This window comes from Saccostrea cucullata, unplaced genomic scaffold, assembly GCF_032062105.1.
Source record: "Saccostrea cucullata isolate Sc308-1 unplaced genomic scaffold, CSIRO_AGI_Scuc_v1 ctg2503, whole genome shotgun sequence".
Lineage (NCBI taxonomy): Eukaryota > Metazoa > Mollusca > Bivalvia > Ostreida > Ostreidae > Saccostrea > Saccostrea cuccullata.
The window spans coordinates 6,902-151,080 of record NW_026923258.1 but is presented as its reverse complement, the minus strand read 5'-3'; the positions used below and the strand labels follow the sequence as shown (position 1 = coordinate 151,080).

The following is a 144,179-nucleotide window of genomic DNA, read 5'->3' as shown; positions in this document are numbered from 1 at the left end:
AACTTTATTGCTGAATAAACATCAGGGTTAGGGTTAAACACAAGTGTAGCTTTTAGAGAATGAAATAAAAACATTGCACAAAGATGATATTACAAGTGTAACAGTGCTCTAACATAGGGCGCGCTTGATTTGTCTACACCTTACACCCGTTGTACACTTTTTCATAATCAAGTGCAAAAGTGTACACTTTTGGTGTGCACCTTCTTCACCCTGTGCAGGGCATGTGTAGGTAATTACACCAAAAATTCAATATGGCTGACAAATGACGAAACGGTAAAACTGCAGAATTCTTTTCTGTATTTGAGTTAATTGTCAATTATTTTATAGGTTCATTGTGATGAATTGTTTTTAGTAATATAGTGGCCCATTTTTGTGCATTTTATGGAAAAATAAAAAAAACTTCATAATTTGTAAAATAAAAAAAAAAAAAGTAAGCAAATTTTGCAAGTTTGGGTGATAAAGTCTCTAGATATATTTGACAATGGCTAGATATTAAGTTATAGGGGTAATTATGGACAGCTGGGACAATATCTAATAAAAAATTCTTTGCATTTTGTAAAATGTTTTGTTTTTAAAGGAATTTTAAAAGAATATTCACACTCGCAACAAATATTTTATTATAAAATCGTCTGCAAATAGCCCCCTCAGTTACTTGAAATTTTGACGTCCATGTTGAATTTACTACACTACACCCAATTTCATTTGATTATAAGGTGTAAATCGTCTACACCGGGTGTAATAAGGTGTAGACAAATCAAGCGCGCCCATAATTTTCAATGAATGAATAGCAAAAAATCGTTATAATAGACCTGATGAAGATCCATATATGCCCATTCTACGTGAATGGATGGTCAACTGCTAACCCAGATAGCATGAGAACATTGGCCCAACGTTGGCCAAACAATGTCGGTTATGTTGGGCCAATGTTGGCAGTTTTACGTTGGCCCAATGTCTTACTGCTCATTGGCGCGCCGTTGGCCCAACATGTTGGGCCGATGTTGTTACAATACTGTTTGTTCATTTGTCAACGTTGGTACAACGTTATTCCAACATACCAACGCCAACGCAATATTTTTTTAACGTTGGCCCAACGTTGGACCTCAGTTCAAAATATAATCATGACGTTGGTCCGACGTTGGTACAACGCTTTTGTTGAAATGCCAACGTTGGTACAACGCTATTCCAACGTACCGATGCTAACCAAATATTTTGTAACGTTGGCCCTACATTGGACCTCAGTTCAAAATATAGTTATTTCGTTGGTTCAACGTTGATACAAAGCTGATTCTTGAAATATCAATGACACAATTATTCCTCAATACAAATGTCTTACAAAATTAATTAAATTCTGTCATTTTTATTTCCCAGATTATACGACACAATTAATTTCACCATGTTTGGTCAAATACTTTTTTCCTCCTAAAATGTATCACAATATATTCTTTGCCACTTTCACTTTCATTAAAGTATTCCATGGAATGTAACTAAAAGAAGGAAGAGGTAGAAAGTTCAATGTTTCTCAAGTACACTCCACATCACTATGTCCACTACTAAATATCACTTTGATATAAGAGTCTTCAAGTTCTAATTGTAGAGTTTTGAAAGGACATATTTGCATCACTGATCACTTTTTCTGTTGTTTATCTGTTCTTAGAATCCATGTTTCCCACACATATAAATCAGTCCCTTCCATATACAGAAATGCCACATCAATAGTCTCAGAGTGAAGAGGGTTTTTCCATCCCGGCAATTCCTTCAAACGTTAAGATTGTCATCAATTAAAATAGTATTTTCAAATGTTCATCAGCATCACACATATTTTTAAAGGAATCCTTAAAATTGAATTTCACATTAGTAATTATTAATAACAAATACAAAATAGTTACATTTCACTGGTTAACATTCTTGCGTTCATTTACAGATCCGGACATATCTGCTCTGTTCAAGCCCGCCAATTCCTATAAAAGTTAAGGTCGTCATCAATTACAATTGTTTAATCAGCTACCTGGTACCAATAATTTGAAAGCCTACATGCAGGCCATTACAATGTTGTGTATTTCACATTATTAATTATTTCAATAACAAAAACAAAAGCTATACTTACATTGAAAGGATTAAAATTCTTGCTTTCACTTAAACAGACACATACGCTTTGAATTGTTAAAGTGTGCGGTTAAAAAAAACTGATTTAAAGATGACGGTTTCCTTGGAGACCTATGAGTCACCTGCCGAGCCAGTGAATTTCACCAGTGACCTATTTATTTTGGAGCCCCAAACTTGCAAAACACAGCACTTTAAATTTGATTCAATGATGCTTAATATAGAATCTACCAAGATATAAAATTACTATATGTATTTCACAGACTTATAAGGATTGTCTCATAATTTCCATTCAATATATATTATAGATCACATGTTTATAATGAGTTGCGTATTACATTACCATCGATTTACAATAGATAAATCTAAATTGATGAATACTTTTCGCAACATTGGGCCAACGTTGGACCAGCATTTCATCTCAAACATTACAGGCTACCTGTACATGTACTAGTAATCCCAGTATTCCTACTATTGGACCAACTCCAGTTCAGTCAAGCACGCCCAACACAGAGCAATGTATCATTATATTGTCAACATTTATTAAATTGGGCCAACGTTGGGCCAATTACATTAAATAACCAACAATAAGTGGCAATGTCTTGCCACTAACGTGTATACTCAGTTAGACCTACCCCAGCAGGCATTTCAACGTTGATTCAACGTTGAATCAACGTTGCACTTCAACGTTGAATCAACGTTGAATTTTGGTTGCATATGAAAGTTGAGGCAACGTTGAAACATAACGTTGTTTCAACGTCAATTTTCAACGTTGAATAAACGTTTAAAATAGGTTGAATTTTTGGTTGATTTATGGTTGATTTTTGGTTGCAAATGAAAGTTGATGCAACGTTGAAGCTTCAACGTTGTTTCAACGTCAAATATCAACATTGAACAAAAGTGAACATTGGTTGTAATCAGGCTGAGATTTGGATGAAATTTTTTGGTTGTCAAATGTTGATATTTGGTTGAAACCACGTTGAATTCATATTACGTTTTACTTTATAAACAAATGCATTTCAAATTCTAATAATTTTTTTTTATTCAAGTTGCGTAATATTTATATAAGTTATAATCCAGTATTACGATTGTGAGAGAATTCACTTTAGTTTGTATTTTTAAAGATAAACACAAATTTAGATTCAATCACTGAATCTCAAAAATCACTGCCTGACAAAATTTATATTCCTAGTGAAAAGGGGGTCACAGTTATCACATCAAGGTTCTTCAAAGTATGCGTCTTTCTTACACTACTAAGTTCCACAAAGTGGCGGATCCATTGATTTTAATCACGCATATACATCTGTAGTTAAATCCCACGATTGAAAGAAATGAACGGGAGAATCCACCCTCTATAGCAAAAGCCTATTAATAAAAGAAATAAAGATGTGAAAGAAATTTGTTCGTTACAATGTACGTAACACGTTATTTGAAACGATAAAAATAAATATACATGAATAATTTTAAAAAATCAGACAAAGGAATATTTTCCTGTACTTAACATGATTAAAAAGAATTATAGTTAACTTCATATTAAAATTCGTATTAGTATGCTTATAAATAATTATTACTAAAGTAAATGTTATAGACATACATAGACATAGTGTACTTACAAAATGTTGCATTCCTTTGTATAATTTTCACGGGCGAAGAATCTGATGCAATCAAGGCTGACTATATACAATCAATTCCCTGCACCACTGGTTGATTGAACCATACGATGAACTACAATTAATTAAATTGTATAATATTTTAGTATACTTATATTTCATAACCAAATAAATATCAACAATACACATAATACATGTAACAAGGACGTGCATTTCACGTAGATTTCACATATACTTCATGTACTTATAAAACAAGAATTAAATGATATACAGATACTAAATAAACTTATTTTCCTAAATTCATGAAAAGGAAATAATACTTACTAAGCAGAAGTTGATATTCCAGCCTAAATCCTTGTTTATGTAGCTTGAAAACACATGAAATATGAACAGCAAGGAGACGCGCACTTCTTGTCCATCAGTTGAATTCAAATTTTGACCTAGATAAGCTGCAGCTATACTCTGCCCAGCAAGAAAATTGCATAACAAGGTTATCCTGACACTGAAACTGACCAACTAAGCGAGAGGCACTCCTTATCTGATATCTCGAAGGTTTTTGGGGAGTGGATCTTAAGTAATGCTATTTGTCAGTGTGAAAATTGTTATGTGTTTATTTGAATTTTTCTTTTATATATTTTGTGAAAAGAAAGATTATAGAATTAATATGCACAACAAAAGCACAATCTGTAAAATAAGACTTCTTAGATTCGCTTTGTATAACATTTTGCACAAGAGTATACTGCACGGATCTATATGAGTCTAATTTTAAGAACATTAATTAAGAATAAATAATTATTTTTATTAATTCTAATGTAACATGGAATTACAGTGAGATAATGGATAAAGATGTCATTATTTATTAAAAGCTTATATTCAACATATTTAAAAAAAAATGCATTCACAATTTATTTAAATTTTACAATGGTACTAGCTGAACTGGCACAACTCTTTTGAGTAAATCAATTCAAATTGCATGTGTTTCATTTATTATGTATAATTATATATATAATATTTTCTAACAATGCATACAGCTTTGTGTATCTTGCGAAAAATCGCATAAATTAAGAGTTAAAGACACTTTATATTTTGACCTTAAAAACTAAAGTGCTCAATACTCATTACCCGTTGTTTTCCTAACTTTCCTAAAGTTGAAAATATGTTAGATCTTCCACGTTGTTTCAACGTTGAAACCAACAAACAGTCAACTTTGCATTTTTAAACCTTGTTTCAATTGTATAGTATCAGAAAATACTGAACGTGGAAAACATGTTGAATCTTCAACGTTGTTTCAACATTGAAATATCAATAAAGTTCAAACGTTGAGAATTTGTTGCAGCTTCAAAGTTGTTTCAACGTTGAATATCGACAAGCATTCCACGTTGAAAATATGTTGCAGCTTCAAAGTTGTTTCAACGTTGAGCTTCAACGTTGTTTCAACGTTGAAATATCAATGAACATCAAACGTTGAGAATACGTTGCAGCTTCAACGTTGTTTCAACGTTGAAATATCAGCTTCAACGTTGTTTCAACGTTGAAATACCGACGATCATTCAACGTTGAAAATATGTTGCAGCTTCAACGTTGTTTCAACGTTGAAATACCGACGATCATTCAACGTTGAAAATATGTTGCAGCTTCAACGTTGTTTCAACGTTGAAAAAAGGTTGAGGATTCAACGTTGAAACCTCAACGTTGAAACAACGTTGAAATATAGTTGATCAACGTTGCAACCTATATTCCACCTCCTTTCAACGTTGAAACAACGTTGCGTGCCTGCTGGGACGTTGGGCCAACATTTCATATTTAACACACAATGGTCTTAATCCATGTCAACATTTACTCGGTTGGACCTATGTTGGGCCAACATCTTAATGTCCAACACCAAATCGCTATGTTTCTTGTCAACATGTAACTACAATGGGCCAATATTGGGCCAACATCACATGCCCAACACCGTTGGTTTAGCTTTCATGCCAACGTAAATGAACGTTGGACCAACGTTGGGCCAATATCACATGCCCAACACCCTTGGTATAGCTTTCATGCCAACGTAAATGAACGTTGGACCAACGTTGGGCCAATATCACATGTCCAACACCGTTGGTTTAGCTTTCATGCCAACGTAAATGAACGTTGGACCAACGTTGGGCCTACATCTGTTCCCCAACGCCAACACTCCACCAACCATACAACCAAAAACCAGCGTTGGCCCAAAGGAGTCATGCTATCTGGGAAACTGTTCTCTGTTTCGGGCTGCTATTTCTCGTCGCATATGGAGTTAATGTATTTCGTCAGCGAGACAGAAAATTTATTAGCTTACAGTATGAATCACATATTAATGTCTTCATATCGATGTCTTTTTTAACGAATAATACATTTCATTTTGAAATAATTACAGTTTTCTCTTTGATTTGTCTCTTAAGGATGCCCTTTTGGTTTGGTGTCTTTGATTGCTTCTCTGATCGTTGGGTCGTAGGAGGTTGTGACGTGATAGACCGAGCCGTCAAAACATCCTCAAGCACCAGAGAATTAGCTCCCTTGACTACGTTAAATTCGTATAGCACCCAATAGCGGCCCTTAGAATCGCTTGTTCCGGCAACTCGCACACTTCCGCCGGCAGTGGAAGTTCGGACAGCCGCTCGCCAAACGTCACCATTTCCTTTTTCAATTTTTCTTCCATTTACGACTGCTTTGATGATGTCACTTGACCGAAACCTTATTTTTATCCACGTCTCTTCCGGCAATTCACGTGTTAATGGTTCCAGAAGCTGGCAGTGATATTCTGAGGCGGAGGAGTACATAACTGGAAATGGTACAGAGTGGTTCATGGCATCTTTAGTACAGTCTATCAAATACAAAAGAACTGGCTCATAATCCCCTGATTTTGCTTTACAAAAGATTTGTAATTTATAGAATCCTTTCTCTGAAAAGTGACCACGTATGGATATTGCATTTCCAATGTTTTCTACCAACACATAGCGTTCTATGTTTTTCAGTGTGCCTTCAGAGTAACTTAATCTATATGAAACAGGGAAATCTCTTTCTATAGGTAAAGTCAACTCTAAAATGCCATCTTTTGGGGTTATTATAAGAGGTGAATCCACACCGGTTTGAAATCCAAAATCTCTGTAATCAGACCTTGACCTCCAGACCCCGGTATGTTTGGGATATAAATACACCTTTTGCTCTGTTTGCCTACAACGCAATATGTATGACACAAGTGCATAAAGTGTCGTGTCCTTCTGGTCAATACTTCCGAGAATTGTCAACCGAAACTTACCCATCGTTGGAGGACGTACTCGAATGGAAAATAAGTTCTGGTCTGGATTTTGCACTAATGTATACTGCTTATGAACATTACCGTCTGTGTCCGTTAAACGTGCCGCTACATTGTTGTCGTCCCTTTTATAAACACAGTGGCCGTCAATGTCACCTGGATCACAGCCTGTCTATGAGAAACTAGATCCACGCCCCACTTGAAGGCTTTTATCGTCCTTTTTACATTCTTATTAAACGTTTGTAATGTCAAAGGTTTCTGAAGAAGTTGCCAAGCTTTGCTTTCTTTTTTGTTGTTGTCCATGTAGGGAAAATGGGTAGAAATCAACTGGTCGGGATCGGTAAGGAAATAAAAGTTTTCGAAGTCCCTGGTATAATGACCCTCGTCATTCACGTGCCCTGCGCCTAAGGTACAGTCAATCAAACACCATTGCCCGACCACGTGAACTGCATTCCAAGCGTGATTGGTTGGTTGTGCGTACTTAAAAGGTTTTGTTGCGTTATATCCATAACCTTTTACAAATCCGTGAAGAGTTTTGACAGGAATGTTTGATAATCTATAAATAGAAAGTACAAACGCTTTCAACGAAATAAATGTGATCATATGATTTGGAACAGTGGTCTAGTGCCTTTCAAAAATACCTGCATAACTCCGCAAACAGTTCAGCATATCCATAGCAAAGGGCCACTTTTGTGTGCATTGTAAATTCCGCTGCCACAGGCTTCTTGTAGTTATTTAAGAAGGACCGAAGATCAAGTCTGTAAAATACATGTCAACGAATTCCTGCATAAAAAAATCAGTTAAATTTCAAATAATCAGTAACTGCATGTGCTTCTAGTACGTATTTGCAGAAAAGACTTAGGTTGATGGTATAAACATGCAGATAACGCATCTTTTCGAACACTCTTAATTAATATGGGAGAAGAGAGGTAACTCCAAATATTCAACAGATTAGTTGTAAGAAGTTATCTCTCTTTGAACATGATTTGTTTTTTTTTTAAATGTTTTTTATGTTTTTAACAAATACATGTAAATACTTCCCTTTAGTTTTGCTAAAATATACTGAGTATAAAGGATCTTGACTTACTCCACGTGGTTACATATCCAATGGTAGTAGGCCCGAACTCGTCCCAGGTTGGTCTTAGACGCCTTAGACAAATACTTGGCGAGGTTATGGATGGAAAGATCGGTTGATTTGGGAGCCTATGTCAAGATTAAGTATATCAAGAAATTATTCATACTTCAAGTTGTGACCGCTCTCTGTGTTTGTAGCTGATTTTGTGAGGTTTACTGTAAAGACACTTCTTTTTTCTTTCACTTCTAGCAAATGTACTAATCTTTTTTTTTTAATTCAATATGAAGAACGACAAAAGATTCTCATTTTCCCCTTTATAACTTCTATCGGCGAAATGAAAAAATGCTGATGTTTTTTTTTCTAATTGTGAATAATTTTTTTTTATTATTTGTGCATGCACACGTATCATATATTTTCAGAATTTACAAATAATAATGCATCATATTTGCATTTGTTCTTATGGCAAATTGTCTTGATGAACGATACATTCTTTAAAAATACATATAAACAAAATACTTTTGCAGCGTAGCTGTCGACTTTTTTGAACAACGATAGATCGGAGATGACATCATCTCTTCTGAGACTCGGCGGTATTGGCGCCAAATCCTCGTCAACGATTGGTTGAACGCTGATCAAGCGGGTCTCGGGGAGAGTTGTGACGTCAGAAATCTCACAACAGGGTTTGGATGAACATCTACCCATATCTCAACCCATCCTTTGAACCACAGTTATGACTGACATCTGTGATTGCAAACAAAGCATCAAAATGGCGTTGCCGCGCTAACTATGCAACCTCCTTTTTCCATACATTTATTTTAAAGATTCTTTTTTCCAAAGACATTTTGAAAAAATTAGGGAGAGGACTAAATGTACAACTGATGGTAGCACAGTTTTACATGCAGGAGCTACATGTACATGTGTATATTTGCCGAAAAAAAATTCTAGACCTCTGGCAACCTTAAGAAAAAAAAACGAATCTTATTAGAATACTCTGACAGTATAAAACTATTCAATTCCTTAGACAAATTAAAATTCAACTTCCGTAATTATAAAAAAAAAAGTGAGTGAATGTTACAGAGATATTTTTTTTTAGTTTTTTTTTTACACATGTTAAATGCTGAAAAGTTAATTTAATTTTTGTTTACCAGTTCCTTTTCATGTAGGTTGATTTTCTGTGGGATTTTCACGACATATTCTTTAATTTAACCCTTTCTCTACGTGCTGTAACATCATGGTCCATTCAAGCTATATCTTCTTCTTGTCCTTTTTCTGTTTTTCTACATGTTCTTCGAATCCCTTGGTATGGTAAACACAATTATGCAAACATTTCACTTGTTTATCACAAAGGTTTACGAAACATCAAGTCGATAAGATCAGACACACAAGTTTTACAATCCAGGGGGAAAAGTAAGAAAGGTCCAAAATATCCTAAGGAAAGAAACCTGTCTGGAAGTTTATGGAAAAAAATATAAAGTTTCAAAAATTTAAGAGAAAAACATATCTAAAAATAAATCTTTGCTCTCGGTTTCTCGGTAAATATTGATAAAACACATTTCCCTTATTTAAATTCACAGTGCGGATGAATTGTCACGCACTTAAAACAAAGAAGTGTTTTCAATGAGTGTAATTTAAAAGGCGACACTGCATGTTCTCTTATCTAAAATTAAAGTCTGTATTTTTAAATATACCCCTGAAAATCTCTCTCTCTCTCTCTCTCTCTCTCTCTCTGGTGCGCGCGAGCGGTAGCTTTGTAATTGTCGGGGGGGGGGGGGGGCCTAAATGTACATCGTATATACATGTATAAAGTTTAAAGGAAATCAAAATCAATTTCTTCTAAACGAATGAATCGATCTTCTTTCGACCACCACAGTTAAAAACAAATTTATTTTTATCTATTGTATTTTTATGTATTTATTTATTTACTTTTTTGGGGGGGGGGGGGGGGGGGGGGGCTTGACATATATTCCAATATCTGCTTTGGTTTGAACAAATCAGGCACGTAGCATCGTTTTTGAAAGTTGAGGGGGGGGCAACACCAGAGAATTTTTTTTTACTTACCTAAATTAAATTGACAAGCAAAAAAAAAATAAAAAAATAAAAAAAATAAAATTAATTAATTTCATAATCAATAAAAATTTATCATCAAGGATATTCGGGACTTTGAATGAAACATTATTTTTCATGTTGCCACTGTAAACACATATTATAATATCTTTTCATAAATTTCATAATTATTGCAAAAATTAGCTTGTATCAGTCCTTTACAAAAAAAAAAAGCATATGTAAAACACATTATCCTATTCTAGTTAGGAAAGCGGAAGTGACTGCTGTTCGAAATGATTCAGGGTCAAACTGACTGGAAACCGTCAATTATTACTACTTCCGGCTTGATTTTTAGACAGACGTGTACGTTGGTGTAGACAGAAAACCGACATAAACATGCCTGGGATGCAATTTGAATACGACGAGGAAGGAGGAACCTTCTTCTATTTTTTGTTTTCTCTATGGGGCCTCGTTCTTATTCCCGCCACGTATTATTTTTGGCCCAGGAAGTCTGTAGAAGGTAAGAAATTGACCCTGGTGATTACACAGCTGTTCATTTTGTCTTACACTGTTACAGTAACATTTGGAGGTTTTCTGAAAGAATTAGAATATTTTGTTACAATATTATTTTATGATGATATAGAAACAAGAATATTGTGACTAGAGTGTGTGTTGAAGTTTCAAGTATAATCAAGTATTTTAACATGTTTATTAATTTGCTTAGGTTTGTGAACAAATGAAACAGTAGTAACGGTTGCATTACTTGCATGAACATTGTAAATTCACCATATACCTAGTCTGAAAATTTAAGTTTGCTACATTATAATGTATGATGGATAAGATTTGAGATATACCACAGTAGGTAAACATGTCAGACCAGTGGCGGATTTAAGGGGGGCGCCCCCCTAAAATTATCAATTAAAAGTTAGCGTAAATCACAGTTTTGTCTAGAAAATGTAAATATGTATTCTCAGTAGATCTCTTGTTTACCCTACAAAATCTTTAGAATTCAGGCCCCCAGACCCCCTGCCTATTTTTTTAGCACCCCGTCTAACTTCAATTCCTGGATCTGCACCTGCAGACAAACTGTATCTTGATGGAATAATGAATATTCCAAATGTTAAAAATATGGTGCTAATTCAAGTATACTTACATATCCCATACATACGCTCTGGGTACTGAAATTGCTGTTGGTTATACATGAATCACAAATCTTTGATTGTTTTCTTCTAGATGATAAAGAAAAAAAGAAGAGAGAGTGTAACTGCGATCCTTGTGTGATAAAACGGCATCAATTAAAATCCAGCACAAAATGGAACCGAATGAAAGAGAAAGTCTTGTAAGTGAATATATTGTTATTATCACATAATTAACATCAAAGTGAACTAAGTTAACCATTCATTATTTTGGTGAGGCTCATAGTTTATACTTCATTTTCATTGACAGTGTGCGAAACTAACTTCAAAGTCCTATAGACTTTCAGTCCATAGACATTTCATTTTCTATAGACCGCAGCAACTTCCTATGGACCGAAATTTAGAATACTACATTCAATGCTAAAATATTGAAATTAAAATAAATGTATTTGATGTAAATGGTGAAATAATTACACTTTCCAGTAGTTTTTGTACTGGATAAAAGATTACAACAAGAATCAAAAAACACGGTAAGACGACTGACTACAACAGCATTGATAAACGACTCAAACATTGAGAATGTCTGCCTGATAGACATGAGTAATAATAATTCCCGGGCGTGCACCCTCAACATACTTTAAACGGTCGAAGAAGGACATGTTTCTTCTGCACTGTTTTGGTGTCCGCGGCCATTAAGTAATCACAACTTAACCTCCCCTCATGTTAAAAATAACTTATTTCTGCATATATCGTGGAACAAACTATTATAACTAAGGGGTGAACGGAATACATCAGTGTAATACAGACATTTTATTTAAACTGGTCCTCCTTTTTGTGGTTTGTTTATTAGGTTAGAGACAAGCAGGGAACCAGTTTCTTACTCAGAATTCCTATAGACAAGTCGGTCTATTAATATTTCGATCGGTATAGACCGACTAGATTTTCTATAGACATTGTCTACCGGTCCACCGTTAATTTCGCACACTGCATTGATCATATTGATATGATAAAAATGAATTATTTCTACATTTAATGAATAACTTTCTATAATTATAAAATTTAAAACATAGTTTTGCAGTTTATATATAGATACATGTATAGCATGTGTTAATGTTCATCAGCGCTCCAAGTCGCACTTACTTTAAGGTCGCTAAATGGCGACCTAGAAAAATTTTTGGTCGCCATTTCAGAATTTCTGGTCGCCATAAACAAATTTTTCACTCGCCGTGATTAAAACATGTAAATAACACTATTAAAACAATGAGCTAACTTCCACATGTGTTATGTTTATATTAAATCAAAGATTATTAATTACTTTGACTAGAAATTTTTTGCTAGTTGAAGGATATATTTTTATTAAATACAACCACCCTTTGTATAGTACAAAGAAGAACACAAGTAATCTGATCCTAGAATTAGAGTTTAATCAAAATAAAATAAAACTAGGACAGTTGTTAAGACAGGACTTTGCAAATTGTTTATCATGTTTACCTGTTTACTACTACGTATCTTAACCATAACTCAGTCGTTATCAATGCCGCACAAAACACTTAATTGTGATATGCAAGCCATTGGCCGAAATGCTCTAATAACAATTCTGAGAAACTCTAGAAAGTTAACGACGTTTGGATGCTATTCTCTCAGAAACGTTATGTATATACGTTTCTGGTTCTATCTAACTTAACTATTACAGCATGCTGTCATAACATTACGTTATCTAAGTCCATAAGACGCTTTATAAAGTGTGTTAAAATATTTATCTTCAAACGTTGTCTTGATAGAGAATCTTGAAAACGTAATTCTCGATCCCTATCATAAAAAGATGGACGTTGCCAGCCCAAATTTTCTCAGTCGCGAAAATGCGACTTAGTTTTAATTTCTAGTTGCAAAACCAATTTTTGGCTCGCAAATGCGACCGTTTTAGTCGCAACTTGGAGCACTGTTCATGTAAAGGATGAAATTTAAAATCATGCTAGTCATTTAAATTGATAACTATGAATGTGTTTTTCTTTTAGGAAAGTGGTTTTTATAATAGCCTGGATTATTTTTGCACTATTGGCTTACAAGGTTTCCCAGATCCATATAGAGTACCAGGAATATGATCCATATGGTGAACTGGGACTAGATGTGGTAAGTGTGTAACTGGATCTACATTTTTAACAAAATGACAACTTAAGTCACAACTCAAGCCTAGAGTTAAATAGGTCACAGCAAAAGGTGACATCTATTTTGAATGATTAATGAAAAAATTAATTTCATATTGAAAAACATTTTTTAGAACAAATTCTGTGTACTAAATGCATTTATTTTTAGGGAGCAACAAAAGAAGAGATTAAAAAGGCATACAAAAAACTGAGTTTGAAATACCATCCAGACAAACCTACAGGCGACCACAAAAAATTTATGAAAATTGCTAAAGCCTACACAGCGTAAGTTTATTGTATATTTATTGTCCTCACAATTTTAATTCATAATATCATTCTGCATTTCTAGCCATTGAGTCTCTTAACATGTAATACATTTGCTTGTATTTTATGACTTTCTCAATAGAAAGTTGAATATAAATACTTAGTTACTTGTGACCCACACAATGTTTTTGCCTGAAAGGTTTAATAATACAGTTGAACGACTTTATTTTAATCCACACTGTTTTTGTATAATTCAGCACATCAACACTGAAATTGTAGCATATATTTATACAAAGTCTATACAAGGTCTTCCAGTGTAAAAGTATAAAACCTTGACCTTTTATCTATTTATAGATTGACAGATGAAGAAACAAGGAAGATATGGGAGGAGAGCGGTGACCCAGATGGTCCCGGGGGTAAGATTTATGTCTGTAGATAATGGGGTTAAAAAAATATGCTCTTCATAGTTTAAAAAAGAAGTCTACAATAAATATGATTTGCCAACATGTTAAGCTTAGCTTCATTTAGCAAAAATTATTGATCTAAGATCTACCAGCAATATAAAATTATCCAGTATTGAAAATAGACATGGTAGAATTGGAATAAATTTTCAATTATTTCATTATTAATTTATATTATTTGAAAAGCATATTGTGAATGAAATTATAGAAATGGTTAACTTTATGTGTTTAAACTTCACTGTATGTAAAGAATTTTTTTAGTCACCAGATTTGGTATAGCTTTGCCCAAGTGGATTGTGGAGAAACAGAATTCTATGTGGGTAGGTCAGACTTTATGTTTTTATAGATTAAATAAAAAGTCATGATTTACTGAATTATTTCAGCCATAACCTGGGGATGGGCTCTACCAAAGTGGCTGGTTGAAAAACACAATGCCAAGTGGGTATGAAACCGCTATTAGTAGGATAGTATAGTAACTGTGGATCACTAAATTTTCGCTACACATTATTTTCGCAAGATAGTCATAAACTCTGTAATAGTGGGACAAAATTGTCATGAATAATGCTTTTTCCTCCATTAAATCTTGGGGATTGCCAATGTGTATGGGAGAATGAAATTTTTGCAATTACACTGTTTATCGTAATAAATTTGTTCGCATAAAAATAAAGTTCTCGCAAATAAAGTGATTTACAGTATTTGTATAAATATATTTGCTAGTACACTGTATTCATATTAAGGAAATAATAGGTCCTATTCAAAAGAAAATAAATTCAAGCTAGTTTTCTTGCTTCCTTTGCTTATAGTTTCATGAAGAGAATTTTGTGTGTTGGTACTTTCATCTGAAATTAGCTCTTTTCCCATGTGATTCATTGCTGTGTTACTGATAAAGATATTATAAATCTTTGAAAGTTGATTTACCTAATGTACAGTTGTATATACACTGTATATTGTATACCAGAACATGAATAGGTTAATGGAAAAATTGGGAAAATTTATTCAAGGGGGGGGAGGGGTGGTGTCGCGTGGGTTGAGAGGTGAATAATCAATGTGTGTGTTTTAAGGTCGATGTTTATTGCTTGCTACTTCACTTCAGCCTGTTTCTCCTAGACTTGTCCAGTGTATTCTATCAGTGAATCTGTGATAGTTCTATGCAATAATGCAAATAAATGTTCGTCTGATATTATTGTACAGTATTTCCAGTTTACTGAGTGTAAATGGCCTCTCTTCTTTCAAAAATTTCATTCATAAATTTCATTTATAAAAAGTGAATTCTTTAGGATAAAAATATACACAGCAAAACATGGTTTTAGCAAAGTCGCTTATAATTCATTGATGCTTAAATTCTCTGTGACATTACAATAACTTTATATTGTAAATTTGACGGATATAATGAAATACACTTATAAATAGCATAATCATTGATCCCAAGCATATCCTTACAGTATAAGCGTGTTCAACCGTACATACAGCATATCATACATGCTTTTTTACTTAAATTTTTCTAGCAAATGTTTACAATTTCATTTAAGAGTATTCTCTCGCTGAGATGAATTTTTTTTAACAGCAATAGGATGATTAAAATTCAAAATGTTGAACTTAGATAAAAATGATTTATCTAATCACATTTTGCTGTGTCAAAATGATGTTCAATACAGAATTTTAAAAAATAAATGTAAGAAAGTTTGTTTCAAAAGTTAAAATCCTTTCCCTGAGTTGATAATTTCTTTAATAAAAAATGGTCTTATTGTAGGTCCTGCAGTTTTATGGTCTGTTAAGGACCTACATAAGTACAGTTGATAATTTCTGTAATGTCTCATACCGTTCTATTCCCTTAGGTCCTGTTGGTGTACGGTCTGTTATTCATGGTCCTCCTGCCCGTTGTTGTGGTAAGTAGAACACAATCACAGTCACACTACCCTCAAACAGGATTTGTATGAAAACAAAATGCCATGTAACTATTTCAACAAAATTATCATATGATAGCATTTGACAAGGGTATTTTCAATAATTTATGTTTTTGTATGAACATTGTGCATCATTTCTAGAAAAAAAAATCTTTAAAATTTGCAGTTAACTCTTCCTTGTTTAAAAGGAAATGCAGATTACATATTTTTATCAAACTGATGACAGTGACATTTATGTGCACACATTTCTGGTAATCATCGTCTATTTAGTAATTATGTTTACTGTTATCTTTGTATACAGGGTGTGTGGTGGTACCGCTCCATCAAGTTCTCTAAGGACCAGGTCCTATTAGACACCACCAGGCTCTACTACTACTTCTTCCAGAAAAACCCCAACATGATTCTGAAACGTAAGTGTACATGTACAAAGTTTCTGTGCATAGGTGATGTACAATGCTAAGTCATCACTATATTGTTTAGTACTTAGCATATTCTGTAAATAAATAAGACATTATTAATGTAACAGAATATAAATGATTTACCATTGCTGATTTATTTCTTAACAAGTTGTCTATATATTCAAATAAAGGTAGATTTTATTTGTATACAATGAACTCTCTAAAGATTTAATTCTTCAGTTAATGTTACTATCTCTTGTACTTTAACCCCATTTAAATGTAGTCTTTGGACTGAAACGTTGAGAAAGACTTCCAGCATAGATTTAAAAATTGATTATAAAACAATAATAATTGAGTGTCTCTGTTATGTAGGGGTGATAATGGTGTTAGCTGGCTCCTTTGAGTTTGACAAATTCCACAATGCTGAGATTGTAGAGAGACCCAGTGACAATGAGGAGGTCCCTATGGTAAGACATGTGAAATTCATAAAACCATGTACAGATTTTTCAAGGAGAGAAATAATGTGCTTATACATTATATTGTATATCAGTTTGAAAAACAAGGAACAAGTTGAATGAAGGTAATGTTGAACAGTTGTTATATGTATTTATTTCTGTGCAATTTAAAATTTCATTTCATGGAATTTTGTTTAAAATTATCCTGAAGTTATAGCCTAGAGTAAAAGTAATGAATGTTCTAAATATATACTATTTTCTTTTTCAGCTGATCAAACGCTTGCCTAATCTAGATGAGAAGAACAAGGAGAAGCCCCTGTGTTATCCTTACAGTGTCAAGGCCAGAGCTCTCCTACACGCCCACTTCCAGAGGCTGGACCTACCCCCGGACACACTCGCTATTGGTAAGTGCGACCCCCCCTCCCGACACGCTAGCTATTGGTAAGTGGGCCTACCCCCGACACACTAGCTATTGGTAAGTGGGCCTACCCAAGACACGCTAGCTATTGGTAAGTGGGCCTACCCCTGACATGCTAGCTATTGGTAAGTGAGCCTACCCCTATTGGTAAGTGGGCCTACCTCCGACACGCTAGCTATTGGTAAGTGGGCCTACCACCGACAAGCTAGCTATTGGTACATGGGACTTACCCCCCTGAATTAAATGTAATTATGTTTCATTTCCTCTTCCAGACCAAGCCTATGTGGTGAAGAAATGTCCATATCTGATCAATGAAATGATAAATGTTATTGCACAGCTGGTGGCAGGAGCTCACAGAAATGGTAGGTCTTCTTGACAACAAATAATATGAGCTTATATTTAGTAAATTTATTTCATTTCATACCTTATATTTAGTAAATTTATTTCATTTCATACATTTAAAGCACATTTGTCTTGGAGCCAAGATTGACATTTTATTATCAAAATTTATACACTGTATGCTCTGATTACACATGAATTATGGCAAATGTATAGAAAAAAGAAAAAAATGTTACAAAAGATGTCCTTGAAATGTAACTTCATTGATATTTTTATTTAATATAAATGATTATATTAAATCAGCTGTCCAGTATATGCCTAGGCTGGAGACAGTAGAGAATTGTATGAAGCTGTCCCAGATGTTGATACAGGCGGTGGACGTACGGACCAGTCCTCTGTTACAGTTACCCCACCTAACACAGGACATGCTGAAACACTTCACCACTAAAAAGGTACATGTAACTACCCCACCTAACACAGGACATGTTGAAACATTTCACCACTAAAAAGGTAAATAGACTACCATATACACGAAATGCTGCAAAAAACATACTACACCTAACACAGGACATGCTGAAACACTTCACACAGGACATTCTGAAGTGCCTCACCACAAGAAAAATGTTTAACCCCCCAACCCCCACCACCACCATACTCACATTCACTTGAAAGTTAAATCAGTCTGAAACAAATTACAACCAATAAACATACATTTGGGTGGCTGTTTTCTTGAATATACTAGTACATGTATGTATACTGACCACTTTAAAAAGTGCCTTGAGGGTTTAAATGTACATATGAATAAAATTATGTAAAAAAAAAAACTTATATATTGACAATTCGAATATTTCAGTCACAACTTTCTCTACACTAAAAACACAAACATCTTTCAACATAATGACACTGTGACTGTAAAAAAAAATTTGAGAAAAACACCAGCTGTGAAGAAATAACTTACATCAGAATCTCTTTGGATTTCCATAATAATTATTCAATGTACATGTACTTGATAGCTATAAGATTATAGATTACTTTTAACCTTACATAGATTAATTCTTATCATTGATTTTACTTCATATTTGTCATAAAATGATTGTAGAGACACATCCAGAGAATCCGCGACTTGATCGGGATGAAGGAGGAAGATCGACGCTCACTTCTACGTCACATGACCTCTGACGAGTATCGTGACATAATTAATGTGTGTGCCACACTGCCACACGTCAAGATGGAGGTCCACTCCACAGGTACACACAACATGAGTTGAAAATTGCTTTAGATACAGTTGTGAAGGATGAAAATAAAAATTTTGTTTATATGTCTTTATTGCGATTATTGTACATACAGAAATATGTAATATTACATATGAATGCATTAGCATTTGGTTTGCATCCTCTTTAATGTTCTTTTGTTTCAGAGTAATAATAATTTTTCTACATTGATGAAATGTCCAGATTAATGAAACTTATCTTCAAAATAATTGCTAGGCATGAAATGTAAATTCTGTTTTTATAAATTTCCTCCTGAAAGAAAACCATAAAGGTTATGCATGGTATAAGTATAATGAAGAGCTTTTTGTACATTCAATAGATAAAAATGCAAAGAATTCCAAATGCATGTTCTAGGATATAAACTGATCTATATGTATATATCTCTTACAGTTCTGGATGATGAAGATACGTCAATAACAGCGGGTTCTATTGTAACGGTCAATGTCAGTCTGACCCGGGAGATGATGGAGGTGTTGTTTGATAAGGAGGACCTGTCTCATGTTGACGAGGAACGTGACAATCTGGCCATCGCTAACGAGGAAACAGAATCTAATAAAGACCAGGTGAGTGAGACAGGAATTTACTTGTCCTGTAGGGGTATTAGCAAACATCAGTAAAGGAGGTATAAGTTATAAGCAAAAGGAATTTTTCATCCTGTCCTTTGTTAGATATGTTAACTTTGGTTAAAGGATTTGCACAATAATACAAATTTCAGTGTAAATTTTGTGAAACAAAAGTATTGATTAACTTTGAGATTAAACAATAGTAGGAATGAATTAAGAAAAAAACCTTAGCTGGACCTGGAATCGAACCCAGAACCCTTGTTTCACTACATGTATTTCAGTGTTCTAACCACTGAAATATCCACCTTTTAAAACAAGAACTTCAACAGTTGTACAGGTGTATATATAAAAAATCTCATAAAGTTAGGGATGTAACACTAAACAGTACTTCAATCATAATGACGTTTGCGTTAGCCAAGGATTATTGATATGCATTCTCATAAATGAGGAGAGCAGCATATCAGAAACCCTTGGCTAGCAAAGATGTCATAATGAAAGTTCTATTTTGTAATGAATGTAACTCGTTTTAACTGCATCTTATTCTAGACATTGATTCTATCCTACTTCTTATGCCTTAATGCAATCTGTAATTTGTTTCATAGCAGGAAAATGAGGGAGAAGAGAATGTAGAAACAAAAGAGAAAGCCCCGATCTGGCACAAACAGAAGAAACAGCCGAAGAAGAAGGGAGGTAATCAAAAGAACAAAAAGGTCAAACAGGCGTACAACTGGAAGGCTGCGGCAGCTACAAACACCACGGCTAATGAGAAGAAGGAGGGCAAGGTCGAGAACGAGAAACAGGTGAGATGTCTGCAACATTGAAAGATTAAAAAGGGGCAAAGGGGGGTCAAAAAAGAGTTTAGAGGAAATCAAATAGTAACAAAAAGAGGGGTACATGCTATGGGAATCTAAAAAAAAAATGAAGAGAAGTGGTATTGTGATACCAGGTGGGGGGTCTCAAAAAACAGACGAGATGATGTTAAAGAACAAAATAAGAAAGAAAGTGGATGCAGAAAAAAAAAGATATCTGACTGAATTTTTATAGATTTAGGTAATGTATTATTTTGATAAAGCTGAAAAGAAGGACATTAATTTCATTTTGACTTTGTGAAAACTTACAAGAGGCCTATAGTTGTGAACTATATCTTATTTCAGGGTAATGAAGTCGCAGTGAAGGAAGATGAAGAAGACAGAGAAGATAACGACAGTGATTCTGAGAGGGCAGATACAGACGAGGAAACTAACGCCTCAGACGGTGAGGAGCGAGGAGTGTCTGAGTCCTCCAAAGGTCACGAGGAGGATGAGGAGCAGTGGAGGAAATACCAGGAGGAGGCCAAGAAAGAACAACAGCTGGACACAAAGGTCAAAGAGAGTCATCCCGTCCACTGTCCTTATTACGGAGAGGTAAGTCATCATAGCAACAGTGTCAAAGGTCAAGGAGAGTCACTCCGTCCACTGTCCTTATTGTGGAGAGGTAAGTCGTCATTAGCAACCGTGTCAAAGGTCATAAGAGACATCCTGTCCACTGCCCTTATTATGGAGAGTTGAGTTGTCAATAGCAACCGTGTCAGAGGTCAAGGTGAGTCATCCCATCCACTGTCCTTATTACGGAGAGGTGAGTTGTCATAGCAACCATATCAAAGGTCAAGGAGAGTCACCCTGTCCACTGTCCTTCTTACAAAGAGGTAAATTGTCATCAGCAACAGTGTCAAAGGTCAAGGAGAGCCATCATGTCTAGTGTCCTAAATATGGAAAGTTGTGATTAGCAAATTTGTTACAGGTCAAGGAGAATCATACCGTTAATTTGGAAATTTTTATATCTATTTTATGTTGCATATTCAGGTCAAAATTCTGTTGATTAATTTTCACATTTCAAAATTTTGCGAATGACTACTGATTTGTTTACCTTTTCTAAATGGTGATTTATTTTAAAAAATATATATTTTTGTGAATTTAATGCACTGGTAAATTTGCTAAAAATTTATTTACAGCAAAACTTTCCAGATTTATGGTATTCTCTACTGCTCTTAAAAAAGGCAGTAAAGAAGTAATTTTTTTTCAGATCTCTGTACATCTGATGTTTTCATTCAATGACTGGGCATTCCCTTTTAAATGAAAGTCACAGAAAAGTTTTGATCAACTCAAAAAGAGAAATATTTTGTAATTATACCCCCCGCAAACGAAGTTTAGGGGGGGGTATATTGGAATCACCATGTCCATCTGTCTGTAGACGAGACTTTGTCCGGACCATTACTCAGAAACAATTGGAGATATTTGTCTGAAAATTTGTACACATATTATTCACCATATGAAGTTGTGCACCTGATATTTTCATCTTGATTGGATTATTATTTTGAATTTTACAGGTGTTTTTTCATTTTTATTTTGTGGTTTTGTCTGGACCGTTTCTCAGAAACTATTGCAAGGATTAATCTGAAAATTTGTACACTTATTATTCACAATATGAAGGTGTGCACCTGGAATTTTCAATTCTTTTTGTTAATTTTTTTGCATTTTACAGGTTTTATTAGCTCACCTCAACGAAGTTGGGGGGAGCTTATGTTATACCCTCGGCGTCGGTGTCGGCGTCGGTGTCCCGGGTTAAGGTTAAGTTTTTTGGAGCAGTTTTCTTTTTAAGTACTTCTATGTCCTATATTGATTAGACATGCATGGAAGATGTTGCTAGTGTGTTTCATTGTACCAGTCAAAGTTTCAGATGCTGCAATTTCAGCAAAGGAATGACCAGGTTAATGTTTTTGGTGCAGGTTAACATTTTTATACCCCCCGCAAACGAAGTTTAGGGGGGGTATATTGGAATCACAACGTCCGTCTGTCCGTCTGTCTGTCTGTCTGTAGACGAGATTTTGTCCGGACCATTACTCAGAAACTATTGGAAGGATTTGTCTGAAAATTTGTACACATATTATTCATCATATGAAGTTGTGCACCTGATATTTTCATCTTGATTGGATTATTATTTTGAATTTTACAGGTGTTTTTTCATTTTTATTTTGTGGTTTTGTCTGGACCGTTTCTCAGAAACTATTGCAAGGATTAATCTGAAAATTTGTACACTTATTATTCACCATATGAAGGTGTGCACCTGGAATTTTCAACTCTTTTTGTTAATTTTTTTGCATTTTACAGGTTTTATTTTTTATTTTAATTGACTTGTTCATTTTGGGTTCATGTATAAGGTTTGAGATATAGAATCTAGAATATCTGTTCAAAAATACTACAGCTTAAAACTACTCATAAAAACTTAAAAAAAGAAACATCATAAAGTGTTAAAAACAGTTTTTACATTGCACAGAAGATAATGTAATTTCATTTGTCTCTTGGGAATAATGACTGGACATGCATCCAGTTAAAGATAAATTAATGAGTTTGGTGTTGAAAGTTGTTAAGGCATATCTCTTATCAAGTGTGTGTGTTATCTATCTCCAGGGAATAAGGCACAAGAATTAAAGATCTCTCTTCTCTTATTCTCTTAATTGTAATTTATTGTCTGTCAAAGCACTTCATCACTGGATGACTAGCTCTTTATTTTCAAAATGCATTTCAAATTGATATATCAAGATTAATTTGATTTTGTATAATGGTTTTTTTTCAACAATCAGTTTGCAGAGTGACATAACACATAATTGCAATATATTTTTTTAATGCAGTAATAAAAAAAAATTAAATGAAAAAATTTTTAAAAATGTTACAATGGAATTACAATGTATTAGTTTTGATGTTTCATTTGGTTGCACCTTTGTTTCATTCATTAAGAAACATGATGAGCAATTGTATTTCACTGCAAATTTTTGTAAGTTAATTGTGAACACCTCTAGATCCATAAAGTATTTTTGAATTGGCACCTTCTCTGAAAAACCTAGCGGGGGTATTTGTCCCTAATGGACAGTTCTAGTTGGTGCAGTTTTTAGCTCACCTGAGCCGAAGGCTCAAGTGAGCTTTTCTGATCACATTGTGTCCGTCGTCCGTCCGTCCGTCCGTCTGTCCGTCCGTAAACTTTTCACATTTTCGACTTCTTCTCAAGAACCACTGGGCCAATTTTGACCAAACTTGGTTAGATGCATTCAACCAGACAAAGCATCCTTGGGTAAAGGGGAATTTAAATTGTTAAAATGAAGGGACACATCCCCTCGCAAGGGGAGATAATCAAGAAAAGACAAAAATAGGGTGGGGTCATTAAAAAATCTTCTTCTCAAGAACCACTGGGCCAGAAAAGCTGAAACTTATGTGGAAGCATCCTGGGGTAATGTAGATTCTAAATTGTTCAAATTATAACCCCCGGGGATTGGATGGGGCCACAATGGGGAATCAAAGTTTTACATAGAAATATATAGGAAAAATCTTTGAAAATCTTCTTCTCAAGAACCACTGTGCCAGAAAAGCTGAAACTTATGTGGAAGCATCCTGGGATAGTGAAGATTTTAAATTATACAAACCATGACCCTTGGGGGTTGGGCGGGGCCACAATGGGGAATCAAAGTTTTACATAGAAATATATAGGAAAAATCTTTGAAAATCTTCTTCTCAAGAACCACTGTGCCAGAAAAGCTGAAACTTAAGTGGAAGCATCCTGGGGTAGTGTAGATTCTAAATTGTACAAATCATGACCCCCGGGGATTGGGCGGGGCCACAATGGGGAATCAAAGTTTTACATAGAAATATATAGGAAAAATCTTTGAAAATCTTCTTCTCAAGAACCACTGTGCCAGAAAAGCTGAATTTATGTGAAAACGTCCTGGGGTAGTGTAGATTCTAAATTGTTCAAATCATGACCCCCTAGGATTGGGCGGGGCCACAATGGGGAATCAAAGTTTTACATAGAAATATATAGGAAAAATCTTTGAAAATCTTCTTCTCAAGAACCACTGTGCCAGAAAAGCTGAAACTTATATGGAAGCATCCTGGGATAGTGAAGATTTTAAATTATACAAACCATGACCCCTGGGGGTTGGGCGGGGCCACAATGGGGAATCAAAGTTTTACATAGAAATATATAGGAAACATCTTTGAAAATCTTCTTCTCAAGAACCACTGTGCCAGAAAAGCTGAAACTTATGTGGAAGCATCCTAGGATAGTGAAGATTTTAAATTATACAAATCATGACCCCCGGGGATTGGGCGGGGCCACAATGGGGAATCAAAGTTTTACATAGAAATATATAGGAAAAATCTTTGAAAATCTTCTTCTTAATAGCAACTGGGCCAGAAAAGCTGAAACTTATATGGAAGCATCCTGGGGTAGTGTAGATTTCAAATTGTCTAAATTATGATCAGTGGGGTAGGGTGGGGTCACAATATGTATTACAAGGGGTAAATCTAGTAAAGGACAGAATTGTCAAAGCTTCTCAGGTGAGCGATGTGGCCCATGGGCCTCTTGTTGGTGTAGGTCTCATTTCCGAGTAACTATAAGCCCTATGTTGACCAAACTTACATGGATGATACATCTTAGGATGCATACTACCAGCCTTGCTTCGGATGCTGAATCTGACCTACATTTTCCGGTTGAGTGAACAGGTTAAAGTTTTTGGTGATGGTTTGAAGATACTTTGAGCCCTATAATGACCAAACTTGCATGGATGGTACATCTTAGGATGTAATCTACTAGACTTGCTTCGGATGCTGAATCTGACCTACATTTTCCGGTTGAGTGAACAGGTTAAAGTTTTTGGTGCAGGTTTCATTTCCAAGTTACTATGAGACATATAATGACCAAACTTACATGGATGATACATCTTAGGATGCATACTACCAGCCTTGCTTCGGATGCTGAATCTGACCTACATTTTCCGGTGAACAGGTTAAAGTTTTTGGTGAAGGTTTCATTTTGAAGATACTTTGAGCCCTATAATGACCAAACTTGCATGGATGGTACATCTTAGGATGTAATCTACTAGAATTGCTTCGGATGCTGAATCTGACCTACATTTTCTGGTTGAGTGAACAGGTTAAAGTTTTTGGTGCAGGTTTCATTTCCAAGCTACTATGAGACATATAATGACCAACTTGCATGGATGGTAAATCTTAGGATGTAATCTACTAGACTTGCTTCGGATGCTGAATCTGACCTACATTTTCCGGTTGAGTGAACAGGTTAAAATTTTGGATGCAGGTTTCATTTCCAAGGTACAGTACTATGAACCCTATAACGACTAAATTGCATGAATGGTACATCTTAGGATGCATACTACCAGACTTGCTTCGGATGCTGAATCTGACCTACATTTTCTGGACGAGTAAACATGTTAAAGTTTATGGTGCAGGATTCATTTCCAAGTAACTTTGAGCCCTATTATGACCAAACTTGCATGGATGGTACATCTAAGGGTGCATTCTACTAGGCTGGCTTCGGATGCTGAATCTGACCTACATTTTCTGGATTAGTGGAAAGGTTAATTTTTTTATACAGGTTTCATTTGCAAGTAACTTTAAGCCCTATGTTGACCAAACTTGCATGGATGATGCATCTTAGGATGCACACTAATGGACTTGCTTCAGATGCTGAATTCGACATACATTTTCCAGATAATAGACCTCGTAAAAGTTATGGGTGCAAGTCTATCACCAAGAAACTATAAGGCTTATATAAACCAGTTGCACAAATGATGCATCAAGGGATGAAAACTCTCAATCTTGCTTCAGATGCTGGATTTTAATTACATTTTCATGATGAAGAACTAGTTTTTAGATTTTATATAGGTCTATTCCAAAGTATCAAATTTGCATAAATTTTGCATTTTTGGATGTACACTTTTTGTTGGTTAATTGTGTGACTTAATTTGCCTTACTTAAAGACAACACACGTTGAGGTGAGCTCTGTAATATCTGATTACCTATGTTTTTTTTATTTTAATTGACTTGTTCATTTTAGGCTCATGTATAAGGTTTGAGATATAGAATCTAGAATATCTGTTCAAAAATACTACAGCTTAAAACTACTTATAAAAACTTAAAAAAAGAAACATCATCAAGAGTTAAAAACAGTTTTTACATTGCACAGAAGATAATGTAATTTCATTTGTCTCTTGGGAATAATGTCTGGACATGCATCCAGTTAAAGATAAATTAATGAGTTTGGTGTTGGAAGTTGTTAAGGCATATCTCTTATCAAGCGTGTGTGTTATCTATCTCCAGGGAATAAGGCACAAGAATTAAAGATCTCTCTTCTCTTATTCTCTTAATTGTAATTTATTGTCTGTCAAAGCACTTCATTACTGGATGACCAGCTCTTTATTTTCAAAATGCATTTCAAATTGATATATCAAGATTAATTTGATTTTGTATAATGGTTTTTATTTTCAACAATCAGTTTGCATAGTGACATAACACATAATTGTAATATATTTTTTAATGCACTAATAAAAAAAAAAATAAAATGAAAAAATTTAAAAAAAAATGTTACAATGGAATTACAATGTATTAGTATTGATGTTTCATTTGATTGCACATTTGTTTCATTCATTAAGAAACATAATGAGCAATTATATTTCACTGCAAATTTTTGTAAGTAAATTGTGAACACCTCTAGATCCATAAAGTATTTTTGAATTGGCACCTTCTCTGAAAAACCCAGCGGGGGGTATTTGTCCCTATTGGACAATTCTAGTTTAGAATTCTTTTTGTTGTGATAAATGTATTTTCTTTTAGAGTTTTTTTAATGCGTTTGATCTCTGTTGTAGGAGAAGCAGGAGGGCTGGTGGTTGTATGTAAGTGATAAAAAATCCCACATGTTGATAACAGCTCCTGTCCAGATCCTGACACTCAAAGACACAGAGGAGGTGGGTACCAGACTAACAGTACAGTCAACAGTCCCCCCCCCATCCCTCCCAATAAAAAAAAATCACATAAACAAAGGATAACCCCACCCCCTTCTTATAGAAAAAAACATAAACAAATGCATGAAGAAATCCAGAATATACAATTATTGACATAAGATTGTAACAAAAGTTTCTTTTTTCTTTTGTGGAAGAGTCGGTATAGTTAAAGTATGAATGTAATTTTAGAGTAAATGAGGTTCTTTTACATAAAAAACTCCATTGCATTTAAATTAATATTCTATTTTTCAGATGACGCTCAAGTTCTCTGCCCCTCACAAGCCTGGCTTGTATACATACACCGTGGTGCTACGATCAGATTGTTACGTCGACTTCGATCAATCCAAGAATATCAGGGTATGACACAAAAATCATTATTTTAATCTTCATTTTCACAGTGATGAGAAATTGTTAATGTATATGTGTGAAATAGAATTTTGTCTTCCCTAAATGCAAATGTGCACTTTGAAATGTGCATGAATTGCTACATGTACATCTATCACTTAGCATTAAATATTAATTCTGATGAAGGATTTCTTTGAGTAGATAAAAATTTAAACGAATGGTTTTACTGGATTTTCTTTTTTCATAAACTAAGAATTCAAGGGAAAAATAAAAGAATTTTCATAGAATTGATCTAATATTTACCCAATTCATCGGTGCATTTAATGTTTATTTGACAGTTGGACGTGAAGGAAGCCAAGGTAATAGATGATCATCCTCAGTGGGACTTCGTCGATGATGAAGAAGACAAGGATAAGGACGATGAAACAGACTCGGATTACTCCACAGATTTTGATGAATCCGATGATGATTGAAAACCCACTCAACATTAAGATGTCTAAATATTCGACCGTTTTTAGTGAAAGTCAAGACTGTGATGATAAAGTGAATCTAAACAAATGTGTCAATCTAAGAAATATTGATGACAAAGGGATATAAATCTGTCTTGTATAATGGGGAGAGCACCTCTGAAATAAGATGAATGAAATCAGGATTAAAAATTTTTTTTTTTACATGTACAACAACTGCATCAGATGTTTTTCTTTTGACTGTTTACTTAAGAATTCTTTCAGTATTTTTTATTGGCTGTTTGAAAGTTGAATTTAGCAAAAGCCTCTTGTTTGGTGCTCTCTTAAATACTGATCTAACTACTGATAGAAATGAAAAAAAATTCAGTTTAAAACAAGGGATTACATCAATTAACTTCATGATTATACTGTCAGACTGACAAGAATTTTGTGATAAGTTCCAGAAATTAATAGATGATTTCTATATCTGTACAAAGAAAATCCTATCTATAAGCTGGTAACATAATTATATGTTTATGTATTTCACATTGTACATAAAATACCATATTTTACAAAGTTAAAACATTACTGCCTGACAAAAAATATTTTCAGTCATTATTGAACATTCTTCACTTTACAAAAATCTGTACAACATTTGCCAGAGAATGGTTTCATTTTGAAATTTTTATATTTCCTCATAGTATAGACATTTATGAAATAAATTGTGAACTTTATAAATGCAACACATCATTTGCTCTTCATACTGCAAGAGAAAAAAATTATGTGCACAGTGTAAAAAAAAAATCAGTCAAAAGCATGGCCTAAAATATACAGTACTACTGACCTGCCATTTGCAAAATCAGTGCACACATATACATATGTACAATTTGCTTTGTTGGTAATTAGGCTAAGCAGTTTGATATTTATTAATTTTTTTGATGTTATGTATAGTTGAGTTTTTGTGCAATCAGTTGCCATAGGCATTTAGTCATATATACATGTTAATGATTGTTCTTGTACAAAAGAATAGATCAGAATGCATTTACATGGGGAAATTTTTTATACAATATTTGCTTACACAATTGACTGATCGCAAGGTTTAATGACAATATTTATAGAATTTCAGAATGAATTTGTGTTGTTTTATTATTTATTTGACATGTAAAACATCTCATTCCAAGAACAACTTGTCATAACTCATTGTAAATATAGCATAAAATAAAATGGTTGATGAATGTCATTAAATGATCATAAATGTTATAATATGCTTCATGTGGAAAATGGAAATAAAAATAAACAAATCAATGTTTCACTTTGTGTTTATTCCCTTTGGTAGGTAGAGCTGGACCATGGGTGTTTATATTGATAGAAAAATGTTGATAACTCATGTTAAAAAACAAAATTGCCACAAGTGTATGTAGTATAGAAATCATTCTATGAAAATTCATCCCATACAGTCAGTCTTTTTAAAATTATATCCTTTGATCTACTTGGATATGATGCTAAATTTATTTTTGCAAGCTATTGATTTATTATTATACTGCATGCATGTGGTATTCATTTCCAACTATCTTTTGGATTGGAATGTTGGATAAAAAATAGGAGAGGGTGAGCTATTTAAATACATGTTATACACTGTAATATTAGTTCTTTAGGCAAAAATTTTTTGAAGAAATGAAAAACATTTAAGCAGACAATTTTCTTTCTACTTTTTTTTCTGATCTGTTGAGTAACCAGAATGATATAGAATAGGGAAAAAAACATGTTTAAATATGAGTGAATGGTCCAACAAGCAAAAAATTAAATTGGTGTGGCCTTGCTTAGTAATGGAAGACCTCATAATTACATGTAGATATGAGGGATTTCATTACATGTATAGGAGAATACAGACATCCAAAACACCATACTTTGATTTGTTTCTAGGGATCGAACTACAGTTACTGTAAATAATTATTCAGAATAGAATTAATGTCTGCTCTGCAACATTTAGGTTTTTTTTAAAATCAAATGCTAATTAATAATTAAGAAGAAACTGATTTTGAAACCTCAATAGTTTGTTGGGGCTACTTGAGAGGCATATATATACATGTAATTATCAATGATAAACCAATCTTTTTGAAGAAATTCTTTTATATAAAAAAATTACCCCACCATTTCCAAAATATCCAATCACAGGAGTCTGAAGTTTTAATCAAAAAAAAAAAAAAAAAAAATAAAAAATTTTTCCTACCCTTAACTAAAAAAACCCATCTGAAGTTTTAATCAAAAAAAAAAAAAAAAAAAAAAAATCCGGAAAAAATCCCTTTAACTAAAAAAAAAGGGTTTTTTTTAGTTAAGAGTAGGAATATTTTTTTCTGCTTTTTTTTTTTTTTTTTTTTTTTTTTTGATCTTCAGACTCCTGTGATCCAATCATTGGCAAATTAATTGTAAATAAATTGCATCCCTTCTTTTTTGTGTTTTATATTTTTTTGTATATACAGAATAATAAGCGTTATTTCTTTTTACTTTTTTGGGGGGTGGGGGGGGGGGGTGGGGGTGACGACTGATGACACAGGGGGGGGGGGTGATTGTTTGGCAATTATTTATCCACAGGGATGTCCATTGTCTTTGAATAATATATTTTTTTTAATTATTCTGATTAAAGGCAAATTCGAAATTCCTTCATTTGTTTGTATTTTTTCTAAATCCTTTTCCAGTTCAATGGACGCTTTCTATTTATTTCGTTTATTAGTCTGAACTCACTATTAGGCAATCGGCGGTAATTAGCACAACCCTTACTTCCGTATTTACAAATATTCGTCACGATCATGAGTGTATACAAAAGAAATATAGTCTAAAAACTCCAGAATTTACTCATTAGCAGCTGCCTAGATCTAGTCATTGTGATTTAGTTGAAGAAGACAGACACACACCATGTTTAAAAAGAAACCAACCGTCCAAGGTAAAGTATACAAAATCCACAATAATCCTGATAACAAAGAGAGGGGACGGAAGCTTTTCTCAAATTTCTGATTTCACAATATTTTTTATTTACTATAGATTACTAATAAAAGAGAATTTTACTATTTTTGACTTCTCGTCCATTGTGACGGTACATAAACTGACAAAGCTTTCTACATGTTCTAGTTCTACACACCAACTCATTTTCATTTTCCAAAGAAAAAATGGGTGCGGAATTTAAATATTGTGGAATTGAAAAAAAAATTCAACAACATACTGTATGTTTACTTAAAATTTGGGCTTAGTGTGGAAGTGTGTACGTATCACTATTTCGGGAATACGCCAACAATCCAATCAGTGAATCACCAGTGGGCAGTGATTGAGCTAAATTTTGAATTTGACAATTTATGTACATACACAGTATGCAAGGAAATTTTGACACCTTTAGACCAGTCTATCAATCTAAAAACCCTCTTTGCAAGCTAAGGGTTTTTGGTCTGTTCCACTCCCCACTATGTTTGTGGGGGAGTGGAGTGGAGTGGATGAAACCCCTTGGTTTGCGATGATGTCTGAAACCGGGTATGTCTTAACAGTCTTTTAACCACAAGGAACCCCAAGGAACCACAAGGATACCCTAAGGAACCACAAGGAACCACAGGGATACCACAAGGACATCTTATTTAATTTTAATGAGTCTAATTATGGTTTATATGTGCAATTTTTAGTCATCTGAGTCACACAGGTGACCTATTACTATCTGTTATTGTCCGACGTTGTGCTTCCTGTCCATCTGTTTCCTAATCTTTTGAACCATTTCAGCATCTTTCCTTGAACAGCTTATCCAATTTCAACCAATTTTGGCACAAAGCATATATAGGTAAACGGGAGCAAAAATTTTCAGATTTCAAAATCTCTTACCCACAGGGGATTAACAGCCAAATGTACTCAACAATCTACATTAACACCCCTTACCCATGCACAATACCACAAAGAAACACATTAGCACCCACAAGGAACCCAGTGACACCCAAAGATACCCTAAGAGTGAAAAATTAGCAAATGATTTTGTAAAACATACACCTACTCAAAGTAAGCAAGCAGTTTTGCATGATTTAAAAAGTAATTATGCAGTAGTTGAAGATGTTAGAGTATATTTGGTTGATAATGAGCAACAAGGCTATCCTTAAAAAAATGTTCATTTGGAATTGCTGCCTGAAGTGTTTAAGACACAGGAGGGCATTCATGCCAACTTTTGAAAATTTTCTTAGGGGAGATTGCGCGTAATGACATTTTTAAAAGTTCCTAATTCGCAGCGTTTTGTCGTGAAATATCTTTTTGTAATGTTTTTTCTACATTATCAATCTACTACCTTAATTATATCATATATTATTACTACTTCAAAAAGTGTTTTCTTCTCTATCAACTTAAAGAAAAGCACAAATACAAGTCATTTAAAATTAAAAAAAAAAGACAATTTTATTCAAAATTATTGAATATGTTAATATTAAGATAAATATACCCTCTGTCTTGAAGAATGTGATACACAGAGTTAACATATTAGTACATAAAATAAGGATGTTTAACTTTAAAAATAAGCTGAACTGTTCATTGTGTGTTGGTAAATTACAAAGTTTATAAGGCTACTGTTATACAAAATATTGTTAAATTATTTTTTTCTTAATCAGAGGGAATATCAAGTCACTTTAACTTTTCAATCAGTCTGCAAAAGGCATGATATTTTCCTTTCTTTTTTTATTTTGATCACTCTGGTCAGTCCTAATGGTTTTCACTTGCAGGCACATTTTTTCCATGTTGGATTTTGGCATTGTCTTTTCCATGAAGTAGATAATAATTTAATGAGGAATGCAATATTCCAAAACTTGAACATCTTTTATAAACGGTTTATATGTATATTGTCAAAGTTTGCTGTAAAGTGTGAACTCTCACAAGTTTGTCAGTTTGTATCCAGTGTCGTGTGTATTTCTAAAATTTCCACATCTGGCATAATTGTCTCGGTTAAAATACACTGTTAATGAGGTTCAGGAGCAATAAAAACCTCTGTAATGACTGGTAGCACAGTTGACACCTTGTTGATTACCTGTTATCAGCGGCAATAAACAGATATCCTACCGATAAACATTGAAACAGCCATGTTTTCTGCACACGGAAATACTGTATTATTCAAAGCGAATCGGTAAAAATTCCGGATTTTCGAAATATCGGTAGAAATGGGAGAAAAAAAATTAATCGGTAGACAAGCGGTAGACAGGGTTAAAAATCGGTAGACTCCCGAAAAAATCGGGAAAGTTGGCATGTATGGGAGGGAGGGAGAGAAATTATTTTTTTTCAGCATAATTTTGCATAGATCTGACACTGCATTTTAGTGTTTTGTATGGTACATGTGAACACTGTCAGTGTTACTAAATATCTATTAGCTGCAATTATGTAGTCCTCTCCCTTTTTTCTCTCCAGAAAACATCAGATAAAAAAATAGGAGAGGGCTACATTATTGCAGCTAAATATCTTTACATGTATGTGCATTGAATTTTCATTCAATCTGTGATTTCAAAAATGAGTTTAATCTGATTAATCAAAAACATTTGATAAAAAATACTAATGACATTGACAATGGTTTTCTATTAAGTGGAAATTTTCTATTTTACTTTCAACTACAGACTGTAATTTACAACTGATATTATATGGACATGATGGAATATTTTTCATTTATCTAGAACTTTTTTGTAGAACAACTGCGTGAGAATGATAGAACGATGAGAAAAACCCAGAGAGACCTCACAAGAGACCGAGACAAGCTCGAGAGGGAGGAAAAGAAAATTGTAAGTTACAGGGAAATCTTTCTAATCCAGGTTCAGCGTTATTCAAAATCTTGTATAAAAGGATGTAAACTATAAGTCCCAATCAGTAAATTCAACTATTTTAAATGTTTTCTTATTCAGAATATAGAATCAGTTTATTAGGGCCCCGCAAGGATTTGTGGGTGCCCTATAGTAATCACTCTGTCTGTCCGTCCGTCTGTCTGTCCGTCTGTCACTCTTCCGTCCACAAATTTTCTGTTTTTTTCTAATAACTTTTTTATGGTTGCCCAATCAAGTTTAAATTTGGTATGGTAATTTAATAGGCAGAAATACATATTTTGATGCTAAGTTTGATTCTCTATGTCTTCTAGTTTGGAGCTGGGGTGGTGGGGTAGATTCATTAACTATGCATAAGAATGAACGGGCAACTTTTTTATGGTTGCCCAATTAAGATCAAATTTGGTACTGTAGTTCAGTAGGCAAAAATACATATTTTGATGCTAAGTTTGGTTCTCTATGTCCCTTGGTTTGGAGCTGGGGTGGTAGGGTAGATTCCTTAACTTTATATAAGAATGCATTGGCAAAGAGAGATAACTGCTGAAGATGTTCCCATTCAGTAAACTGAATGCTACTTGGAGTCCCATGGGATTAATTAGCTTTCCTCCTGAAGAAAATCCAGAGCATTATCTTTATCTGTCACATTGAGATTAATTACCACCTCTGTCTGCAAATGAAGTTTGTTTTGAAGTTAAATCAATTTGGAATGCTATGAACACTCTGAAATGTGGATTTAAATATAAATTTTTATTATTTATTTTTGTTTGATAGTTATGATTTCATTGAATCCTAAAAATAGAAATAGATTAAAGAAGATTTTTTGATTTACCAGGGTACTTTTTTCACTTTTTTCCTTTTTTTAAAAATATATTAATTCAAGAATGTTTTTAATTTTTAATGTAGTTGTATAAAAACCCCATTCTATCATTAATACTGAAAAAGTTCTTATTGTAACTTTAGAACAAAATGATGAGAGAGGTACAATTAATCCCTTGGGATTAATTATCTAGCCTGCTGCAGAAAATTTAGTAGGCTTCTCTTTATCTGTCACTTTAAGATTAATGAAAACCTTTGTCTGCAACTGCTGTTTGTTTGAAGTTAAGGTCAAGCCTTCATGATCATTGAAGGCTGGCATTTTATATAACACAAGATTCATAATTGTTTAAATATAAATTCAATGTTAAGTTGTTCTTTACTGCCTAATGTAAATACAAGAATATTATTTTCAGGTTTTTTAATATTCAGGAATTATGTTGAAATTTTAAGAATACAGTTGCTGTTTTCTATGTACATTTATTAATCATTCTGTGAGCTGCACCCTTTTAATTCTACCCCATGGCGGGGCCCTTGCTGACTGGTCAGTTTTCTAGTTCCCGTTTATTTAGACTTATTTGGTCCATTTCATTGAAATCAATGATGTCTTGATTAGAGAAGTTTTACCATTAAAGTACTAATTATCCCTTAAAGAGGGCAATATCTGAAAGAAATAATATGACTAGATGAAATGATGTTCTATTCATTTTATTTCATTATCAATGTAAAATCTGATTCTCAGTTAAACTTTTTTTCTGCTGTGGATTTCTACCGGGTACTTACACATGTTACAGATGTTTATTGTTTTTTTTTTCTGCTAAGAAACACTTACATGTATACATACAATACTTCTCTTAAACTGTGATCAGCTCAAGTAATACTGTAAAATAACATACTTTCAAGGGTTCAAATTCTTCATGGCTTAAGGAAAATATATTATTTTGTTCATGGGGATTTGATTTTGTGGTTGAAAAATTGTACTGAATCAGTAGAAATATATGTGAACAACTGCAATTCATGGTGGACATATATTGGTATGTCTCTTCTTACATTAAAACCACGAAAAGTGAGCCCCCATGAAAATGATTTCAAAGTATTTTATATTTTCTTATATTTACCAGGGATAATGATTACTGAAAAACTTTGTCTATTTTACAGGAAATGGAAATTAAGAAGGCAGCTAAACAAGGCAATAAACAGGTCAGTTCAACCAAATACCTCCACACCACCCCAATATTAACATGGAAGTAAAGAACAATGAATTATGACAATAGGCACAAATGTTAGTAAGTGTAAATTGTCTTAAATAAGGCTTTGACTGTCATACTTTAAAAGTAAACCTCCTCCTCATGATTAGATTGTTAAATAACTCTTTTATGTCTGCTGAAAAAAAAGAAGAAATGTCATTGTCTGATTTACATATAATCATGATAATTATTCTCTTTTCTTCTATTTATCAGTGTTTATTAGGTAATTATTTTTTCCTTTCTTTTCTATCAGGCAGCCACAGTGTTAGCTAAACAATTAGTTGCATTAAGGAAACAGAAAACGAAGAGCTACTCTGTAGGATCCAAAATATCCTCCATAGGGAACCAGCAAAAGGTAAGCCAGAGAACCAGAAAATTGCAGTTTGATTTAGTCATGTTTATAGTTGACAATTTTTTATAATTTAATTTTTGGGTTTTTTTTTTTGTAAAAGATGATATAAGGTATAATGATATACAGTAAAACTTGGTTATAATGAAGTCACTGGGACCTATGAAATTATTTCGCTATATCCATGATTCGTTATATCCATGTATTAAGGAATTTGTTAAAATTTATATAGCTGGGGATTCAAGATAACTTTGTTATATCTGTGAATTTGCAATATCCATGTTCATACTAAACGAGTTTTACTGTATAACCAGACTATTGAAGTTCTAGACTTAATGAAATTATGAATTGTAACCTACATGTAATTTTCTTGAGATAAAATACAGCTGCATCTATATATAAATTATGTTTTGTATCAAATTAATCTGAATAAACGTTTGAAATTGAAGCAAAATTTTATTTTTATTTTCTTTCCAAATTTCAGTTAATGCACTCTAACATGAAGATGGCTGGTGCCATGGCAACAACAACAAAGGTATGACAGATTTTTGTTTTATCAGATTTTTTTTATATCTAGTAGTATGGACATCTTGCACAAATGAGCATATTTTACAGCTTTCAGGAGAGTTATTGCCCTTTAACTGTAAAATTTGCACAAAATTTGCATACTCTTGTGTGTAATTGAAATTTAAAAAATCAAAGTAAGAGTTATGTTTTTTTTTAAATTTCAGTTTTGTTTTATTAATTTTATAATATGATATAATTTAAATTAAAAACACAAAATGATATAAGGAAATACATCAAAAGTTGACACATATACCAAAATGGGCATATTGGACTAATTGGGAAATACATGTATATGTACCTTTACAAATTCGTAACATAAATTAATCTGTTATTTTTCTAATGTGATTCAGACAATGCAACAGATGAATAAAGTGATGGATCCCCAGAAGACTGCAAAGATGATGCAAGACTTTGAGAGAGAAAACATGAAAATGGGCATGTCGGAGGAAATGAGTAAGAAAGCACTTGTTTATCTAATCCACTGTATTCACATCTAACTATCTTAACCTTATAAACTGTGTAACAAATGTCCAACAAAGTGCATAAGTAAAGGAATATTTGTTTCCATGTATTCAGTTACTAATTTTAGCATTTCTCATGCATTGAATCACACAGCTAGGCATACAGATGTTCAAACGTGCTACTGAATATATTTATAAACCATAAGTTTGTAAATTGAATATGACTTTAGAATTTCAGATGTATTGATTTATTCATTGGATATCCTTTATAGCTACTTAGTGGTATATCAAATAGAAACATCTAAAAATACTGTACAAACAAAATTGATATCTTAATTTGAATTTTGATATGGACAGCACCTGTAATAAGTCTATTGATTGTTACTGAAAACTTTCTGTATCTAAAAGTACATACATTTGATATCTTTGAATAAATGTGCCGTATTTTTAATTATTTCTAGTTAACGATACGTTAGATGATATTCTGGGAGAGTCGGGTGACGAAGAGGAATCTGACGCCGTTGTTAACCAGGTCCTGGACGAAATCGGAATCGAGATCACAGGAAAGGTATGGACATTTAAAACTTGATACTGAAGATACTGTATACAGGGGAATGTCGCCCCAATTTTATTTTTTGTCCATTTCTTCCTCATCAGATGTAGGCGAATTTAAAGCAGGGTGAATTCAAATAACACAAGATAATTTCTTAAACAGAACTGTGGCTGGGCGAATTTAAAATAAGGCAAAATTGTTGACAAGGGCAAAAGGGTGAAAATAATACTCGACAAAAATAACCCGGTAACTATACAGTATTACTGTAAAATCCCCTTATCTCAAACTCTTTGGAACTTGAAAAATTCTTCTAAATATTTGAAGGTTCCATATTGAAAGTAATTGAGATTTTAAGATTAGATCGACATATCTGTGGTATTTAAGAAAATATTAGATCAATTGTACTTGCAATATGTTTAATTTTACAAAGGTTATAATGGATTTAAGTTAATTTCAAAATGTTTGCTTAAAGGGATGGTTTGGTTATCAGATATTTCGGTCTTTGTCTGTCACAATTCAAATTATGTAGTTTAAAGGCAATTATTACAGAATTTTTGTGGTTTATTTTTTTTTTTACATTTTCAGAAAAGGATAGCAAATTATCTATTTCTGTTGTTTACCACTTCAAATTAAACTAATTTAAAAAATGACTTGTTTCTTGATAATTTGCTTATTCCTTTAACCTGTATATATACTGACACGCAAAAAGAAACGCAACACCCTACTTTAGGGGGAAATAATTATGTAAAGTAAAGAATTTTGTATTTTAAATTTATAGATGTCTTTAGTTTGGTAAAAATCGGCAATTTTACGGTTGAACAATTTTCATACCATAACCGGAAGTCAAGTTTGAGTCTGCTTAACAGAAATCAAAAATTGGATGTTTAAAAATTTATTTGGCATATTTATGGAGTTTTAAGGGTTTTGACTGTTAATCATAAGTAATGCAGCAATATTTCAAAAAATAAACTTTCCTTTCAGTACTCGTAACGATGCTAACGCTTCTTGAAAATGGCTTATGTACGCATTTCCATTGCTCTAGCTTGAAAATTTCATTGTAAAGCTGATGAAGAGTTCCTGATGCAGAAATTCACTATATTACGCCTGAACATTGCCTTACGTATCATATGCATTAAGGACAGTTTTTGTACCGGAAGTAAAAATGGCAAAGAATAATTCAATCACTCAGATCTCGATATTGATGAACCTATTGTATAGTAGAAATTAAGCTGCAATTGTTGTTTAGGGCAGTCTTGCACGTTTTACTTGAATAGCTGGGAGGGGGTGTTTAAACAGTAAAGCAAAATTATAAACATTTAAAATTTTTATCAAATCTCTGATGTTCTGAAAAGTGAGTTTAGCCGAACTGTATTCCATTTTGAAAATCATTAGTTAAAATAATCAAACATTTGTAGATAATTGCCTGTTGTGTTTCTTTTGCATGTCATTATATTTTTTATTAACATATCCACTTGAATTGACATGAAAGAAAATTAATGAATAAATGTATTAACAGATGGTGAGTGCACCTGCTGCTCCAAGTCGCGGCCTCGGGGAAACTTCTAAGTCTCGGGTTACAGATGATGACATAGAAAAACAATTAGCGGCTCTGAAAGATCTATAGTGAAGGAAAACAAAGATGTTAGGTATAATTCTGTGTCCAGAATGGATTTTACATGTAGATCAAATGTGATATACAAAATTGTATACAAACTTATAATTGTATGAATTGGTGTATTCATTTGATGCCTGCAGCCTTTGGAATGGGTTAGGATGTATGCATGAGTGATTTGAAAACTGTTACCTCTAAATTTTAGTAAAAGATTTAAGCATTGCTACATGAATATTAATGAGTTCATATATTATTAATGAGTTTATTTTCAAGGTATTGATCCCTAATCACATTACAGAGTAGTAGAATTCAAATATCTCCTTTTCCAATTATGAGAAATTAGATGTACATATACAACAATATTTAATTACAATGATGTTTAATTATTCATTAATTTTGCCAGTCTTTCTAGATGTCAGCCTTTCCAAGTTTCAATGTTTGCTCTGTATTTTTATTTTCTTTTGTGTTTCATGTTGAAATAACTAAGGTTTTATGTTAAAACCGAAAGTTCTAAGTAAACATATTTGTCTTAATGCGTAATTTTTGTATGTTTAGCAATTTTTATGTGTATCATATCACTTTAATACAATGATGTAAAATATTCTATTTCAATTATACTTGTTTGACAGTAGGTTTGATAAATTAATGTGAAATTTAAAGTGCATTACTTTGCTGTATCTTTGTTTTATGTAATATTGTTAATAAACCTGTTATTAAAAATAAAAAAAAAAATAGTACGAAAATGTGTTTCAATTTCCTCCTTGAAATGGGTTTAAGATTAAAACATTTTCTAAATATAAAATTTTGATAATAAAAAAAGTATTTACTTTAAAAAGAATTTAAGTAGGGTTTAAGGACAAATTTGACTGACTCCGGATATTGTGACTCGTACATGCATCCTTAACTTTATGTAGCATACATTGTTTTAGTACTTTGTCGTTTATTACTGTACTTGAATCACTGATGAAGTCCATTTCACAGCTGATAAGAATCTATTCATGTCTTTGAAAATATAAGGCTATTGTTCAAAATCGGTGACTCATACTTCAATATATTGTCCACAAGAATTCTTTTATAGCGATAGTTACGTAATTTGAAATTTTGTGTAGGTTTTGTCAATATCGAGTAACCGTTACGGGTTTTTAATGGAAAAGAGGAGGGACAACTCACCAATTTCACTTTCTCATCCCTTTTTTTGGAAATTGAAAAATTAACCCAAGTTTCACATATCTCGACCGAGGTAAACAAATAAAAAGATTAAATAGAAACCCCACTGACTGTACTTTCAGTTTCAGTATGTACATGAGAACAGTGCATTGTTTTAGCTTTCGAATTCAGTTTAAAATTACCTTGCTTTGATATATTTGCATTCCATTTTGTTTGTTGATTTACATTCCTTAAGTTATTGAGACATTTTTAAAAGTTATAATTTTCAATAAAGGATTGTCATCCTTAACCATACAGATAAACGTGATCTGGGACCGGTATGCAATTACATTATGTTGAGTTTTTTAATATTTGAGTTCTTAGTAATTCTATTCAAGACTGCAGACATGCCAGTGCCAACCGATAGACCTACATAAAAAGGTCAGAGTTCTCAATAAACATAGCAAATGGTAAAACACGGGGAAGTTCTTATAATGGTTGTTACCCTAAAAAACATCCCTTTTTAGGCAACATGTTAAAACCTATTGATGTAGGTTCTTCCTTTTAATTACATACAACTAAAATATCGTCAGTCAATGGAATTTTATAGTACCTACAGTTGTATTTGAGGTTGATTTTCTTTGGTCTACTTCAGTGTTAAAATTTAATTGCTTGTTCACAGGCAATTGATGATATATATTACATAACTATTTATCCTATCGCAAAAGATATAAACTCCTACAAAACACAAAGTTAGATAATATTATTAATAAGTGTTATAATTATACAGATGGTTGAAAAATATATCACAGAAACAAGTGCCTGTCCTTATAATTCAAAACATTATATTTTAAAGTGAGAAATATGAACATTAAGAACAGTGGTCGCGATCTCAAAAATCTAAAAACAATTCAAATATTTTAAGAGGGCACCCCCCCCCCCCTGGAAATTCCAGAAGTGGGATCAGGTGCCCAGGAGGAGTAAGCATCCTCCCCTGACTTGTCACAGCCCTAAGTATAGATCAGATAGAGGGAGCAGTCACTTCCGTAATCACATTCAGTATAAAACAAAGGCCTAACAATTGGAATATGGAAAACTCAATCAGCCAACATACAAACCAGTGACAGGTTATAGTTTTTTTTATAAAGAACACAGAATTTACGAAACGCTGACTTATTAACAAGGTTGTTGCAATATTGAAATTCCTGTATCACCACCTTATCTGTCAGTAGCTTGTTTCGGTTTGAAATTTGATCGCACTCGGAACATGTTCGTGAGTATCGAATAAGTTGGGTGATGTTAACACCATTTGTAAGTCATAATAAGATATTACTACAGAAATAAGGAAAGTTGACAATAAAAAGCGTAAGTCATCTCATTAGTCAAATTATTTACTTGTTAGTTTAATTGCATTTATCATCCTTGTTTGTCATTGCATTTATCACCCTTGTTTATCATTGCATTTATCATCCTTGTTTATCATTGCATTTATCATCCTTGTTTATCATTGCATTTATCATCCTTGTTTATCATTGCATTTATCATCCTCATTTATCATTGCATTTATCATCCATGTTTATCATTGCATTTATCATCCTTATTTATCATTGCATTTATCATCCATGTTTATCATTGCATTTATCATCCTTATTTATCATTGTATTTATCATCCATGTTTATCATTGCATTTATCATCCTTATTTATCATTGCATTTATCATCCTTGTTTATCATTACATTTATCACCCTTAGTAAGTAAAACATCCAGATATATGAAACATAAATGGTTAATTCTGTAATGTTTTTCGTTCAAGTTTACAAAATCTAGTATATTGTTTTTTGAGACCAGGTTTTCCTACAATCTATTGGAATTCCAATGGGTACCAATTGTGCCCTGTTATTAGCAGACCTATTTTTGTATTCATTTGAAGAAGAATTTGTGCAAAATCTTATGCACGAAATTAAAAGAAGAAAACAAAGCCTTCAACTCGACATTTATATATATCGACGACGTATTGTTAATTAACAATTGAAATTTCCATTCTTATGTTGATACGATATATCCTGGAGAGCTTGAGATAAAAGATAACTCAGAGTCTGACACTTCTGTTTCATACTTGTATACCTTACTTGAAAAAGACCTTAATGGTAATCTAACAACCAGGTTTTGTTGACATGATGACTTTATCTTTTCTATCGTCAACTATTGACAAACAAGTTAATAAAACAAGAATTTAGGATATCTAGTTTGAATTAAAGGCATCATTTCGTAATTCTTATGGTTGATACAATGACCTTGTCAGAAAATACAATATATCATTGTATCAAATACTGACTGACGTTTTTCATACTAGTTGTTAGTCCATTAACTATACACTGACGACGGATTTTCCCGTTATTTCCCGATCATGTCTAGGAGCACACAGTGGGATGACCGGTCAGCAGGGGATGCTCACTCCTCCATGGCACCTGATCCCACCTCTGATGTTTCGGAGGTCCCTGTTTGCTCTGCTCCTGTTTCGTATTGTTTTATGGACTTTGATCTTGAATGCTGTAATTTTTTCTCCATCTGTTAAATTTCCTGCAATATATTGAACTGATTTATGAAGTAATTAGATATATTTTGTATTATTTAATTTTAAAACTGAATATCAATATGTACATGATGTATGCGACATTTATAATGTACATTTAATATAAGACTAAGAATTTAATTTCTCTCTTATAGATGCATGTCTCTATTTCGAGAGAAAAAGCCAATAATTGTCATTAACGACAATATGTACAATGCGACGACAGGACAGTACAAATATAGACTGCAACACACCCCTCTTATCACTAGTACACAGTGATCGAATAGAACTTTGGTTAGTTCTTTAAAAAGAGGCGGACACTGATATATTATACAAGATATTGGTTTCTGGGCGTAGTTGCAAGAGTTGATTCATAAGTGTCGATGACTCTCGTTTCCTCTTTGTCAAAAGGGGAAACATTAATAATGTCGTGTACCCTATTTGTCAAGCACAGCTGTTTTATTTGATCTTATTTCAAGTTTTATAGGCACGATGATTTCGCCCATATTATGTAAAAAAGGAAAGTTCTAAAGGAGTTTCCGAAGACTCCTGTTATTGTTTAAACTAAGTTGAAAATTCTTTATTATGGCTATTGCACGTATTGAATAGTCCATGTTGCACTCATTTGTCTGTTAATAGGTTTATTCAGTACAAACAATATATTGCTATGCTATGTTGTCAGCAGTGGCATTTTAGAAGTCCCGAATTTATAAATAAATTCGATTGCTGCATGGTCTTCAACTTTTCTTCGATAAATTCAAATACAAATTTTAATATAGATAATATAGAGGGGGTTAGATATAAAAGCGTAGATTGATTACAGGTAATGTGTTCTTGGTGATTATTGTTCAAGATTTTAAGGGGAGACAGGGAACATGTCACATGACTAAAAAGACATAATACGTCATAATCGGTATTGAGGAATAATATAAAAAAGAAAGGGGGTGTAAAGGATAAATTGTATCTATGGGAATGGGTCTTAAAGCTGGCCAAAAATTAAATTCTTAAAAAATATTGAATTCATTTTGCAAATGATTGCTACACAGTTGTCCAAAATCTTTTCTTAATATTTTTTAAGACTACGTGTAAAAATTAAGGAAAAACGCACATTGGGAATGTAATTTATCTATACTATAATTATAGAAACGGGAAGGTACATCTTAAAAAAATATATATTCTTACTTTTAAAAATATTTTTGCTATGTAATCCTTTGTGTTTTTAGTTTATAATATAGCATATAATATTTGGATATTGAAAACCTGTGTATCAAGTCACATGTAACTTTACATTAAGTTGATAGAACTCTCAATTTTTAACTTAATCGCCAGTTTTTGTCAATTTAAAAGCAAAATTTTACGTATAACTTTAAGTACAGGTTTTAAATATCGAAAACAATACGTAAAATGTAACACAATCTATGAACGTCATAATTTTTTATTTGATACACAATTATGCAAAAATACCGTTCATGGGGGTATATGTATATATATATAGAATGTTCAACAGTATAACACTTTAGGAAATGACATAACGAAGCAAAAAAAGGCACATGTAATATCCTGATGCATAATAATTTTACAACATCCAAATCAAAACGTTTCTTTATTAATAAACAATGTCTCATCCTCCTCACGACATTTATAAATACATTCCATGAATGTTCAAAAATATATCCAACAGCAATTCAAATGTTAAAATAGAAAAGCATATTTCCTGATGAAATGATAATCTCACTAGATACTTTGCAGGCGGAAGCATTACATAAAATAAATATGTTCATACAATAAGCATACTCTGGTAATCTTTAAGTTTTAGAGGAATACTAGTAGACATTCTGACTTTTTCAAATGCAAAAATCATGCCGAAGCATGTTGCCAAGATGACCGATATATACATCATTATGTAGGCAAACTGTTAAAAAATGATCTCTTCAGGGTCTCTATTAATTGTCTTTTTAGATTATTCTTTCAAATGATAGCATGGGAGTAAAAATCTTGGATTTCTCTTTCTTCCAAGATAATGACCTTCCCCATTGTTTCCTTGTAAAATCTGAAACATTAGAAATTGTAATTCACACATTTGTTGTTATTTACTTTGTATGTTCGAATATAATGGGTTATAATAGCTGAGTAGTTTTTCACATATAGATCATTTTTCCATTGAAGCAGAAACCATAGCAACTAAACACTAAACTTTTTTAGGTTGCAGTGTGAATGTCTACTTATTTTAATATATGCATGAAATTGCAATTCCATGAATAGATATTGCCAGAGTTTGAGAACTATTAGAGAATTAGGCTGTACTTTTATTTTATACTGGAAATAATGAAACACCGAAAAAAAAAAACTATTGCCTCAGTAGATGTATGACAATTGTTCCCTTGAAAATGTGAAATTTTCAGTTCTCAATATCTCGAGACGGTTCTCATTATTTGATGAAAATCGTGAAAAACAATTTGCAAAAATTTTTAGTAAACGGTTAAAAAATTGAGAAGTATTTTCTAGCACAAATTATAAGGTACATGGTGCATTGAAACACTTTTCATTCACGATTTTCAAATGATTATTACTTTTTAAACGCTGCATGTTCATTCAATATACTTTTGGGAAACATTGTTAAAAAAGCAATCTTCATGCATTTCATTCAAAGCTTTTATTATTTGTGTTCAATAATTAAAGCTTTATCGACTTAAACGCCTATAAGTAATACTGGGCCATAAATTCAGCTATAGACAGATCAATATTCATGAACGTTAACATCGATCTTAAAAATAAGTTCTTATGGGAAAGCTACACTTTGACAATCAGCACAGGTGCGTAATACTGTTTATGAAAGGAGGGGGAGGAGAGGGGGGAGAAAAATTCAAAAATTTCTAACCCCCCAACTTTGAATAGCAAAATAATAAAAGGAAGTTTGTTCAAACCCGAAAATACTTTTTCGTTTTGGAAGAGATAGATTCAACTTTCGTTCACAACCTAATTACACCAATCTATTACAAATTACCATAAATGACCATTCAACTACCTTACAACAAAAATGAGGAAAGGGCTTCTAACTTCCCCTAATACATGTAGAACCTGCCTGTAACGTCCTATACAGAGAAATAGAGGGAAATATAGAGAAAGTGCGGAATTTTTGAAGATTCAGCTATGGCTTCTGGTGATAATGGTACATGTAATCGACTTCAAATTAATCTGTAGTCCTTTCAAACACAGATACATAGCTGTGTTCCAGTAAAGGTTCATCCAAGACTTTATTTACTCCTTACAAAGATAATACATGTAACCGTTGTGAAGGAGAACCTTCAAGAAGTGGTGTAAAACAGAAGTGGATACTTAAAGATTCCAAGGAACTTTTGAAAACTTTGAAATCATAAGATTTTACCAAAATCAACAGCTTAAAAAGTGATGACTTTTTAACATAACAATTCCCCAAGATAAATTAAAGTCCAGGTTTTTTAAATTACTGACAATGGCTGCTTTTTCAATAAAAATAAAAAAAAAATTGTGAAGGACTCCCCAATTTACTCACCTTGTCATTGGTCATTTGCAAAATTAGTTTTTTATAAACATTCTTAATCACACCTACTCTGAAGTTAACATCAAAAGATGTTTGAGTTTCTGATTGACAATTTCTAGTACGTGGTGTTTGGAGACTAAGTCTTCCAACAATCCGTTAGAGTTCCCATGGGTACCAAAAGCGCCCCACTATCAGCAGACTTATTTTTGTATGAAGCAGAGTTTGTCCAAAATATCATGCGTGAAAAGATGCTGAAAAGGTATCGATGTATCTTATGTCGATACAATATATTCCGATATGAGCTTGAGAAAAATAATACCACAGAGTCTGACGCATCTCTTTCATATATAAATATTTTACTTGAAAAAGACGTCACTCAAGCTCTATGATAAAAGTGATGACTTAAACTTTTCAATCTCCAACTTCTCTTAATTATCCCTATACTTTCATCACCTGTATGCGTGGTTTATACCTCTCAGATGATTCGATAGGTAAGAGCAAGCTCTACATGTACGTATGTACAATTACTAAAACGAAGTAAAGTATTGATAAAATTTTACAAGAATTTCAGCAATTTTGTTTAAAATAATCTTTTTGCCAGATCAATTGTCGAAACAATGACGTTTTCAGCAAATATAATTTATTATTGTGACGTTTTTCATGCTTATTGTTAGGCCATTATTTACACAATGAATTGATGATGGATTCTTCTGTTATTTCCCGGTCATGACAATGAGTACACTGTGGGGGTGACCGGTCGGCAGGCAATGTGCTCTCCTCCATGGCACCTGATCCCACCTCTGATGTTTTGGTGGTTCGTGTTTGCTCTGCTCCTATTTTGTATTGTTTTTATGGATTTAGAGCTCGAACACTTTTGTTACAGTTGTGTATTTCCATATATTTAATTCATGAAAAGCTCAGTAGTGTCGAGTTTACAAAAGGATTCACATTTACATGTATTACAATTGTACTTTACACTATTTGTACAGAAAAGTTATATCTTCAAATATCTTTAAATATTGAAAAAGATGACTTTTGGTATTCAAGAATTCTTGGAAAAAATATATTGAATATATGTCGATTCTTAAATCCTTTTTTCCATGTAGCCGGCTTCGAGGAATTATGAATATATAATATACAGCTCCACGCACTTTTTAAACTCACCGGGTTTTTCGCACAAATTAAGGGCACATTGTTACAATGCATAATTCAGTTGCAAGGCAACAATATATATTTTAAAAGTGGTTTATAACTTCAATTTGTTTTTATTTCACTAACTTCAAAGATAATCTACACATTGTATATTGATTGGATGGCTGATGGATAATGCCAGTTTCCAATATGGTTCTTCGTGGTTTCTCATCAATTGCAGCCGTCTTTATATCCGTTCTAATTAATTTAAAGCAGCTCTTTCCTTTAATTACCTAGACACAGAACAGGAACTATGCAGCTAATGTAACATCTGTATTTTATATACATTAACATGACTCTGAAGCGCAAGATGATGGAGGTATTTCTTAACTGTTTGACTGCTTTCAATGGTAAAAAATTTGGCATTATTTCAGGGTTATTTTCTGAAATCTAGCATAACGAAATGTACGTCTCACCTCAATTTTTCAACGTTTTGGGCCGTTAATGTAAATGAATTTTCATTTCGATTGGAACAATTTACTATTTTAAAAGATAAACAATACTCTATTATTATATCCTTTGACATTATTTCCCTTCAGGGTTATGTGTTGTACTAGTACTGAAGTTCGATAATGTGGACTTTTATTGCGAGAAGAGTGAGACCTTAATATTTGTGCGAAAAACATTGTGAGCTTAAAAAGTGCGTGGAGCTGTATGTATCAGATTTCACATATTTTAAAAAGTGTAAATTGAAATGCACAGACCAGGGACATAATACGTTTCATAAATATATACTGTATGGCTGTATTTTAAATTATACATGAATACACTATTTACATTGTGCTCTCTCTCTCTCTCTTTTAATGATGATAATGTATCAAATAAACATTCTTTAACAGTTTACCGGGAGTTTATAAATAGATTTACAAACGGAATTAACATCGGCTAGTTATTGATTAGGAAGGAAATACTCGTAGGGTTTATTTAAGTAAGTAGGTCATTATACAGAAAAATGAGGGAATTCCACAGAAAGGATGATAAAAACAAATTCTAAACTTTAATATATAAAATGAATAAATAGTATATTTGGCAAGTTGTCTGCTATTTGTTCCGCACGAGAAATTTTTGCAAGTAATCCTATTTAATGTTCTTATTTCTCAGGTAAGTAATGCTTATAATCATTATTTTACCTTTTTACTACAAACGTGCTATTTCAAACATAATTGAATGCTTTTAGTCTTGCAAAACTTATAGGTTATCGGTAATAGTAATTCGTGAATGATAACGATTGTCTTAAATATTGAAACTAAGTATTTTAGTGAAAGAAAAAAAAACAAATGCAATAAACATGAATATTTAAAGAAAAAAAACAACAATTCTAAACTAAAAATAAAATGAAATATAACTTATATATTTCCATGTTCATTTTTGTAAATTTTAATCTCGTGATTAAAGCTTTGATCGTGTTAAAATAGGCCGGTAGTAATTAATTTTACTGTGAGATTTTACATTGCATCTGATTCAGAATATTTCCTGAACTAATTCTATATTTCAAAATATACAATTTGGGTGGGTGACGGGCAAAACTTTTGCTTAAGTTTTTTTTTTCTTCAAATTTACATCCCGTCCTTAATGTACAACGATTACGTGAAAAAAAAAATGCTACATGTGTATCATGGGAACTGGGATGGCAAATTTCAACTTTTTATCAATAATCTTAAAATTAACAAAAAAGTCATATTAATTTGATTATAACGAATGAGATAATCAGCATCTATTTTTATTAGTTCATTCATAATACACTATAAAATGATTTAAAGTTATAAAAAAAATTATTAAAGATCTCAAAGAAAGGCAGAATTTCGAAAATGCATCATACTAAGTTAACAATTTCTTCAAACTTTGGAAATTTATTTTTCGCATGATTTACAACCAAAATGAAACCGAAAACTAATACCACTCCAGGCAATTATTTTTGTATTATCTGTCCTAAGTCTAATTAACGACAACAACGTACCTTCCTGAAAGTGAGTCTTAGGGAATGAATAATCCAACCTGATCAAATTAAGAGCCCAGATTTGATCATGAAATTTTCATAACAAAAAGGAACCCCAACTACATTTTATCATATAGAAGTTTTCTATTAAAGAGAATATATTAATCCTTTGGTAAAACAATTATTGTGTCGATTTATTAAACACTTTACCTACGTAATCAAGATTCAAAGCAGGTACCTTTTCACAAACGAAGTAATTCCTATGCATTTGTTGAAAAAAACGGAGAAGTAAATATTTCTGACTTAACAGGTAACTGAAAATTTAGCGGTTTCTGAATTTCAACACGTTTAATAAATGATAATAATTTTTTTTTTCGATTTCTCGAACCAGCAAGAAATTCATTATATTTTCATCTCTCTCTCTCTCTCTCTCTCTCTCTCTCTCTCTCTTCTTATTACAGTTGATTATTGTATCGAACAAAAATTAATCTTACTTCTCTCTATTTGAACGGGCTTTTAAAAGTACTTCTGGGAAACGGAATGAAAATATACCTAAAATAAATTTCAATGTATTCATAAACGGAATTTTTATCGGCTAGATTAGGAAGAAAATATTCATAGGTGTATATATACTGTATTAAGGTTAGTAGGTGAAGGACATTCTATTTTCCATTCCAATACAGAAAATCTAGGAATTCCAAGCAAAATGTTTATAAAAGATTTTTTTAGCTTGAAGAAACTAGTTTACAGTTAATAACATATAAATGTATTTAGCAAGTTATCTGATATTTGTAGTCCGAGAGAAAAGTAAGTATTTTCTATTTCTTTGGTAATTAAACTTATCAACGTCATTTTTATCCCTTTTCAAAGATATCATTTCTTACACAGATTAAAATTTATTATCGTATTATTAAACTGGAAGGGTTTGTGATTAAATGATAAGAAATGACATAATTTATATTGATATTTTAATCAGCAAAATGCACGTGATATAATAAGCTTTCCAAATTAAAAACAAGATATCCCCAACTAAAAATAAAATGACAGAAATATAACAAATTTACTTCCGGGTTCATGCAGTTATAAATACATGTAGGCGTATTGTTATTTAAAGAGTAGAGCGAAATAAGTTGGAGTTAGTTTTATCTAATACTAAAGTGGAGAAGTAATTATCGTACTTTTTCGCAATATATAGGCCATAAATGAACCAAGTAAGCGTAACAATTCACTTCGACAATCACTAGGAATTTAAAAATACAATTAATGTCCTCAGTGATTGTACCTATTTGATAACCATCATAAAAGTTACAAAATGCAAAAGATTACCTATGTATACATGTATCCAATCAGACTAATTTCTCAATGATTTAGTGAATTAGTGCTTTCTATGTTAGAATAAAAATTAAGTCTCTTACTATGTCGATCGAGTTAAACGAACTTCTTTCCGACAATGAATGATACTTTAACTATTTAAAAAAATCTTATATAACCGCTTTTTCTTATAAACCTAATACTTTCCTTTTGATCATTAAAAGTTTTATTTAACCTAGTTGTGAATTTAGTTTTAGTTAAAAAATAAAGGAAACTGTAATTCTTATAGCATATCCCATAAATTAGAATATTTCACAAAGTAATTGAACACGGATTCAACTTTTTTCAAATTTATGAGAAAACAAAAGTTTTTTTTTTTTTTGGGGGGGGGGATACTTTGGTTTATCATTTTACATATATACCTTGACTTCCAAACTAATTCTGTCCTCTCCCTAATTTACTACGATTTCGTAAAACGTATGCTAAGGAACTGGAATTACCCTTATCACATGGAAAAATTGAATATTATAACCCTGAATTAAAAAATGCTATTCCTATTGATAAATATTTCCAAGTTTTATTACTAAAAAAGTATTAACGTGATGCAGTGATTTGCTATCTTTAGTCAACAGAAGTTATGCTTCATTCAAATGTCAATCTCATTTCCGTTTGAAAAACCCTTAAGAAATTGTGATTGGCATTTCCACTCAGAAATAATTTTTTGAAAACCGTTCTTATAAAGTCAGATAATAATTAGGGTTTGACCAAGGCCATGGTTAAGATATATGAAAAAAAACCACAACATATGTAAATTTACAAGAAAAAATTTTGGTAAAATATATTTTATCCCTTTCTCTCAAAAGATAGCATTTTTTCCAAAAGAAAGTCATACGTTTCAAATTTCTTTTTTTTTTCTTTTTTTTTTTTTTGGTATTTTTTACCTCACCTGATCCGAAGGCTCAAGTGAGCGTTATCTGATCAAAATTTGTCCGTCGTCTGTCGTCGTTGTAAACTTTTCACATTTTCATCTTCGTCTCAAGAACCACTGGGCCAGTTTCAACCAACCTTGCCACAAAGCATCCTTGGGTAAAGGGGATTCAAGTTTGTTTAAAAAAGGCCAAGCTAACTTCCAAGGGGAGATAATTATGAATTAATGAAAAATTAATGGTGTCTTTTAAAAATCTTCTCCAGAACCATTCGACCAGGAAAGATGAAACTGATTTGGAAACATTCTTATGTACTGTACATTAAAGTGTGTTAAAATCATTTTCCCCGGGGGTAGGGCGGGGCCACAATGGCTGATCAAAGTTTTACATAGGAATATGTAGGGAAAATCTTTTAAAAACCTTCTTCTCCAGCACCAGTTGGACAGGAAAAATGAAACTTTATGTGGAAGTATCCTTAGGTAGTGTAAATTCAATTTGGTTCAAATCATGACCCCTGGGAGTAGGGCGGGGCCCACAATTTCTGATCAAAGTCATACATAGGAATATGTAGGGAAAATATTTAAAAAATCTTCTTCTCAAGAACTATTGGGACAGGAAACATGAAACTCATGTTGAATCATCCTCAGGTAGTGTAGATTCAAGTTTGTTCAAATCTTCAATTCCCATAAAATTGATTTATGTAAAATATTGAAACAGAATGAACAAAAAGAACGAATAATTTAATTTAAAGCAATACTAGCTACATTTCTGAAAAATTTGTTTCGGTGATAAAATGTGTTATTATGATTAATTCATATGTGATTTAACTCATTATGAATAATAAAACCAAAATAAAATTTTTATTTGTTTCAAGAGAAATATTTCTGTACAATCAAATATATAGCATTATATAATAAAAGGACGACAAAAATGTAATTTTGCTCCAATTAAAGCTTACAAAAAGTTCTTCCATTGCAAATATGACCAACAGAAGTTTATAAATACACTATTTTTCTGTCATTGAATTAGTTGATTACAAATTTGCAACAAAATTTTTCCATGTCAAATTTGCAGCTCATATTGCTTTAAAGAAAGGTACGGTAAAATGGATTAACGATTTCGCACATTTTTATACACAGTGTGTCCATAAATGTTCTCCTAGATGGCTTCGACTATATTATTGGAATCTTTCACAGATATAATAATGACTATTCGTAGGTAGTCATGCAAAAACCTCTTTTAAAACTTTCTTAAACGTTTTTGAAACGTTGTGTAATCTTTTTTGTTTCATCATTGTACAATTGTTATAATCTATTTAATCTCTTTGTCTTCCTAATTTTTTCCCGTAATAATCTTCGTGTACATAATGGTTTGAATATAAAGCAGAGTTTTTATATATGATCAGTTTATTTATACGACTAAGAAGAAATAAAACATCTTTACATCACCTTAAAAAAGTAGGATTAACGTTTCTTAAGCACTATAATCTATTCATTTTATTTTCATTTATGATTTAGCAGGCCAAAAGTGAAAGAAGAACACAAGTAGTATGAAAAGTAATAGTATTGTACAGCATATATCCAAATAAAGTTTTTATTACAAATTAATTCAGAAAAGTGAAAAAAAAATACTTCCCAAGCGGTTACGTGGGATTCCACCTAGCTATATTTATTGCAATATATATAACTTTTAAGTAGATTTTGATTTGGATTCTAAAATTTATAACCTGTTTTCATAGCTTCTTCCTTTTGATTATATCCTGCAATCAATTTTACATCTTATCAATATTACATGTTTAATACATGCAGTTTTTATATGTGTTTATTGCAAAAATGTTTTCTTGTATAATGGAAAACAACTCTCCACTAAAACCCATATAAGAAATATTGTTCATACAATATTTCCCCCTCATTTTTGGCTTATAGCCTGTTGTATCGTATATTGGACGTAAAGGGTTTTTTTTCCGTTTAGCATATACATGTAGAAAATTAAAAATGCCTTTACAATGATGCCTTTATTTCAGAAATATGAATTTCGCTTACTTTTGTTTAACGCAATTTCTGATAAATATTTTTTCTTAACAAATCCTTTATTCATGTTTGGTTGGTGTATAAGGTCCAATGAAAAAAGGAAATGAAAAGTACCTTGATAGTTGATGGCTTAAAACTGTTAAAGTTTACTCAATAACGCTGTAATTAGCGATACCCTTCTGCTATTGAAAAACTTCAGGCAACTATAATTAAGAAAAAGGATATACTCCCTCCCTTCAATATTTCTCAACATTCGTAAAACCTTTTGAAACAAAAAAAAAATCATTTAAAATATTTACGGTAAGATGTTTCAAATATAACTTGAAAATAAAAGAAAAATATTCAAAATATGTTGTATGTCTGATTTGGATTCTCAAATTCATAACCTGCTTTAAAAGCTTCTTCCTTTTGAATATTTCCTGCAATCAATCATCTTAAAAGTGTTTAGAACATGCAGTTGTAAAAGTTTGTATAATGGAATACAACTCACTAAAACCCATTTATTGTCTTTTATACCTTTACTGTAGGGTTACCATTATTATAGATATAAAGATATATCAATGAGTTGCATGCCTATAATACAATCCTTTATGCACTGAATGCTTGAAGGAATGCAAAATTACAAATAACAAGAATAACATTCTTTAAACCTCATATTCAAATATAAGAATTACAAGGTGTGTTAAAAATTCAGAGTTTAAGAGACCGCATGGATTATCTGTACAGTACATTGCGGGGGCATCGGAATGCATTTATTTGTTTAAAGATCAATCAATGTTTTTGCTGGTATAGAAAGATTGATTTGAACTAATTATAAGTCTCTTTTGAATATTGATACAGTTTAAGCTATGTAGCATTTCCTCCCATTCACAGATCAACAATTTCGTGTAGGATAAAGTGTATAAAATATCAAAATTTTTAAGTATGACCTTTCTTTATTATTAACTCACAAACAATTTTTCCCATATTATTAAAAACGCGACCACGTCCAGGCAATTGTGGGAATTTAATGCGTATATATATGTTAGCTGCGTGGGAAAATGCAGCAGATAACAAGTAGTAACTATATAGTTGTGCGAAGTTCAATGATATCTTTTGTCATCAAATTAGCGTTACATGGACGATTATTTACACTAAGGAAAGAAAAGAAAGATTTATGATTAATTTTAGACATTATTTGTCTTTTTACATTGGTATTCAGGCAAAATATGAAGGGAATTCAAATTGTAGAGGTAAATAATAAACCTTTAAAAATCAAACGTTTGTACCTTTAAATAACGTCCCTCTCGAGAATTTTGCACTCATACGGAGACGTCACTTGCCAGTGGAGAGCTACAAATTTTGAGAATTAAATGAAAATTTTATGAACAGGTCATTTATGTCATAACATTACAAATACACAAACGCAGACAAATCTTACACGTTTTTATACATGTAATTTTCATAGCAATTTTTTTTTAGGTTTTATTATTATTTTTTAAATGAAATCAATGTATTATCCCCCATGAGTCCATAAAAATACAAGAAGTTTAATAGTTTAAACGTCATACAACATATGGAGGTATAATTTTATGTTAGAATTATAACAATATAAACTCTCTCATGTATTATCAATATCGACTATATATTTATAAAAATCAGTCTAATTTTAATGATCTTATGGAAACAGAATAATGAAGTTGTGCTACGTCTTTCAGTTTTATCACGTAGACTTGAACATATACAGAAAAGAACAGCATAGAAAAAAAAATCAATTCTCCCTAAAATCTAATACTCTTACGTCATTGCGCCTACATTTCATTCATAAACGTATAAAATTGCACATACTTCGGCTTAGTGTGCTGATTGAAATGAGGAATACACACTTAACGTAAGTGAGCTCTGTTTTGAAATTAACTAAATGGAAAATTTCTAAATCTTTGGTTTCCCTTTTTCACTACTTCTAAATGTCATATGAATAAGAACTTTATAAAAATAAAACAAAGGATTGTCCTTGTATGTGTTATTTGATGGTCTCACATATGATCAATACACGAAAATACTGTCGAGTGAGTATGACTGGCAATTTTTTGTCACATATAAACGATCGATGACATACAGTACACGTATTTGTATGTTTGTTATCATTACAATGACAATCTATTTACTATTATATATTAAGAAACGGAGACTGTAATTTTTTTTGGTAAATATTTTAAAGAAAATATAAATGTTATCTAGAAAAATTCAGACAGTTTGCTTTTCTGTAGATAAAATGAAGGATACAAGATGTATGACATCACTTTCCAGATGTAGATAAACCATGGCATTCTTTCACAGAAGGCAGATAATTGGCTCACAGGTTGGTAAAATTGTTCAAAGTAATAATGATTTCACTGAACAAATTTATCTTATATGCAGTTATCAAATAATTTGCTTTAGGTCATTATATTCAAAATCAAAGAGAGGCGAAACCACGTTGAGATAGATGAATTACGAGGAAGAGAAAGAGTTAAGGTCAAGAAAAAATCATCAGAAAAAGGAGTGTGTTGTGTACGATGACAATATTGGTGTAGAAAACAAATGGCACCTGCATACCAAACCTGAAGGGAAATTCACTAGCATAGAAAGTGCGAAGTGTCTGAAGAATGTTGTGGAAAGTTCCCATAGCATAGGATCGTGCAGCATAGATGGCTATGAATCAAAAGGAATTGAGAGAGCATTACGGAAACCAAATGACAAAGACCAAACAAAATGTGAGGACCAAATATTTAAACATACACCAAAGATAGGAAAGAGTGCAAGAGAGTGTCGGTATCATAATGATGGATACCGATGTGCTTGTCTTCACAAGCATGTGGAGAGAATCGAAAGGATTGTTCATAAAATTGAACGAGATGTAAAAAATGTGCCCATCGTATTGCGTAATAAAAATAAAACGGTGTTAAGAAATAAGGGAAAGCAAACATACAATATTTCCTTATCAAAATCAAGATTGTTAGCTACAAGAGAGCAAACACCGAAAGCTGTTGAGAAACATTTCAGTCAATGTGCTGAAAAATACTACTTAAAAACAAAATATACCTTAAGGGTTAGGCATTCCCTCTTGTTAAGAGAAGATAAAGATACAGCTTATCAAATATATAGAAAATACCTCAGAATGCTTCCAATGGCTCTTAGTTACTCACACATTATACAAAATATCAAAGAAAAAGTAATGCAATTGGATCAAAAACCTAATTCAAAAAATCGTTCGGAAAAAGGATATCCCAAATCATATAGAAGTGGTAAACATTCACGATTGCCCAAAAGTCTAAGATTTTTACTTTCTGGAATACATCAAATAGCAAATCAATCCATTTATCTCTACCCAATATTCGGTAATCCAAGAAGCCTTGACGAATTCGTGGAAAGAGAGATTACTCAAAGCAAAGAAAACAATGAACAAAATTCTCAATCGCATTCAATGAATTTGGAGTTAATCAGACTCCGATCATTTCACAACTTTCCTTCTTCAAACTCAGTTTCAACACTGAAACTTGCTCGTCAAGGATTTTATTATTCCGGTGAAAGTGATAAAGTTATTTGTTTTGCTTGTGGGTTTCAAAAGAGCAACTGGCGAAAGGGGGATGATGTACATGCTATTCACCGCACCGCCTCTCCTGCCTGCCCACTTCTGAACTCGTGCTCTACAAGTAATGTGCAAATCAATGGGAATCAAGTAAATGGCTTTGATGACCAATGTATAAGTCGAGAAACAAATTCCCAAGGAGCTGGACATGAAAATTTGCACACTAATAAACCTGCACCCAACACTCTGAAAAACAATGGGGTGGTGCAACATACAGAGAGGAACAGAAACGACTTGCAAAATGGATCCATACAAAACCATTCTACAAGCATAACGCAAAGAGATCAGCTCACAAGAGCAAGGGCTCAACAAGAAAAGATTAATGCATTTATCCGAGAATTAGATCCACTTGGTATAAACTTTGATCGTCCAAAGTACCCCTCGTATGCTGTGTTAGCTGTCAGAATCAGTTCATTCGCAGATTGGCCTTCCAGTATCAATCAGACTCCCAGAGACTTAGCCATGGCAGGGTTTCTGTATGCAGGATACGGGGATTACACTCGATGTTTCTTCTGTGGAGGGGGATTACGGAATTGGGAACCTGGGGATGATCCTTGGGTAGAACATGCTAGATGGTTTCCGAAGTGTGCTTTTCTGAGACAGAACAAAGGGGACGAGTTTGTTGCCTTGGTGCAGATTGAACATCAAGTAAATAGCATGCTAAATTAAATGCCACATTCTTTGCCACATTCTGTATTGTATGTGCTTATTATTTTAACACGATGTTGATTTTGCAAAAGTTAATTGTAATTTTTCATTTTTCAATTGAAGGAGACAACAGAACAATCGAATGGTTGCATTGACGACCATGCGAAAGGATTTGAGAAAACAAAGTCACAAACTCTGAATGCGAAAACAAATTCAGCATTTTTAAGTTTACTGGAAATGGGATATTCAAATGAAAAAATCCAGGAGGCATTTGATCTTTTGAAAGAAACAAAAGGTATTATTTATATAACAGTTCTCATTATGATTTTTAACATCAGTAGCATAAAGATAGTTAATATAGTGGTTCCTTCGTTGGACCAATAAATGGGAAGAACAAATGAGTCCCTGAGTAAAAAAAAATCCCCAGTACATTTCTGCTGGTAAAGAGGAAATGCGATAGCACAACGTTAAACGATTCGAATCTTGAGTTTTAAGTTGCACCCTTGATTAAAGATTATCTCAGCGTCAGATTCCTTTAACTTTTTTAACATGTAACAACGGAACTTTATTACGAAACATACACATTCATTCTGCTTGGGTATGGGTTTATATGAAAAATAAAGTAAAATGCCAGTGGTAAGGTTAATCTTAAATTTGGTTCAAATCAATATATATGTTTATATGCTTCCTTCATCATGTTCATTGCTAATGAAATAAATGCATACTTAAGGCTCATATATATTTTTAATTTTGAAGACGAAGACACAGTCTAGAGAAGCATAATTAAACATTTTTCTTTGTTATATGTTGTCTAAATTTCACTACATTTCACTAGTTTTATTTTTACAACAAATATATACAGATATAATAAGGATGTTTTCTTATTATTATTTTTAAATAAAACTTTGATACAATCTCTAATTTTTATTTAGCTTTTAATAAGCCATTTATTTTCTATTCACAAACACTATTGTACATAGGATTACGGATTATCCACATATTCAATTCCATGATTAGACCTTTAATTATATTCTTTTTTTCCAACAATTTTATAATATGTGTATCAACATTTCAGAGGCAATACATATCAAAGCTGAAGAATTACTAGAAATACTTTTGGATCAAGAGGACAGAAACTTAGGGGACAGGTTACCCTCCTCTGCTTCAGCCTCGTCAGAACTGACACAACATAACACTGAAAAGACAATCAAGGAACGATCTGAAGGAAATATCAAAAATGAAAATGGTGAGTTAGTAAAAATTTTACTGATCAGTAATATATTTTTTCAAGAGAAATTGAATTATTATTTTAAAAAAGGAAAAGAAAGAGTGTCTTCCTTTACTTTTCTTTAAAGATTCTGAGACACGCAATCCAGAAAACAACTTGGATGTCAGTCAATCATTTTCGTCGATGACATTAGAGGGTAAAATTGATACAGTGGAATTAAAAAAATGAGTTAATTGTGAAATCAACCCTGCTAAAGTGATTAATATGATTATGGCTTGAATACAAGCAAAAGGTATTCGATGAAGTCTTTACCATTTTTTATCGTATTATTTAGATACAAAGTCACTCATTGAAGAAAACAGAAAATTAAAGGATCTCCGGGTTTGTAAAATTTGTCTTGAGAACGAGGCTTCTATCGCCATGTTACCTTGTGGTCATCTTTGTTGTTGTCCAGACTGTGCTCCAGCCATGAGGAAATGTCCGATCTGTCGTCAGTTTGTCAAAGGGACGGTTAAAACATGGCTGGTTTGACAATGCTTTGGAATATTTTTAGCCTAATGAAAGCCATACATGTATAACATGTAACCCACGAGACGTGTTATTTAATGATATCTATAATATTTAATATAATAGTATAATATATTTTTTTATTTTTAATTCATAACTAATTTTATTGGAATGATCATGGTTTATTCCATATTTGTGCCAAATTAGTTCGACAAGTCAATTATCTACCTCCATAAAATGTATATTATTTAATGTTTAAATTCACGATGGATGAAATGAAAGTGATGAATGGAAGATAATGCAATGGCATTCAAGATATGCACTACATGCAATGTTACTTGGCGATTGTCTGTTGTTTTTAAAGAACACACAAAAGTATTTAAATACAATTTAATTATTTCATTTACTGTAAACCAACTTTTATTTGCGTGCGAGAAATTTTCGCGATGTTCGTGAGAGCCACTTCGTCGCGAATATTTCTCGCCGTGAACCGGTCCTTAAAGTGTATGTGTTCTATTAATAACAGATCCAAAAAGGCTTTGATCGCGAAAATTAATCATCGCAAACTTCTTTATCTTTTGCAAATCGCGAAATAAAGTCGTCGCGAATAAAAGTTGGTTTGCAGTATTACATATTGAAGGTGTTTTAATGTCAAACTTAAAAGATTTTAATTAATTCACGTGTTCAGCTTAATGTAATTTTGAAAATTGACACTTCCATTTCAATTTATGAGAAGGTTCCTGGTTGTATTCGACTTTAAACAGAAAAAATGTTATTGTCAAAATAAATTTTATTTTAAAATGCTCCATTCAAATTCAAAGATTAGAATTTGACAACTAAACAATTGAAATGTTCAATGAAAATCAGATAATACAGCATTGACTATTTCGATTTACTCAGTATTATTGGACTCCTACAGTTGACATTTTCAACAAAAGAATAACGTCAGCACAATTCTTTACTTCCTGTTTGTACTGATTGATAGACCTCTCATTCAGAAACTTTTGTTTGTTTTATGAATGGACATAATGCGGAAGAGAAGATATAGATATTGAAGCTATTTTTGATACCCCTAGATATAGGAAGTAATCGTATTTCTTAACACTCTCTGTAGTAGGCACTAACTGTAAAATCTCTTATTTCCAATTCAGTTGGGGAATACCATCTCTGTGGATATTTTAATTCATACACTAATCAAAACTTTTAGTCCGCCATTCTTATGCATAAGTACGTTACAATGTAGTCCTGCCTTATGCGAATGTTACTATCAATCACATCTTAAGATTGCCTTAAAATTGTTTTTTTCTTTATTTTGAAAAAAGGTATAATTGATTTCATTACAAAATGATATTGTTTGAATCACAAATAAAAATGTTTTTAAAAAAGACCTAATACTGCGTGTGACCGCCATGTGCATTGACAAATGCTCGACAACTGTGAATTCCCGATATTCAAATTCAAATTTTCAAATGGAAAATTATCATGCAAAGATCTTGACATGCAGTTGTCATCCAATGTCTTATCAGTGTCGGCGAAGGTCAAGAGCACTTTTGATCACTTGAAACTGCTGATACAAGATATCGACACTTCGTTGTAGACATTTAAATTAGGGAATAACTATCTTCAAATTTGGTATTTGCGACCGTTAATGTTGATTAAACGGTAGCAAACTGAGTTTTACCGGCGACGAAAAAGCGGAGCCGGTAAAACGGATGTTTGTGACCGTTTAATCAGCATTAACGGTCGCGAATACCAAATTAGTAGAGTAGTTATTCCCATTCTAATGCAATCTATGCATTTTGTTTGTTGTTTACGTCTTATTTTGATGAATTTTATTACATGAAATACGTCACGGAGCATTGTGTTTTTGCTTCGCTCTATTATGACGTCACAATGAAAAAGCTTTCACGCTCATCAATGTTCGTTTTACTGCTTCAAACATCAGTGCATTGGCCAATCAAAAAGTGTTTTACAAAACTATTGGATTAGAATTGTTTTTCTTTAAGTGTGGTTTTATGCATAAATAACGTGGATTCAAATGTACAAATAGTAAAAGAAACAGAGAATATTATACATTTATTGCCTTATAGTGAGAAAAATATGAAAACTTATTCAGTCAAGAAAAATCATATTCCCCGAGGGCTTCGCCCGAGGGGAATATGATATTTCTTGGCTGTATAAGTCTTCATGTTTCCCGAACATTCATGCCAAGAATTGTAATATAACCGAAACAAGCAAATCCTTTGAAATAAACTTTCAAATTCGGCATCGCTCTCAAATTCACTTACATTTTTAACGTAAAGTTACCAAAACCCTTTTGTCAACAATCATCAATTATCATCAATTTTAAGACGTAAACCTGGCTATTGTGACGTTTACTACTCTCGGGAGTTTTCGTTTGACGAGAACTATAATATTGCGGGAAAATACACTCGGTGTTCCGAAAAGGTGGAATATGATGAAACGCGTGTCGACGGCCGTGAAATATGAACTTTTACGGCCAAATCACGTGATAACCTAGAACCAATCAAATAACGCTTTGGGCATAATATTTATGAGGAGGTATAATAATTTACAATTACGGACTCTTTTGGTATTGAATATTGATATTTATGTGGTGAATCACAAACTACATTCAACATTAAAGAGTTTATAATTGTTTTATGATATAGTCCAGATTTGAATAAATAAAGCATTGAAAACAAAAAGCCCAAATTTCAGATTCCAATCTCTGTGATTTCTTTTTCAATTTTAAAATGTATTAAAAAAAATTTCAATGAGTTTGTCTTATATTTTTCTTGCACAGGTTCATAGCTGACAGCGGCCGTTGCAACCTTGCTTGAGGCGTTGATTGTGACGTCACAATGCATGAAGAACAAAACAGAATTTCAAATTGTTTTCATCTTGTTTCACAAATAAAAGGTCAAACAAATCTTTTGCATTACAATGCTGCACGCGCACTGACCCACAGGTGAATAGGTAAATGACTAAATAAGGCCTCAAATCCGGTGAATATGTAGTTTTATGAAATGTTCACGTTTGTACATGTATAGATTATATAGGGACTACAAATAAACTATATAATAATGTAAAATATTGCTTTTGTTCTGCTGCACCCCGATTGCGAGTTTTAAAAAGATAACTTTTATAATCTATTATTTAACACTGATGCACACGTAGTTGCAACATATAATCTGTAACTTTTATAATGAAATTATTTGTTCTGTGAGTTAATCGTACGGAAAACATGCAAGAAATAGTTAAAGTAAAAGGCGAATTAGATGGCCAAGCTAGTGAGTATCTATAATCTATCCGTTGTTATCGTGGAGACAATAACCTTGTCAGAAAATACAAAATATCATTCAGTTACATGTTGACTCATGTTTATTTATTTTTTTTTTTATTTTTTTTACAAACTGTTCAGCTATTATGTGCATATCTAACTGTCGAAGATTTTTTTCTTTTATTTCCCTATTTGTGAGAAGGAGCACACGACGGATATGACCGGTCGACAGGGGATTTTCACTCCTCCAAGGCATCTGATCCCACTTCTGATGTTTTAGAGGTCTGTGTTTGTGCTGCTCCATTTTTTTTTTTATCTTTTAATGGACTCTTGAACTTGCAATTGAATCTTGTTTCGTGATCCTCATATATTTCATCACATAAATTTGATATTTTCACTATGTATAAAATAACCAAAAAATGTTAATAAAGATAATAACCGGATCAACATATGGTTGCCAAATACAGGATGCTTATTGGAAGCAGTTTCCAAACTTGTTCACGTTCCACCTTTTCACATAGGGTGTTTGAGAATTATTCAACTACACAATGACAGTAAAGTTGACAATTATTAAATTCTGAGAATCTTACGCAATCTATCTTCTTTGTAAACTACACTTCATTTAAACATAAACAAATTTGCAATTTAATATCATTTAAAGTTTGAAAAGATATGCACAGATCTGTAATTAGGCTGGAAATAAAGAACAAATTCTCAGAAAGCACTGATCTATAATAATGTTCATTTACTTATAATTCGCAATCGGTTCCACAGAAGAGGGATTTAAACTCTAAACTTAAATCATTGCAATCCACAAATTAATGTGTTCTGAGAAAGAAATATTTGATACAATAAAGAACATATTTTTTATGAAATCTTTGTAGGAAATCTGCTGTCTATTTATTTTCCAAGTAGTTGACACACTTAGATAACAGATTAAAACTCTACCTTCGATGTAGTTCGAAGAAAAGCAATGAAATTCGATCTAAAGCAGTACAGATTTTACTTAGAATCTCAGCTAATTATAATAAACCCTGACACATCTTCACAAGGAAAAACCTTTAAAGATGTCAATTAAATGCCAAGATCTAGCACAGCGATATAATTTTTTTTTATGCAACACCACTTGTATAAATTTATATCTAACTTAAAATTTATGCTTATTCATTATCACGAAATTTTTAAAATTATTTCATAAAATTGTCAAAATTTTGACCTTCTTTGAAGATATATTGCATAATTATTTAAAAAGAAATACATTGTTTGATCTAAACTCAAATTTAACAGCGTCATGATATTCAAATCATAATGACAGATAAGAAACAATTCTTATGAATTTTTCTTAATTTGATTATTTTCCTTAAATGGTATTGCTGATTTAAAAAAAAATAACGAGAAGAACGAAATTGTCCATGAGATATCGATGGCCCTTAATTAAAAATAATACATCCTTTTTTATACTGTCAAAATTAACTAGTTTAGTGTAATTAAAATAAGGCAAAAGAAAGAAAATATATAGTAATGCTTGTCTAGACAGTCAGCTATGGAATGCCCTTACAGAATTAAGTATTTTTTCTCGTCGTCATCTTCGAATTTAAACATCGAGAAAACTTTATATGAAGCCTGAAAATATGTAATTATATCGTCAGCAATGTCGAAAGCAGTTTTTACGATGAGTTTTTATAAGTTTCTGTAACAATTGTTTCTGACAATTTTAGTTGAATTTTATCGATATTCATCTCGAATATGTTTCTTTATGGCAGAAGTATTCCTATGCTGCATGTTAAGGCCTCAAAGTGAAATAATTTTAATAATTTTAAAAATTCCTAATTGGAATTCTAAGAATTAAACGTTCTTTTTAAAGAATTTATCAATGTGTAAACCCATGCCTTTTTTACTCACAAACTTTACATAAAAGTTTGTTTAAACTTTGACGAGAAAATGAAATGAAATCACTTATAAGCCGCCAAAAAATACAATGTATCTTTATTTCAAATTTAGTCCTAAACATGCCCTTTTCATATTCTAGAAATTTGTGAAAGAACAAGTAATTACCTTTTTTTTTAATCTAATTTAATATTATTAATGCGGTAATTTATAAGGAAATGAACAAGTAATGAAAATTATCTCAGTAATCTTATCAACACTAAGGATACTATTTACACATATCAAGTTATGTATTAATAATATAATTTCTATACAGCCTCAATATGTGAAATATTTTATATTGAGAATATATAAATAGGATAAGGGCTTATCAACATAATAAATTCCATGATAAGACTTTGAGGACCGTTATATTTTATTTTTTCAGCAATATTATTATGGTTATCAACATTTCAGAGGCATTAGATATGAAAGCTGAAGAGTTACTAAAAATCCTTTTGGATCAAGAGGACAGAAACTCGGGGGAAACGTTACTCTCCTCTGCTTTAGCATCGTCAGAACTGACACCAAACAACATTGAAAAGATACACAGGGAACGATCTTATGTAAACTTGAATAATGGAAATGATAAGTTATATTTATACTGATCAGTAATGTAATTTCCAAGAGAAATTGATTTATTTGTTTAAAAAATTGGAAAGAGAGAGTGTCCTTTTCTTTTTAGATCTTGAGACACGTATTCCAGAAAACAAATGGGATGTCAGTCAATCATTTTCTTCGATGACACTAGAAGGTAAAATTAATCACATGGAATTATAAAGAGGGCTTAATTCACAAATCAATCAAGCTAAATTGTTTCACATATAACGTGAATACAAACAAAGATAATTTTATTTGTAGAGTTTTAACCATTACGTTATCAGTTAGATACAACATCACTTATTGAAGGAAACAGAAAACTAAAGGATCTCCGGTTTTGTAAAATTTGTCTTGAGAACGAGGCTTCTATCGCCATGTTACCTTGTGGATATCTCTGTTGTTGTCCAGACTGTGCTCCGGCCATGAGGAAATGTCCGATCTGTCGGCAGTTTGTCAAGGGAACCATTAAAATATGGCTGGTCTGATAATTGTTTGTAAGATTTATAACTATAGAAAAATATACATGTAACGAACCTACGCTGTATTTAATTAAATGTTAAAGTACATTTAAAGCACATGAATTTATTTTCAATTCGTGAGCAATTTTATTGCAATTAGAGATCATTATTTTTTTTCTATTTGTGCCAAATTAGTTTGATAAGTCAATCTGTCTACTTCTTTAAACATTATATTCCTATGAAGAACTGATCATAAGATTTTATTTCACGTTTAACTCACGATGGACAGAATGACAACTGGTGATTTGAAGATAATGCAATGGCATTCAGGAAATGTATAACATGCAATGAAATTTGACGATTACTTATATTCAATTTAATTCTGTCTTTGATTACATGTTCAAGTCACCCGAATGCTGAAAATTGAATTTTGCATATCAAATTGTGAGAAAATGTCAAGCTGTTTTTGACGTTTATGCATTTAAGGAAGTTCTAAACACTAACAAAAAGCGTTCTTTGGACTTGGGAAAAAATATATCATATAAAGGTGTGCATGTTAAAACCGTTAACGTTAATGTTAATTCATTTTCAACATAGGTATTTCCCTTAATTCTGCATAAAAATGTTCAAAGACAACGGATTATGGGTGATCAAAAACACTGTTGTTTACTTACACTTGGAAAATTTATCTTAACGATGAATTCAATAATTTTATTATTCTTGGTCCATCATTATGCTACGCACTTTTTAGTCTGTTACAATCATTAACTGTTATTATTCATTATTTCTATCTCACTTCTAAGAGGATATCACTTTAACATCATAAATCTACTTAATGATTAGAACTCTTTCGTGTGCAGTGTTGAGAGCTTCCTTAACCAGAAAAAATACCATAGTAAAAATACTCATTAGAATTCAAATGTTAGAATCCGAAACTAAATAACAGAAGCAATCAATAAAAAAATAATTAAATTTCATTGGGCAGTTTCGATTTACTATCGGACTCACGCAGATGGACAATGATAACAAAAGAATAACGTCAACAAAATGCTTTACTTCCTGATTGTGTTGATTAAAATACAAAATTCAAAATATCTTGTTGATTTATATGAATGAAAGAATGCGGAAGGGTAGATATAGAGTTAAAATACCCCCTACAACTAGGAAGTATTGTATTTCTAAATATTTCTTGTAGTAGGCACCAACTTAAAAATATCTTATTTCAAATACAATTAGGGAATCTCACCTCATTGGATACTTATCAAATCTTCAAAACCGCCTTACATTTGTGCATTTTACAGTGGAGGCACAGATCTGTATAATGATTTCAGCTTAAAAATAATAATTAATATTTCCAGGGAGAACATTCATAAACTTTTTATCAAAGTTGATCAATTTAAAATTCAACGTTTGTTTAAAGAGTCAAAACTTGAAACACACGGAGATTACGAACTGTATTCAAGATCAAAAGTTCACAAAACAATACAAAACAGGAGCAGAGCAAAAACATGCAAACCTTAAAAACATTAAAGGCGGGAACAGGCGCCATGGAGGATCGAACGTTCCAACAGCCGACCTGTCACACCCGCTGCGTGCTCCTTGTCACTATTGGAAAATAACAATAAAAACTTTGAAAATTCGTGAATTAAGAATGTTTAACTAGTTATGTATGTATCATTTTAGATTTCATGGTGTACATGAATTTGTGGGTCCTTTAATACCTCGAAAACAACGAAAGTTAAACCCCAACAAAAGTTTTTGATTGCAAATTAAATATTACACCTTAAAGTCATGTTCATACTAGTGACAATCTGAATGAAATTTGAACCATGAAGGTTAATAAAGTTTCTAAAACTATGAGTCCATGCAAGATAGATACTTAACTAATATAAATTGTAATTCTGTTTTTCACTTGTGTGTAACTACATATAATCACATATGGATCTGTTATCAAAGGCTGTTGATGTATTTTCCCAATGTTGTACACCCCTCCTTTCATTAAATTACATAAATTATGGCCATTGAATAACACATATTGACCAGCTAATGGATACTTTAAATTCTGTGACAGAAACAGCTAGTTTGTCAAAATGTGCAGCTGTTGAAAGCAGGAAACTTCATATGACTTCCAAGGCCTTCCGCATGCGGGAAGCTATTGAAACTTTTGAAATGAAAATATGAACTTTATAATGTTTTGCAATGTTTCCGTGCAGGTATGGATTTATCTACATCATTTCACGTGCTTTGAGAGGTTCTATACGTAACACATACTGTTGAAGTATTGTGCAATATCATATTCAATTTAATAAAACCATATTGTTAACATTACTATAAGGAGAGGACGTTTTTAAAAACTTGTGTCCAATCCTTTTTTGTTATTTACACCTAAACAATAAAATATTTTCAAACCAACATTTCTATGAAATTATCTGTACGACAGACAGTATCGTGTGACTTGCATATTCGAAGTATTTTTACCTATAACGCCAGTAAAATTAATTGCATTTTTTAATTTTTGAATATTAACTATATCATGGTCTGTACTGTAGATCATTTTTTATTCGCGAGAACTTTATTTTATTTTCGCGTTATTACGCGAGACAGTGTGCTCGCGAAAATTTAATTCTCGTTTTTAATAGTATTCTTTAAGATTATATAAAGCAATAACCACGATTCCTAAAAATTTTGTCTCGCTAATCAAGAGTCATGACTATCTCGCGAAAATAAGGTGTCGCGAAAATTAAGTGATCTACATAAAATATTATCGGACACGTTTGCCAGTGCAGGCTGTATGAGGAAGATATCATTTTTGTTGCAATTGGTTTATCACGTCATTAGACAAGTGAAAAGTGTCACTTTCACGAAGATCTCAACTACTGAACATACAAATGCTAACTTTGTGCGAAACACTTCCTGGTGGTCTTAATTTGCAGCTCTCCGCTGGCAAGTGGTAGCGTCTCAGTGCAACTCAAGAGGGACGTTCAAATAATCAACAACAGGTACCGTACTGAATTGATAGAAAATAGATGTCTCCTTTCTTGTTAACATTATGGTAATCCGACAACAAAGCACTATGATAAACGTGATGACTGTAACTTTTAAATTGTCAATCTTCCTTACTTATGCAGCAAAATGGAGTAATATACCTTCATCATCAGCGTTGATTCGATACTCAAATGCATACTCTACGTTTGTACAATTTTCTAAATAGGTAAATTATTCGAACAAAGTGACCAAATAAGAACATCAGAAGCCTCGATTAAAGTCATTATTTCGTAATTTCTGTGCTCACGTAAAAACACAATCTCGAACGGTTCAATGAAGGGTTTTATTAAATTTGTGAAAGTGACACTGTGTGTGTGAGGAGAGCAGGAGCACTCTGTCTTTTTTCTGAAAGAAATCCATATCAATTACAATGTACTGCATTATATTTCTTTGTTCGAAGGAATTTTTGTTGCATCAGCAGGTAAATGCAGAAGGCATTTAAAAAAGTTTAGAGGATATTATCGTTTATTTTTTCTTTGTAGGTACGCCAGCATTCCTTAGTTTGATTTTAATCTAAACCGTCAAAAGTACATCGTTTAAACCTATTGAATATCAATGGAATTCGGTTACAATTATCTGCAGCTATAGCCTGTAAAGGTGTTGAAAGGATGAATGAATTTTTTAAAAGACAATTTCTACATATTTTCAGTAACTCAAATCCTATTCTTCACTATACAATACCCTCAAAGCGTGTCATTTGCCATCTTTAAGGATGAGCTAATACTAAAATTAATTTTTAGGGTCATTGTCTATAGGTTCTGTAGTATTATTTGTAAAACATACATTTACTCTGTATTGGGTAACACACAGACAGTTCCAAAAGCCATTTTATAATTGCGAATCTTACAAAATATTTATCAAAAGTTAACCAAATTTCATACACTCATTTCAGTACCTGCTTTGATAAAAGCTGTCTTACATGTACTTGTATTCAATTTAGTATAAGTCGATTTTTAAAAGGGAGTTGGACTTGGGGGTGGGGGTGAGAGAGAAATTCGTGATTTGAATGTCCAATAAGACCGGCTCACATGCCTTTGCTTGTAGGGGCTAAAGTATTGATTTCTCTCACATCTGGGACCACATAAGGAAAGGCAGAAGGTGGGCAGAGAAAGAGCTTTGTTACTAATTGTAAAACATGTGTTGCAATGTAGGTATATATGTGCATTTTATTGTAACCACTCCTAAAATTTTTTCTCAAAGAATATCAATGGGAATTTGTTTTCAATTCAAAGTACAAGCAATAAAATATTTTGTGGGCGGACATGATTTGGATACGTACCGTTAAAGTATAGATTCAGTGTGCATACAATAACGTCCATGAATAGATCTATTACATGGTATATTCAAAATTGATTGCCATACCTAATATTTGCGTCATAAACCTACGAATTAACAAGCTTTATTTATTTATTTTTTTTTTCAAGACGATTCCTATATATTTTCAGGGATTTAAATGGTGATCCTAAAAGATAAATAATGGGATATCATCCTTTCAGTTAACATGTACTTTGTTTGTTTGATTTTGAAATTTGATCTCAAAAATGTTTCACTCTCCGACGACGTCGTATTCGTGCCACATTGTACGATTATCTGAATCGTTCAAACGATTTAAAAATTGTACGAACAATTTTAATTTTTTTTTTCTACATTGTCAATATGGCACGAATACGCCGTCGTAATATTGGTTATATAGAGAATTTTTTAAAAAGTTTGTACGATTTTTAAAAACGTTTGAACAATTTAAAAAAAAATGATTGTACGATTTAGAAAATCATTTTTACGATTTAAAAAAAAATTGATTGTAGAATTTTTATTTCTTGTTATTACACTTGGAAGAAGCGTAGAAGAAAACTTCGCATAATTAGGACAACGTATCCACACATAGTTTCAATAAATGACACAATGAATGACAGAAAAATTGACCAAGGGATATTTCAAGATGGGTTTCACTTTTCGGACATTGCACAGATCCGTTCGCAAACTCACCAAGTCTTTGTAAGGGAACGAATGGAAAAGGACAAAAGCTAAGTTGGGACTGTTCAGACGTAAGACAAAATCCGAAATAGGGGATGTAGCTCTTCTCATTGAGAACACATGTGGGTCATGTGGTCAAATGCATAGATATAGGTGATTGTACTGGAAAGCTTTTATGACAGGATTTACCGTTTCTCAAGAAGATATCCCACGTCTTATTTCTATGCAAGATCTGTAATTATAGCATTGCAACAATATTATATATATATATATATATATATATATATATATATATATATATATATATATATATATATATATATATATATATATATATATCTATATATATATATATGCTTGTGGTTTTTTTCCAGTACGCTTCTGTTTTGAATCAGAACAAAAATCGTACAAACGATTTTCTAAATCGTACAAACGACTTTCTTTATCGTACAAACGATTTTCAATATAATACAAACTACACTGTATGTTAAAAATCAATTGTTTCAGCATCTACTGTGACATGGGACCTAGTTTTATGCAGTCTCATCTGAAGAAACACTTACAGTCTCCGCATCTTACAGTTTGATTTGAACCCACGAGGTAAGGACTAGCTCTCTACTCCGCAACTTTAGAGTAGACACTCTACTAAATCTGCACATTTTTGGCGATACCTGATATATATTGAGCAAACACAATGACTTTTTTTCTAGTTTCATAAATAAAGCATTGTTAAAAATTACGCATTATTGTCACTTGGCAATATCCTAATAACACACAGTTAGTATGTCAGGAATCAGGAATAAGGAATCAGGTTTCTGGGGTTGGGTTTCACAAAATTATCATAAGACAATCTTATGACTAAAACACCTGACAATATGACGACTTTCATAAGATATCTCAATGCTGTTTCTAAAAATAATCTTAGATATGAATGGTCTCAAGATAAGTCATAAGATATTTAAAATGCTGTAGAGTGCTCAAGGTCATTTGCTTGCATTTATGCTTTCAAATTTTTAAAAGACGTATATCTTTAATAATGTTGTAGAAGTTTTTGTCCACAGAAATATATTTTAGGTAGATCAACAATAATGTATCAATCTGTTTTCCTGTCTTTAAACAGGTACATATTACAAATGAGTGTTAATGGATCATTGTCTAAATTACATTGAATCCAGAAACTGCATACTTAAAGGATATAATAATGATTAACGTTTGAATAGATGAATTTGTTAAGAAAATTTAAAGTTACATTCTATTGAAAAGATGTGAAATACCATATTACTTTAAATTTGAACAACCAAAGCTACAGTACGATACACAACCGATTTTTACTGCTGCTGAATTAACCCTATTTTCCGAAAATTCAAACGCATCTTTTAATTTAAGAGGAAAACACTTGGCTTTAAGAAGGCTAGGAGGCCGTGGCCATTTTTAGACTATTTTTATCTCCTTTAAAAGAAGAGCTTCACATAAAGATATACCAAAATGATCAAATTTTAAAACTAATATGTATGAAATTTTCTTTGTCAAATGACAGCTGACAGCTAAAGATATTATATCTTAAAATTTAAGTTATATCTGGTGGTTATTTTTTTGTAAATTTGTTGACCCCCAGCCTCCTTAAGACCATTCGAAGTAAATACTAAATACAGCAGATTACGCACAGGAATTTCATTAACTTTCAGCACTGTTCAGTTTTTTTTCTTGATATTTGTAACTTACGTACGACGTCATGTGACGTCAGAGTCTAGACGCACCAAAAGTCACGTGCGATTTGACGAGCCCGATCTGAATCAAAACAATAGAAGAGTTTGCGCTCGCTCTAACGGTCGCACCGTCAACATATTATAAAGCATTGTTGGAAATTACGCATTATTGTCAACTTGGCATCCTTATAACATTATTAGTATATTAGATATCACATAACATTATTAGTATATTAGATATCATAAATCAGGTTTCTGGGGTTCGGTTTCACAAAATTATCATAAGAAAATCTTATGACTACAATATCTGACAGTATGACGACTATCATTCCCCATTTCAAAAAGGTGAGTTATTTCCTCGGAAGAGAACTCTTTTATTGTGTTTAATACACATGCGCTATAAATAAAGTCATTTCTGCGGACGTTCTTGATGTACATGTAAACATGTTCATGGTGAAATGCCTCTCATATGGAAAAATGTTATTGTGTTTTTGAATAAAAAGAAATATTAACTGATTCGTATTTTTTTTAATTGCCCACTCATAGTCTCTTTCTGGATTTGTATTTATCTTTATAGTAGTATAATAAGGCGCTTTTTAACCCCCACCCCCGTTCTTACAACAAAACCCCGAAACAAATTACTGATAAAATGCTGATACATATTCGAATAGGCCTATTGATTTTTTAAAAACAAAAGCTTATTTTCGGTAGTGGATGTTCTGCAGACGGATCGTCATAATTTACAAAATGTGCAAAACAAATATAAGAATTTTTAGTTATCAAGTTTTTACGAATTAATCTGGCCTGCTGCAGCCGTATTTTCTTCTCTGCATCACAAGAAATGTTTTGGACACTGATGACATGTCCATCTACAGTTTTACCTCTGAAATTGCTGCATATACAGCAGTAGTTTGTCTTCCGCGACCAATATCAAGAAACTGCGCTTTTGCTCGATTGTATGTCATAACATAGAACTTTTACTTACAAGAACACATTTGGTGACAATTAAAGGCCTATTTCATTTGAAGTAACCGTGTTTCCAGAATTTTTTATTTGTAAAATAATTGATTCACTGTATAATATTAAACCTTTGAATGGAATTCTAAATGAATAATTTAATCTCATGAGCTCATGTAACGACGAAAGATATTTCAATGCTGTTTCAAAAAATTTTAGACATGAAAAGTCTCAATAAAAGTCATAGGAAATTTCAAATGCTGTAGAGCGCTCAAGATCATTTGCTTGCATTTTCTCTTTTCTTTATTCTTATCAGGTAATAGTGTATCTTTAATAACTGTTGTAGAAGTTTTTTCAAGAAAGACATTTTTGGTCATCTTTCTACTTTCTCTTTGCCGACTGCAATTATTTTTGAAAAACCGAGGGGTATTTGTTTCTCTTTCGGAGCAACAGCACATTCCAACTTGTGGAGCTAATTTAAGAAAATTGATTAGTCGGATAGAAGTAGTTTTTGTATATTATTTTCTGAATAAATAATTCTAGAAATTCATGAAAATTTTCTTGATCCATCTTCAAAGAGAATTGGGAATTATAAATGAAAAATGCTAATTATTGCCATTTGCTTTATAAAATAACTGACAATTTTCACTTGCCGTTTACTATATATTTAACGTATTAAAACATGTTCTCTACTCTCAATAAGAGATACACATACATAAAAGAAGAATATTTTTTTCTTTGATTTATTGATCAAACTTTCTCAGGACATATACATACGATTTGTAATAAAAATGTACTTTAAATATTTAAATGATTATTTCTCCATTTTTTTAAATTAAAAAATATCTATATATAGGCGCATTTATATTTTAAAACCCTTCAATCGCAAATGAAAATGGCTGCATATGTTTCTGAGAAAGTTGCCTATAATCACTTTTGTTTTAATCTTACTTTTTTGATTTATCACGGTCTCCTTTGAAATATATTAATGCCATATTCACTCATCCATATAATACACACTATTTAAAGAAATTGAAAAACACCTAATTCCAAAATTAACACAATAAGCTATAATTTCATTTTCGAAAATAAACCTCGCTATCAGGTTTATTAATCTTTAAAATTTTTAAATTCATTTTCGTAAAATAGAGAGATTACCCGATGAATTGAATAAAACGAAAATGAAAGAAGAAAAGCACATAGCATAAAATGTGCGCCAAAAATTTAACTAAAGCACTTATTATACTGTCTAAATGAAAGAGGGACTTTTGGTTTCCACAGCTACGAATATTCTTTTTATAAAACGTGCTTTTTTAAAATTCCGACAACCCAAAGTATCCGTCAATTTCCAAGAGGTCGTGTCATATTCATCATTATATCTAGGTAAAAACTGCAAGAGGATTTAACAATTAATAATTCTCTGTAAGTACTTCTGTTTACACATGTTACTTAATTTATTATTTAACATTAATGATCTTCACTTCACCATTAAAGTGATACTGTAAATCAGGTTAATATCGCGGTCTGAAAAGATTGCGATTTGTTCAATTTTCAGCAATTCGCGGAGAAGAAAAAAAACATACATTTTTTAACAGTACTTGTAAACATTTTTCTTTAGGTGTATATTGTGTGAACTGTTCTTTTCAGTCTCTTACGAAAGTCGGTTTATGTATATCGGACATATAAGACAGGAAAGGCAAGTCGATATATTGTGTCAATTTTGAGCCCGATTAAATAATAACGAAACATCGGACCGATCCCGATTTGAAGTCAAAATCATGTTACGCATTCAGAATCTTTTTTTTTTATTTCCGAGTCCAAATGAAAAATTAATATAGTTGTCATATATTGTTGAACTTTTAATCATATAATTGAAATTAATTAATTGTCTTTAACCTGTTTACTTCGCAAGTGCCCTGATTAAAGGTAATGACTGAGTGATATGCACGGATGAAATATACAAGCTTGTTTAATTAAATAATTACATTGCACGTCTACTCTAGATGGCAAAACTACCGTTATCGTGAGCAATAGAAATTAATTAAACAATTAATAAGCTTTACAAAACACCAACAACTATACGTGTTTGTATACACTATCATAATTATAATGACAGTCTACATCTAAACACAGATGATAATAAAATTTCAGTTTATTCTTATAAATCTTTTCAAGAATTATTCACTGTATGTTGAATTCGCGGAATTTCTTTTCCTGCGAATATAGCGAATATTAACTCCGCGAGTTAATTTCCTGCTGTACAGTACAACTTTTGCATAATCAGGCACATACAGCAATCTTTTTTAAGTGGAATTTCTAGCTAGCTCATAAAATCCTACTTGTTAAAAGTTAAGAGTTCCAAATAAATTAATGATTGACACCCAATATGAAAAATTATGAGTAATTTTTTTTTGGGGGGGGAAACAGTAAAAAAAGAAAGAAAACCACCCATAGGGGACATACTGCTCTAAAATACATATACCCATTTGAAATTATAGGCCTAATTTCTAAGCATTTCAAAAAGGATGATAAGACCTTGCATTTTGAATTGACGTTTCAAGAAGTTTCTTATTTTCACAAATATCCTTTTATGAATATCAAAGTTTAGTAATAAAAAATCATTGTTTATTATGTATCTGCTGCCATTAACCGAATAATTTAGAAGGATTAATCGATTTAACACTATACACACAGCATACACTTTTCCATGGGTGCTTTCCACAGATATTTTATACGTATCACCTATATATAGTTTGCTCTGTATATGTCAGATGTATCAAACAACTTCACTGTCTGTATACAATGCAGCTTTAATGCTTTGGAAGAAATTATTCAGAACTGTTAAAGTTACATATACTTATTTGAACATATTATGTTCTTGGATGTATAACTTGTTACTCATAATTGTTTTTAAATGTAAAATTTTAAGTGCTGTCGTTTTAAAATCATGCCGAACAAATACAAATAACAATAACAAAGACAGATTTAGGAAGTAGATAAATGTGTCACAAGGCTTATTCATTACCAGTAATCAAAAACTAGGAAACTAGTGGTGGTTTACCTATATTTGTTTGATAATTTTAAACGTGATTGTCCCGTGCAGACGTAACGTACCTAAAATATGAGGATCATTGGTCACAACCATAATAAAAATTACGCCGTGTCTTGAAGTTCGTCCAAATAAAGTAATAAATATAGAAATAAAAATTAAAAGGGTTCTTTAGCAAAAAGCGTCTTTTTATACCCTGTATGGTGTATATATAAATCTAGAAAAACAATTTCTAAAGCAATCAGTAAATTTACGTCAGTCGTAGAGGGGTTTTTGTACGGTGCAAAGTAAGTAAGTTGAATTATTTATGTTCAAATATTCCATTGTTCAAATGATAAAACGAATTTCTTATAGCCAAACAGAAATGATTTCATTTTTTTCTCTCAAGAAATTTAAATTATACCGTTGTCGTCGTATTCCAAGGTTTCTATAAAAAGGAGGGACCGGAAAAGATCTATGTAATAATAACCAAAATAACCATGCTATATGTATATTTATGATGAAAAATGGCGCCACTTTTAATACTTAGAATGCCATCGCCTCTGGTTTACAACATGATCCAAATTCAATTGTTGGAAAGTTGTTGCTTGATGTTCAAGTTATCCATAAGGCCAATGGGCCTCTTATCATTTCTAAAACATCTGACTGACTGAACATATCAACTACCATAATATGAATCAATTGCTAATTGAATTAAGGAAAGAAAATGTGAACTTCCATCCCATTATACTCATACAAAAATTTATTTCACATGAATTAAAAAGTCGAATTCGCTGTTTAAAATGGCACATTTTAGATCAATCTATGATCAAAGTTTTATCAATTAATGAGTCTAAACAGGATTGTTTTTTTTTAGTGTTCAGCTTATCAGTAGTGCAGTATATAAATAATGTAATTTGTTAGAAATGTCTTTACAGTATATGCTAAAATCAAACCGAGCATCTTTAAATTCCATGTGACCAGCGCTGAAAGTAATACTCGACATGTAAATTACAATGAAATTTCTTAAGTGACGAAAATAAATTTTTTTAATCGTGGTATCTGCACGTAGTTACGAAAGCGTATTAGTGTTACTTGGACACTTCACTTTTTTTTAATTTCTACACTTTAAAGTGTAAATTTTACACATTAATCTTTAAATTTTACACTTAACACTTTAAAGTGTAAATTTTACACTTTAATCTATAAATTTTACACATTAATCTGTAAATTTAACACTTTAATCTGTAAATTTTACACATTAATCTGTAAAGTTTACACTTTAATCTGTAAAATTTACAAATTAATCTGTAAATTTTACACTTTATTTTGTAAAATTTACACTATAATCTGTAAATTTTACACTTTATTTTGTAAAATTTACACTATAATCTGTAAATTTTACAGTGTGTAAATTTTACACTTTATTTGTTTATTCACATAGTCAATTGAGCAACTTCACACATTCCAAATAACGCATTTTAAAACCAACAGACCGTTAATCATGCAAGATAATTACGGAAGCGTAATATCAATCTGAACTGCAAATAAAAACAAAAATATTTGAGATATATATTTTTTTACTTTTCGTTACACTATAGTAAAACTAAAGAAACACATGTATATATACTGAAACAAAAGCAGATCCCTGATTTCTTATGCTGGGGAAAATTTCAAGACCCATGAGGAAATAGTCCATCCTTGTTTTTCATATACTAAAAAACAAGTACGAGTACATGTAAAATAAAAATATACAAATAATTGTAAACATCTCAGTTTAATACTTTTTCTCATGTATCAGAGGTAAAACATCACAAATCGACCGTTCGATCATAACCTATTGCAGTTCAGGTTGTTCAAAATAAAGTGTAAATTTTACACTGTAAAGTGTAAAATTTACATTTTAAAGTATAAAATTTACAGATTATTATGTAAATTTTACAGATTAAAGTGTAGAATTCACAGATTAATGTGTAAATTTTACAGATTTAAGTGTAAATTTTACAGATTAATGTGTAAAATTTACAGATTAAAGTGTAAAATTTACACTTTAAATTGTAGAAATTAAAAAAAAATTGAAGTGTCCAAGTGGCACTAATACGCTTTAGTAGATATCAAATCAAAACTAATTAAATGATGTGAAGACTGCTTTGAACCGATATTGAATCGAAGCCATGCAGACATCCTTTAATTCTAAAAGCAAAGAACAATACAATGAACTTAAGATAAAATCTGACATGTCATGTATAAAACAGTCCTCAGTATATGAGAGTAAAATGAATTACATATTAAAAATACACATGTACACTGTGTATATGCCTAAGGCATTATCTGAATAATTGATATACAAGTCAGGTACTTTAATCTTAAGGCTGTATTTTTTCTTTTGCAACATGATGACTAGGGATGGAATTGTCTGTTTTGGACCACCGTTTTGGATGTTATGGAAAGTAAATACACGAAAATTAAGCAAATACATTTTGTGCGCTTTTTGATATCTCTTTTGACTTTCCATTTTTCAATTCAAACTTGACTATTATCTAATCATGTTTGCCTCTGTGTCAGTTATCAACGTATTACTAGTCAAAGATTAATGCGTTCTCAATGTATTTAAAGAATAGAAATTTAACAATATTTCCTAAACAATATGACCTTCATTTACTTTGCTGTTAAAATGTGTTGTTATGATGTAATTTTGAGTGATTTCAACCCCATAAGACTAAAATAAAGTATAAAATTTCTTTTTCTGAATAATAAGTATTATTAGCGTTCAGGAAAGCAAGATTGTACATGTACATGTCGACAATTATGTAATTTTGCACGTTAATATTAAGAGCTTGAAAATAGTTCCTCTATGATAAATATGAATAAAAGTTTAAAAATATTCTTTTTCTCTATCCTCAAAATAGTAAATGGCAATCAAGCAAAAAAAAAAATTTAAAATAGAATTAGCAGCTCATATAACTATAAGTTTTTTCTTCCTTATAGATTATAAAATACAGCTTCAGTGAAGGATCGGATGACAAAACAATCGACCACTTCTTAAGGCTTTTAAAATGGTACTTCCTGATCAAAATTAATGTTAATTGAGATTTTCCTATCTTTAAAAACACATTTCCGTCTTTCCGAGGATCCCTTAATTCTTTTTTTTTAAAATCATACAAAGAGTTAGATTCAGTCGGTAGCCAGCTGTTGTTCTTCAAATTATGCAAGCATTAAAAAAATGGGAAAACTACAAAGAGATTTGATTTTTTGATTATGAAACAAGGCCTATTATGTATATTTATATCAATTTATTACAGAAGGCTTTTGAGCATCAAGAACAAATCAAATCTATTTTATTTATTGATGCTTTTTTCTTGAGAAAAAGATTATTTACACAGACGTTTATAAAAGAATTTTTGAAACAACAAGGCCAGATACCCACAATAGGCGATACAACTAAATCTGCAATCCTCAATCAATTCATAAACATGGCTTCGTATTTGTTAGTGTCCAATGTTAGGAAAACCTTTATGAATTTCTGTGAACATTGAGTAAGATTCATTGATGGATTGATTGCTGCTTAACGCCGGGTAACAATATTTCAACCATATTTCGGCAGAAAAAATAAGAAAGTAAGTCATATTTTCCATTGAACTTATATGAAATGGTATTAGGAGTCTTTTAACCTAAAGAAAATGATTGAGTCAAGCACTTATTTTTTCGGCGAATCTGGGTTCCGTGAACACAATAAAGATTGTTTTTCCCTGTTTTGGAACAGAGCACAATGTCTTATATGGCCATTTTCCGATTTAAGGAACACAATTATGTATAGTCAGTTCGCGCAATTCTAGGAACACAATTTCTTAAAAAAAAAAGAATTTTGTTTGAAATAAAAGACCTTAAATAAATATTTATTTTTTTTTATAAAAAAAAATAAATATGCTTACAATGTGGGGAATACTAAGTAATCACTGAAACTATTAGGAAATGATAACATAGGTAAAAATCAATACTTTCGAGGGATCTGATAGAACAAATGATAAATTTTCCCAAATGCATTGGAAAACTAAATAAAAAAAACCAATTTATTTTTTGAAACTTCCATTTAGGAATTCCTTTGCTGAAAATAGGATTTTTAGTAACGAGTATTGAAAAAGAAGTTGCAATATTTTTGTATGGATTGAAATAATCAACGCCTTTTCTCTAGTGCCGTTGTGTAGCTCATTTTAAAATTTTTGAAGGGGGCCACATATTGATCGACAAACACAAATCCAGTTACGTAACAAGCAGATAATCAATATAACCTTTTTAACGTTCGTTTTTATGATATAAAACTCAACATTCCTTCATTTTCCTTTAGCCTACCAATTTTGTTTGTAAAAGTAGCATAAAAACTAGCTGACGTTCACTCTCTAAAATTAAATTCAGCAGATCAATGAATATAAAGCAAATAAAAATTCTTTTGATGATTATGTTAATATTTCATTTTCATTCTGTGATTTTATCGAATTGTATAATAGAAAGCATAGCCAGACTAACACTTATGCTAAAATCTTTCTTCTCACTGCAAAAGATTTTTTTTCATTAAAAACAGTTCTATTAAGAACATAATTATACAACTCACGGCCACGTCGTCTGTTACGTTACAAGCTCATATGAATTGTCACGCATGCTCTCTGTGATGACTATACTCTGTATTTTACATCTGGAGTGTAAGCTGTGAAGTAGGTAAGAAAACGTTACATCCTTGGGTAAATTGGATAATTCGGTAATTATCTTCTCTGTAGAGCTACATATATCATAACTTACAAACCATAGTTTTAAATTCAATTTGGCACTTTCCAGTTTACATTTTATTCAGGAAAAGATGTCAATCATAATAGATTTTTTTTTTAAAAATCAATATTGTTTTTTAAAGGGGAATGTGTTGATATGAACATAACTTATGAAAAAAACAATTTTGTTCATTTCAGCGTCGTCTGACTTTTTTCATTCAAATGTTATTACATTATTTCTACTCTGATTTGCCTACGGATTTTAAATATTTGTCTGATAAAGACAAAGGGGACATAGTAGGAATGACCGATAGACATGTCTCCAGGGTACCTGGTCCAACCTCTGACGACTTTAGAGGTCTACATTTGCTTTGCTCCTACTTTGAATTTTTTCAATGGACTTTGAGGTTGATTACCTTACGTTGATTTATATTTAATTATACAGAAATTATTCCTCAATTGACTTAATGTACAGACGTATATTTGTATTTTATATTTAACAATTCTTAACGGTAGACTTTGGCACGATTAAGATCTCTCATTGTTCAATGGCCGTAAGTTACAATTAACATTCCTTAAAATTGTTGTTAATAGCCCTTCTAACCCTGAAATTGATATCATCGAAAACTTCGTCTATTTATACTGCACTTTTGGTTTCAAGATAATTCGGTCCAACGCACTTTGTGCAGTTATCAAGTACCAGAGTTTTTTAAAATATGCCTGTTTTTGCGATTGAGGTAAGAATTTGGAAGAATTAACCCAGAACTAAACGCAACTTTTTGTGCGCAATAAATATACAGTTTTTACAATGGGTGCACTGTAGCTCACCGGTCTGTTTATTTATTTATTTTTTTCGGAGAGCTACAGATCTGCAGCTAAGACCTTAAACGTTTAGTGAACACCAGTAATTATTGCAAGCAAATCAAAAATAAGGGTATAGAACACATCCGAAGGTGAGAAAAGCCAGGTAACAGGTGCTCGGTCACAATACTTACTGTATAAACACTGCTTAAAGCGATAAAGGCCACTTAAAGGCATAGGAAACCGTAATTACTGTATATAAAAGTGCAATGAAATTTTTACGTTTCAAAACGGATTGTTTAATGCATTAATAAATAAGCATAGAAATATTAAAAAAATATACATACGAGTAACAGAGTACCGATTTTATTCGATACTCGGACGTTCCATCGACTACTTGGTTAACTGGGTACTCGATGACATCCCTAATTATAATTAAACAATCATATACAATTTCACGCAATTTTTCTATTGTAGATGAGAATGAACACTTTCTCCAGAGATAATATGATAACCTTTTAAAGGCAAACCATGTCATTCTTTTGTGGCCGTCAGAGAATAAATTCCAAGGTAATGACATCTACTTTTAGCTAATGTTAACTTTATAATATGTTCCTGCAATTGGTAATTTATTAACATGATGTATTTAATTCAGACAACTATCTACAAGATCAAAGAAAGACGTAATCACGTAGAAATATATGAATTACGAGGAAGAGATAGGGTCAAGATCAAGAAGAAGGCGCCGACTGAAGGTCGAATTGGGGTCAGATAACGACATCAGGACAAACCCTAAAGGTCAATGGAACCCAACCAGTGACGACATATGTCATGGCAAAAAATGTCCTGATGATAATTCATCCAGAATTAATCATGAACAGGGGAATAGAAAGGATTCTGATGGAAGCTATCCTAGCATACACTCCTGCAGTGGTAGCAAAATATCGCATAAATCAAAAAGAGAAGGATCTTTTGCGGGTACGGACAAAATTTCAAGAAGAGAAAAAGATGCAACACATCAATCATATAAATTCAATAGTTCACTCATTTTGAAAAGTGTACAGAGCATAGAGGCAATCGTAAAAAAGATTGAAAGCAACTTTAAAGCAGTTCCACCAACTGCTTTTTACAAGGAAAGTAAAGAAAACTATCAAAAGCATCAAAGAAAGAAATACAAAGTGCTTTTCCCCTCAAAACTGGATTTATGTGCCAGGAAAAAGAAAAATCAAAAGATTCGAGAAAAACACACAGAGTTTAATTTGGGGAAATGTGGTATTCAAAAGGTTTTCCAGGAAAGCATTTACCTTCACATCATTCTGGGAAGAGTAACAGAATAATTCATGAAATTTATAAAAATATATCAGGGCTAGTCAACTACAATAAATATTCCAGCATCAAAGATAAAATTAAAGAAACTATAAGGAAATTTGACCATCAGTATTGTTCAAAGCATTATCAGAATAAAATTCATTTAGGTTTTGACAAAAAGGGTAGATATTCGGATTTTAAGGAACATCTAACGTTTATGCTGTTTGGATTATCTCAAATAAGAAAAGAATGTATTCAGCTTTTCCCAGTATATGGGACTTCTAGAAATCTTGACGAATTTGTAGAAAGAGAAATAAATCAAAATCAGGGAAGCAATGAACAAGAAACCTACAGCCATTCATTGAATTTAGAACTTGTAAGACTAAGTTCATTTCACAATTTCACATCCTCCAGTTCAGTATCAACGGTGAAACTTGCTCGACAGGGATTTTATTATTCGAGGGAGGAAGACACTGTTATATGTTTTGCTTGTGGATTTAGAAAACATGATTGGAAAAAAGATGATGATGTTGAAACTATTCATAAAGAGGCTTCTCTAAACTGTCCGCTTTTTAATTCAAATTGTTCAAGTAATATTCAAATTGGAGGAAATGGAACCAATGGTATCGACGAGAATTGTGTGTCCCAAAATGAAGGTCAGCAAGGAATAACTTTGAACCCTGACCCGCTTACTGATGGACCGAATAATGGATCCCAAATTTCAGTCAATAATGAAGGCATATCCAGAAACGTAAGAGATTGTCAACAAAGTCATTCTTCCAATAGACCACCAAGTGATCAGCTCACAAAAGCTAGAGCTCAACAAGAAAAGATTAATGCATTCATCCGAAACCTAGATCCACTAGGTATTAACTTTGATCGTCCAAAGTATCCTTCTTACGCAGTATTAGCAGTGAGAATTAGCTCCTTTGCAGACTGGCCTTCAAGTATCACTCAGACTCCTAGAGACTTAGCCATGGCAGGGTTTTTATATTCAGGATACGGGGATTACACACGCTGTTTCTTCTGTGGCGGAGGATTACGAAATTGGGAACCTGGTGATGATCCCTGGGTAGAACACGCTAGATGGTTTCCGAAGTGTGCTTTTCTAAGACAGAACAAAGGGGACGAGTTTGTTGCCTTGGTGCAAATAGAACACCAAGAAAAAGTAAGTCTCTATATATATTTAATTAGGTGGTTTGTCCATGATGTTGTGAATTTAATGCTGCATTTTGTGTTAAAACTTATTATTCATTATTTCAAGGAGGCATCTGGAGGAATGAATGGTCATCAGGACGACCAACGGAATGCTATCGTAAACACATCCATGCAAACCCAGAATTCTGTACAAACCATCACGGTACATCCAGGTTTCCAAAGTTTGCTTGAAATGGGCTACTCATCTCCAGAAATCCGAAAAGCGTTTGATCTCTTGAAAGAAACGAAAGGTACAAATAAACAAATACTGTAAGAAAGAACACGTGTGACTACTTTTATATTTTTATCTCTTTTGCATGCAAGTGAAATTAGATAAAACACAAAATTAAAGTCCACTGCAAAATGTGGTATGAAAAAAACTCATATCAAAGCTAAAGAATACAAAAAATATCGCTGAACGAAAATAAGTTATCATACCACGTAATGAGAACACAAAAATATAGAGACAATTACCAATGCGATAAAATAATGTAAGACCTTCTTTACTCACAATCCTTATTATAACGATAATTACAGTATATTTTAAAATTTCAGAACCGATTGATATCAAGGCTGAAGAATTACTAGAAATAGTATTAGCTGAAGAGGAGACATCTGGAGAAAACACAAGCCCACCATCAGCATCAGGAGGATTGGGAAACAAAATAAACGAGACTGGGAAATCAGAACAACCTACATCAGGCACTCTCAAAGCTATAAACTCTAAAGAAATGAATGAAGGGAGTGGTAGGTGGATAAAAACGTTACGGTTCAAATCTAGACATGGTAAAATTGACAAAGAATTTTGAAAAGTATATAAAAATTATAATTAATGATATGCTTTGTAGATTTTCAAACTCATAGCCAGAGAGATCTGAACAGTGTTAGCCAGTCATTAGCGTCCATGTCAGTTGAAGGTAATAACCACTGATTGTTATCATGTAATGGTAACACCAAGTGAAAGATATGTTAGTCATCGCTTCATTTAAATCTTTGAACACTCATATAATGCACTTAAATTTTTATTGTTCTCTTCTTGTTGTACTCAGATACAAGGTCACTCATTGAAGAAAACAGAAAACTAAAGGATCTCCGGCTTTGTAAAATCTGTCTTGAGAACGAGGCTTCTATCGCCATGTTACCTTGTGGTCATCTCTGCTGTTGTCCAGACTGTGCTCCAGCCATGAGGAAATGTCCGATCTGTCGTCAGTTTGTCAAAGGAACCGTTAAAACATGGCTAGTTTAATAATTTTCCGGGTCATTTTTGTCTTAAAAATACACTGTAGCACCTGATTCACTAGAATCTTTTCGACAGTTTGATTTAAATATCTGCTAAATTATTTAATAACTTTTGAGATCTTATCTTCTTACTTATTCCTTTTTACAAACAGGATCCGACCTATTTCGGATACTCATGTAGATTCTTGAAGTAAAGAAATACTCGGATATTACACGGATTAACTTTTTTTTGCATGTAAAATTGATTAGATAGAAGTGTTACCTTTTATGTAATTTTTCCCCTGACTATCATAGGAACATATATGTATTGTAAGTAAACGATTAATATAAGCACCTTCACAATGCAATATTTTTTCTACTGTTCTAACCAAGGCTATCAAATTTGATTTTGAAACCATCGATGAATAAATACGTATCCGTCTTAATGAATTAATTGAATAGATTTTTACAATGACATAAATTTTAAAAGATTTGCTGTTCACACTAGTTTTATTTAAATCCTTTTATTACAAATATATATTAAACTTCAGCATTAAATCATATCACTAAGTCCACATTGGACTTAATAAAAGCAATTTTTAGATAAATGCATGTTTATATTTTTTTCAAATATGAAAGTTCTAAAACTACATTTGAAATAAGATAATGAAAATCAAACCTATAAAAATTGTTAGCATATATTTTGGTATTCTGTATACATTTTAATTAAGTCGAGATGATGACTAAAAGACTATGCGATACCCTTTCCAACGAACCAACCAAAAAATTAAGATATAAAATTGTATAAAAGAGTTCAGAAGCTTACAACACCAACGCATATTAGTGCAAATATCTTAAATGAACCGGTTAAAGTACAAAGGATGCATGTAAGAGCATGTGCTTGATTTCTGCTTTGTCAAATGCCATGACTTTTAAAATTTAATTTTACGGTATCCAGATGTGAAGATATAAATAGGGACAAGTGTTTATATTCAGTGCAGATACACGGGCTCAGATATCAGAAATGCATCAAGTATTTTATACAGCACATATGGTGGGCATAATCACTAATAGTTGGATAAAATTTTACTGAAATTGAGAAATATGATATAACATATACAAATTGTAAAGTATTCATGTATTATGAGCAAGTCATTTGTCCTTTATTAGAGGTTTAAGTAGGTCATATATGATATGCCTCATACAGATTTCTACAAGTTGGAAATTAGCTATTTATACTTGATTAAATGTATGTTTACAAGTTTAAGAATGTGTCTTTCCAGAATATTTACATTTCTTGATATTTTATTTTAAAGTTCTTTGAAATTCTATAAAGTTCTGATCCTCATTAAATGCCATGGGTGGAGTAAGAATATCTCCATTATAATGTAAAATAAATTGAAAAAAAAATGTGCAAGCATTTAAAAAATAATCTTTGAATGATAAAAATGTGTGGCAGGTCATCAAAAATACTAGAAATAAATGTAGTTTTTTGTTTTGTTTTGTTTTGTTTGTTTGTTTGTTTGTTTTTTGTTTGTTTTTTTTTTTTTAGAATTTATGAGATACATGTACATAGGGATTAGAACGCAGGCATATTTTTCATGACGTGCTAAAGCATAATCTCAAAATTTAAATTAATTTCTTAAAATGTGAATGCAGGGAGTTCGACGGCACTCATAATTCATCTGATTTTTCTTTGATTAGAAAAAATAAAACGGGTACTAAATTTTATGATCTTATAGCCTAACATAGCGGAAACGGTCAGTTTGGTCAAATGGCATACGGATTTCTTGATTTTAAAAGTGTTTCTAACATGTTGTATTTAAAAGAATGAAACACTGTTGAAATGATGTTTTGTATGACTTACATCAGAAAATAGGAATAAAACTTTCTAACTTCTTGGAATGGAAAAAAGTATTTAAATATGTTGCACTTATAAAAATTGTAAACTGTTATGAAAGTTAGCTTACATGTATAATTTGGGATCTGCTGTGTAAATTTATGAAAATCTTAAAATGTGAAAATGTAGTTTCTAGAGGTCGGAAAAATATGGAATACATATGGAGATAACGAACAATTTCCAGGCTATTTTCCCATTTATATTTTTGTATTTTAGGAAATAGCTTCGTTTTTTTGTTACTTAACTCAGATCATTTGATAGTCAATTTATTTTACAATATAACTGATTGAATTTAGTAGTGCTGCATGTTGTATTGTAGATAAATACTTTTTAAATGCTGAATCATAACTATGAAAGATTAAATAACATTGCATGTGCATAGTTCTAGAAATTGACATGGAATCTTCTAGGGACTTTTTGTCGCATGTATATAACGTGTATTATTCGGTTTCTTTTTTATAAATCAAATTTAAAGAGGGGTCAATAAAACAAACATTCTTTCAGGTAGGAAAAATGAATATAAAATTCTTATTTAAGTTATCTGATATGAAGACTTGTATTAGCTATAACTTTAAAAAAAACTTGTTTCATTTTAATCGGTAACTAAAGATTAATTCTTTCATATTGTAAATATCCGGATCAAGTTTGAGAAATTTTAAATTTTTCTTCGAATTATTATAATTTTGAGGACACATTTTCTTAACAAACAGTACAAATCCAATTTGAAAAAAAGATAAAAAGCCCATAGAACGTTAACGTAGCTTTATATCTCTATATAGTCTACTATTCGTGTGACACAGAATTTTAATTATCAATTTCACGATTCATATTAAAGCTGCTATTTTCTTACAATAATACACATTTTATCAAAAATACTGTGTACTGCAGTAATAAAGCAATATTTTTGGATGGGGGGGGATTGATGAGTTACCATTTGGAGAAGGCTTTAGTTTGAGTGTTAAAAACCAAAAAAATGATGAAAAGTGTGTTAAATATAAATATGCAAATGAAATTAAAACCCTTGTCATGACATATGAAACATGGCTGTGACAATTATTAAAACATTAACTCTAGCTCATTCTTAATCTGGAATTTTATGAAATCCAATGAAAAAAACAGAGACTACAGATGACCAATGTACAAATCTGCGCCCCCTATAAACTTAACGAAAAAACACAATTCATCGAAAAAACTGCGTGATAAATATTAGGTATAGTTATTGCATCAAAATAACTTCGCAAGAAACAGAACAAACTAGGGTTCTCGTGTTAAAACCAGGACAAAGTGTTTTCTTTTCAATGTTTCTGTTCAGTTGAAAAAATGTCAATATATAGAATACATGACTAAGATAATTATATATTTATTATTTTATCTGAGAATTTGTAAATGAAAATAAGAACGCAAATCACCAGAATCAAATATAGCTCTCTGTGGATCTTTATAGTTTTCAGTATGTGAAATATAAATCCTTCCATATTGTTTATTATTTATTTGAATGGGAACACCGTATCCAATCATTACACTCCTTTTTATTACTATTAAGATTACCTGGATTAGATGTTTAGTTTCTCGCGGTCCATTCATAAAGTTTAAAGGGTTTTTATGAATGAAAACAGAAGAATGCAGAAGAGCAGTGTATTTAAACGTAAAAGTTGGACTTTAAATGAGATAATGTTATATGATACTGCTAAAAATACAACAAACCCGTTCCTTCTTCTGACTAAATAATGAGCAGCAGTTTTACTGATAGTTAAGCTAAGAAACCATTTTTGTATTCAGTGCATAATCATATTTATAAACGTTGCATTGCTTTAAAACCTACATTGTACAGAGCAGTGTATGAGATATATGGAGAGTATTTCATTGTTAAAATTAGGAGTCTGAGGTCGTTATATCACTTACTGTTGTTTTGTTTTTTTTGTATTTGAGTCCTTTTTTCTTGAAATAACTAACATCTAGGTTATACATATTTGTGTTTCTTAAACAAATAAAAACTGTAGATAAATACTATGACATGTATGATAATTAAAGGTTAAGTTATAAAAATCTTCTGGGATTGAAAAGTTCACGAAGATCAACAGCTTAGATTTAACATTCATAATTGCTATAGTCTCTTGAGCAAGATCACGGTTCAATTTGTAAGTAATATAAATGATATAGGGGAAAAACCAGTACACTTAACATGTAAACATAAAATTATCAATAGAAATATCCGTTTCCTTGCTATTGTTATTTACAGCAATTTTATAGATATTTTTTTCACAAACTGAGTGCTAATAATAGCTGCATGTAACGTCATAAGTAGCTGATGGATTCCCTATTTAAGTTAACGGTTGCAATGCACAGGAACTCTAAAAAAATGGAGATTGTTAATATTTAATAAAAATAAATATCTCTTGCTCATAATATGGAATGAATAGGTATGATATATCTTATCTTTTATTTCATTAGTAGAATACATGTTTCTGAAATTTTATAAATGAGGAATGTGGACGAACTTAATTAGATAACATTTTAAAATCTAAAATCAAACACTTTTGAAAGAGTTATTACATCACTTAACGAAATACACTCTCTGTAAAAGACGGAAGGATATTCATAAACATTATATGGATTTAAATGTATCCATCGAAGCGATTGTTATTTGATTTACACCATTCAAGAGTTGTTTGCATGTATCGACAATATAAGTACATTTTGTTTTATATTTTGATTCGTTTGAAAAACATACACGAACACAGATGATGTGACATTTAAAATTGTTTAAAAATAATAAAAAAATAATAAAGACACTTTTTAAAAATCTAAATTAAAAAAAAAATTGGGACTGCTTTTATCGCAGTGTCCGTATCTTTTAATTGTTGAGGATATTATTACCAGTTCAACAATATTGTGTCTTTATGTGTCCGTTGGAACAAATATATGAGTTATATTTAAAGACGCAATAATAATGTACCTTCTATTTTGTATACCTAGTATTAAAATATCATAACACCTTACATTCCTGCATTAATACACATACATGGTCTTTGCTATCATGTTACAAATGATTATCAAAAAGAAACGTATTTTTAGACCATAGCAAGTAAACATTTAAAGATAAAATCTTTTAAAAATAAGTGGCACATATAAAGAACAAGGTATTGTTTCAATACAAATCTTGCCTGGGGATTTTCTTAAAATTGAAACTGAAATAAAAGATGACAACTCGTGCTTTTTTAAATTCCATGCAGAAAAATAATTCAAATAATTTTTTCACATGCATTTATAAATGCTAATTGTGACGTCATAAACATGTGCATTTTCCCTTATCTTCTTTAAGTTGCAGAAGACACTAATTTTCAATGGAATTTTCTTTAAGATGACATTGTCCACAGGTATCGCCAACAAAGATTTTGAGATTTGTAATTTCGCATTGAATTTTGCACATTATTTCCAAAAAGTTAAGTAGGTGATGGCTGAAGAAAAATTACCCTAAAAATTTCAGTCTTTTCTGTTTAAAGAAGAGAAATGCATCAAATTAATAATGTCATATTTCCAGAATGGAACTCCTTTATGCCATATTCTTTTCTTATCTATCAAAGTCATAAACTCGACTATTATTTCAGTTAGTTTCCAAATTTTTTGAAAACGCTAATATTTAGGGCACGATAAAGCTTAAACAATGCCTTCTTTTTAAGATGTAGCATCACAAAAAGCCGAAATTTATACAATTGAATTAGATTTAGACCTGACTTGTATATACTGAGTAAAAAAAAGGGGGGGCATAATATTCGAAATTGTTTTACCTCATGACCACAAATTACGAAACTTAGTCAAATGTCAGATGAGAATGTAAATTACTACGCACCAATATTAGTGTTCGGAATATGTCAACAATAAAACGTATGGCGTCAGGTAAGGAAAGTGTTAAACAACCCACACGGCATGCAAATTGATGACGACGAGTTTTTCAACAAATTTTAATATACAGTTTTATGTACGAGGCTTGTCCGTAAAGTTCTTGAACAACATTGATAATTACTGACAAACATTGATAAATTATATGAAACTATTATTTTCACTAAATTCATGTTTCATTTTATTAATATGCAAGTTTTCAACAAAAACAAAGCACAAATAGTCAAATGTAAAAGTAAGTCTTTTCATAAAACTCCTTTATTAGTATTAGAATTTAAAAGCCTCACTTTTAGGTAGCTAACAAAATTTCCCGTGAGTACACTGTTTACATGTACCTGTCAACATCAATAAAATTGTAATTGAAAGTGTTTTACTCTACCTTGAAGGATTTGTTGAATAGCATGACGTGAGAGTTCCAAATTTATTTCGGGTAAAGTTTGTGTTCGTGCATTTAGTTGTCAATTCTACTTCCAACATTTAAAAATCTCTCCCTAAGACATACGTCCTTGCAATTATTGAAGGTCAGTTGGTTTTAACAGAGAAGTAAAACCATTCTAAGTTTTTTTTTTTTGCGCATTCTGGAACTGATACACAATTGTAGAGGAAACCATACTGCATCTGCAACATGCAGGACATAAATTGAGAAATTATTAATGGTACTTCAGCGACCTTACTGTACAATACAGACTGGAGAAATAAGAAATGCGTGCAAATACACCTTATGTAGGCTTCTTATTTTTTTCAAAGTTCAAACAATTTCGGTAAGCTCCACATAGTCAAAAATAAAACAATACAGAGCTGTATGAAACAAAAGTGTGTGAAAGTATCTTAAGCAGCAGAATATAGCAAAACTGGAGAGAGGCCGAGTTGACACATTGACTAATTAAGACTATTCTACAAAATATTTTTTTTGTTTTAATTTTGAATATTTACTCTTAGAGATGTAAGTGTCTCGCTATTGATTTGTTTAAATTCCAAGCTTTCCAAATAACCAAATTAAGCGACAATGAGAGATTTATATTTTACTATAAAATAAAAAAAAAACATACAGAGGAAATTATCATTTCTTATTTGAATATAATCCAATTCCCTCATCCGGTGTGTCCATGCTCATATAAATGTAACTTAAGCCGTACTTACATTCAAAATGTATTTTGATTAAATGCAGCATGAGTTGTGAATCGTTGTCCTGATTCTGACTACAACACATGTGTCAGTCATGAGAATTTTTGCTATCTTAATCACCTCTAAATGGCAGAATATACATGTACATGCATCTGTTGTAAACAGAAGAAAATATTTTTAAACAACTGCTATTTTTTTTCATTTCCTTCAGTGAAATTTTTTAGGACAATATAATAATTACATGTATAATTTACATACCGTGTGTGAATAGGAGTATAAAGCCGTATTTATTAATTGCAACACGAGCTGTGTAACGTCGCACCGATAAAGAATAAACTACATGTGTCAATCATCAGACTTCATTTGTATTAACTATTATTTTTGTTCTTAGGCATTAAATTTTGCTCCATTTATCTTTCCAAGACTGACAAATATCCATGATAACCAACGATGATGGGAAAATATTTTTCCATTTGTGTTTTTCTGTCGATATTTTATGTCAAGAAGATGACAACATTTCTTTTAGCAAATATTCTTGAATTGAATCAGTACAAAATGCTGATTTACTATCTGAAACATTTGTATCTTGTGGCAGAATAAGCCACATGCAGTATATATTTTTTCCTTCACAAATTGATCGATATATTGGATTTGTTTTGGAAAGCTAGCCTAGGCGATATGTATGAGAAAAAAAAACTTAGATGAAATGCTCACCAGGATATACTTGTATCGTATCGACATAGAAATGGGAATAACCATTGTTAATTGACAATACGTAGTCGATATATCTAAATGTCAAGTTTAAGGCTACAGCAACTGTCTTTTTTCACGCATGCCATTTTGCACAAATTTTCCTTTATTCACAAAAATAAAGCTGATAATAACTGGGCGCAATTGGTACCCATGAGATGTCCAATAAATTGTTGAAGGAACTAGTCTAAATCACATAAATATTGTCAATCAAGAAAAGTAAAAAGGAATTATCTATATTGCATGTAACTTTCCTTCACCATCTGCGTGTCTCATGACAAGTGAGATATACAACTTGTGTATAAAACATTAATATCCGGCTGTACTTTACCCCCTCATTATCATTTGAATGAATATTTCCGATGATTACTCCTTAAATTAAGAAAACAAAGAAATATTTCATAATTATCCTAAACTGAACATGTTAAAATCCGTTTTTCTTAATTTATTGTGTCACTGAATCATTAAATGAGGTATAAATAAGTTTTCCTAATAAGATTCTCATAGGATTAGGTAATATACTAGTGGGGGCAATCAACGATTCAGAAATCGTCATTTTTTTGATTTCCTTTATAAAATGCATGTAAGTAGTCACTTTATTTTATCAATGATTTTTTTTAATTATTAAGATGCCTTGTGGATACAACATGCAAGAGAAATTTGAACAATCTTAAAACATTTAAGTTATTTGTTTTCTTTTGCATTTTGCAAATAGTTTTGCGGAATTTGAAAGTCATATAATATATGTATTACCCACACGGGCGTAAAACGACGAGGGTTTCCGTCTGTCTGCAAGTATCTCTGTACGTCCATCCGTCTGTTTTGCTTTGGATTACCCATCTCTTTTCTGCCACTCCTCTAATAGCACTGAATAATACTTAATGATACTTTCACAGAATCCTTCTAACAGCGCCATTGCGCGTTTAGTTTTCCATCGCAAAATATGGACGTTGTAAGTCTTTCTATATTATAATATAAGGATGCCCATCTATACCACTGAATAGAATGTGATGAAATTTTAAGATTCTTTAGTCACCCGCGTGGCGTAGTGGTAAGAGCGTCTGCTTTAGATTTGCGAAGTAAGGAGTTGATCTTTACGTCGCAGATTCGAATCCCTTTGTGGGCTCGAATCCAACTGGAGACCGACCCTTTGGACGGGACCGTACATGAATAAACCGAGCTCCCGTGTCGCTTGCACGATTAAGATCTCTCACTGCTCAATGGCCCTGATTGCCGAGTACAGGAGAAAAGTTGCAGCTCTCCAACAGCAAATGATGGGTCTCCACACTATTCTAAAGAGGGAATAACACTATACATTAAACAATTACAGATTCTTTACTACATAAGGCAATTGTGCACTTCCCATTTCAAATATATTAAATCTAACATTTTCTTCGGGTCTTCCAGAACAAAATGACTTCGTCATTATAATCATATGAACATGAAAGCAGGGATATATATTTTTGGGCTCAATGCATACACTATCTCTAATTTTATTTTAAAAAATTGTTTTGCCAATTAGTACATGTATCACTGCAGTTCATGTCCGAAGTAATATAAGCCAATATACAAGTTAATGGAAGTTAAATAGAAAAGTGTTTGTACAGATCTATTCAACTATATATTCAAATTTCTGTAAGTTAAATCATATAAGTTACTCTTTCCTGCATTTAATATGTTGTTGTTTTTTATGCAACAGACTGTCAAGGTAGCTCAATCTGTAGAACGTTCTATCCGTGATGTAAACTACGTGAGTTCGAATCCTGACTGCAACAAACGAAAGTCGATGAAAAATTAGTAGCAATCGTTCCTATGTCATGCGTTTGATTGGCACTCCTAAGAGAAAGTTGCGCGTCGTTTGGGCGAGACATTGATTAACAACCAAGATCACCTATTACGAAGCATTGGTAAGAAAAAAATCCGTCAATGCTCAACATGTTCAATGGCTCCGAGACCAATCTACACATCCTGAAGTGGGATTCGAACTTGACGACGAGTTGATTGTGGAATTGTGGGATTCCGTACTTAGAGCAGACGCAGCTACTAAATCAAGTAAGCAAAGAATGAGTGCACTTAAGTACGTCATTTGGAACCTTTTCGGCTACCCATTTGAAGCTTAACATTACAATATATCGCTAAATTAATCCATGATTAATGTGCAAGCATATGCTTTTGATATTTATTTCTAGAATTTTTTGTCATACATATTTCTATAATTACAGAAAATGTAATTGAAAAGAACACGTAAAAGCCTTAAATTCCGGAAATTTGAACGGGACCACTTTCGAATCTAAGATATTCGCAAATAGGCGGAGACATTTAAACCGCATGGTTGTGGAATGTAAACATTAGCACATATGATTTTTTCGCATTGCGAATTGAAATGGAGAAGAGAGAGAGATCGTGTTGATTTGTTGATTTCATGGTGCACAATTATTAAATGATTCTAATGTTAAGGGATGGGTTAAATGTCTCGCTGTGCAGACCATAATACAGAGGCGACATAAGCCTATACATGTACTTACTAATGACACTGTCAATACCAGAATTCTTTCAAAACACCCCTAATGAAAAGCATAAAGATAAATAAGAGACATATTATCTTCAAACCCTATTAAAATTTGCACAAAAATCTCCCATAGTTTGAAGTTTGAAGTACGATAGATAATGTCACAACAGAGACTTAAACACAATGAAATTTTCAATGAAAGCGTTAGTGTATCGAAAAGCAGAAGGTCACGTGAGAAAGGTGATTATAATATCAATCGTTGTTGCTCAGTGACCGGTTAATTTAGTAGCTGTCTCGACCCTAGTTTGGGGACATTTTTTGAAAATTAGATATGAGCCGCAACTTGGCCAACATTGTCCTTTGGATATGTATAAGTTTAAGTTAAAATACATATTCTGTGCAAATAAGAAAATTGGCCAAGTTGCGGCTCGATGTAAACAAAGTCGTTGAAAACTGGTATGCATATGAATAACAATAGAAATGAGACAAAACTGTTAGACCGTCGTCTCAAAAGCTAGTGTCGTTCGGCATTATTTAATACTTTCATGTAATATAATATACCAAAACCTACTCTTATGACATTGTTTAATACCAATTAAACATAAATTTAATGAATTTTGGAATTTTATTTTGCGCAAAACATCGGGATCCAACTCTCATAGCTTAAGTGCACTCATTCTTTAATGTTCGACGTTTTCAATTAATTCTGTTTTATGAAAATACATAAAATGATAAGCGAATATAAGTGTAACTGGTGTTAACTGTAACGGGAACCGTTACAAATGTTCCCCCAAACGCATCCCAAGTCACTTTTTGGTGGCTTATTCGCTTTTAGATACATTCCTTTAAGCTTCAATAAATAAGGCAAACTCTATGCATTTTCAACATTACTAATTTTTTCCCGAAGTATACCAAGTATATTTCAAATTTTAGAATTGAATGCTAGCGCAGGCGATGCATATATTTGCATTATGACCCCATCATCTTGTTTACATTATTTATTTATTTTAATGTATCGAGTATTATAGCATTTAAGTATAAAAGTTACGGCTAAATCAAATATATTGGTCAGGATCCGGTTGTATCAATATTTAATGAATGATTAAAGCATCATTAAACTGATTATTTTTAATGTGTCATTAAATTCCGTTGTATCAATGTTTTAATGAACGAATCGGTGCATTAAACCTTCATTAAATTCGTCAATATTAATGAAGGTAAGGGGGCTTCATTAAGTGGTCATTAAGTATGGAGACCTACTTTATGTTTTGCCCGCTTGACAGAAGGAGAAGAATCAGTGCCTTTTGTAAGCTATCTTCACTGCACATTATGTACGAGGAAATTCGGAAATGATATCGATATCGATATGAATCATTAGGCTTAATAATTTATTAAATTTAATGAACAGTTGATACAACCGGGTCCAGGTTAGCAATAAACGAAAGCGCGCGTGTTATAGTATTACAGTACATTATTTTGCATGACAATGTTATAAAATTCAAAGTTTTATTGTTAAGAATTAAGAGAGATTTTGAGACATTTGTTTCAGCCAATCAGACAAAGTGCACGTGCATGCACGTGGGTTCTAACTATTTTGACCACGTCATCTTATCTACACTTTAAATATATTCTTAAATAATGAGTTTCAAAGCATTTCAGAAAAAAAATATAAAAGTTATACTTTTATCAAGTATATTGGCCATTTCACGTGTTGCACGTGTGCGATCTTGCAAGCCCGTGCGCATAAAATGACCTTCGTTACGCAAATCTAAATAACATGCCTACTTACCCTATAAATTTTTACATTGTACCTCAATTGGACAAGTAGTTTAGGAAATCATCAACGGACAAATAAGTACACAGGAAGAAGGAAGAAAAATAAAAATAGTAAGAAACAGAGTAAAAGCAATATGCTCCCCAACTTCGATTTGGGAAGATAAATATATTTCAGATTCCAACAAATGTCTAACGACTCTACCTCAAAATTTGCCTTATGTACCTTATACTACTTTATTTAATTCCATGGGGGTCTTAAGTTTAGAAAAGTGGTTAATACTTAGAATTTTTATCAAAAGAAGTGAAAAATGAAATATACTTGGAAAAGAACTTTATTCGGTAATAACCAATATTTGCATCCCAAACCAAACTTTGATGGAGATATATTTAATTTAGTTCTTAAACAGGGGAGTATATGCTGACTTCAAAGCACTGAATATTTTCATGAGCAATGACGCCATATAAAAATATCACTAATGACGTCACAAATATGACGAACATTTAAGTTTTTTATGAATTTTACAGAAAAAGGTACATATTTCGTCGATATTTTGAGTATAAGTCATCGAGTGCATGTGTGTTCAGGATCAATATTTTGATCTAATGTGTAGAATAATAATACATGTATCAATGAAAATATGTCAATATTGTTCCTGAACAAACTTGCACTCTATAAATTTTAAAGCTAAAATTGTTGAAATTTTGTCTAATTTGTTCTCTTTCTGAAAAAGAATTTTAAAAAATCGGACTAGTTTGTGACGTCATAAAAACAAAAATTGTAAATACACTGCTTTGACACGATAATATTTTAAGTTAATTTATAATTCTCGTACAATTTATTGAATTCAGCACATTTCAGGAAGTTTTCAAAATTTGACTTTTGTGGGGGCAAATATATACAATATATATCGCATAGAGTTCTTTTGCTAATATTTCAATCAAAAGGCAAATATGGACAAAACACATGTACACTCAGTAAAGGTTGACAGATATAAACAAATTTTAGAATATGTTACTTTGGTGCTAAAACTTGATATAGACTTTAGAAAAGTTAACCAAGCGAGGCAAAGCAAACTGACAAAAATCAGCAATATCATATATGCTGATTTTCACCCTTTTGCTTTTTCTGATGAAATTCACCTGGCTTGTTATACTTTTCTAAAGTTTATATTACACTTTTAGGACAAATATGACATATTATAAAATTTGTTTTTATCTGTAAACCTTTACTGAGTGTGTTTTGTCAATATTTGCTTTTTCTATCAGCAAATACAATTTATCATTGAATGAAATGCTGACTGACGTTTTTCAAACCAGTTGTTAGTCCATTATTTATACACTGAATTGACCACGGATTTTTTCCGTTATTTCCTGATTATGACAACGAGCACACGGCGGGTGTGACCGGTCGGCAGGGGATGCTCACTCCTCCATGGCACCTGATCCCACCTCTGATGTTTCGGAGGTCCGTTTTTGCTCTGCTCTTGTTTTGTATATTTGTTTAATGGACGTTGAGATTGAACACTGTTTGTTATTTCCATATCCTTCTATTAAAACATTAGTAGAAATTTCCAAATCTACTTCAATTTTCACTTCTTAGGAGGAAATTTTCTATGAATTATCTACTTTTCTAAGCTTGTGACATGATATAAAGTCCTTCCAAAGACAAAAAATTATTTCTATCATCTGCCCTTAAATAGATCATGGTGTAATACATTTTATTTTATTTAGCGCAATCTTTTTAGCCTAGTAAGCTCCTTTTTTTCTTCTTCGCGTGAATAAATCATGCCACAAACATGTAATAAGATAATGGTTTTATTGAAGGACATTACGAAAGATATTTCATATAATTTGCCAAATTCAAAGTACATCACCTTGACTCAAGGATTACTTACTTTTAATAATAATGTCATATTTCAAGAATGGCATGGTAAGATAAGGCTACCTCTGGATCTTGCAAAAAACTTATTACTCCGGGAGGATATCTGATTAAATCAAGGTAATGTTATGCAGAACATATTCAAAATAGAAATATATATACGACGATCGAGATTTTTACTATATGACTGCCGTCATGAGAAAAGGGCCCTTATCTTTTGACGTCACAATGCTCAGAAAACGACGTCAAAGTCGCGGTATTGTAAACACGGAAGTTATTTTTGTTGACTGCATTTTGTAAACAAGAAATAAAATTGAATTTCAAAGTATAACAAAAATTTGAAGCTTAATGCGGACATTTTTTAATAGGTATATGATATGATTACAATTTTATACGTAAATTTATTCATAATTTTGTTTAAATATTTAACTTGATGCTGATATACGGGACATTGGACATGCACAAATTGCTAGCTCTGGAACAGCGATTAAAACGATGTCTATGCATGACGAAATTGAAGATGCTGTTTTTTGTTTTCTGGGCAATTTACAAATACTTAATTTGAATTCATGTTAAGAAGTTTCAATATCAAAGGTATATTCCATGTACTAGACTAGTATATTTTTGTCAGAGAGAGAGAGAGAGAGAGAGAGAGAGAGAGAGAGAGAGAGAGAGAGAGAGAGAGAGAGAGAGAGAGAGAGAGAGAGCGAGCGAGAGGTCTATGCACATATAGTAATTACCGTTTTTATAAGAGCTACTTTTCCCCTGAAAATATATGTTTTACCATAATGTAATAATGTAAAACATACAGAATGTATTTAGTTATTTTAATTTTAATCCATAGTTAATTACACTGATGTACTCCGATAGCCAGCCTTCGATGAACTGTCGATTTTAATTTTTTTTTAAAGGGGGGGGGTTAAGAAGACAAGCCAAACAAAAATCTCCGGATGAAAAGACCGGTAAATGTTAAGCTAAGAAACATAATCCCTCTTTTATTAGATAAAGATACTGGTAACATGCGAGATCCAAACCTACATCAACAGTAAATAACTTACTTTTAGTTTTAATAACTTACCTTTTACCAAATTAACAGTAATAGAGAACATGGAGAATGATAAGGTAAAAAAAAAATACGGATGATAGGGATGTCACAATTTTGTTAAATTAAATTTTGTTTCAAATACTAATCTAAAATGATCAAATAAATACATTCAAAGGAATTGTATGGTAGAAATTATTTTTGTTTCAAATTTCTGAAATTGTTCCGATGAAATGATTGAATGAAAATCAACTGGAGCCTATTTTGCAATATGTTAAGAAATTAAATACAGCTACTGTAGACTTTTCCCAAAAGCATTATTACCCAATGTTGAAGAAATGAACAATATTACATCGACAATGATAATATGAATGAGGAACCAAAAGGAAAAATAAAACTATAAATTAAGCAAAAAGACGTACGATTTTCCGGATATCACATATATGGCTACATCTCTTGAGAATACATTCACCGAAAGAGCAAAAAGTATGTAACAAATTATAATTCCAATCTTCATTTTATCTATTGATTTCCTGTGTTTTGATTGGAGGAGAACACGTTCCAGAAAATTTTTACACATCGATAAATTCTTTCAATAAGAACTACTTTCTTGATGACACTACTAGGTTATCGTATAAACAATGAAAGCAGTTATTTCTGGGTCTGTTCTGGCTAAATAATGAATACAAGAAAACTTTTATTAAATTTAATTAGGGCTTAAAGTAAAACAAAACTGGCAACATACTAGACTGCCTAACTGAAGGACGCCGTGAAAATGTTTATGTCACTGTCCGATCACGAGTGTGAATATTAAAAATCGCTGTCTCAACGTTCATACGTAGAAAATAAGCTCAGTCTGTATCGTTTTGACAGGGAAAAGAAACGTACCTCAAACTCTTGCCCTATTAGCATCAAATTCATATTAACTTTCTATATTGTTCCTCAATATTTGAATAAGCAAGTGCAAATTGAAGGCGTCGTCTGTCTGCAAGTTTCGCTATGAGAGTTGTTTATGTCAACATGGCCATGGTCAAAGACGAAGTATTCTGAAGTAAACTCGTAATTACGATTTTTGTTGACTTAAACAGCATTCCATTAGTTGTTATAAGTTTATTTATCGATTGTTTTGACAATTTAAGTTGAACTCTATCGAAATTCATCTCGATTACATTCCTTTACGGTAAAATGTATTCCTACGCCGTCCAGATTAACGGATTGTATGGAGGCCTCAGAGAGAAATAATTAAAATATTTTTAAAAATTCGAGATTGGAATTATAAGAATTAAACGTTCTTTTTGAAAAATTTATCGATGTGTAAACTCTTGACATTTTACTCACAAACTTAACATAAAAGTGCTTCGCACTTTTATTTAGTTTGTGAGTAAAATGTCAAGAGTTTACACATCGATAAATTTTTCAAAAAGAACGTTTAATCCTATAATAATTTCCAAAAGTTATGAACATTTTTAAAATCTTTAAAATGACTGTTGAATTCTTGATATGAAATAAATAAACCACATTTTGCGTTGAAATCTTCAACTCAGACTCTGATACATGTATCAAAATACTAGTACCCCGCATATCTTGACATTAATTTCTTAAAGCCATATATGGCGTAACTGATCAAAAAATATATTTTTGAAAAATACAAAATTAAGTAAAGAAATATAGTTAATACAATTCTGAACACGGAGAACACCTCGTTTCATCTAATAATACGATTTTATCTTCTCTGTAATGTGTTATTCAAATCTTTTGTATTTTCTTCAGAGTCGGAGAAAATTCCGAGAATCCAAATTAAATTGTGATATCTTTATAACGCAATCGACTTAGATTTTGTAATTTACGGAAAAGTTCTATCTTTATATAAAGTAATGATACAAATAAGTTCTTATAATTTTAGTCTAATACGCCATATATGGCTTTAAAGTTCACTTGAAATCGAGATAAGACTTTATATCGTAATCCTTACATGACCCTACGGAAAGTAATTAATAAAGAAACACAAATTTTTCTTCTTTTAAAGAAAATATTGATCATAACAATCGCAGCAAGTAGCAACGGGGGTAGGGGGTGGAGTTTACATTGAAAGTCCCCCCCCCCCACACCACCACCACCACATACACACATACACACTCTTTATTGTAGTATAGTCAAATTCGTGCACTATAGGGCTAAAGATTAAGGCAGTGTTTTATGTTTGATTAAGAAAATTTGATACTAAAAGAAGTTTGAACTTACCCACCCCCCTTTCTGCCCAACGGCGAAATTGTATTCGAGTTTCGACACCCCTCTTTTTTTAAGGTAAATTTATTTATTTTTTCTGGCTGAACCATCCCCCAAATTTTTCAAAGGAGTTAGTGTGGGGACAGGCGAAGGTACGAGTCAAATGTTTTTATTTTGGGATATGTTTGGTATGTTCTGAATGTAACAACTAGGAAGAAATGGTCTGCCTAAGTAAATATTTCAGCGAAAGAGAGTCAGATTAGAGCGGTATAATATTTACTTAATTAACAGCATCTCCTCAGACAAAAAGCATTAAGGTATGTTGTACATAATAGTTTATCATTGGATAAGACAATCGCATCGAAATTTTGAAAAGCTTATATCAAGTTAATTGGCCATTCACGGAGGAAAATGAATACTAAGTAGATGACCGTTCGTGGCCGTGAAAAATTGTTTCGCTTGTCAAGGAAAATTTGGTGATTGAAAGTGCCTACATGTACAACTGAAAAAAAAAATATAGCTCCCCCAACTGAAATGGCTTCCTAAGGGCCAGCCGTTCTTGCGTAAAAATACAGTGGACCTTCAGATATCCGGAAGCCAGATATCCGGATGTATCCTAACGATTTTTCATCGGGACGAAAGTTTTATTAACTGGTAATTCCGGTATCCGGACGCTTCACATATCCGGGCAAATTGACTAGGAATCAAAGCATCCGGATAAATGAGGCTCCACTAAGTATACATTCTGTTTCAGTTTCAAATAGATTTCGTCAAAATTTTAATATGGAAATGTAATTTCGCATTCGCACAGAAAAGTCAAGACCGTTTAGTGTAAATATAATAAAAAGAGACAAGAACAGCACAATTGCCATCTTTTTTATTAAATTATACAATATTATACATGGATATTTTTTTGAGATCATAGAAGCGGCCCTTGTAAGAAATATACAAATGTTGTGTTCATGTGAAACAGGGTACAGGTGCCACAAAATATATTTTTAAAAAAAGGTAAATGAGCAGAAATATTTGTAACCGATTTTTATTATGATTTAATTTAAAAAAAAAAATAAGAAGTTAAAAGACGTTTAAATTTTAGGCATAAATTCAAAGAAAGTTTCAATTTTAGGTATAAGGTATATAAATAATTCGTTTGTCCTTTAATTTACTACCACGTTTCTACTCCATAACTAAGACAGGCGACGAAAATGAATTGTATACACAGTGGAAACCTAGAGCTTGAAACATTTTAATTTTTAAATAAAATGTTCAAAAACGTAAAAAAAAAAAATTTAAAATCCACTTGCATGGAAGAAGGGAACTTATATTTTTTCATGAATGTTTATAAAGCAATAAACGTTTTCAAAAAACAAGTTTACATATCCTAGCCTATCTGAATTTATTTCTCAATTGAATTTTTGGTGATACAGAAAATTCATGGTGTTTTTTTTATTATAGTAACAGAGGAAAGTTACTTAAGTGTGTGATTGTGAGTGAATGCTGTCTCACAAGTTTTTTTTTTTATTATCGGGATCGATGTTCTTTTTGCGAGGGGTGCCCCTATTTGCTCGTGGTGTCCTTCTGCATGGGATTCTCTATCTATGTATATATTTCTTTTAATCTTTAAGTGTTACAAATTCTTTATATATTTTATAAATTGAATTAGATTATTTGATATAAAAAGAATGATTTTTATGGATTTAAACAAATATCATTTCCCTTCTGATTATGTTATAAACCGTTCCTACATTCTGTGTAGCCCCCCCCCCCCCTTTCCCTTTTACGAATTACTAGATCTGCTCTAAAATTAGCATGGAAATAGTAATAACATACGAAATCCCTCAGGAATAGTTAAATACTAGTCGCTTGGAGGAAAATAATAAATACTTTCTCATATTTTAAATGCTCAAAACGATTGAGGTTATTTAAATAACATGTGATTTTAAGATTTTTTGAAAATTGAATAAGACGCAGGCGACGTCATTACCTTTTCAGTGAGTAACCTCAAAGTTATTTTTGAAGCGCCTCACTAAAATGCTCATAAAATATCGAAAAAGTGAGATATTTTCAAAATTTATGTATATTTGCATTCAGAAAGAGTCCGGCTATCAAAATTTACCAAAAAGTCAATTTGTGAAAATTTGACCTTAAGGGCCCTTTTCTCGTGACGGCAGTCATATACTTAAAGGAAAAAGAAAGGCAGTGTAGCGTAATATTCGAAAGTTTTTTGACTGTTTGATTTAAAATTAGGAAAATTTATCAGATGAAAATGTTAGTTACTATGCACCATTACAGGTGTTCAGAATTACTCAACCGTAAAATAAATTACGTCCCATATGGAAAGCGCTAAAGAGCCCAAAACACGTGAAAATTGATGACGACAAGTTGTTTTTTTTAATTTACAGACTATTTTTTTCATTCTTGATACACTTAAAGGAAGTTCCGTGGTATTTGGTATTTATAACGCTTAAATGGACTTTTACGAAGAGCGATGACTTTTGCAGTTGACGTTTACTTTTACACTTGGGCTATGTACGGTAGCTGCTTTACGATATAAATATTTAGCGCAACATTTAGTTAAACGGAACCAACGGGTTATTTCAATGCACATATAAGTTGTCCTGAAGAAAACAACAACGACCCTACCCTCAGCTCCCGGTCTTCACATGTTAGTGCCCCTAGCTAACACCATCCCTATGACCATAAGAAAGGTTATCTCATGCATACTTCCGTACATGATACAAGTTTAAATGTCTAAGTAAACGTCAACTGTAAAAGTCAGTGCTTCTCGTAAAAGTCCAGTTAGAACAACGCCATCAACGGCTTATAGCGGGTTACTGTACACTTTATCATCAGAAAGGGCCTGGAATGGTTTGCAAACAACCGTGACTATGACATTAACGCGGAACAACACGTTGATGTCGTGTTATTTGCCCTGTCATCTGTTTAACCGCTACTATTACACTAGACAATCATAATCATTACGTTCACTCAAAAACTGAACGAAACAAATTCCACAATATGGGTTTCGAGCCGGTCACCTTTATGTTGTGTTCCTTTCACTGGAGCAGGCGACGCATGTGAGTTAAGGCTATATATAGAGGTTTCTATGCAAAATATCTAATTAAATTCCATAATTACTCTACCTTCCGCACAGAAAATGCTATGACTTGTTTTCTAATACATTCTTAGTACCCACGACATGCGATAGCCAGTACACATTATGACGTCATATTATGACGTCATCGACCTGTACTACAGAAGTTTATAAGAAACATCAACAAAATCGCTTCAGTGCAAGGGCATACCTTACTTTGTTTTACAGAAACAATGTATAAAAAGACGCAGGATATTCCAGGGATTTAAGATATTGCTGCACACATGTCGGCACTGGAATTGTTTAATTACTATTCCTGCAGTTTTAAGTTTAAACAGGGTAAAAATTCACACTTCAGTGCAAGTTTTCTAAAAATTTTATCGATTGAGAAAGTGCAAAGGATTTGTGCAGCAATTTTATCAATTTTAAGAATATTCTCCTTAATATTACTCATTATTTATTTTAAATTAGATAGGATATGCCCTTGCACCGACGTGATATTGTTGATGTGATTCGATCATTATCATGAATGGGAGAGAACAATGACGTCATAATATGACATCATAATGTGCACTTGCATTAATAAACTGTGGGTACTAAGTATGTATAAGAAAATCAATTTGAATCTTCTCTGTACAAAAAAATATACAAATTATGAATTTTTATTAGCTCATTCGCATAGAAATATCCATATTTAGCCTTAACTCACTTGCGGAGCGTCTTTTGACTAATTTTCGGTGTGGTTACCCATGCCCAGTATATACAGGGTTTGCAAAATAAACACTGGGATGAATTCCATGCCAAGGAGAATGAAGGCTGTGGCAGATGCACGGGCAAACATTGAAGATAATATGAGTTTTTAATATTTTTTTTACTTTTGGGGAAATTGTGATATAAGTTTCAATAACTCATGAATTATAAATCAAAATCAAATGAGATTTTCTTGACATTTTCTTTAAAAATGATTTTAAAGAGGAAGATAGGAATACTGAAAACAATAAAAAAGAAATATGAGGTAGAGCCACTTTGGGCCTTATTTGGCCCTGCAAATTTCTGAAAATCCAAAACCGCTCAGTTTAGGTTACAAATGCAATATTTATCACTTTGACTGTTGGTTACCACGTATCTATTTATTGTGACGTCATTTCACATCTAGTCAATGCATTATGACGTCATAAAATGCGTCATTTTCCTCATATCCTGTAAATTCCTTTGAAAATGACCCAAAGTGAAAGCGTTTTTTCAATATTTCATATAGAGCACAACTTCTGATCCAAAATATGCCAATACACAATGAAAGGCTTATTTCTGAAGATCAAAAAACATGTTTTATTTTTTGGATCAAAGGCTGTGCTCATATTTTAATTTTTTTGCTGATGGTAGTCAAAAAACGCATATTTTCTGCAAATTTCAAGAACATTGCAATTTCTCAAAGCCTCATTTCAAATATTTGGATTCTCAAAACAAAATTTCATTATAGAATAGGAAAGCACCACGTGTCTACTTTATTTTGATATGTGAAAATGGTGAGGGTGATAGTTAATTAATTGATATAAGTACAGGGCCATTTTATGCATAAGATAGCTCTTGCTCTTAAATCAACCCCAAAAGTTTACATGCGTTTCTTTTTCCTTTCACTATTAGGTTAAAGTATGTCACCTATAATTTTCAATTTTAGTTTAAATCATAATTTTTGAAAATTTTAAATAGTACAGGGCTACATGTTAATCGTTGTTTCACAATGATATAGGTCTTGGAACTTTTAATTCGAACATTATCAGAAGCATTAAATTAGAACTTTTTTTTTTTTTTACAAATTATTCTGAATTTTAGAGTTTTTTTTGTCGGAAAAATGACATTAACTTTACAAAAGCAATGTATGTATTTACTTATCCTAGGCAAGAGCGCACAATCACTTTATCTTATTACCAGCATTGTTTTCAAGGTACCTGATGACCCTTTGCCCTTAGCTGGATTATTTTCCCTGCGGTCATTCTCCATACTACATTTTATCATCTGGCACGTATTTCAATATACTGAATTCAGGTTGTTCCGGTGTTTGCAATCCTATGAATCTTCTGATTAAAGTACAATCGTGCTTTATTAAGAACCCTATTTCATCAGTTTGTGAACATTTAACTGAAATGTTACATGTAAAAACTATTGTACAATTTGATATTTAATGCAATACAGAATTATATTTTTTTCACAATTCTTATGTATTCTCATTTAGAATACAATAATTGTTCTGAATTATCTTAATCGAAAAAAATTAAAAATTAATTCTATTAGTTTGTTTAGTTTGATTAGTCAGGTTCGTAGATAAAGAAGATCTTCTGTGTACAAAAACAAAAATGTTATCTGATAGTGTTTATGGTAAACAGGAAATACATACTCACTAGCCCATACAAAGGAGTTATAAACAATCATCTAATCTTCTTCATTTCCATAATGATCGTTGTTCAATGACACTTGAATTCTTTTATTTTGATTATTTATTCAATTTCCGTGTATCTTAAACAAACAGTACATTGGTCGTCTAGAACATGTTTGATTTTATAAATCGGTCAACAATTTTAGCCATATATACTCCTTTAAGTTCTAATGGAGTAATGTACCCTAAAACCAAAGACTATGTAGTTTATTTGATAATGAAATTGGAGAGGAACTCCATTATATTATGTCGTGAAACTGTCATTTTTCATCATTTGTTTTATTTTTCTCACACATGCGCAGCTGTATTATATTATACATGCTTCATGTTTGTATCTTCTCTATACTGTAGTGTTGTTTAAGAGAATAAACTATGAATTTCATTAAAATCAACAGTTTTGAATTTTTTATGCAAAAATCTGTTGATTTTTTTTTACGTTTCAAAATTTTGCGAATGACGACTGCTTTGTTTACATTTTCTCTCATTTGTTATTTATTTTTAAGAAAATTATTTTGAGAATACAATAAACTCGCAAATGCTTAAAATTTATCTACAGCAAATATTTCCAGATTTACCTTATCTGTGATAAAACAAACTTTTGATACCATGGATACATGTATTTACAAATAAGGTATTTTTATTGAGGATTCTTAATATTTAGGTCATGTTTACATACATTTATACGTCCTTCCTGTTTGGTATTTACTTGAAAAAAGGATGTATAAAATGCAGTCATTTTATTTAAATAAAGATTTTAAAAAGCTGACAATCCTTTTGAGATCGAAAATAATTTAGTCTGAAATTCGAATGTTTTTAAAGAAGATTCCATGCGGTAAGAGAATACTACTTCATGTGTGTGTATTGATAAATGATTTTATTTCAAACAACCCCACTGAGGTGCAGGAGACTGGTTCTTCGGATGAGACCGTATAAACCGAGGTCCCGTGTTGCAGTAGATGCTGGCAGGAAAAAGATCCCTCCCTGCTCAATGGCCCTGATTGCCGAGTACAGGACAAATTTCGTGGCCCTCCATCGGCAAGTGGTATCCATATGAGTGAATAATTCACGAGAGGGCCGTTAAACAATATAAAGTCAATCAATATTTCAAACAGGAAAAAAAAAAGATCGCAATGTTTCGTTAAAGGTGTAGGGTCCTAATAAGTTCATAGAACAAATTTCGCTTATTGAGTTCCCTTTTTCACACCAAAGATAAAAAATTATACACTATAACGTACATTTGGATATGATTACAATGAAAGCGAAATGTAAAGAAAATTTACTTGTATGATGTATTGCGCAATACCTTGGTCATAAAAAAGATCGATTACAAAATGAAACGCAATAACAAAAAAAAAAACTAGATACGATCTCGTTGCGACCAACGAGAGGTCTTCCGTCCGTTTTAGGAAAAGAACCCACGTAAAATCGAGCTGAAAAAAGATTCAAAATTTTGGTCACAAGGAGGATTGAACCCATGTCGCCAACGTGAATTCGCTTTTTTGTTTTACTTTTTTATCCTCAACGCGCTAACCATTAAGCTATTGAGAGTACTGCTCTAAACATATTTGTGTATACTTTTGCAACAGTTCACCTGTCTAAGAATTATAAAAAACATTCATAATTTCGCGCCAAATTCTACGAGTAAAAATTCGCGCCTTTTCTTTGGACTGATCTATTAAATAGGTATGATAGCTTAAATTAAATTTTAAAAATAAAACATTCTTAGCGCCTTTATTTTATTTCGACGTTAAGAAAGTATATGTAACACATTATACACATTACATATCATATCTAGCCCAGTTACACTAAAGCAGTGAAACGGAAATTAAGTTTTAAGATTGACACTCAACTGCAACGTTCTACTGTAACGTGTCGGACCTGAGCGGTCAGTAGGTCCGTGCTCGGATTATCGAGTTTTACTGGGGATATGATTGAATGCAATATTTACAGATAATAATATGACACCTGCCTGGTGTCTTTAAATCAAATGACCTAAGTGCTTTGTACACTTATATATCTTCAGTTAATACCGGCACCTGCCTAATGCCATATGACAATTGCCTCACCATACAACTGACTATATAAGTCAACAGCCACCTACCTGGAGCCTCTTGATTTAGCCTTTAACACCTGCCTGGTGTCTTACTCCTTACCAAGTTGCCTATATAACTCTAGCCAAGTAGCTACAATATACTTACACAGAATTTATTTTGTAAGAGCTTCTCTCTCCTAATGACAAACCTATAGCTAACGTCACAAAGCTATATTTAAACTAGTCACTGACTACGGCAACTTTGCACAATTCCATTTGATTGAAACACTAATTGGTTTCTGTACTAAAGAGAAGACACGAGCCAATTGGCTGTACTGCCCTCTTGTACCTCAACTTAATCAATGATCATAAGTTATCAGATATCATATTGATAAAATACTACAGACTGCCTTTCTTTTGGCAACACTATTATTATTTTCTAACAGATCATCATTTATCAATAAAACTTGTATAATTCTTTTGTCAATTGACCAATTAATTACAAAATTTACATTGATTATCTATTATAATATAAACAAGTAACGGCAGGTAACTCCTCCAACCATTTCACTACTACGTTAGAGTCGAAGTAGTTTTTTACATTTCATGTATCCTTATGTCAGAATCGTTTAATTAAACGCTCAGCTGCCTCCATAAACCCCTACTCGCAAATTGTCGGAGTTGACAGAGAGAGCCGCCATCTTGGCCCCGCTTCAGATTTTCAAATGTAAATATCTAGAGTTCAGACAAACCAATATCCAAACAACTTACATAGTAAGCATCAATCAAAGAGTCTCTATTATCATTCCAAAAATTAATGAAAAATATTGAAAAACAAAAAAGTTAGAAAATGCATTTTTTTTAATTCGCTTCTCCTTACGACAGGAAGTACCGACGACGAACGAAGAGTCGCGTCCTGGATGGTATATATCAAGATCTTTAATCCTTGAAAGTTTCATGTTGATATCTTTTACCGTTTTCGAGTTTAATCGTGGACAAAATGTCATTTTAATTTCAGAAAATTGTCCGTAACTTGGCACCGGAAGTGAGTTTCCAAATTTTCTCTCAGATATTATAAATTCCTGTTACGACACAACTTTTCTGAAAAATTCATGTAATTTCATCTGGTAGTTTTCGAGAAATTGCGTGCACAAAATTAGAAAGTCAGAAAAATAAGAATAATAATAATAACTAGATATGAAACTCGTTGCGAGCAACGAGAGGTCTTCCGTCCGATTCTGAAATAAAAAAAGAAAGATCTAGCAGAAAAAGTTATTAAAAAAATTCGGACATTCGGGGGAGTGAACCCGAGTCGCCCGTGTGAAAATCCAACGCGCTAACCATTCGGCCATTGAAAACACCGCTTCAAATTTTCAAATGCGAATATCTTGAGATTGCCTTTTTCGATTCTAAAACAAATTACATATTACGCATTTGCAAATGAGTCTCTATTTAGATTAAAAACAACGAAGAAAAATATTGAAAAACCAAAAAAGTGAAAAATTGCTTTTTTTAAATATGCTTCCGGAAGAAACCGGAAGTGTTGACGACGCACGAAAAGGCGATTCTGCAAACCACAAAGTCATGATCTATCATCTCCAATAAGTCTCCAAGTTATATCTTCAACCATATTCGATAAAAGTGCGCGACAAAATCGCATTTTAAAATCAGAAAATTGCCCATAACTTGGCACCAGAAGCAAATTTTTCAAATTTCTCTTCGGATTTAACAACTTCATGTAATGACACATATTTCGTGAAAGTTTCATGAATATCCGCTGAATAGTTTTCGAGAAATCGCGTGCACAAAATTTTGTCAAAAAAAAGAATAAGAACTAGAACGATCTCGTTGCGAGCAACGAGAGGTCTTCCGTCCTATTCTGAACTAAAAAACGAAAAATCTAGCAAAAAAAAGTGATAAAAAAAAATCCGGACATTCGGGGGAGCGAACCCGGGTCGCCCGCGTGACAATCCAACGCGCTAACCATTCGGCCATTGAAAACGTCGCTTCAAATTTTTAAATGCGAATATCTTGAGATTGCCTTCATCGATTCTAAAACAAATTACATATTACGCATTTGCAAAAGAGTCTCTATTTAGATTAAAAACACCAAAGAAAAATATTGAAAAAACAAAAAAATTGAAAAATTGCATTTTTTAAATATGCTTCCGGTAGAAACCGGAAGTGCTGACGACGCACGAAAAGGCAATTCTGCAAACCGCAAAGTCATGATCTATCATCTCCAATAAGTCTCCAGTTCATATTCTCAGCGATTTTCGATAAAAGTGCGCGACAAAATCGCATTTTAAAATCAGAAAATTGTCCAAATTTTCAATTTTCCAAATTTCTCTCCGGATGTAACAACTTCATACAATGACGCATATTTTGTGAAAGTTTCATTGAAAACCGCTGAATAGTTCTCGAGAAATCTTCTGCACAAAATTTTGTCAAAAATAATAATAATAATAATAATAATAAGAATAACTAGAATGAACTCGTTGCGAGCAACGAGAGGTCTTCCGTCCGATTCCGGAAAGAAAACGTAGAATGGAGCTGAAAAATATATAAAAAAAAAAAAAGAAAATTGCACAAAAGGGGGATGGAACGTAAGTCGACAGCATGAAATTCCAACGCTCTTAATATTATACTATTGAAACCTCTTCTCTAAATCCACTTGTTTACATTCACGAAACAGTGCTTCTCTCTTTGAATTATCAAAAGCGGTTCACTATTCAAAATTTACCGCCAAACACCGCGAGTTAATCTTCGCACCTTTTCTTTGGAATGTTTTATCAAATAGAAGTGATATCTTCAATGAAATTGAAATAAGAACGTTCTTAAAGCCTTCGCTTCGAAGTTTTGAAAGTATATTTAACACATTTTACAAATTCCATAATGTACATATGCATGTAACACTAAAGCGATGAAACAATTATATTTTTTTTTCAATTTCCTGTTTATCCCCAATGTGAACTATCCCGATAAGTTTATCGAAAAAGGTTGAAACGTTTCGCCGAAAAACACGGCTTGCCCTACGACGGTCAAGGAATCATGTATCATTAATGCTCAATAACTTGAATCAGATCTTTGAGACAAGAATGCTAGAATAAACTCCATGAAGCGATCTTTAAAAAAATCGTTTTCTTATTTTTGTCTTAGTTATTAGTTTAATATGAAACAAGTGTGAATAGAAAAAAGTGGTTAAGATTTAAACTTACAATATAACTTGATATTCTTTTTTGAGAAAGTATTACTTATAAGTATGATTTAAGATCTGCTTTTCCGTGATGCACAAAAGATATTAGGATTCAAATTTCAATTGCACATTTAGTCTTTTCATTTTCTACTTTGAAAACCAGCCAAAACCAATTATAGAAGACGTTAGTTTGACATAGAACTGCAACGTAACAACGACGTGACAATCGAAGTATTCCTTTACATTTCATTTATCCTCATGTTACTTTCGTTTAAGCAAACGCTCTGCTGCCCCATTGCGAAATACCGGAGACAGCCGCCATTTTGGACCCGCTTCAGATTTTCGAATGCTTATATCTGGAGTTTAGATTTATCAATATTCAAACAAATTATATAGTTAGCATTATAAGAAGAGTCTCTATTGACATACCAAAAATAAATGAAAAATATTGAAAAACAAAAAAAGTTAGAAAATACACTTTTTTTCAATGTACACCTCGTAACGACCGGAAGTAATGACGACGCAGGAAAAGGCAAATCTGCAAACCACAAAGTCATGATCTATCATCTCCAATAAGTCTCCAGTTCATATCCTCAACCATTTTCGATCAAAGTGCGCGACAAAATCGCATTTTAAAATCAGGAAATTGTCCATAACTTGGCACCAGAAGCGAATTTTCCAAATTTTTCTTCGGATTTAACAACTTCATATAATGACACATATTTTGTGAAAGTTTCATGAAAAACCGCTGAATAGTTTTCGAGAAATCGCCTGCACAAAATTTTGTCAAAAAAAAGAATAATAATAAGAACTAGAAACGATCTCGTTGCGAGCAACGAGAGGTCTTCCGTCCGAATCAGGAAAAGAACCTAAAATCAAGCTGAAAAAGTGAAAAAAAAATTGGGTCACAAAGAGGATTGAACCCAGGTCGCCAACGTGAAAATCCAACGCTCTTTTTTCCTCTTTATTCCCAACACGCTTAAATTACGTATTTGAGTCCACTGCTCTAAATGAACTTGAATATACAACAATACACCTGTCTAAGAATCACTAAAGGCGAGCCACTATTTATAATTTCGCGCCAAACGCCACAAGTTAATCTGCACGCCTTTTCTTTGGAATGTTTCATTAAATAAGTGTAATAGCTTCAATAGAATAAAGAAAAGGGAACGTTCTTTAAGCCTAAATTGCGAGGTTTAGAAAGTATATTTAACAGATTGTACATATTCTATATCTTATATAGGTAAGTAACACAAAAGAAGTGAAATGGTAATCATTTTTAACTTTTTTTTAATTACCCGTTTATCCCCAAAGTGAACTAACCCGATTCTTTACACCTTCATGAAAAAGTAGAAATGGTTCGATGAAAGACATGTCTCGCCCTTCGACGGTCAAGGAATCAGATTTCATGTATGTTCAATGTTCAACTTTAAATATCTTTGAGAAAAGAATTATGTTAATATAAACTCCATTAGACGATCTTATTTTAAAAAAGGTTTTCTTATTTCTGTCTTTTTTATTAGTTTAATATGACTCAAATGTGCATGGGAAACACAGTGGTTACGTTGTGAAAAACTAATAAATTTTGAATACTGATCTAAATATAGTTATGTATACAGTACACCTGCAACAGTACACCTGTCTTAGAATCATAAAAGGCGGGTCACTATTCATAATCTGGCGACAAACACCACGAGTAAATATACTGCCCATCCTTTGGACTGATCTATCAAACAGGTGTGATAGCTTCAATGAAATTAAATATTAAATAAAACAACTTCCTATCGCCTTTATTTTATTTCGACGTAAAGAAAGTAAATTTAACACATTGCACACACGTATCTAGCCCAATTACACTAAAGCAATAAAACGGAAATTAAGTTTTTAGATTGTCACTGAATTGCAGCGTACTACTAGGTGAAAGTCCACGTAGTTTTTTTAACTTTCCATGTATCATTTAGTCAAACGCTCAGCTGCCTCCATAAACCCCTACTCGCAAAATGGCGGAGTTGACAGAGACAGCCGCCATCTTGGGTTCGCTTCAGATTTTCATATATTAATATCTAGAGTTCTGATTAACCAATATCCAAACAACGTATATAGTAAGCATCGATCAAAGGGTCTCTATTATCATTCCAAAAATAAATAAAAAATGTTGAAAAACAAAAAAGTTAGAAAAATACCAGTTTTTAAATTTGCATCTCGTAACGACCGGAAGTATTGACGACGCACAAAAATGTGATTCTGCAAACCAGAAATTCATGAGCTATTGTCTCCAATAAGTCTCCAGTTCATATCTTTAGCCATTTTCGATAAAAGTGCGCGACAAAATCGCATTTTAAAATCAGAAAATTGTCCATAACTTGACACCGGAAGCGACATTTCCAAAAAAAATTGTAGACTGCACAACTTCATATCATGACGCATTTTTGGTGAAAGTTTCGTTGAAAACCGCTGCATAGTTTTCGAGAAATCGCGTGCACAAAATTTTGTCAAAAAAAAAGAATAATAATAATAAGAAACAATAATAATAATAATAAGAAACAGTAGAATCACTATAAGGTCTTCCGTGAAGACGGAAGACCTTAATAAGAAACAGTACAATCACTATAAGGTCTTCCGTTGGAGACGGAAGACCTTAAAAAGAATATTGATTTTCAACATTGTTCAGAGTATGTAAAACGTATTTTAATTTTACGTTGAGGGCTAGGTCTATTTGTTTACATTTTATACATTTTTTATGAATGGCATATAGGTCAAGTAAACAGGATGGACAAATGCGTCATTTAAGCATTTATGATATTTAAATGGTGTTTGTCATAAAATATTAAATGTTACATTATTTAAAAAACTTGATTAATGGATATTTGACAGATATGACAAATAAGATAGTAAGTAAAAGCTTATAAATTTTCTATTATAGTTTTAATGATAGTAACAGTCTAACAAATTGTCATATGAAAATAAACAAAGAAAAACATTTTTTTTCTATGTGAAAACAAATATGTTTTTTGACAGATACAAATGTTAAAAAAATGCTGACTGACGTTTTTCATACAAATTGTTAGTCCATTATTTCTAAACGGTATTGAATTCAGATTTTCCCGTTATTTCCCGATCATGACAAGGAGCACACGGAAAGTTTGACCAGTCGGCAGGGGTTGCTAAATCCTGATCACACCTTTGATGTTTTGGAGGACCAAATTTGTTTGCTCCTATTTTTTTGTTTATTTGACTTTGGAGCTGAAAAATACTTGTGGCATTTAAATTGACGCTTTTAGATATATCGACGACGTATTGTCAATTAACAAATTGAATTTCAATTCTTATGTCGATGCAATATATACCGGGGAGCTTGAGATAATTTGAATATTTTACTTGAAAAAACTTAAATAGTAATCTAACAACCAACCTCTATTATCAACGTGCTGACTTTAGTTTTTCTATCGTCAACTTCCCTTACTTTTGCAGCAATATACCTTCATCAACTGCATACGGAGTTTATATATCTCAGATGATTCAATACGCCAGCGCATGCTCTTAATTCTTTGCCTTTTTTTAATATCAGTAAGATATGTCAGAAATCTAAGATTTTTTTGTAAGTTTAAGATTAAAACATTGTGCATGCATTTATACCTAATTGCTATTTGGTAAAATCATTATGCAGGTTCTGTGAAAGGAGTGCAGGGAAGGTCATAGTTGCATGGTAACTCCTGATTCTAGCGAGAATATTTTTTGTAATAAAGGGTACTATTTGGTGTGTTTTGTCACCTCTAGAGGTTATTCTTTTACAAAATTAAACAAGAGGCGCATGGGCCACATCGCTCATCAGAGCACTGTAGGTTGATAAAAAGTGAAAATCAATCCAGTATTGAAAAAGTTAAATTCATAACTCATCCCAATTTCCCCTAAATGGAAGGGGTATCAAGTAAATTGAAGCTAGTACGCTTACGTAGAACGCATACATATTTCTTTGACTTACTGTGGCTTTTTAGGTCACCTGAGTAAAACTATGGTGACCTATTGCTATCCGTTTTTGTCTGTCGTCGTGCGTCGTCCGTTGTGCACCGTGCGTTAATATTTCAACATTTTTAGCTTCTTCTTTGCAACCACTCAACCAAATTCAACCAATTTTGACATAAAAGCATCTTAAGGTTAAGGGAAACAAAAATTGTGAATTTCATGATCCCTGCCCCCCTGGGGCCTGAGGGGTTGCGCCATTAGAATTAATGCAATCTTTACAAATCTTCTACCATACTCCTGGGCACCAGGCAAAAATTTTCTTCTCTGCTCCTGAGTATTTAATAAACTAGCCAAGTATATAGTTATGATGAATAAGACTCCTCTTCCAAATTTGTGACTTTCATGGCCCCAGGGTCAGGGGTTCTGGTGTAAGGGCGGGGCTAAATAGATTTTATGGTGAAAATGCATTCATTCTTTGAAAGTCTTTTTCTCTGCTCCTGGGTATTGAATAAACTAACAAAGTACATGATGAGCAAGATTGCCTCTTACAAAATTGTGAATTTTATGGCCCCAGAGTCAGGGGTTCTGGTGTTAGGGCGGGGCTCTATTGCTTATATAGTGAAAACACATTAATTCTTTGAAAGTCTTCTTCTATGCTACTGGATATTAATAAACAAAGTACATAGTTATGATGAGCAAGAATGCCTCTTCCAGTATTGTGAATTTTATAACCCCAGGTTTTGGATCCTGATGTTATGGAGAGGCTCTTTATAATGATATATAATGAAAATACATTTAAATATTTGAAAATTTTCTTCTTTGAACCTGGGTTCAACTACCTGTAAATTATGATGAGCAAGGACCCTTCTTCGAGAATTGGGGGGGGGGGTCTATTTATATACAGAAAATGAATTAATTGTTTGAAATCTATTCCTTGGTATTTAATCAATAATTTTATAAGCAAGGATGCCTTTTTAAAAATTGTACAATGTAAGGATCAAGGGTCAGGATTAATGTGTGGTAGGGGCACTGCTGATTATTGTTGAATAATACTGATTAGATGAATTGCATTAATGTTGGTATTAAGTAATCAAACTAATCAATTGCTAAGTGTATGTTATGATGAGCAATGGTGCCTCTTTCAAAATTGTGAAAGCCATAGCATCTAGCTTAAACTTGAACCAAATTTAATCACCAGAAAGTTGTTGCATGATGTTCAGGTGACCTATAAGGCCCATGTACCACTTATTTTCGTATACATTTTGGCCCCACCCTATCGCCAGGGTTCGCAATTTGAACAAATTTGAATCTACACCGACTGAGGATGCTTTCATTTATATTTGACCAATCCCGACTTTGGTGTTGATGATCAGAATATTTTTAAAGTTGTTTTTCTATATATTGCTATGTAAGACTTTGGATGTCCATTGTGACTCCATCCTACTCCTGGGGGTCATGATTTGAAAAAAAAAAACTTGAATCTACAAGATGATGCTTCCACAAAAGTTTCATCATTCCTGGCCCAGTGGTTTTTTGAGAAGAAGATTTTTGAATATTTTCTTGTATATTCCTATTTTAAACCCTGATTTTCATTGTGGCCCCGCCCTTATCCTAGGGGTAAGGATTTGAACAAACTTGAATCTACACTACATGCAGATGCTTCCATATAGGTTTGTCTTTCCTGACCAATTAGTCCTTGAGATCTAGAGAAGAAGATTTTTTGAATATGCCACAAAATTATCACTATTTCTCAATTATCTTCCCGTGTAAGAAGGTGCAAAAGGTGTGCCCCCCCCCCTTTTTTTTAACAAACTTGAATTTCCGTCAGCCAAGGATGGTTTGTGACAAGTTTGGTTGAAATTGACCCATTGGTTCTGGAGAATAAGTCGCAAATATGGAAAATTTACAGACAGATGGACCGCTAGACAGACGGATAGACAGACAGTCTGGACAGACAGACGGACGCCGGAAAAACTCATCAACGATGAATTTAACTTGTTCCAAAACTTTTTCTGTTGATAGTCTTAAAATAACGTTCTGATGGCTTCCTAAATGCATTGTTTCCAATGTATATATACACTGTACTTAAGATATTATGCTTTTATCTCTCACGTACATCCATAGTGAAAAGATCATCTATTTAAATACGTATCTATCTATATAGCAGATGTAATGAATTGCCAGTCTACACGCAATTGCTTCACATCTTACCTGTATAAATAAAAGAAGAATCTGAAATTACTGTCACAATCAAAGAGTGGACTTCTGACTCGTGACATTATTAGACAATCTGGAATCGGTAAATATACAAACGTATCTAATGACTTACACGTATATCTCGGTCTTTTCTAAACAAATTCACAATGCGTTATAGTTATAATTCATAAGTATATAGATATAAATAATCGCTTGCTACCATTCTTCTTTTTTCTTACATTGAAATATATACAGAATGAAATGCCAAAATTGAGAAACAAAAATGATCTCAGCAAAATTAAACCTTAAATTAGTAGCGATTTTTACATTAATATGGAATTATGCTTTGCTTAAGAAGTATATTAAATGTACTCATTATAATCAAGTAATTTTATATACAATTACATCCATTTTATAAACATGATTACAGAAAAAAGCAGTGACTATAAAAAAAGAACAAATATGGCTAAAATATGAATCCATGAAAGTTAGGCAATTCAAAAGGCTGAACAAATCTGAATATCTGAATATTTTTGTCTTATATTTTTGAAACTTGTGATTGAATAATTATTTTTTAGATAAAAATTATGTTTATATAAAAATAACTCTTCATTTATTTTCAAGTGAATCATTATATTATACATGCATTTTTTTTTTTGTTTTTTGAAGGTTAAAATTAGTTTTTTTTTTACTTTATAATGGATCTGAGTATAATCAATGCTAACAATGCTCCCATTTGATATTTAATTCATTAAAACCTGCTTTGTAGTATAAAAAGAACTAGAGCAACCGGTATGCAGCCTTTGAGACGATGTTTATCAGAAAGAAATGGACAAATTCAACGTCAAGGAGAGAGAGCTAGAAGTAAAAGTCTTCATTTTGAACCAACACTTGTCAGAACCACGAATACCAAAGTTGGGACACAGCACATTGCAACAGACCTGTTTCTTTATTTGATACTAACATTTCTATTTGTCTTAAATTATGATAAAGAGCTAAGAAAGTGCAAACTGTGTGACTACTGCAAAATTAACAAGAAAAAAGGCCACAAAAGGAAAGGTCAAGAGGAACGGACAAACACTTTAGAGACTCAAATGAATGATTGTCTTATTAAATTATTATTTGATTGGTGTGATTTAGAAAGACCTTTGAAAAATTTACTGTGGTATGATTTAGCAAACAAAAGTGTTTCACTTCAGAAATTATTTCCATTTTTGTTTGAAGATTACCTTAATTGTGTGAGGTCAGTGCAAAGAACAATTATTAAAGTAATGCCTCTCATCGACTGTTCCAAGACATTAGAAGAATACGTTCAAAAAGAACTAAATTTATCTCAATCTATAAACCCTCTTAATTCTTCAACACCAGAAGGAAGTCCACATTCTATGAACATGGAAGTTATACGTATAAGCACTTTTCGTAATTTCCCACAAACAACTTCAATATCTACAATACGACTTGCTAAAGAGGGATTTTATTACACAGGCGATGGAAACAAAGTCGCCTGTTTTGCTTGTGGGGTTCATCGGGATGGATGGAAAGCAGATGATGATCCCAGAGAAATCCACTGTCGACTGTCTCCAAATTGTCCATTTCTAATTTCATGTCAGTCTGGAAATGTTCCTGTACAAGAAAAAGAGAATGTCGCAAGCAACCATACCGATACACAACCACGTGAAGAAAATGGTGGATCGACTTCGGGTCCAGCTCCAACAATTGCTACTTTCAACTCTAATCAAGGAGGAGACGAGTTCAACGTTACAAGTTCAGAGAGGCACGAGAGAAGAAGACCTCATCAAAGATCGAGAACATTACAGGAAAAAATCAATGTCTTTCTTAGAAACTTAGATCCACTTGGAATTAATTTTGAGCGTCCAAAGTACCCCGCTTATGCAGTTGTAGCAACCAGAGTAAGTTCCTTTAATGACTGGCCGTCAAGTTTAACGCAGACGCCGCGTGATCTTGCTTTGGCGGGATTTCTTTATGCGGGGTACGGAGACTACACACGCTGTTTTTTCTGCGGAGGGGGATTACGTAATTGGGAACCAGGGGACGATCCCTGGATTGAACATGCCAGATGGTTTCCGAAGTGTGCATTTTTGAGACAGAACAAAGGAGACGAATTTGTTGCCTTGGTGCAAATCGAACATAATGAAATGGTAAGGGATAAAAATATTTTTCAATATTACTGAAATTAAATCAACAGAAGCGGAAATTAAAATATTTGGTTTCTGATTTCCTTACCTTAATAATTGATTTTCATAAGGAATGTTACAGGAGGCATCAGAAGCCATGAACACAGAAGAGGCAGCAGTGGGTGCAGTATCAAACACATGTAGGAACAATAGTAAATTAACAAAAGCAGAAGAAAGGAACACAGCAATTTCGGATATTTTCAACTTAGTTTCAGTCCAGAGTGTCGTAGAAATGGGTTACACTCGACAAACTGTAAAGGAAGCATTTGATCTTCTGAGAGTAACAAAACGTACTTGATTTATTTCTAAATAATTAGAATCAAGTATTTTAACGAATTAATAGTTTTTGTTTTTTCTTTACTCATCCATATTCTCAATACTATTTTCAACTATGTTAAATTTGTATTCACAGATATAGATGACATCTCAGGAGAAGAGTTAATTGATGCCATTCTGTCAAAAGAGGAAAACAGTACAATATCAGATATCCAACCTGCTTCTCATAATCCTGAACCAAAAGCCCAAGGGAGAACATATAATGATGCAGGAGATACAACTGAAATTAATAAAACGGAAGACAAACCTAACATAGATTCCTATAGCGGTAAGTAATAACGAACTAAAAGTCTCTGATTCCTCATGTTTAATTTAATAAAAAAGAGTTTTATAGGTATGATGAAAATAAAACTCTTTGAACAGTTCTGTGTCATCCCCTTGAATAGAACATGGGTTCATATCATCATGTAATAAATACATTTAAGTTTCCCTACTTGATTACAGATCTTTCTTGGAAAACCTTCGTAACTGATATAGATCTTGTAGTGTTTTTACTTCTCAGAGGATACATGTAATTGATAATTTTAAATTTTAATTTCCAGACACCAAGTCTTTGATAGAAGAAAACAGAAGACTAAAGGATCTCCGGGTTTGTAAAATCTGTCTTGAGAACGAGGCTTCTATCGCCATGTTACCTTGTGGTCATCTCTGTTGTTGTCCAGACTGTGCTCCGGCCATGAGGAAATGTCACATCTGTCGGCAGTTTGTCAAAGGGACCGTTAAAACGTGGCTGGTGTAGAGGAATCTGAATAGAATAATGACGATATGGATATAAAAACGAAATCATATTTGGTAATTTTCACAGAGTTTTATAAAGGAGATATTAGTTTCAGTATTACTTATCTTTTTGAAAGTTCCAATGGTGATTATAATTGTATTTATTTTAGACATATTTTTTGTTTTGCGTGAGTTATTTGGTGTAAATCACACAGACCTGTCACGTAAGCGTTGTTGTACTGGTGTAAGGATTATGTTAAAAATGCGTAAACAAAAAAACACTCTTGAGAAGTGTATAAAACACAAACCCGTGAAAATTCCCGAAGTGAGATCAGGTGCATGCAAGAGAAAACATCCACTTTTGACGGGTCTTCTGTACTGTAAGAACAGATCAGAAAGTCCCAGAGTTGTGGTTGACCAGAACTTGATAAAGGTGCTAAGTCTGTTTAGAGATGATGCAAATTGAACACATTTTTCTCTATGAAATGGTGCAAATTTTTTTTACGTATTCTCAGACTTTTTAAATTATAAATTATAAACTTTAGATATTTTGATTATAATTTTACTCTAAATATGAAATATAGAGATACCTCCTTTTTTGTAATGAAAATATCTTATATAATTTCAGATATAAACAGTAAATGCCTGAATGCAGCTAAATTATTCATTGTTATATAGAAAACACTACGAGCATATCATTTATGTATAAGTATTATTCCAGTGAAGCTGGTATTTGACTTTAAAGATAGTAAAAAGTATTTTCCTTTGTTTACAAGGCAAATTAAAATAACTATTTTCATTTGGTTTATTTTAATTACTTATTTATATGTCCAAACTGTAGTTCATGGTTACGAGCTATACATCTTAGTGGATGAAAACATGCAATAACTCAATTCCATGTTCTTTGCTTTGCAAGGAATTTTGATTAAGTTATCCAATCGCAAAGGAGTTTGGAGGAAAATAGTAATTCGATTGTTTGTTTGTGTGTATGTGTGTGTAAGGGTGTGCGTGAGAGAGAGAGGGTGTGAGAGGGTGTGTGTGTGTGTTTGTTATTTTGTTTGATTTGGTTATCCTGTGAGAAACCTATGACCCGTAGTATCGATGTCCACTGCTGCCTTGATTTATGTAGATATGCTATTTGAGAAGGGACGATCGGTGTTGTGGTGCCATTGTTTATCTTGCTTTTATTTATTTCTTTTCCTTTCTTTTTATATTTATCTTCTTTCTTTGCTTACTTTTTCAAAAATGTACTGTACCCCCCCCCCCCCGGAGACTTTTACATTCATCGTCTGATGACACTTTTTGCGATTAGATGCCCTTATTAGTGTCTATGACTACATTGAGCAATGAAGGGCCCCTTCATTTCCGCACCAACGGTAATAGTAGACTTTAGTTTAATTGTTCTCAACATATGAATGGTTTGATTTAACTCATTTGACTTTTCAATAAATAAAGGAGCATAAATACACAAATTTCATAAACCCTTTATATTTGTGTATAAATTATTTTTCCAGTATATAATTGTTCCCGACTCCCAAGACTCCCAAGCTCTGTTTTTTGATGAAACTTTTTTTTACAACCTTTGGCGTCTTATTCCTGTTTCGAGAATGCCTGTAAAATTGAAATTTAAATGCAAAATACTTTTTTAACTTAATTTATTTTGATTTCAGTGACAAATACAATAGATTTTCCAACTATATGTTCGTGTTGATGTCCAACTTCATTTCCCTGTTCGACAAAAATAATCGCACTCCCTTAACACGAAATCGCAAATCATAGCACAAGGCCTCATGTTGTAACCGTGAATTGCACGACATCTTTTATCACAAATGGTAGTAGCTTTATAACATGCTTGGTAGCAGTGTGGGGTCCGGCTCTCTCCATAACAGATGAGAGAAGAAAAACAAACAATCGAAGCAAGAATCCAGTCTCATTCTAGAATAACTAAAATTCAAAATAGAATTGAAAATATATTTTCATGACTTGATAACTTCAAATAAAAAAACATTATGTTGGTTAAGAAGGCATATTATTTTTTTTCTGATATGATGCTTTTCACTAGTAGAAATACTTAAAATTTTTATCCAAGCAGAACTCGTATATGTATCTGAAGACCTTGAGGAAGGAACATAATGCTTGGAAAATAATTTTGCTTTCATAATAAAAGTTAATTTTGTAACCACAATCTATTCGGCCACGAACTTATAAAATAATAATTTTCATATGAATATTGATTTCTACACACATTATATTGAAATATAATATAATATTTAATTGTAAAAAAAAGATAAACTGTCACTTACTTTTCTTTTTTCCCGCTACAGATTGAATAGAAATAGAAAGGTTTTGTTCCTTCGTAGCCAATTTATAAACATGAGTAGGTTTTTTTATCGTTTGTTATTTCACATACACGAAACCTGATAATTAGTGGAGAATAGTTCAGCTCTCAACATTTTCTCCACATCTGTTGTTTGCAAAACTGTATTGCTTTCAAAATAAATATTGAATTTATAAACTAGTATGTTAAATTTTAGCGAGTCAGGAAAGTGTCTAAATTTTTGGATTGATATCATTTATGTGACTAGATTTATAAAACCAAGAGAAATCTCCTGTTAAGGAGGCTGGGGCTCAACAATTTAACCGCAAATTAACCACCAGATTTAACATATTTTCTAGATACAGTATCCTAAGCTGTCAACAATCATTTGGCAAAGAAAAAATTCATACATTTTAGTTTTAAATTTTGATAATTTTTGTATATCTTTATATGGAGCTCTTCTTTTAAAGGAGATCGAAATGGTCTGAAAATGGCTGCCACCTCCCAGCCTCATTAATTAACAATCACGGAACAGTGCATAATTTTCAAAACCATAGAAATGTTTAATAATTTTCTGAAAACAATCTGTAAACTAGTATGCAACAGTAATCTCCGCTGATTATAACTTCTCTCTGTCAAAAGTACTTATATTTATTTAATACCAAATATGTGTTATTAATGACAATCAAATAAGGATAATCTTGTTCTGATGGTTCCCTAATAAAAATACTATAGTCAACTATAGTGATAATTTTGATCCAATGAAAACTTTGATTTGCAATAGTGATAAATTTGACTGTTTGATAACTGTAGTATTTTTGTTGGGGTTTACATGTCATATTTTTGTAATCATCACGGTCCTAAAAAGTCAGATAAAGTGAGCCATGACAATCTCAAATTTTCTTCTGAGTCAATTTTTTGGATCAAAATATTATTCATTTATATAAATCTAATCTTGAAAAAAAATGATATATTGCTAAAATGAATTTCATCAAAATCTAATAGTTTTTTAAAGTAGTTTTAAATACCCATGCATTCTATTTTAAACAATTTCTTAAAAGGAACGGGAAAAAAAGAATAATATCAATATATTGTCAACAATGAAATCAATTGTCTTTGTAAGAAAAAAATTGGTACCCTCTGCGTCCCATATGAATATAATTGGAGTGCCCATGTTTTGCTGTGGGAAATCCAAAGAACAAGTCAGATCAAAATGTAAAACAGGAGGAGCACAATGGCAATATGTAATAAAGATTCTCTTAAACTTTCATCAAATTTCATTTGGTGGCAAGAGAGATGATGAGAATAAGAGATGGATACCCCACAGCGTAACCGACAGATGGACGGTGTTCTATAAATAGTAATAACTCGATATTTGGACATGTGAACATGGAGTGTCGATTCTTTATGTACTATAAAGGTCAAGGTCATATGAGAAAATCAAAGATGAAATACTTTGTCTTCATCTACTGAAACTATCATTTTTGTTGATATTGAATTTTTGTAATCTCCAAATCATCTGAAAGTATCGGTTATATTTTCATTATTTTTGGGACATTTTATTCTGGGACAAATTTAAATCATTATTTATGTCTGTTCTATAGTGTATTGTTACATCACATTTTACTCATATTTAGCAGTATCAATATAACTTAATAAATTCAAGTAATAAGTAGTCTTTATAAACAGCATCACAAAGGTTTGCAATCGATCAATTTAAATTTTTAAAAGTCGAATGTCTGTTTTATAATTATCTTACTGGGATCAGATAAGCCATATTTCAAACTATGTGGACAAAAGCAGTGCAATTGAATATCTGATATTATAAAGAAAAAAATTGTAGCCTAGAGCAACACATTTAAGTTTCAAAACAAATTGAATATGAGGGGGAAATGGCCTATACATTTTGTTTTTTTTTACTAAGTGTAAAATACTCCATGTTAATAATATCGGAATATAATCGGAATGATTAATTGATAACCGCCAATATAAATGTATCATGAGAGAGCATATCTCATCTTCTGCAATGTAGAAGTTGTGTATTGCCTTTAACAGATGTGTAGTGAAATAGCTAGAGGGGGTATTTTTTTTAAACATGTTTACAACATTTATATTTCTTACTTTTCTAGAAAATACAAACTTTTGTTAAACATTAGGATCATCAAAATAGTAAATATTACAAACAAAATGCAATTATCTGTATTAGATTGCAATCGATGCACATGTAAGCGACCTTGCTGTATGAATAGCCTTACCTTTTAACATAAAGCCAATTGCGTGACATATCAGATTTACTTCAGTAATGTTATCTAGTATTGAATCCGAAAGCCCGATCAATTGCAGAATTTAACAGTAAAGCTATACTCTGAAACATCTAAGATAATACAGTAACCTTTATTTTCTGACATGCATGTGACTTAAAAAGGATAGAAAAAAAACTAACTACATCTACAGGACACCTTAATTTACTGAATTATCTCTAATATAATATAGAGATAACTATATCAAAAAGGGAAAAACGAATCCCTGGCACTTTGTCAGAATGGATTAAGAAATCAAATATATATGTTAAACTTTTGTATGAAGTGATTGAGGGTCATCAATAAACCACATTTCCTCTTGTGATCAATAATTGAGCATTAACTCAATCATCCACGAATATACACGATACTGTTACTTAACTCTGCTGGTGAAAATTACGGTTTTTTGGTCAAATCAGATATGTGATAAAATATTTTAGATATATCTATTAGCTTAAAATTAAAAAGAGGAAAGTTGAACCATTTTAAATTATCCTTTTCATTCTAGAATTTTATATTCTCGAACTAAGATATTTATTACCTACCTTAATAGCCTTTTTTTAAGAAATTAAAACAAAATAGCATAATTGTACATCAAGGCAACATTCGTTATCTACTTCAACTGAAATTAAGTCACTTCCATTCCGCACAGGACATAACCCATAAACAAATACACAATTGCATTTCTACATCCCCTCTAACTCAATTAAAATGGGATTAAGAGCTATTATTATGATGTAATTATAATCTGTTATTGCACTTAACATGCAATTATTTATTATCGATTGCATTTGTGCATTTGTAGTGTCATTCCGTGTCAAAGAAAATATCATGTAAAAGCTTTGTATTATATGTTTTAATTCATTATTTTCTAATGAGAGGAAAGGAAAGATTACTCTTCAAATTGCCAGTGTTTAGTGAATGTATGAACGTCTGCAGTATTTACTGTAATTCATACACATTTATTACATCTTCGCTATCATCTAGCAGGTATGTCAGTATTGAATAGACATGTATAGTATAGTATAGTATTGTATAGTATAGTATAGTATAGTATAGTATAGTATAGTATAGTATAGTATAGTGTAGTGTAGTGTAGTGTAGTGTAGTGTAAATGTGTAGTGTAGTGTAGTGTAGTGTAGTGTAGTGTAGTGTAGTATGGTATCTCTCCGGTATAGTATAGTATAGTATAGTATAAAAATGTATAGTATTTTTGTATAAAATTGTATAGGAACAAATTTCTAAAGGTATAACAAAGTATAGTATAGTATAGTATAGTATAGCGTCGCAAAAATATTTTCCATCAAGGCATTCTTGTAGATATACTGGTACTGGTTTATTTGAGAGTTTCTATTCATCCTTATCTTACATTCTAATTACTTTTGTATCTATTGACTTATTTTACAGCACTATGTAAACTAAATTTTTATTCTAAAAAAATTAAATTGTATCGACATTTAAAAGACACGTTTTTGTAGAATGATTGCAAAACCTTGCGCAATAGAATACAATAAATATTGGAATATTTTTAAACGCAATATTATCACAGCTCTTTTTCCACATACCATAGTTATAAAAATCAAAGTTATTACATTTAACGTTAATTTAAAGTTTGTTGTTTAAATAATATACATTTCATTTTAAGTATAATATATACGGCAAATAAACATCATTTCAGCATTTACTTTAGAATTTTTTTTAAAAGTTGTCAATAAAATATGTTTTTTTTTCTTTTAAGGCATGGTAAATAAGTCAAATTAAAAAGATATAATAATGCTTTATTTCATCATTCATTTTTTTAAAGTTGTTAATCTTTTAAAGAATATAGATAATATTTTTATATTTTATATCTTAATGATGGCAAAATTTAAAATAGCCAATGAAAATTAACAAAAATTATCTAAATATTATTTCTAAACAAAATTCAGATTTTACAGATGTTAATGTAAATTTTACTTGTCAATTTCTATAAACAATGCTTTATTATTTCCTTTCTTGGAAAGTAAAAATGTTATATAGTCATGATATAGTATTGACAGGAGAAGGATAGATTTGCATGTTGTAAAATTATTTTTCCTGATTTGTTGGAAAGGAGAGCGGAAGAGGGATTTTATTACACTGGCGAAGGAAACAAAGTCGCTTGTTTTGCATGTGGTGTTCATCAGATGGATGGATCAAATGCAGCTGATGATCCCCGGGAGATCCATCGTCGATTGTCTCCAAATTGTCCATTTCCAAATTCTTGTCAATCTGGAAATGTCCCTGTACAAGAGAAAGAATGTCGTTGGCAATCATATCGACGATCAAGAACGTGAAAAAAATAGTGGATCGACATTGGGACATATCATTCAAACAGGAGAAAGAAATCTTTTGCAGAACTTAATGCTGTCAATGTCAATTAATGAAATAAGACAAAGAGAAAAAAAAGGTTTCCAGTACCGACAATTACGACAACTCTAATCAAGAATGAGACGATCTCAACGTTACATCTTCAGAGAGACACGAGAGAGAAAAACCTCATCATAGATCGAGAGCATTACAAGATAAAATCAATGTCTTTCTTAGAAATTTAGATCCTATTTGAATTAATTTTGAGCGTCCAAAGTACTCCGCTTATGCAGTTGAAGCAACACGAGTGAGTTCGTTTAATGACTGGCCGTCAAGTATCACACAAACTCCACGTTATCTTGCTTTGGCGGGTTTTCTATACGTGGGATACGGAGATTACACACGCTGTTTTTACTGCGGAGGGGAATAACGTAATTGGAAACCTGTGGATGATTCCTAAATTGAAAACGCCCGATGCTTTCGGAAGTTGGCATTCTTGAGACAGTACAAAGGAGACAAATTTGTTGCCTTGGTGCAAACTGAATATAATGAAATGGTTGGGATAAAAAATATTCATATAAATGAAATTCAATTATCAGCAACATCAACTAAAATAACACTTTTCTTTATAGTTGATTTTGATGATTGAATTTTATATGGAACTTACAGGAGGAATAAGAGGCCATAAACACAGAAGAGGGTGTAGCATCCAACACATGTAGATACAATATCAAATTAACAGGAGCAGAAGGAAAAACGCAGAAGAGAACAAAGCAGAAGCAGAACTTTTAAAGGAAATGTCAAAATGAAATCACATACACTGTAACTGTTTCATATGAGCAGGTACAAAATATTAACCATCTACCATTCGTCTCTCTCGTCACTTAGGCTTCTATCGCCATGTTACCTTGTGGTCATCTCTGCTGTTGTCCTGACTTTGCTCCAGCCATGAGGAAATGTCCGATATGTCGTCAGTTTCTGAAACCAAAATTCAATAACTTAAAAGGTGAATCTTTTTTTTTCCATTTTCATGTTGGTCTACTTTATTGAATTTCAAATTATAGTTTTTTTTATAATAAACTGATTTCACAGCTTTAATTTAGCTATTATTTTCATAATTAACCTCCTCTAATTATTTTTCTTCACTTAGCTTACACCTACTTTTTTTGTATTTAACACTGTTTAAAGTGTTAAATGTTGATCACGCAAATTAAATAATTGTCTGGCGTGTTAACTGTATTTGTAGTACGCTTTAATGTATCATTCAGAGAATTTTCATTTTAGAAATAAAAAAAAATTACTCATATCTTAAATATGGAATTAAATGAGATTTCATTATAAAAATGGCTCAAGAGATTTTTAGCGGGTAATTGGTGACTGAATGACCAGCAGAGGACTGAATGGCCGAAAAAGGGAGGTCGGTGGAAACGTTCAATGTGTCTGACGTCTGACATAATCCAAAATTAGAGACGGTTAGACAGAGCGATATGAGAAACTTTGAGTTTGTCTTATGGTACTGCTCAAAGATTTTTGAAAGAGGACTAAATTATGTAAAAAAAAAAAAAAAAAGAGTGAGAGTATAATGGGTGCCAATATTTCTTTTAAAAAGAGAAATATATGTGTTTGAGAATCTCAAATATATTAAATGAAACGAAGGGAAAGCGTTCAAGTGTATGGCGGCGCATATCCGTCAAATGACGTTCTTTATTAATCATTATAATGTGAATGTTTCAAGACTGATTTGTAATAAATTTTGCTTTTATCATGTATGATTTCGTTGATTTGTGTCGACTTGTAGCAAGTTTATCGAAGTTGTAACATTACTTTTGGATCAACCCTAGTAGTTAAAAATATTAAAAGATTTTCGTATTGACATGTATCTTTTTACATCGCATCCTTATTATCCCGCTCATAGCTCTGCAATCCATTTAATTCACTAACTGATATTACTTTGTTTTTATACACCTTTTTGATATAATGCAGCACTTGTCACAAAGGTTTAATTTTCATTAAGGTTGCAATCTATTTTGTTTATTACTACTATGCACATAAGTGTATCTCAAATGTATGGTTAAAATCCACTAAAAATATCAAAAACAGACGGAAATTACCCCTCAAAGTCTTTTTCATTTTCTCTGATCGAAAATTCAGACAAACTGGAGATTAAATCCAAATCAGCTTACCGAGAAAAGTCGATTTACATACAAACCCATTTGCTTATTAAAAATTTTATGATCTTTGTGTGGAAAAGACTTCTACGGTTATCCTAGGATTAACTCTTTATTATATAGAATTTGGATGATGCAGTGTATAATTGATTTAACGCATAGGTGTTTTATGCTTTTTCATTGAAAATCGCTTAGCCGTTCCAGAAAAAAATGTACAAATTTTTATGACTTATATACAAAGGGCAAAGCTCCATGATGGTCGGAAACAGATTTTGATAGGTCTTCTAAGTTCTCTAGGTGACCTACACAAATAATTAAAATTAACGAAAAAAAAGCGAGCACTTGAAACAAAAAAAATCACGATGTCCTTACTCGAGTTCTTTGTCATATAAGGCCCAAAATTTACAAAAAAGATTAATAACCTTGATTTTACATCGTATTAGTACATCGCAACCTGCATACATTTGTCTTGAGGGGTACTATTTTCTTGCACAACTTTAACTATAACACAAAAACGAATCAAATAAATAGATTTTTTAGGCGTAGAACAAAACTATACCTTCATCAAACTAGCAATGACTACATAAAATCTTAAAAAACAAAAGTGTATGGTACGATTTCGATTTCTTCATATCCCTAAGATACCTCTGGTATCTTTCAAATTTACATTGAACTTATCAGGGAAATCCTTTCTCACTATTTTTCGGAGTGTCTCTCAACTTTTTAAAATAAACTTGTTATTGTGCAACTAAACTATGTGAGACTCTTGAATAATATACCAGGGTATATAATAATGCGTTTCGTTAAATACGTGTTAAATTTGTTGCAGTCAATACCCCCAAGAACTTTATTCAACATGTATATTTGTCTAATTGCTTTTTTTTATGTTAGGCTAGTTGAAGCGGAGTACCATACCTTTGTGTGGCAAAGTTGCAGTAAGTACAACTTACACTATTTTGGATATTTATTTTTTAATTACCTTTTTTCATTTGATAATATCAGCTTCAGCAAAGAATTAAACATATATGTTCATTATTGTTGTTGATCATGAGAGTTGACAATGATTGACAACAAATTTCTCACAATAAACTAATTTCCTTCAGTGAAACTTCTCCAAACCGGCTCCCCTGAAAACCGGTTCTCCCTGAATATCGGCCAAATTTATAAGTCCCGGCAAAATTCTTAACATTTCTTTACACATAAACTCTCATAAAACCGGCCACCCCTGAAAACCGGACATCGGCCACTTTTCCAAGAACAAAAGTTAAGAAACATAGGAAATTCCACCTCATCATACCGGCCACTTTTTGATTTAAAGAGATTTAATTGTCATTTGCCAGAGGGGTAATAATGACCGGCCGGAGGTGTGAAAAATAGCCTACCCACGGGAAGTCAGAGGTGTGAAAAACTGAATATGACCTCCCAGGGTTTCCTATTGTTTAGCCGTCTTGAAGGGGTAGTCATTATGCCAGACTACGTTAATGGCCGGTCTAAGCTGTGTACATATAATTAACATCAATTAAACTTGAATTAATAAATATCTAGCAACTAATAAATTTAAATTACAGAATGAATAAACAAATTATCGCACGCCATATTGCATCATCTTTTTAAATACACATAAGCGGCCTTAAAATTGGGCACTGTTAAAAAATGCTAAGGAAAAAAATAAAATAAAATGTTTACCAAAATATACATTTCATAATTTAAATAACAGAAGTTTTGCTCAGAAATGTTTTAATTATTTACTTTTAGCTGAAGTACAAACAATTTTTTTAATGACGTAAGCGATACACGGATACACATGCAGTATACTGTATAGAGTCTAGTCAAGGTAAAGGGTCTGGTTTATTTCTTCGCACAAGTTAATAAAAGTAACCTTCCATGTTTCTCTCTGTTCTTATTTTTTAATTTCTTTTTATAAAAATTAACATGTATGTCGAATTTATCCTCACTAATAATAATTTCCATTTTTTTTAAGACCTTAAGAATACATTACGTGTCTGCCGATAATTAATAACATGTTGACAAGTAATTATAAAAGACACTAATTTCTTCAGTAAGTTAGATTCTCGGGAAACCGGTCATCCCTCTAGTCCGGCCATTTTATTCAGTCCGGCAGCTGGCCGGTTTAGAGAAGTTTTACTGTATTTTGGTATAAATTGTTTCTATTTAAACTTTCTTGTAAATGAGAAAATTTATTGTTCATATTCATATGCACGTTTTTAATTAAAAGCGTTACATATTTTTCATCTGTAAAAACTATCGTTTTCTATTTCTTGCCAACATTTAATGCAAAATCGTTTATAAAGTCGCAAATGACATGGATTGATCTTGTTTTAAGAGGAAAATGAACAATTTAGATTCAATTTTGAACGATCTAAACGCGAATAATATGCGATCCCTGCTTAAAAAGTAACGCGTTACACGCTTAAAATTCCTTTTATCTGTGCTGTAAAATTCTACATTTTGCATTAAAATTATTTAAGGAATCATTGTCTAGTTTTGAGAGTATGCCAGGGCATCAACAATAGTGGGAAACATGGGATAATTTACATAACGGGCGAAGCCTGTTATGCTAAAATTAGCCCATGTTTCCCACTATTGTTGATGTCCCTGGCATACTCTCAAAACTAGACAGCGATTCCTTATATTTCCATTTCATTGTGAAATAGAATTGTAGACTTAGACATTAAAAATGTAGACTAATAGATTTAAATTACACGAGGACTTCCATGCCAATTTCAATAGTCCTCGCACACTGACGTCAAACACCTAGGCAGCCGCACGAGATTCACATGCACATTTTCCTCCTTAGCGTCAGATACAGAGACAGATGTGCACGAGATTTGCATGCATTTTAGGCCTCCTTAGCTTCTGACCTAACGACCTGCCTAATTTACATTCCGGCAGAATTATCAAGAAATAAACTCCGACAACTTTCAAAGAGTTATCGCAGAGAAAAAAATTAGAAATGGAAATATTTAAATGTTATTTTCTTACTAGAATCAGGTAGTTCTATTAAAAATCTATCCAATCATACTAAATTCGCCCATATTGCGAGTATGTTTTTAAAATCATCGATGAGTTTAATAGGTCAGATTCTAAAATTCTAAAATTGTAAAATGGCACCAACATCGCACGTAACGTCGTAATAGACTGCTTTGCTTTTATTATGATTTGTTTCTTCCCTATTTGTGAGACTAGCAGAGATTTAATCTGCATACTTATTCTCTTCGTACACAGCCACTAATACAGATCACCAGGCCATTAAGGTTCACAGTGCCAATGTGTCACCTACACCAGTCCAAATCCCTGGACCACTTTATGTATCTTTCACAGTATTTGTTCTGAAGCAAATAGAATTAGGAACAGAAATTAGATTTGATGTTACCAGACATTCCACCCTAGGATATGATATACATGTCTCTTGTCTGTTTTTTCCTTTAGAAAGATGGTAGGTTATTGATTATTTATTTATTTATTTATTTATTTTTTGTTTTTGTGAAAGTGTTTTGATTTGTTCAATATTTTGCATTAAGTAAACGGCATTATTCCTGTTTAAGTTTAAACTATAAATATGAAGACATGTGTATTCGCAAACAATATTAAAGCTTACTGTTAAACAATGTATATGAATAAGTAATTATTCCTGACTAAAACTCTTTAAATTTTATAAAACAAAAATGGGTTCTTACTTTCCTTCTTTCCTGGAATGTTTTGCAGCACCTTGGATGTATGTTCCATCTTTGAAATTTCGGCCAATACAGCCAATACAACCAATACAACTCGTCAGATCATAAAGATGTTTGAGTCAGTGAGGGTTAGCACACACTGCCCTGTCGCAATCCAGCACATAACCATAGTTGATTATAGAATCGATATCCCCAAATTGGATGGTCTTGCAAAATATTTAGTACCGGTAAAAACCATTTCATCATTACTTTTTTTTTAAAATCATCGTATTATTAGGACAAATTTGAATACACAAGTTACTTCAAAAACGGTTGAATATAGTGCTTTTTTGACAGGGTGACTATACAGTTAAGGCAACTGTTTTACATCAAGCTACAGGAATCGAACTTGGCTGCTTTCGATTCAGTATATCATTAAAAGAGAAACCAAAGGATTATGGTTGGCTCCTGGGGAGGAAACGTCGTAACAACAAGAATCCCAATTGATCTTCATTTCGTTGCAGATTAATTTGTCTTTGACTCGAATATCAACGTCTGAAGTTCTTGATAAACAATGTTTCTATTCTAATAAACAAAAACCTTTTTTCTCTATATATATGACTTTTATTCCAAAATTCATTTGTCACACGGTCGAGGTTTTGTTTGTTAAAACAAAACAGGTCAAAATAGGTCCAGTCTTAAAATAATTCGTAATGAAAATAGGGAAAAAACCTTAAAAAAAATCGAAAACACACAACACTCAAAACAATCGACAAACACGTGCACAAAACATAAAGGCAATTCAACGTTTACGAAAAGGAAGAATTGAGATCCTTAAACGACCTCCAGTAGATCATTACATAAATTAAACAAGTAAATGAATAACAAGATTAATGAACATTTTACCAGGCATCAAGTATAAAATCAGAATAAGATAAACTGTACATTGATTGTATCGATCAGGTATTGAATTTTCCATCTGCTACACCGTAAAGGCTTAAGATGTTGGGGTGGGTAATTCGGCGGAATTCTAACTTTATATAGTGCACAGGTTAGTAAAAATGCATAAAATGCATATAAATTATAGCAAAGTCCCTTGCTCCATGGTTGGTAACTGGTCAGTCATACGTAAAGGAATGCTAAAATAGAATTTACCTGTACAAAACAAAACACTCGCACATGCTCTCTCGTACCTCCAAAACTGGTTGTATTTGATAATCTATGAAAACAATCGAAATATAGTGCTAAATAGTGTAAACCAACTTTTATTTGCGTTCGAGAATTTTTCGCGAGGTTCGCGAGAGCCTCTTCATCGCGTATATTTCTCGCGGCATACCGGTCCTTGAAGTGTATGTGTCCATTAACAATGTATCCAAATTGTCTTGATCGCGAAAATAAATCGTCCTGAACTAGTTTTTCCTTGGTAAATGGCGAAATAAAGTCGTCGGGAATAAAAGTTGGTTTACAGTATTGTGCAAAACATTGACATTTATAATTGTAGTAAAGTTAAGTCCATAAGATTAGGTTATGACTTCTGTTTCGTCGCAACTGTTGATTTTCGGTCTGCACAATGCACGATCTCGGCTCTTTTGATTTTGCTCGAATTTCTGCGGATTCCCACATCTTTCCATCTCGGATTTGCACAAAATTTGCACAAAATCTCATGTTTTTAATTCAGGCATTTGTCTGGTATTTCGGTTTTTACATTGTTTTTGAATTGCTGTTCTTTTGCATTTTTTTCTTTAAATTTATTTCTGCTGTTTGGCATCAATAATGGCGAATTTGTTTCTCCAAAACTGGATTTAGTTTTGAACCAGTTTTGTAAACTGTTCATTTGTTCCACAAACTAGTTTAAAACTAGTTTTAACCCAGAACCGGTTTAAAATTTTTGTAACTGAAACCAGTTCGTTTAATTTACCAAACCACCTCCGATGGCGTTTTATTCGGTTTGCAAAAGAGCGGGAAATATTCCAGTATGGCGGTGATGAAAGATGGTGACTATTCTTATGAAGAAAAAAGTTATAAATTATTATTTTTATTTGAGGACAAACAACGTTTTAACTTAAATGGCACATTCTGATATTTGATGTTTGAGTTTGTTCAATTATAATGAACAGAGTATTTCAAACTTTCATTTTCAAAAATGAATTTAAATCATTTGCACAAACTTTAGCATGTATGGTAAATTTTAGAACATACTGCAAAGACAGCTTAAATATTGGAAATGTAAAGAGTAATTATAAATACCTGGGTGTTCATCTGTCCATGTGTTAAATAATGTGGAAATAAATTCCAATTTTAACTGTTTATTTGATTAATCGTTGAAGCATATTTAAAATGTAATATTTCACTTTAACTATAAGTAAGATAATCAAATAATAGAGATACTTTATGATTTTTTAAATTCTTTTATAATAAGAAAAAAGATTTTTACAAATTTATTTCATTTGTAGTAATTAGGTTAATACATGTATGTTGTTCTGCAGTTTTTGGCAGCCATCTTGTACAAACTGTTCATTTGTTTTACCGAGGTAAACCGGATCGAAATTCAAACCAGTTTGAAAAAACTAGTTTTCACAGGATGAAAAGCCAGGTTTCCCAAATTTGGAAACCTGATGGAAACATATGGGAATCGTGACATCAGTAGTTTCCATATAGTTTCCATTTTATGGAAACCACATAGTGGTTTCCACATAGATTCCCGACATGGAAACAATCAACCTGTGGTTTCCCGTAAGTTTCCCAAGATAGGAAACCATGGAAACATACCCCGGTGGTTTCCACATAGATTCCCGACATGGAAACAATCAACCTGTGGTTTCCCGTAAGTTTCCCAAGATAGGAAACCATGGAAACATACCCCGGTGGTTTCCACATAGATTCCCGACATGGAAACAATCAACCTGTGGTTTCCCGTAAGTTTCCCAAGATAGGAAACCATGGAAACATGCCTCAGTGGTTTCCATACAGATTCCCGACATGGAAGCCACCAATGTGTAGTTTTCCCCATGTTTCCCAGGCAGGGAAACTTTGAAAGTATATCTCAATACTAACCAACCTACCTTTTATTTTACAAAAAGTTAAATATTTAATTATGTTACCATATTTTTACCAATTATAGAAATATTTCAAAAGTGTTTACATGCTGTATCAAAATAATTAACTTCAAACAGTTAAAATAACTAGATGTGTATTTCTGTGTGATTAATTTAATATTTCAGCACCATGAACGCAATTCAATTTTAATGTAATTTTATTTAACTGAATTTTATTTAATTTAATTTAATTTTGAATTTGATTTATCACATAAGTTTTGGTAAACTCGTATAGAATGCGTGAAGTGGAATAGGAAAAAGTAAGTGCATGCAGCTATGTAGAAATCAATCATTTCCGATCCCACTTTCTTGAAGCTGTCTATGATGAATGTTCATTTGAAAAAAATGGAAGTCAGAGCTAAGGAAGGGTACATTTAATGAAATTATTTACAGAAAAGGTTTACTAAAAAGATCGATTAAAAAGTAAATAAAGAAATAAGTCAAGTTACGATTACTGATTAAGGACAGGTGAGAAGTTCCTCAAAAAATAATTAATTTTTTTTCCAATATTTTGCAATTGACATTGAAGAATTATTTTTACGTAATTACATGTATTCACAAGACATCAAGGTACCTTACCAGACATTTGTGTTAGATATCAGAGGTTGGCATTTCTTATATACCGGGGTAATTGGTCAGGAAAAAAAATACTTCAATTGGTTTGTCAAAATTACATTTTTAGTGTTTCAAGTTTTTTAATACGAGTTTAGAAATTGATAAAGATTTTGTTTTAATATGAATTAATATATTAATATAAACTGGTCAGATAAGAATCATTCATCGAATTAGCTTGGGGCTGAGTACTGTCATACTAGTATTTTACTATTAATAGTGAATATTGTCTTTTTTAATTTATTAAATCATTGTTTTTATTATTGGGGTGGGTGGGTTGCTTTTTATTTTTTTTTCTTGAGAAGCCCCCCCCCCCGAAAAAAAAACGCTTTTGAAAAAGTAACTATGATCGGCCTGTGTAATTAGGGACACCTGTCCTCACGTGCCATATCAGGTGGAGACACGTGCCGCGAAGACACCTGTCACTGTGTATTTTTTGTATATTCTATGTGAATTGAGACGGTTTTGTACCTAAAGGGAACAATGGGCTGTTGTCGAGCATGTACACACACAGTCTCCGACCGAAAATTCTTTTAAATTAAGATGATGATTCGTGTTTCTTTTATCATTTAAAAAATTGTATATTCCATAAATAAAGTTATACAAGAGAACATATTTATAAAATAACCTACATTTAAGAAGTTCAATGAAAGAACAAACTATTTAGAATTTTTATTTCAATTTTCATTACTGATTTAAAATAAAACTCTCCTCTTTAGAAATTAAATAATTTTCTATAGGTATTGAATAGATCTTAATTCTCGTCGTGTATAATTATATTAAATCAGAATGACGTTAATAGATCAATGTGAAATCAAAACTGTATTTAATATTGTTGATGGGTTTTTGTGTGAAATTTGTAATCTAACGTACTACAAAGACATTTATTAGATAAATGTTTATAATATAATTCATCACATAAAACGTTTTTCCCCCTTTTTTGTTTAAATATGTACGCAGATCCCCGTGTAGTAAACGCCTGCACTTTTCGCATGGAATTACAATGTATAGGGTCCTAAATGCACATACATTATATTTAACAAACTAAAAAATTTTCAGCCATTTTTTTTTCTCCAAAGGCCATTGCTCTAGATAAAGAAAAGTCTATAATATTTTGCATGATTTTGTTTTCCTTAAGAACAATGGCTTTTAAAGTAGTGCATGCTAAGGCAATCTATTAAAAGAATTAATTGTATAATATATTCATTGTATAATTGTCACGATTGTATTTTTGTGCAGTTCTTGTTGATTTCATTCTATAAAGGTATGAAGTTTGTCAATACTTCAACAAACATTTCTTTATCTATGGTGTACACTACAGTAACTTTATTTTTATTCGCCGACATGCTACATTTTTATATAAAAAAAAAACTTGCGTGACTAATAGACTCGATCTTCAGGCCTGTAGGAAAGTAATTTCCGAAAGAGTAATAAACTAACAGGGATTTTATTTTTACTAGCATACCTTACCAGATTTCTTAACGAAAAAAAAAACATTAAAAGAAATACAGGGCGGGACCAGCTAAAGCTGTATGCATAAGTACAGCCCTGCAATCAACGAGTATAGATGAATTTCGACATCTTTCCAATGACTTCACTTATACCAATCACGACTAAAATATTGAATTAAAATACTGTTATATTTCCTACCTTTGATGAGATGTTAGTTTTGTTCCACCTAGAGATAAAAATGTTTTCAACATTCTGATTCATTTATCAATTTTACGTGTTAAAATGATGTGGGAATTTTTTTTAGCTAAAGGCCAAGGAGTTTAAACATGTTAAAGTACAATGTATATGTAGCAATTAGAGAAAAGTCTAGTAGGTCCACCAGTAATATTGATAGCAGGCTCAAAATCTAATTAAACCCCGAAAAGGAGGGAGTTCGATTAGTAATTTAATCCCCCCCCCCGAAAAAAAACACAACAATTTATTAGCAATGAATTAAACACCGAACTTTTCAATCATCACTATTGAAATAAAAAAAACTGTTCTTGATAATCATATTATAATTGTAGCTTATTTTCATGCCTTTTAGGATACCTGTGGAAAGTTCACAATAAAAAAAATGTGCTTTTAAAAATTTAACATCTTTTGGTGTGACATTATAAATTCATAATCATACATGTAACAGTTAAAAGAAGCGGGGAGAGGTGTGTGTGGGGGGGGGGGAGGTTACTTTCAGCAAGGACGGCCACTACCAACAACCAAGCCCCGAAACCCATAACCCGAAGGCAAATAAGTTGAGGTGTCAAGCAAGAAACAATTTTTTTTTCTGCTCTTGCCTCATGTATTTAACCGCTTTTTTTCTAAAATTTTTATTCCATGAAAAGGGGAAAACTTAATTAAATTCTAATATAAGATCTCATAATCACACTTAATCATAGTGAATGTAAACAGATTATATTTCCCATCCTGCATCGCTCTGTAGGCGCTTTATTTCATTGGTCAATTTACCGAGGCGCCATTTTTGGAGGATCGAGAAGGACGAAGAAGAAGGTGTAAGCAGCTGGTAAATGTGAAAAGTTAAGATGGTTTCACCACCCAGTGTCTTTAAGACTGTGATAAATGCAATGGCCAACGATGAAGGAGTAGTGTACGTATATTTTTGTTAACTTTTTACGGTAAATAGTTGTAATATTTGGCAACAACAAATCTTCACTATCGGAGGCAACTTTTGTTTTGACGCCATTTTGAAAAGTTGGATACCTAAGTTTTAAATTGTTAAGTGTATATATTGCAGAAAGAAAGAGAGAGAGAGAGAGAGAGAGAGAGAGAGAGAGAGAGAGAAATTTGAGACGTTGATATAGCATAACTTATATTATGAAGGCACCGTGCATGTGCATGCTGTATGTTGTAAAATTTCAACGTTTCGCCTTTTATCATGTTTATTAAAATGTATGCTCCACGTGCATGTTCTCTCTCTACATATAAATGAATACTTTTCGGAATTTAAAAAAAAATATTTTAAACCCCGCTCAAATTATCCGGATGATAATAGTTACACCGAACATGGTTTCGTAATTAAATTCAGACTGTATTAGTGTATAACATCCGGTTTGAATACCACATGTGTTTTCTGACTTTTGGGAGCCAACTCTTGTTTTTTTTGGAACTTACGACTTATGGCAAGGTATAAATTAAATATTTTTGGTTCAAAACTTTGATAAAAGCATCGATATTTTTACAAAAAGTGTCTTCAATCTCAGCTTATCCGATTATTCATGAAGGATATCCTCATCAGAACAGATTGTAGCGAATAGCATAACCCTTAATCATATGTATGACGATGATATGGAGGGAAAATATACATAAAAAGTGAATGTAGGTGAAAGTCTGTCCTCTTTTCTGAAGAGATTAGGTTTGTTTTATTGTTTATTGAAATAGTTTACTGCTCAAAAGATTTTTTTTTGTAATGTTTAACCTGTTGAGATGAAGATGTAAAAAAAGAAAATCCTAATAGTGAATTAATATTGATAGTATGTCATGAAATGCAAATGAATCATCAGCTTGAATTATCAGTTTTTTCACAATTATTGACCTGAGTAGGTCAATGTATAGCGAATAATACATACTCCTTTCCATATCGCATCCTAGCCCGAGACACCAATTTCAGCCAGAGGGACAGAGACCCTAGGGCTGATATTGGTCGAAGGTCTGATACAGGATGTGATGTGGAAAAGGGTATGTTTTATTATGTTTATTACAAATTTGGTAATAAAATACAGAACACTTCAAGTTGAGAAGATCAAGAAAATAAGTAAATAATCATGCACAATAAAACTACTTACATACACAGGGTTCAAAATTAGCGAGAAATACTCGCGAAATGCGAGTTGATTTTTAAAACAGGGAGTAAAAATAGAAGACACTCGAAATTTTTAGCGAGTGGTGATTTTTGACCCAAGTAATCTTGTATCCATATTTTTCTGGTAATTCGTCTTGCTTTTTTGGTGAACCTCGGTTGATTCTGTCACCGTTTCCCAATCAGCTGATGCAATTTATACAAAAATGTTTTATTGTAGTTTTATTTGACA

General features: G+C 32.1%; 4 protein-coding genes, 2 long non-coding RNA genes and 1 pseudogene across 25 annotated transcripts; 5 read left to right on the top strand and 2 right to left on the bottom strand.

Annotated features, from left to right (window-relative positions):
- Nucleotides 1-1,012: 1,012 nt before the first annotated feature.
- LOC134263574 (uncharacterized) lies at nucleotides 1,013-2,279 on the bottom strand. The gene is made up of 3 exons (XR_009991312.1): nucleotides 2,105-2,279; nucleotides 1,887-1,958; nucleotides 1,013-1,753 (listed from the first exon to the last, which is right to left on the bottom strand). It is a non-coding gene; the product is annotated as an uncharacterized LOC134263574 (long non-coding RNA).
- A 3,671-nt stretch (nucleotides 2,280-5,950) lies between these two features.
- On the bottom strand, nucleotides 5,951-8,798 carry LOC134263573 (kyphoscoliosis peptidase-like; annotated as a pseudogene).
- A 1,642-nt stretch (nucleotides 8,799-10,440) lies between these two features.
- On the top strand, nucleotides 10,441-29,382 carry LOC134263580 (translocation protein SEC63 homolog). 5 transcript variants are annotated; one of them, XM_062745966.1, is made up of 20 exons: nucleotides 10,441-10,625; nucleotides 11,339-11,444; nucleotides 13,257-13,371; nucleotides 13,555-13,670; nucleotides 14,004-14,065; nucleotides 14,372-14,430; nucleotides 15,946-15,996; nucleotides 16,316-16,424; nucleotides 16,785-16,879; nucleotides 17,136-17,271; nucleotides 17,558-17,647; nucleotides 17,928-18,076; nucleotides 18,724-18,871; nucleotides 19,286-19,458; nucleotides 20,061-20,258; nucleotides 20,613-20,819; nucleotides 21,101-21,142; nucleotides 27,152-27,250; nucleotides 27,539-27,643; nucleotides 27,970-29,382. In XM_062745966.1, the coding sequence occupies exons 1-20, from the start codon at nucleotides 10,502-10,504 to the stop codon at nucleotides 28,102-28,104; spliced, it is 2,319 nt and encodes a 772-aa protein (XP_062601950.1). In that variant the 5' UTR covers nucleotides 10,441-10,501; the 3' UTR covers nucleotides 28,105-29,382. The 5 variants fall into 5 exon arrangements, with proteins under 5 accessions (XP_062601950.1, XP_062601952.1, XP_062601951.1 ...); XM_062745968.1 differs by lacking the exon at nucleotides 21,101-21,142 and adding an exon at nucleotides 21,031-21,072; XM_062745967.1 differs by lacking the exon at nucleotides 21,101-21,142 and adding an exon at nucleotides 20,890-20,931.
- A 1,463-nt stretch (nucleotides 29,383-30,845) lies between these two features.
- On the top strand, nucleotides 30,846-39,702 carry LOC134263578 (charged multivesicular body protein 2b-like). Its single transcript, XM_062745962.1, has 8 exons — nucleotides 30,846-31,018; nucleotides 33,763-33,854; nucleotides 35,862-35,903; nucleotides 36,204-36,305; nucleotides 36,784-36,834; nucleotides 37,217-37,319; nucleotides 37,789-37,895; nucleotides 39,397-39,702. Exons 1-8 carry the CDS (start codon nucleotides 30,991-30,993, stop codon nucleotides 39,502-39,504), a joined length of 633 nt encoding a protein of 210 aa, XP_062601946.1. The 5' UTR covers nucleotides 30,846-30,990; the 3' UTR covers nucleotides 39,505-39,702.
- A 16,273-nt stretch (nucleotides 39,703-55,975) lies between these two features.
- Nucleotides 55,976-124,006, top strand: LOC134263576 (putative inhibitor of apoptosis). 13 transcript variants are annotated; one of them, XM_062745949.1, is made up of 7 exons: nucleotides 55,976-55,994; nucleotides 56,374-56,465; nucleotides 56,546-58,382; nucleotides 58,506-58,677; nucleotides 59,458-59,628; nucleotides 59,738-59,806; nucleotides 59,945-60,168. In XM_062745949.1, the coding sequence occupies exons 3-7, from the start codon at nucleotides 56,592-56,594 to the stop codon at nucleotides 60,139-60,141; spliced, it is 2,400 nt and encodes a 799-aa protein (XP_062601933.1). In that variant the 5' UTR covers nucleotides 55,976-55,994; nucleotides 56,374-56,465; nucleotides 56,546-56,591; the 3' UTR covers nucleotides 60,142-60,168. The 13 variants fall into 13 exon arrangements, with proteins under 13 accessions (XP_062601933.1, XP_062601936.1, XP_062601937.1 ...); XM_062745952.1 differs by lacking the exons at nucleotides 55,976-55,994; nucleotides 59,738-59,806; nucleotides 59,945-60,168 and adding exons at nucleotides 66,012-66,080; nucleotides 66,215-66,589 and having other exon boundaries at nucleotides 56,271-56,465; XM_062745953.1 differs by lacking the exons at nucleotides 55,976-55,994; nucleotides 59,738-59,806; nucleotides 59,945-60,168 and adding exons at nucleotides 66,012-66,080; nucleotides 123,474-124,003 and having other exon boundaries at nucleotides 56,272-56,465.
- On the top strand, nucleotides 77,367-84,005 carry LOC134263572 (uncharacterized). Of its 4 annotated transcripts, none has more exons than XR_009991309.1 (3): nucleotides 77,367-77,406; nucleotides 83,133-83,225; nucleotides 83,311-84,005. It is a non-coding gene; the product is annotated as an uncharacterized LOC134263572 (long non-coding RNA). The 4 variants fall into 4 exon arrangements; XR_009991310.1 differs by lacking the exon at nucleotides 77,367-77,406 and adding an exon at nucleotides 80,107-80,153; XR_009991311.1 differs by lacking the exon at nucleotides 77,367-77,406 and adding an exon at nucleotides 80,581-80,711.
- Nucleotides 124,007-133,603: 9,597 nt separating the features above from the next.
- LOC134263570 (uncharacterized) lies at nucleotides 133,604-137,024 on the top strand. Its single transcript, XM_062745946.1, has 4 exons — nucleotides 133,604-133,696; nucleotides 136,008-136,218; nucleotides 136,488-136,683; nucleotides 136,793-137,024. Exons 1-4 carry the CDS (start codon nucleotides 133,618-133,620, stop codon nucleotides 136,940-136,942), a joined length of 636 nt encoding a protein of 211 aa, XP_062601930.1. The 5' UTR covers nucleotides 133,604-133,617; the 3' UTR covers nucleotides 136,943-137,024.
- Nucleotides 137,025-144,179: the final 7,155 nt, after the last annotated feature.

What these genes read in the sequence shown, in the direction of transcription:
- LOC134263580 (XM_062745966.1), top strand. Translation starts at nt 10,502, where the DNA reads ATGCCTGGGATGCAATTTGAATACGACGAGGAAGGAGGAACCTTCTTC. An exon ending in GCCCAGGAAGTCTGTAGAAG is followed by an intron (nt 10,626 to 11,338) that starts GTAAGAAATTGA and finishes GTTTTCTTCTAG; the next exon opens with ATGATAAAGAAAAAAAGAAG. An exon ending in ACTGTCCTTCTTACAAAGAG is followed by an intron (nt 21,143 to 27,151) that starts GTAAATTGTCAT and finishes TCTCTGTTGTAG; the next exon opens with GAGAAGCAGGAGGGCTGGTG.
- LOC134263578 (XM_062745962.1), top strand. Translation starts at nt 30,991, where the DNA reads ATGTTTAAAAAGAAACCAACCGTCCAAG. An exon ending in AAAGAAACCAACCGTCCAAG is followed by an intron (nt 31,019 to 33,762) that starts GTAAAGTATACA and finishes ACTTTTTTGTAG; the next exon opens with AACAACTGCGTGAGAATGAT. An exon ending in CTAAACAAGGCAATAAACAG is followed by an intron (nt 35,904 to 36,203) that starts GTCAGTTCAACC and finishes CTTTTCTATCAG; the next exon opens with GCAGCCACAGTGTTAGCTAA.
- LOC134263576 (XM_062745953.1), top strand. Translation starts at nt 56,592, where the DNA reads ATGAATTACGAGGAAGAGAAAGAGTTAAGGTCAAGAAAAAATCATCAG. An exon ending in AAATATCAAAAATGAAAATG is followed by an intron (nt 59,629 to 66,011) that starts GTGAGTTAGTAA and finishes TTTTCTTTTTAG; the next exon opens with ATCTTGAGACACGTATTCCA. An exon ending in TTCTTCGATGACACTAGAAG is followed by an intron (nt 66,081 to 123,473) that starts GTAAAATTAATC and finishes TTTAATTTCCAG; the next exon opens with ACACCAAGTCTTTGATAGAA.
- LOC134263570 (XM_062745946.1), top strand. Translation starts at nt 133,618, where the DNA reads ATGTATATTTGTCTAATTGCTTTTTTTTATGTTAGGCTAGTTGAAGCG. An exon ending in TTTTTTCCTTTAGAAAGATG is followed by an intron (nt 136,219 to 136,487) that starts GTAGGTTATTGA and finishes AATGTTTTGCAG; the next exon opens with CACCTTGGATGTATGTTCCA. An exon ending in TTGCAAAATATTTAGTACCG is followed by an intron (nt 136,684 to 136,792) that starts GTAAAAACCATT and finishes CTTTTTTGACAG; the next exon opens with GGTGACTATACAGTTAAGGC.